This window comes from Musa acuminata, chromosome BXJ2-9, assembly GCF_036884655.1.
Source record: "Musa acuminata AAA Group cultivar baxijiao chromosome BXJ2-9, Cavendish_Baxijiao_AAA, whole genome shotgun sequence".
Classification (NCBI taxonomy): Eukaryota; Viridiplantae; Streptophyta; class Magnoliopsida; order Zingiberales; family Musaceae; genus Musa; species Musa acuminata.
The window spans coordinates 5,774,846-5,913,865 of record NC_088346.1 but is presented as its reverse complement, the minus strand read 5'-3'; the positions used below and the strand labels follow the sequence as shown (position 1 = coordinate 5,913,865).

At 38.5% G+C, this 139,020-nt stretch overlaps 17 protein-coding genes and 1 long non-coding RNA gene across 33 annotated transcripts in view; 9 read left to right on the top strand and 9 right to left on the bottom strand.

Moving 5' to 3' along the window:
- Window positions 1-3,483: 3,483 nt before the first annotated feature.
- Window positions 3,484-4,467, bottom strand: LOC135622813 (NDR1/HIN1-like protein 1). Its single transcript, XM_065125009.1, has one exon. The coding sequence runs from the start codon at window positions 4,379-4,381 to the stop codon at window positions 3,749-3,751; it is 633 nt and encodes a 210-aa protein (XP_064981081.1). The 5' UTR covers window positions 4,382-4,467; the 3' UTR covers window positions 3,484-3,748.
- A 2,900-nt stretch (window positions 4,468-7,367) lies between these two features.
- Window positions 7,368-12,761, bottom strand: LOC135582571 (NDR1/HIN1-like protein 10). 2 transcript variants are annotated; one of them, XM_065125007.1, is made up of 3 exons: window positions 11,751-12,761; window positions 8,040-8,161; window positions 7,368-7,901 (listed from the first exon to the last, which is right to left on the bottom strand). In XM_065125007.1, the coding sequence occupies exon 1, from the start codon at window positions 12,534-12,536 to the stop codon at window positions 11,751-11,753; it is 786 nt and encodes a 261-aa protein (XP_064981079.1). In that variant the 5' UTR covers window positions 12,537-12,761; the 3' UTR covers window positions 7,368-7,901; window positions 8,040-8,161. The 2 variants fall into 2 exon arrangements, with proteins under 2 accessions (XP_064981079.1, XP_064981080.1); XM_065125008.1 differs by having other exon boundaries at window positions 8,040-8,109.
- Window positions 12,762-17,445: 4,684 nt separating this feature from the next.
- LOC135622811 (two-component response regulator-like APRR9) lies at window positions 17,446-21,578 on the top strand. Of its 2 annotated transcripts, none has more exons than XM_065125006.1 (8): window positions 17,446-17,823; window positions 17,907-18,068; window positions 18,522-18,652; window positions 18,770-18,880; window positions 19,034-19,163; window positions 19,262-19,709; window positions 20,536-21,148; window positions 21,253-21,578. In XM_065125006.1, the coding sequence occupies exons 1-8, from the start codon at window positions 17,556-17,558 to the stop codon at window positions 21,361-21,363; spliced, it is 1,974 nt and encodes a 657-aa protein (XP_064981078.1). In that variant the 5' UTR covers window positions 17,446-17,555; the 3' UTR covers window positions 21,364-21,578. The 2 variants fall into 2 exon arrangements, with proteins under 2 accessions (XP_064981078.1, XP_064981077.1); XM_065125005.1 differs by having other exon boundaries at window positions 19,031-19,163.
- Window positions 21,579-25,657: 4,079 nt separating this feature from the next.
- On the top strand, window positions 25,658-27,153 carry LOC135622809 (probable F-box protein At2g36090). The gene has a single exon (XM_065125003.1). It carries the CDS (start codon window positions 25,781-25,783, stop codon window positions 26,789-26,791), a length of 1,011 nt encoding a protein of 336 aa, XP_064981075.1. The 5' UTR covers window positions 25,658-25,780; the 3' UTR covers window positions 26,792-27,153.
- A 147-nt stretch (window positions 27,154-27,300) lies between these two features.
- Window positions 27,301-30,906, top strand: LOC135622810 (geranylgeranyl transferase type-2 subunit beta 1-like). The gene is made up of 9 exons (XM_065125004.1): window positions 27,301-27,764; window positions 27,844-27,997; window positions 28,073-28,189; window positions 29,296-29,362; window positions 29,527-29,675; window positions 29,903-30,036; window positions 30,135-30,233; window positions 30,341-30,416; window positions 30,596-30,906. Exons 1-9 carry the CDS (start codon window positions 27,711-27,713, stop codon window positions 30,688-30,690), a joined length of 945 nt encoding a protein of 314 aa, XP_064981076.1. The 5' UTR covers window positions 27,301-27,710; the 3' UTR covers window positions 30,691-30,906.
- A 3,960-nt stretch (window positions 30,907-34,866) lies between these two features.
- LOC135622808 (protein ORANGE-LIKE, chloroplastic-like) lies at window positions 34,867-40,891 on the bottom strand. Its single transcript, XM_065125002.1, has 8 exons — window positions 40,649-40,891; window positions 39,940-40,054; window positions 39,742-39,855; window positions 39,581-39,667; window positions 37,237-37,313; window positions 37,030-37,157; window positions 35,802-35,938; window positions 34,867-35,129 (listed from the first exon to the last, which is right to left on the bottom strand). The coding sequence occupies exons 1-8, from the start codon at window positions 40,864-40,866 to the stop codon at window positions 35,052-35,054; spliced, it is 954 nt and encodes a 317-aa protein (XP_064981074.1). The 5' UTR covers window positions 40,867-40,891; the 3' UTR covers window positions 34,867-35,051.
- Window positions 40,892-41,321: 430 nt separating this feature from the next.
- On the top strand, window positions 41,322-49,009 carry LOC135622807 (protein TIC 100-like). 2 transcript variants are annotated; one of them, XM_065124999.1, is made up of 11 exons: window positions 41,322-42,083; window positions 42,455-42,526; window positions 42,803-42,892; window positions 42,985-43,158; window positions 43,614-43,704; window positions 43,966-44,028; window positions 44,109-44,175; window positions 45,913-46,016; window positions 46,103-46,229; window positions 47,095-47,828; window positions 48,298-49,009. In XM_065124999.1, exons 1-11 carry the CDS (start codon window positions 41,431-41,433, stop codon window positions 48,643-48,645), a joined length of 2,523 nt encoding a protein of 840 aa, XP_064981071.1. In that variant the 5' UTR covers window positions 41,322-41,430; the 3' UTR covers window positions 48,646-49,009. The 2 variants fall into 2 exon arrangements, with proteins under 2 accessions (XP_064981071.1, XP_064981072.1); XM_065125000.1 differs by having other exon boundaries at window positions 41,325-42,083; window positions 48,301-49,009.
- A 1,835-nt stretch (window positions 49,010-50,844) lies between these two features.
- On the top strand, window positions 50,845-57,091 carry LOC135622806 (bZIP transcription factor 12-like). Its single transcript, XM_065124998.1, has 4 exons — window positions 50,845-51,696; window positions 51,794-51,865; window positions 52,301-52,330; window positions 56,648-57,091. Exons 1-4 carry the CDS (start codon window positions 51,046-51,048, stop codon window positions 56,726-56,728), a joined length of 834 nt encoding a protein of 277 aa, XP_064981070.1. The 5' UTR covers window positions 50,845-51,045; the 3' UTR covers window positions 56,729-57,091.
- LOC135622805 (uncharacterized) lies at window positions 56,739-62,410 on the top strand. Its single transcript, XM_065124997.1, has 11 exons — window positions 56,739-56,875; window positions 57,221-57,424; window positions 57,517-57,976; window positions 58,076-58,174; window positions 58,304-58,463; window positions 58,698-58,877; window positions 58,978-59,112; window positions 60,182-60,264; window positions 60,590-60,683; window positions 60,782-60,881; window positions 61,955-62,410. Exons 3-10 carry the CDS (start codon window positions 57,699-57,701, stop codon window positions 60,863-60,865), a joined length of 1,113 nt encoding a protein of 370 aa, XP_064981069.1. The 5' UTR covers window positions 56,739-56,875; window positions 57,221-57,424; window positions 57,517-57,698; the 3' UTR covers window positions 60,866-60,881; window positions 61,955-62,410.
- Window positions 62,411-63,012: 602 nt separating this feature from the next.
- On the top strand, window positions 63,013-76,090 carry LOC135622803 (uncharacterized). Of its 5 annotated transcripts, none has more exons than XM_065124992.1 (15): window positions 63,024-63,948; window positions 64,063-64,148; window positions 65,686-65,840; window positions 65,919-65,983; window positions 66,114-66,305; window positions 66,388-66,442; window positions 67,495-67,761; window positions 67,863-67,996; window positions 69,017-69,197; window positions 69,314-69,373; window positions 69,452-69,688; window positions 71,514-71,772; window positions 71,860-72,065; window positions 72,510-72,557; window positions 75,364-76,090. In XM_065124992.1, the coding sequence occupies exons 1-15, from the start codon at window positions 63,773-63,775 to the stop codon at window positions 75,652-75,654; spliced, it is 2,412 nt and encodes an 803-aa protein (XP_064981064.1). In that variant the 5' UTR covers window positions 63,024-63,772; the 3' UTR covers window positions 75,655-76,090. The 5 variants fall into 5 exon arrangements, with proteins under 5 accessions (XP_064981068.1, XP_064981064.1, XP_064981065.1 ...); XM_065124993.1 differs by having other exon boundaries at window positions 63,027-63,948; window positions 72,507-72,557; XM_065124994.1 differs by having other exon boundaries at window positions 63,029-63,948; window positions 67,495-67,716; window positions 72,507-72,557.
- A 5,753-nt stretch (window positions 76,091-81,843) lies between these two features.
- LOC135622800 (pentatricopeptide repeat-containing protein At5g16420, mitochondrial-like) lies at window positions 81,844-84,614 on the bottom strand. The gene has a single exon (XM_065124988.1). The coding sequence runs from the start codon at window positions 84,327-84,329 to the stop codon at window positions 82,686-82,688; it is 1,644 nt and encodes a 547-aa protein (XP_064981060.1). The 5' UTR covers window positions 84,330-84,614; the 3' UTR covers window positions 81,844-82,685.
- Window positions 84,615-84,652: 38 nt separating this feature from the next.
- On the top strand, window positions 84,653-87,975 carry LOC135622802 (uncharacterized). 3 transcript variants are annotated; one of them, XR_010491164.1, is made up of 4 exons: window positions 84,653-84,988; window positions 85,200-85,449; window positions 87,088-87,151; window positions 87,308-87,975. It is a non-coding gene; the product is annotated as an uncharacterized LOC135622802 (long non-coding RNA). The 3 variants fall into 3 exon arrangements; XR_010491165.1 differs by lacking the exon at window positions 87,088-87,151 and having other exon boundaries at window positions 84,670-84,988; XR_010491163.1 differs by lacking the exon at window positions 87,088-87,151 and having other exon boundaries at window positions 84,681-84,988; window positions 87,549-87,975.
- A 595-nt stretch (window positions 87,976-88,570) lies between these two features.
- LOC135622801 (tubby-like F-box protein 8) lies at window positions 88,571-93,674 on the bottom strand. Of its 2 annotated transcripts, none has more exons than XM_065124990.1 (6): window positions 93,432-93,674; window positions 92,601-92,657; window positions 92,034-92,475; window positions 91,727-91,814; window positions 89,631-89,763; window positions 88,571-89,550 (listed from the first exon to the last, which is right to left on the bottom strand). In XM_065124990.1, exons 3-6 carry the CDS (start codon window positions 92,379-92,381, stop codon window positions 88,821-88,823), a joined length of 1,299 nt encoding a protein of 432 aa, XP_064981062.1. In that variant the 5' UTR covers window positions 92,382-92,475; window positions 92,601-92,657; window positions 93,432-93,674; the 3' UTR covers window positions 88,571-88,820. The 2 variants fall into 2 exon arrangements, with proteins under 2 accessions (XP_064981062.1, XP_064981063.1); XM_065124991.1 differs by having other exon boundaries at window positions 92,601-92,619.
- A 3,663-nt stretch (window positions 93,675-97,337) lies between these two features.
- ACT1 (actin-3) lies at window positions 97,338-99,632 on the bottom strand. Its single transcript, XM_009418623.3, has 5 exons — window positions 99,513-99,632; window positions 98,920-98,989; window positions 98,443-98,836; window positions 97,748-98,361; window positions 97,338-97,596 (listed from the first exon to the last, which is right to left on the bottom strand). Exons 2-5 carry the CDS (start codon window positions 98,977-98,979, stop codon window positions 97,531-97,533), a joined length of 1,134 nt encoding a protein of 377 aa, XP_009416898.1. The 5' UTR covers window positions 98,980-98,989; window positions 99,513-99,632; the 3' UTR covers window positions 97,338-97,530.
- A 2,082-nt stretch (window positions 99,633-101,714) lies between these two features.
- On the bottom strand, window positions 101,715-102,572 carry LOC135623318 (RING-H2 finger protein ATL78-like). Its single transcript, XM_065126138.1, has one exon. It carries the CDS (start codon window positions 102,414-102,416, stop codon window positions 101,823-101,825), a length of 594 nt encoding a protein of 197 aa, XP_064982210.1. The 5' UTR covers window positions 102,417-102,572; the 3' UTR covers window positions 101,715-101,822.
- A 396-nt stretch (window positions 102,573-102,968) lies between these two features.
- LOC135623317 (serine decarboxylase 1-like) lies at window positions 102,969-105,885 on the bottom strand. The gene is made up of 6 exons (XM_065126137.1): window positions 105,631-105,885; window positions 105,127-105,496; window positions 104,427-104,658; window positions 104,098-104,291; window positions 103,882-104,015; window positions 102,969-103,675 (listed from the first exon to the last, which is right to left on the bottom strand). The coding sequence occupies exons 2-6, from the start codon at window positions 105,434-105,436 to the stop codon at window positions 103,106-103,108; spliced, it is 1,440 nt and encodes a 479-aa protein (XP_064982209.1). The 5' UTR covers window positions 105,437-105,496; window positions 105,631-105,885; the 3' UTR covers window positions 102,969-103,105.
- A 2,043-nt stretch (window positions 105,886-107,928) lies between these two features.
- LOC135622798 (serine/threonine-protein kinase STY46-like) lies at window positions 107,929-127,048 on the top strand. Of its 3 annotated transcripts, XM_065124985.1 has the most exons (15): window positions 107,929-108,369; window positions 108,679-108,793; window positions 110,397-110,479; window positions 111,553-111,625; window positions 115,716-115,826; window positions 116,805-116,855; window positions 118,561-118,697; window positions 118,797-118,904; window positions 119,161-119,234; window positions 121,362-121,537; window positions 123,171-123,266; window positions 124,820-124,900; window positions 125,005-125,055; window positions 125,737-125,877; window positions 126,029-127,048. In XM_065124985.1, exons 1-15 carry the CDS (start codon window positions 108,173-108,175, stop codon window positions 126,101-126,103), a joined length of 1,569 nt encoding a protein of 522 aa, XP_064981057.1. In that variant the 5' UTR covers window positions 107,929-108,172; the 3' UTR covers window positions 126,104-127,048. The 3 variants fall into 3 exon arrangements, with proteins under 3 accessions (XP_064981057.1, XP_064981059.1, XP_064981058.1); XM_065124987.1 differs by lacking the exon at window positions 107,929-108,369 and having other exon boundaries at window positions 110,401-110,479; XM_065124986.1 differs by lacking the exon at window positions 107,929-108,369 and having other exon boundaries at window positions 110,357-110,479.
- A 2,722-nt stretch (window positions 127,049-129,770) lies between these two features.
- LOC135622797 (ubiquitin carboxyl-terminal hydrolase 27-like) overlaps window positions 129,771-139,020 on the bottom strand; it is a 10,523-nt gene continuing 1,273 nt past the window's right edge. Inside the window, exons 2-12 of one of the 4 annotated variants that reach the window (XM_065124982.1) lie at window positions 137,686-138,043; window positions 136,336-136,450; window positions 135,652-135,752; window positions 135,329-135,556; window positions 132,443-132,511; window positions 132,188-132,319; window positions 131,936-132,070; window positions 131,747-131,809; window positions 131,346-131,654; window positions 130,699-130,994; window positions 129,824-130,208 (exon numbers count right to left, since the gene is read on the bottom strand). In XM_065124982.1, the coding sequence (XP_064981054.1) occupies window positions 130,701-130,994; window positions 131,346-131,654; window positions 131,747-131,809; window positions 131,936-132,070; window positions 132,188-132,319; window positions 132,443-132,511; window positions 135,329-135,556; window positions 135,652-135,752; window positions 136,336-136,450; window positions 137,686-137,970 (1,731 nt within the window). In that variant the 5' untranslated portion in view covers window positions 137,971-138,043 and the 3' untranslated portion in view covers window positions 129,824-130,208; window positions 130,699-130,700. Of the gene's footprint in view, window positions 130,209-130,698; window positions 130,995-131,345; window positions 131,655-131,746; window positions 131,810-131,935; window positions 132,071-132,187; window positions 132,320-132,442; window positions 132,512-135,328; window positions 135,557-135,651; window positions 135,753-136,335; window positions 136,451-137,685; window positions 138,044-139,020 lie in introns of all 4 variants that reach the window. The other 3 variants (XM_065124981.1, XM_065124984.1, XM_065124983.1) reach the window with 3 other exon arrangements.

Below are 139,020 nucleotides of genomic sequence, written 5' to 3'. Positions count from 1 at the left end.
GCTCATAAGTTCGCCATATTTCTCTTACCCTTAGAAGTGCCTTTTGGAGCTCACATGTTCTGAAAGGATGGGCCGCTCCGATGATTGATCGACCAAATTATCCCTTATCTAATCGGTATTTACTTCTACTAAATCCTAAATTAGATTTCTAATCTATATAAATAGTTTACAAATGGGAAGCATTAAAAAAAAAAAACACCTCAAGAGAGTAAACGTGCTAAAGATTTCAAAATCTTATTAGATTCAAATATATTGCTGACTGGTAAAAAAATAAGATTTTGCCTATCTTACATTTTTGTTACACGATAGATAATAGAAAAAAATAGCACCTAATCCATCTACTAATCAAAAGCATCAATGACTTTGATGTCATAACACACATTCCATCCTACCAATAACAAAGACAAACAAACAGTGGAAACAAGTCAACAATACTAATAGAAACTATTTTTTGATTCTCTATTAAGCTGTCAGCATTTGCGCATCGTCGCTAAGAAGATGCCTCCGGCACATAAACGTAGGTCGTGGTATTTGGGAGTGCGACATTGAGTGCGCACAGTGGGCCCGATTGACGTAAAAGGGAGGAGAGGCCTGCATCTCGGATCACGTAAAATTTTTGGATGAGACCACGTTGTTGTCATTCCTCACCTTTCTTTCCATTTTGGGCTACGCTGCAGAAAGCACAGACTCTATCGGCTTCGCCAGGATCTATTAAGCTATTTGCATTGGCTATGGAGCAACAAAGCTTTCTTCTTTGCGGCCTTCATGGACGGTGACAAGAACGACATGGCCTCGAGCCTTGCCCCCAAATAAAGCCATGCGGTGCTCCATAACTTATGATCAGGTGTTCATGTGAGACCAACTCGTTCCCAACTTTACTTAAGCCAATGATTTCCACCTTCAATCGATGAATTTGTTAGCCCCATCGCGCTTCTCCTTTCAAGTCTATCGATTATTTCTCACGTAGCTTCTTCGAGTCCATCAGTTAACAACACGCATCTCCTCATTTCAAACACAGCGTATTGGCATCTGCAAAAGATGAATAAGCATGGAGACAAAGTGGCCTTATCCTAAGCAACTTTGGCAGTCTTTAGAGAAAACGAAGCCTGCGTTCGCTTCTTTTTGCTTAGAATTGGTTCTCAGCCGAGCCTTTTCCTTTTTCTCCTCCCTCGCTAACCTTTAACGTGACCAATGCCTGCGTGGAAGGGAATTCTCGGATCCGGCAGCGCTGCAACCTGCAATCATTGCTAGTCGATCCAATGCAGATATCCTTTGGTTTGCTCCTGTCATCATTCGAAAGTGATGACCGGAGGAACAAAGGAGACGAGTGTGATGCTTTCAGTTGCGAGGAAAAGCGCAGCGGCACCGATCCATGTGCTCTCTAACTTTTCCTTTACCTTCTTTCCGATCCAAATCCATGTTCCACAAGAGCAGGAGGTTGACCGGTCAAAAAGGAAGGTCGCAGCATAGACTCCGAGAGCATCTCAAGAAACAAAGCTCTTTTCTCGATGTGCGTATTGACGGGAGGCCGTCGCCTCGGCAACAAAAGCGGGCAAATGTAGGCGCCTTCCTAGAGGAAGCGATCCCGAGACGCACACTTGTTTGCCCTGCATGCAGGGTAGGGAAGCTACTCGACTCGCCCCAAACTCGTAGGCTCTGTTTACAGGGACACCAGCTGCTATCATCTCTGTAGAGGAGGAACAGCCGGGCGCGTGATGGCAGGTGGGAAGAATAATTTAGCTCCATCCTATACTCTTTTGTTTGCGACCGATCCAAGACGACAATCGATAGCAGAATAAAGCGTAGTGTCGGAGGGCCAAAAGATGCTTCTTTCCTTTGCCTCGTTAATTATTTCCGTATAATGTCACAGTAGATAGTGTACTTGGAATCTTGATACAGATCCGTCGGTAGATCCCACAAAGATTCCAACTAAAATCAAATTAGAATTGAGTTATGACAGTTGGATCGTAAAGTCTAAAACAAGAGTCGGAATCGACGGTTTCGATTTATTTCTGAACAGATAAAATAAATAAATAACATCACTTGTAAAAACTTAACAAGTGATTAACTGAAAGGATATTTCAAAAAAAATTAAAATAGACGATTTTGATTAGAGATCGAAAATAAAGTTGTAAATTCGATGAAATCGGAATCGAAACTATGGGTTCTAAAAGCTATTGTGAAGCTATCTATCTATCTATCAACCGTTAATGGACAATTTCATGTACATTTCTTATTTTGTTTATTCTAAAAGTTATTGTCAACAAATGTGTCCACAAGTGGCTGCTTGTTTAGGCCTCTTATATGATGTGGGTGTCGAAGGCCCCAAAAGAGAGCTCGGCCTAGTGATCCAACATGCCAAGCCCATAGGACTAATGGAAGTCAAACTCGCTTGTACTTGGAAATTGGAAATTGGGATAGAAAATTACCATTTACCATTTATCATTTATAAAATAAATAAATAAAAAGTAATAGACCATAATCTCTCTATCTCTTGACCATGAATATATATATATATATATATATATATATATATATATATATATATATATATAAAGAATATGTTGATTCTCAATTCCTTTTTTTTCTTCTTTTTGATCCTTCTTTATTATTATTATTATTTTAATCCTTGGCTTTCTTTCCCTGGAGATCCCTAAGAGCCTGATGATGCACATCCTCTCCTTTCCCTCCCTCTCTTTTTATGTGGGTATATGCATCAAACTTTTCCTTTTCCCTGTGAATGTGATGCCCACATCTCATGATTCCCATGCAACTTGGCAAGATGGCAAGGTCCAATTTTCCATCCACTTCTTCTGGCACTTAAATTAACTCTATTCCCTGCGGCATCTCTGACCGCTTGTTTGTTTGACATCTAAATGGTACTAATCGGCATAAATGAAACGCTAAAGCATTGCCTGCTAAACATGGCAGGCAAAGAAGTCCATTGTGTTAGAAATTTGGCAAGTTTACTCACACATAGATCCGACCATCGATTTAAACCAAACCACAATTAAAATCAAATTGATTCGGAACCGGTTCTAATTTTAAACCGAAATCAAAACAACTGATTCTTAGATCGAAACCTAAATCGTCCAAAACGGATTCAGTTTTAATTTCAAATTCGATAAACTAAAATCGAAATTGGAAAGAGGGATTCTCGCGCATGGCTCAGTGTACTCAATGGAAAGAAGCGTTGTTCGATTTGATGTATCTTTCCTTGCAATCCACGTTTTCCACGCACCAATTAAGCTTGTACAGAGCCAAGGAGACGTCAACGAGTCACGTGCTACACCGACTCTAGAAATTACTCTTCTGACAGTTAGTTAAGCATGCCATCAACATTATTAATTGTCGGATTGGGGTAAGTCAAAGGGGCTGGCAGTGAACGCGAACGGGCTTCGTTTAAGAGCGCTTCTCTTTGATAATGAAAGAAAATGCATCGTGAATAATAATAATCACTGTTACAAGAAAATACGTTACACATTGATCACATAATAATGATAATAATATTAATTAAGATTATTAATATAAACAATTGCCTTGCAAATACATCATTTTATATTGGTCTTTCTTTTATTTCTGCCCTCCCTCCTCCTTCAGCCCTATATATATATATATATATCACACAGCCTGGCCGCCTACTGGATCACATGAAACAGAGTACGTCATCGCTAACCAAAAAGAGAAGCTAAAGATGGAAAGTGGAGGAGCTCGGCAACAGGATGACATCTGCCTGGGCCGCTCCTTGTTAAACCTCGACGCTGCAGGATGACATCTGCTGGAACTTGACGGTGGCGCCGGATCCCGATCTTCCGTTCTGGAAGGTGAGGAAGGCCGGGCAGCTGACGAAGAGGTGGTAATGGCCGGAGATCCAGGAGCCGACCTTCCACCGGATGCGGCCGTCGATCTTGACGTGGAGGAGGAGGAAGCCGGAGGACTCGTCCTGGGTGAGGGGGTCGCAGAGGTACGGCGCCACCGGGACGTCGGGGCCGTAGAGGTAGGGGGACCAGACGTCGATGTCGTTGTGGCCCTGGTACATCGGGGGAAGGGCGGAGGCGACGCTGATCTGCTGGTACTTGTAGGCGGCGTAGACGTCGAGGCGGTCGTAGTAGATGCCGACGCGGTCGTTGGGGTTGCGGGAGGAGAGGGTCACCTGGATGACGGTGGAGAGCAGGTTGCTGGGCGGCCCGGTGTAGTTGAACTGCAGCACCACCGCGTCCTGCAGGTAGAACCGGGGCTTGGTGGGGCGTAGCGCCAGCCAGACGATCAGGATGATGAGGAGGATCACAATTATGGTAGCGAGGATGCATCCGAAGATGCGCCGGTTGCGCTTCCGCCTCTCGCAACACTCCCCGTGCTGACCGCAGTCCTTGGCCGTCATCTTCTTCTTCCTCCTATCCAAGACTCACACCAGCTGATGGGGAGAGAGAGAGAGAGAGATGCAGGAGAAGAGAGAAGGCGTGGCAGCAGGGAAGCGAGTCAATATATAAGGAAGAAAAGAAGGTAGTGGTGCGGTGAACCTTCGATTGATGATAAGGGGTACGATCTTACATAGAATAAGTCATGCAATACATAGCAAAAATTACCACTCGGTCTTCCCAATGAAGGGGCCGTACCAAATTAAATGGTCTACAAAGAGGCATTGAGGTTGGATCTCTACACTAAACAGTACTATTAATGCCGATCCCAAAGAAGAAGATTCATGGAAGGTGGTCTAATTCCAAACCTCTTGACTTCGAGATTGAACCGGAAAGCGATTCCATGAGAGAGAGAGAGGGGGCACCTGATTGACAGTTAAAGGAAACAATAAAGCAAGTTAATGGAGAGATGAGACCGATGGGGAGGGATTACGTGAGGAAGGGTGTGAAAACAAATGAGATTTCACACGCCTTATCCTGTGGCCAAAGTAACAAGGAGAAATTATAAATGAGGATAACGATAAAACAAGCAAATTAAATTGGATAAACAGGCAGCTATTAATTCCAAGCTGTATAATAACAAAGAGATAATGAATTATGTGGGTCTGACAACAACGACATCACGTACCACACATTGAAGACGTAGCAGGAAGTGCAAGTTGGGTTTGGATTCTCTGCCAGTATTTACTTGCATCTTAAATCTGCACCAAACAGGGACGCCTGAGTTAAGAACTAGGACGACTCATGCTGACTCTTCTTCTCATTCTCCTATGCTAAAATGATTGTCATTCACCTTAAACCTTAATTTGGAAGATTTAATTCAGCACAAGGAGGTTTTGTCATGTGTTCCTGAAACGAAGTCAAATAATCGAGTAGGATTAGCAGGTGGGGGGGGGGGGGGGGGGGAGTGTGCAAGTGTGGAAGCGTACAACTTGGGGAGACGACAAAGTCACATGCTTCCGTTTTAGAATCCCCACGCACCAAAAAAAGAGGCCATTAAGCTTTTACAACGCAGTTTGAGGTCACAAATAAATATTTCTCGAGTCAAGTCAAAATGCCTAGGAAAGGGGAAAGAAGAGAAGAGGGGAATCGATGGAGAGATTAACGTTTGCCATCCATCGTCTTCTATGCTCATACGTATATGTGATGGATCATTCATTGTATGGAGCTGAGAGAATGGCATTAGATGGTGGGTGGAGTGAGCAAGGAGTAAAGTAATGTCACTTTCTATCCTCCACTATTGCGACGTTCCACCAACCTTTGGCTTCTTGCAGCCTAAGCACGCATCATTCAACACTACTTTTTTCCTTTCAAGCCATCTTAGAACGAAACGCTCCACGGTCTAAAGACTCGTAGGGTGATGGGGCCTCCTAAGAGACAATTGAATATAGCGTAACATCAAAAGTTACATAATAGGGAAAACAATAAAAATAAAGAATAATTAATAACCCATGTACAAAGATAGCTTTGGAAAAAACCATCGAATTGAACTCACTTTCCTACATGCTCTCTCCCTGAGTTCTTGTAAAGATTTCTTGTACGAAATAGGGTAATCATTGAAAGGAGACATGCGATGTAGATATGGAGAATAACCAAGTAGAGGCTGTAGTTTATTGTTTCAAGTGCCAAAGGGAAAGGGAGTCAGGTGACATGATTCCCAATAAATCTTGAAGACGTGTCGAAATCGCATAGATTTGTGGTCAAACAAAGACCAAGAATTCAACTAGGAAAGTGAGCCGGCGCGAATGTTCGACTCGGATGATGATCTTCGTTGATGTGATAACAGATCAACCGATCTTGTGATTAAGATGGCAACTGCATGATGGTAGTGATGCAATGCTTATATATGCCAACCATTGCGTTCTCATATATAAGTTTTTCATCCTCATAACCAAAACAACTGTATAAAAATAGTGATACGATGTTTCTTCTAAATGGAATGTTACATTCTAATCTTCAAGAGCCCTACACTTGGTGAAGAATTATAATAGTAGTAATTCGTATGTTGAAAAAAGCCAACAAGTTGAACCCTGCACCAGCAATTTTAGGAGCGATAAGTTAGTGATCTCGACGTCAATGAGCAACAGTTGTTCATCATTGATATGATCATCCTTGAGGACTATGATGTATCACAAAAAAAAACTTGCTATCCGAGTAGACGAGCTATATCTCTACCTAGCGAAGCCTCTCAAACCTTTTCAAGTTAAGGTGGAATCATAATGGATCTGATTCAGAGATAGTGCTAACTTTGGCTCAATAATTAAAGGTTCATGATAATGCACAAGATTTTCAGAAGTAATAATGACTAGTGTGACCACCACTAAGGATTGTAATATCCATCTCATAAAGAACTTACTGGTAAAAGGCCTAGAAGGTCACATTATTGCTGATCTTTTGTTCAAAATGGTGGTTGAAATGTTGGACATGATGATGCCAGCATTGGCTCCATAATTGGAGTAATGGTTCATGGTCATGCTCTAAAGCTATCAAAAACAATAGCGGTTGGTATAGTAGTAACCGCTGGGTATGCTACTTCCTGTCTCGGTGTCATTGATTATATAGTACAAATAACATTCTTTCAGGCTTGCTTCCCTTGTTGGAACCGAGGCTCTATATATCTTTCTTTTTTTCTTCTTTATGTAAGAGAATGAATCGAGGTTGGGTCACCTTAACTTCGCAAGCAGCTCTATCCATCTCCCATCATCTACAGGATCCAATGTAGACAATGTGGGGGCCAACCACCAACCTACAGAACTCTGAAGCTTACTTGTTTCACCTATAAGAGGTGGCCACCCCCAATTAGGGATGACCAACCTAATTTCCACCGCAATGGAATCCAAATCCCAAACTATAATAATAATAATAATAATTTGGGACTACTCTAATAGAGAAAACTAATGCTGGATAATCCTGCAGATTGATCAAATAGACTTGTTAGTTTATTAAATATTGGCTTCAATTGATCGAACAAACTTCGATTGCACTCTTATACAAATTATAACAGGCATCCATGAAACATGCCAAGCCACCCAGATCAGGGATTAGGAACAATCGGACTCCATACGAAAACCAATGTTACCTCTCATCATGACATGGCATCAAGATATTGAACGTGGGTGACTGAACGTAACGCAGACGTAATCTCTAGGGAAAACACAATTGACCATATGTCTATATGATTTGAATACCGTAGGCCATATCTGAAAGAAAAAGAGGAAGCAGGAACAGAGCCCCGGGAAAATAGCATTGACGCTATGACAAACACGATCCCATCCGCATCGGGTCCCGTCCCTAACACGTTAGTGAATCCTTTGGTAGTTTGCTAAAGAAATCTGTGGGCAGGCAAGGCAAATCGGTCATCATGAGACACCACCACATGTTAGGTGAGCCGCATGCTTCCAACTCCAAGAGACTTCACACCACTCACGTCAACTAATCTCGTGGATACCTTGACCTTGCTTTCGAATAGGAAGACTGACACAACTATCAGGGAAGAAAAAAAAGGAATAAAGGAAAAAAATAGAGAGAGAAAAAAAAAAAACAAATGCAAAACGAAATAGTTTTTCCCATGTCTTATTGTGCAGCTAAAAGATAAATTTCAAGAGTAGATTATTGCGGTACCTGCGGTATCCTCGTATGTTACTGCACCAACCATCTCACACCCAGCTTCTGTTGCACCGTCCTTCAGCTTCTGTTGCACAGCAAAGGCGACAAAAAAATTGATGTGAACATTCTCTAAATTTCTGCACGAAGACGAAAGACGAGACAATGCACATTTCAGAAGTTTGCCTACGAGCATCAAAAGAGTGACAAGATAGGAATCACAAACTAAAGGGTACAGATATTAGACAAATTAGCTGATGTTTCCGAGCTAGAGGTCGGTCACCGAGAAGCCTCCCCTTTATCTTATCAATCATGATGCACTAGAATACAATAGCACATGAGATGATGATGATCCCCATGGCCAAACCTCTAGGCTCTGGCCAAAGGTCTCATCCCTGGTGCTTGGTGTCAAGTTGGTGGTACATGACACCAAACATCACAACACACGACATGTCCCAATGATAGCACATGCAGAGTCAGCAGCAGAGACCAAAGCACACAGCCTAGCAACAGGATGATACAATAGTTGTCCAACAACGGCACACTCTAGTCCTCATCCACGGAAACAAATAATAGTTAGGAAGCATCTCAGCATCTCGACCTTGGAATCCTTAGTCTCAAGCATCGTCTCATCTGCAGGTAAACCCTACGTAGATAGAGAAGCTAATATCGAAAGAATAGAAAGATATCAAAAGCTATAACCTCTAATAAGTCAGCCAAGGATTCAGTCGTTCATAAATCGTTAGGGCCAGTAAACAAAGTAATATTGCAGGGAGAACCTAATAATGAAGAAAAAAAAAAAGATAAAAGAATTCACTATAAAACCTCGGAACAATTCCATAGTAGGAATAGCCTTGACAGCAAAACCCAAAATGCCACGGCTTCAAGATGTTAGTGTGGCTTATTAGGCAATAAAACCCCATCCCCTGCGGACACACCACACATCAAACTGGGAGGTACCAGCCTATAGAAATATTAATGGATTAGGAAACTACTCAGCCCATCATACAATTTGCCTGGCTGTTCTTCCAAAATCTCAATGTTCAAAAACCATAATTAATCTAACAACCAATTCCCCGAAAAATGTTCAACAGAGAAGCTGCAAAAAGATCTCTAGACCCTAGAAATCTTCAGATGTAAAACGTCAAGAAAAGTTCATGCACCCTACTCAAGTAAAATGAAAAATATATGTATTTGTATGTTTCTGGCACTAAAAGACTTTTTTGACAACAGCACATGGTTTCCAAATGCATTCATGAGAAAACCAGATGCAGTTGCTATCATTTGAAAGCAAGGTGCTTCACCTGATGCTCGCACTTATTAGAACGAATCTACAGAAAAATACTTATCCTTGCTTCTCCCTATCAGTATATCCATTTCAAATACATAAAAAAAACTTAGTTTAACCAATTTCCTGCATCTGGTGCAACCAAGTGGAAACTAATTTCAGCTGTCCGGTCTCAAAACCCACTCAAGAAGTCAAATTACTTGTCAAATATATCCACCCATCGTCTTCAGACATATCCAATTAACACAAACAGGTCCTTTTCAAAAAGTTTCTTTAAAGCTAACAAGAAGCATGATAACAAGATCAAGGGTTGAAAAAGGGAATAAAGTCCTCAGCACTTATTGGGCCAGTCAATATCATCAAGACTCACGCACTCTCACAAGATCCTGCCACAAGTAGGTTGGCATCACAGCAACTGTCACAAACATGGTCAAAGCTAAAGATTTGGTCATCATTAATTTTTTATTATACAAGATCCTGAGGAAGTCAACAGACCTAGAGAACCCAAACGAAGACTGTAACATGCAGCAGCTGGTAAACAAAAGTGAACTGAAAGAAACATCCAAGGCATATTCATAATAATATAGAATATAATCAAACCTCAGTACCAATAGATTAATATAAGGCCAAAAGTCATTGATATCAGCTTTGAACTGATTGCATTCAGTATCAACAGAAAAAAAAAAATTGTAAGTAAAAATTGAAGTGCGACAACTAACAAGAAAAAAAAAGGGGGGTTAAAAGGGAAAGGATTTGTTAAAGAAACTAAACAAAATGCTTGCAACTTAGAAATACAAAGATCCACAATATCCTCTAAAGAATGATTCTAAACCAACTTTTGACAATTAAAATTGAAACTATGAGCCATATTATTTTCATACTCGTAACTTGTACTCATAACCAAAAGCTCCTGTTCATGCAAGTGTGCTACTTTTCGACAGTTCCTGGATCAAAGGGTGACTTTTCCAAGGCCACATTGGGGTCATTTTAATAGGGCCGAGATTTTCCCCACCCTGGGCAAACTGAAGTAGTGCACATTCATTTTGGTCGACATAGGCATGTCAAACATCATAGGATCTTAGTTTGACCTTTTTTAGGTTTATTATTTAATTTCTTTCATCTTTTAGGTCTTATTGGAGCATCAAGTAAGAAATTAAGATAATGGTGAGGATTAATCAGGGTCTGGAAAATCTCTACATTTTTTTCTTTAAGTTGATCTTTGTTCCATCCAAATAAGTGGGCACCTATTGTTTCTGTTCTTCCAATCAATGTCCATTTTTCTCTCACATGAATTCCTTTATTTTATTTTATTTTTTGTCTTTCTCTCTTGAAAAAATACATATATCTTCCCTTGTTGGCTAATCGCAAGTCCTAATTGGACTCAAATTGCTAAATACTATAAGTCTGTAACAAAGAATTCTTACATCCTAGAAAGGTCAGTACTTCTCTAGGAAATTTTCTTCTGATATAAACACACATACGAAAGACAAAACAAAGAGAACTGATCTGGAATTTCTTTGTGAGAATTAAAGCCTCCATGTGCCATTTGTGTTAAAATCTTCCCGTCTTCAATAATTTCACACCTACTACTATTTCCCCATCTTCGATCCTTGAAAAAACCAAAGAAAAGTGATCTGAAATTTTATAAGAAACTTAGGATCGATCTGCAACGATTCTTGATAGCTTCCCCTCTTTAATGTCCTCGCTCCAACTTCTCAATGAGTTCTTGGTTTCTTAACCCCTTGAAGCAGTTTGTTCAGTTTTGAAAGACATGGTTGCCTTGTGTTAAGGTCAGCAATATACCTTCTTAAAGGTATCACTAAGGTAGAACTCATTCATTTCGGTTGGCATATGCTTCCCTCACTTAGGCCTTCGTAAACTAGCTGCCTTTCCTATATGATACCCATTAAATTACATTTTTTCATTTAAGAGAAAAGAAACTGTAGCCTGGCAGTCCATAAATGAGCCACACTAAACAACTCCACCTTCAAGGTGAAAAAGTGAATATGATTAACACAATTCAGGAAAGAATCATATAATCGAACTTGTGTCACCTATTAAAAAAAACATGATTAACACAATTCAGGAAAGAATCATATAATCGAACTTGTGTCACCTATTAAAAAAAACTACTTATTGACGATTGACATTAGGAACTGCTGCACATTATGGATTCTATGATCCAAAATTTAGGGCGTGCTAAGAAATATACAATAATTAGAAGATAGAACGGAGAATACACACATGTAAGCAACAGAACTTATACTACATAACATCAACTAATAATTTACAGTAGAATTTCTCGTAGTTATACCTTAAATTTATAATAGATAAATCTCAGGCAATCTGTTACAAGACCACAGCAGGTTGCTCTTGCAATACCGGACGTTATCCCAGAAAAGTAAAGATGATCAGAAGAAGCTAACCATTCACAAACTTACTCAGAGATTAACCACGCATTTCTTTGGTGTCGAGCCGACCAGGTAACCCGTGGTCGCTGCAGTTGTCCCATTTCTCAAACCAATCGGGACATCATCGCAGTAGACCCTCATCGTGTGCCATCTCGTCTTCCATGCCCCGGGCTTAAACCTCACCCACGCCGAAACCCTAGCCTGGAAGCGCACAGCCCCATCGCCTCGGCCACGGTCCGAGTTGATCCCCTTCACCACGTTGGAATCGACGTACATCCCGACTGCCACAAGCCGAGCGCGGAGAGCGGTGGTCGCCCCTTTCGCCTGATAGAAAGGCGCGAGCGAGGTCTCGGACAGGGGGTCGGAACCATAGAGGACGGCAGCGGCGACGTGGTCGTAGTAGATCCCCATCTTGCTGTTGGGATTACGGACGGTAAGATCGAGATCGAAGTCGGCGGACAGCAGCTGCTGCGAGGTGGAAAGGTTGAAACCAGAGACGGTAGCAGAGGAGACGGTGAACTCCGGTAAGCGGGGGCGGAGGACGAGCCAGACGATGAGCGTGATGAGGCCGAAGAGGAGGAAGAGGGCAACAGCGATGGAGAGGAGGCGGCGGAGGAAAGCGGTGTTGTAGCGGGGAGGAGGGGCGGCGGCGGGGTAAGCCGCGGGGTAGTACAGCGGCTGGGGCGGGGGTGGGGGCGGATGGCCATTAGGGTAGTAGGAGGCTGGCGGCGGAGCCGGGTAGGGGTAGGATGAGCCGGCGGTGGCAGCAGGGTAGCCGGTGACGACGGTTTTGGGTCCACTAGCGGTGGAAATCATGGTCGCGAGGGCCGGAAGGCGAAGAAGGAGAGTGGAGCAAAGGGAAAGCGGAGAGATGGGGAAGGACGGCGTTGGGCAGTTGCGCTATCTGATCTGACGGGTTGGTTGAGGCGGCGAGAAGAAGAATCGCTGAAGCCGGTAGGCCAAGGCACGTCGCGTAAGGGGAGAGTAAAGAACGCGGCGGCGTTTCGCGTTAGTCGAAGGAGGACTTGCCAATTTTGCTCTTCTTATTTTATTTAGGGTTCCACTCACAGGTGTCGATTATGGCTCGCGTAGGCTCGTCCGGAGCGGAGATATTTATTAATAATAATATAAATATAATTATTCAAATATTTTTTTATTTATTTGATAAAAATAATATTTTTATGACGTCAAAATTTTATAACTATTATTTTTATTGTGATTATCCCATCCTATTTATAAAAAAAACTAAGCAATGCATTCATTATGAGGTTGATTGTGATGAAATTTGGTGTTTATATTTGATTTATGAGAATCTTGATTGAAAAATGCAAACTTGACATAGTGTAAAATATGTGTAACATAAGATAACAATTGTAACAATCCAAATAGTAGCTATTTCTTGGTGAAAGACAATGATAGTGGTATAATTGCTATGATTCTTATTACGTGAACCACCATAGGAAAAAAGACTCATCATATCTTTATGACAATGGAAATGGATGGTAGACTACCTTCTTTTTTCTCTTTGATGTTAAGTACAATGTAGAATTCTCCATGGAGAGGGGGGGGAGGGGATTACGGTATTTGTATTAAAAAAATTTACACAAATCCTTATCATTCTAAAAGTATAATAAATAATCTCATTTGTCCTAATATTATTAGTTGCATTGATGAAAAAGAAAACACATGACATAAAATAAATATAAAAGTGATGAAAAAAAAGATACTTTTAATATTTCTTTTCTTTCCATGACGTGATATGTTGAAATTATCTTTTTGCCTGTAAAGTTATTATAAATTAAATAGACATTGAAATTATTTTTTTTGTTAATCATATTCATATCCATGTGATGTCATATGATATGTTTTTCGTAGTTCAGATAAATGAGGTTATTTATTTTATTTTTAAATCTATAAAGATCATAATATAAATTTTTAAGTATAAAAAATTAAAGTGTTAATAGAGTCCGAGTACATACAATAATCTATAATTATCCTAAAATAATATTATCTTAAAAAGTTAAAAATGAAATTATGAATCTCAAAATTTTATGACTAGTAGTTCAGCTTCAACGTTTCGAGATTCATTTTTCTTGTAGAATATTCTATATCTGACATTTAATTATATTATATGGTGAATCTATAAACCCAATTGATCATTAATTTCATTTGACATCTCATAGGGTTATTGTTTTGAGGAAAAAGAGAGAGAGAGAGAGAGAAGGTAATGGAAAAAATCGATAATAAAAAAATAATGAAGATAAATTTTATATGGTTAAACCCTCCTTGCATAGTCAAGTTATTTATCATGATTAATTACAAATTAGCTCAAACCCAAGTATAAAGTTCCTTATACATCATAATCTTTCTCATTATTTCTTTCACTCTCTTTAGATCCATAAAAAAGAAACTCTAAGAGCATCAAACAAAATATTATATTGCATCATTCTCTTTCCAAAAATTTAGATGCAATTGAATCTTTTTTTTAATTATTTTTTGAAAACAATTTTTTTTTTCATACATTAATTTCTGGTCCTCCACGTGTTTAATTATAAGAATTCAAAAATATTTATGTAACCCACCAATCAATATAGAAAACTTAAAAAGATAAATTTTTTTAAATTCTCAAGAGACCCTATAATATTATCTAAAATTATAAGATTACCTATATCTTTTATCAGATGAAATTTTATTTATTTATATAATTATATGTATTATTTATTATATATTTAATCCATACAATTTTTTAAAGATTATATATATTATTTTTATTTTTATTTACTTATTAATTTAAATAAAAAATATATATAATTTTAAATAAATCTTAAAATATTAGAAAAAATTATTACATAATGAGCTTTTGAAATATATTTTTTATAAAATAATAATTATATCAATATATATTTAAAATATAATTTTTATCTATTATTTACTTGAAACTCAATATTTTACGAATGTAACACTCAATATTTCTCTAACATTAGAAATGAAAAAAAGACTAAAATTGACTTACAAAAGCATGACATTTGATATTAAAGCTAATTTAGTATTTGAGCATAAAGGTTTAGATAGAAAATGACTATTCGCAACGTGGAGTTATCATTGGACTAGGCCGCCTCGATAGCCAAACAAAATTAATAGACCATTAACCCATTAGACTGACAATTAGACATTCGCTGAGTTCCATTCCCACATGGAAGAGTATAAATACGTTAGCAAGTATAATTTATATCTTCTATCGTTTTCTTTTGTTTAATCTCAAACAAGGTCAACTCACAAAAACGAAGGTCAACATCTTCTTCTTCTGACGAGCAAGCAAACTAAAACAAGCAAAGACTCTTCCTTAATGTTTCATGGCATTGGCGGTGTCGAATAAGAAGCGTGTGTGGCTTGCATCGTCTCATGGCAACAATTCATCTCTGTTATCTGCATGCATATGGAACACTCTTTTGATCTACTGTTAAGAGTGTCGATCCATGTTCCATTATTTTGTCTCGTCCTGACAAAAGCAATTTGTACCGCATTCATTGAATTCATTTCATTTGCTTCATCCGCTTTTCTAGTACATTTTTCCTTGTATATCTCGCACATGTTTAGTGTGGATAGCTTGCGAGAGAAATATAATCGTGTTTATATTTTTATCGTTTATGAAATGAAATCACATTTGATAATGTGAAAGTAAAATTCAGCGTCATGAAGGTTTTTTTTCTAAAAAAATATACTCAATAGGATTAGGCCAATTTAATTTGGATTAGAAGCTCTAAAATATTATTTTCATCTTCTTATTATCGAAGGTTCTCTTTCCTCTATTGTATGTCATTGGATGTGTGGGTTCGTCAATCATCTTCCTTGTTATTTTAATTCATATCGAAATTGATTCACTGAATCTAGAGATGGAATACAAGAATAAATTATGAAATTAAGATATTAAATTAAAGGTGATTTCTCTAGAAAATCTTGTTTTTCAGTCTTCTCTCAAAAGATAGATATTTCCTATTTTGATTTTTTCCAAATGATATCCTTTATTTTTTAATCTTGTAAATACCTTTATCGTTCCCTACTATCACCTCCATCGTCATTGTTGTTGACGGAGAGAAAATGATGTAGAAGGGTAAATAAACAATAAGGAAGGAGGGGGAAGAAAAGAGGAGGATGCAACGACAAAGGAGATGACAGTGATGATCTACTGCCTACGAGTTTGGTGTCACTATATTTTCGGATCGCAATTTATGTTGAAGACAGATAACATCGCTTTGATACCACAATGTCACGGTTTTAGTTGGAATTGCCTAAGGCGTGAGACACCCTTGCGGCCAAGACGCGAACTTAGCTTGCGTTGCCTAAGTCGTGTTTCGCCCTTGCGATATTGCTCCGCAAAGATCAGCCCACTTGCAACCTCTCGCAAGTCCCGAAGGACCTATAAAAGAGAAAGTTGATTAGTTCGAAAGAACGAGCAACGGATAAGTCTAGACGCCTCCGCTCACCAAAACGTCAGCCATCTCAGCCCCTTTGAACCCCTCGGGTGGCACAGGGCTGGATGGGGCTTCGGTATAGTGTCGGGCGTTGAATAACCTTTCACAAGTTCGCACGTTACCTTGACGGGAACTTATTGTCGTGTCTGGCACCCGGTGAGCAGCTGTTTGTGGACTTGCAACTGTTCGTTCAACCCTCTAAAGTCCTTATTTTCCCCCTCTCCCTCTTTTCTCTCGTGCACGCAAGGTGATTGCTGAATTACTTGTAAAGCTTCCCCTTTTCGCAAGACGTTGGGACTTATCCGTTGCTCGTTCTTTCGAACTAATTAACTTTCTCTTTTACAGGTCCTTCGAGACCTGCGAGAGGTTGCAAGTGGACTGATCTTTGCGGAGCAATATCGCAAGGGCGAAGCGTGACTTAGGCAATGCAAGCTAAGTTTGCGTCTTTGTCGCAAGGATGTCTCGTGATTTAGGTAACCCAAGCTAAGTTCGGGTCTTAGCCACAAGGGTTCCTTATACCTTAGGCAATTCCAGCTAATACTGTGACATTGATGAGAAAAATCAAATGACGAAGATGGAGAAAACATTTTTACGGAATTACAAAAATAAGAACATTATTTACGAAAAACCAAAATAGGAGACGTCGAAAGTTTTTGTGATCGTACTGTATTGAATTCAGAGAATATTATATCACGATTAGAAAAGTCGGATCGTATTGATTGATTTTTATAAAACTAAATAACGAGAATCATAATACACACTCGAGATTCTCAAACAAGCGAGAGAGAGAGAGAGAGAGAGAGAGATACACACTCGGATTTCATTCCAACTTCGGCCATCGCTTCCATAGGCTGCACTTCCGCCATCATAAAAAGTCAAGCTGAGAGAGAGCGGCGGGGACGGGGAAAAGATCTCTCTCCCGTGGGAAGTGGGGAGGACGAGTGGCCGGTGAGCGCACCTCGCGAAGGAGCGGCTACCGGTGCGGCCGCGTCGGATGCTTTTAATTCCCGATCTCTATCCCCATTCGCTTCCCAGCGCTGATGTGTTCTCCATTTCCTCTTCCACCGATCCACTGTACCATGAAAAACACATGTCACTCTCCTTCACCCAATCATAGCTGGTGCTTTTAGCCGTATATTGTGGACCCCAGGATGGTATCGTATTATGAGTGGTGAGTTCTTGCTGTCGCGCGTTGTGCGTGGCCTGCTGGATCCGCACCCGCCACGACTATAGGATATTTCTTCCTCCCCGCTCGAGTTGCCGTGGCCACCGGTTTCATCCCCACTCGACCAAAAATCTCATTTTGCCTCCTCCCTCACTCCTCTCTCTCTCCCTCTCCCTCTCCCTCTCTCTCTGTTGCACGATGGAGGTGGGGGTGAGGAGTGATCGGGACGAGGGGGCGCCAACGGCTACGGCGGATGCGAGGGACAGCGGGGGAGGATCGCGCGACGCTGACGATGCGGTGCGGACAGGGGAGAGCGTCGCGGTCGGTGCCGGCCCGAGATCCGAACTGCAGGTGGTTCGGTGGGAGAGGTTCCTCCCCCGGAGATCACTCCGCATCCTCGTCGTTGAGCACGACGACTCCACCCGGCACATCGTCATGGTGCTGCTCCGGAAATGCAGCTACAACGGTATGTCTCTCCACTTCCCCTCTGCCCTCCAATCTGATCGGGGAGCTTCCAACGTTTGATTCTTTAAATTGGTATGGTCGAAGTCGTGGCGGTCGCGGACGGGCTCAAGGCGTGGGAAGTCTTGAAGGAGAAGCGCTACAACTTCGACCTCGTGCTCACGGAGGTGGACATACCTTCGCTTTCCGGGATTGGGTTGCTCTCCAAAATTATGGCTGCCGAGCAGTGCAAAAACATTCCTGTGATCAGTAAGTCGCTGAAACCAACCCAACGATTACTCCAGCGCCCTTATAACTGACCTTCTTTCCGATTGTTTGGTTCCACCTTAGATGGGTCGCTCAAAATGCCAACTTTAGGCTATGTGTTAGGGTTCACCCCGACACTATGATCTTCTTCTTTACTATGTCGGCAATTTTATTTGGAGTATCCTGCTCTATAATGATTTCATATATGTAGGATTTCCCATGCTGTAAAATTGCCTGAATTGTCAATTTTGGCATTGGAGTCAGTATCATTCTCACCATTGATTGGTTTGATCGATCTTTGTTTGCTACTTTTTTTTTGTTTTTATGATCTTTTAACATAAATAAACCATTTATTTGAAATTGCATGGTTACTTTGAAACCTAGAGACGAGCAATCTCTCTGTTAGATATTTGTATATCTATCTTGATAAGTCTATGATGGTGCTTTCCGTTACAGTGATGTCCTCCCGAGATTCTATCAGTGTTGTGCACAAATGCATGCTAAATGGTGCTGTAGATTTTCTTGTGAAACCAGTAAGGAAGAATGAGTTGCGGAACTTATGGCAGCATGTTTGGAGGAGGCGTTGGGTATGCTCAAAGTGCTAGTTAATATGGCGACAAATTAGCCACGCGCTCGGTCAGTTGATTGGTAGATTATTTGTGAAGCATCTGACAATGATTTTCTTGACTAAACTCTTGATGCAGTCAAGTAGGAGCACAGCTGCCTCGGACAACATTGCTGCTATCAATCATGTGAGTGTGAATTCTGGGAATGGATCCAAGACTGGGGAAAACAGTGATAGGGGTGATGCTCAGGTAAGGGAACCTTGTTAATTTTTTTCTCTACAACAAGTGCACTTCATTTATCATGGTTGTTTGATTATTTTTCCTGTTAAGAACATTGTGCAATCATGATCAATTATTTAGCTTTTCTGTGGTATCTCAAGTGGTTGCATGATATTTTAGCAGATTTCCGGTAGTAAGCCAGAGATGGAAAACAAAATTGTCCAGAAGAACATGCCAAAAGCAGAGGATCCTGGTAATGGCACCGAAGTTATCACAAATCAATCAAAGAATTATGATGATCATGAAACCAGAGGTTGTCAACTGTTCTTTCAATGAATTCTTTTTTATGGGATGAGAAATTTTGGAGCCTTATCATCAAGCTCTTATACTGAATAAATTTTACCTTTGCAGATGAAGCTTCTGAACCGAAGGCCCAGGTCAATCAGTCAATTCAAGAGGCTTTTTCGTTGGGGCATAAAGAGGATAAATTTTTTTTGTATAATACATCCACGTCTAGGGAGGAAGAACTGGCATTTCTGAGACTCAAAAACCGTGAGGACATTGAACCAAAGCCATACTGTCAACCTGATGCTACAACAGATATTTTGCAGAATGTCATAAACTTCATTGAACCAAGAGGTAGCCGAAGATGTATGTCTGCAGCCTTGGGAAAGGTTTCATTTAGGGATGATGTCCTGTGTGAAACCCCAACATCTTCTCATGGAAAGAGTACATATGAATTTGGTTCCTCCCAGCTACATGAGCTTTCTTTGAGAAGACCACAAATTAATGGCTGTGTAAGTCTGGAGTTCAAGGAAAAGCATGTCCTGAACCATTCTAATGCCTCTGCTTTTTCAAGGTAATCTTTTTATGAAACATTCATTTTGCTGTAGCTTCTATTTTCTAAAAGGCTTGCTATGTTATTGATGTTATTGCTTACTCATCCTTTGTTGTTTTATGAGTCTTTTGCATAAACTTTGTGAACCGAGTTTTAGTATTTCTGGCTTTCGGCAAAAACTTAATTGTTTCCATCAATTTTGAGACATTTTTATTGCTCATGACCTGACACCAATCTTTCGAACTAGTTTGCGTGTAGAGGCTTCCTATTCAAAAAGAATTTGATTCCACTATGCAATAATTTGTAAAAGACTCATTGTGATATTCTCACTAATTTTTGAAAGATTTTATGCTAATCTCAAATGGGAAGGCCAAGAAAAATCTGTTAATTTTGGAATGTACTCCTTCATACCAATTTTTAAATGATCAAATTACCTTTCCATATTACTATCTTCCAAAATAACAAAGGATAACTTCACTAAACTGCTTGCATAAGTGAGTCCTATAATAGCCATACTAATTATAATTTACACTTCATTACCTGTATTACCTAGGACTGTGTGAATATACTCATTTTCCTTTTTTTCTGTCTGGTGCTGGTGCTTTCATTTTTATGGGAAGAGACACAAACTAAGATTGATTAGAATTAGAAACCTGTGAATGCAGGCAGAGCCTGATGTTAATTTGTAATAGATTTCAATAGCTCTGTAGCTGATAGTTTGAAGCATTTTACAGATTGTAATTAACCATTATCTTTCGATACTTGTACTAGAAAATTTTTCAGTCAAAATTGCTTCTAAATTGATATAATGTCATTTCATTTTCAACAAGAGTGATGAATCTTGCAGGTATGGTGACAAAAAGATGCATCATTCTTCTCAAAAGCCAGTTTCTTCTTTATTCATTCACACCAGAGAATCCATCGATAAACCTCAGCCGCATGTCAGTACAAATAGCTCCTTTAATGAGAAGGATGGTACCATTTTTCCTTCTCATCCTGTACGAGAGAATGCTTCGGTTGGTCATTCCTCTGATGGGGCTAATTCCTTTTTTCGGCATCCCCAGTCTGGCATTTTGTCAGTGCCAGTTTCTGTTGGAGAGATTCCTTACCAAAGCATGTGTGCAGGATATCATACCATCCTGCAACCAATGTTCTACCCTGAATCCTCTCAACCACAAAATTTGTCTGCCTCAGAGGATCCAGGAGCAACCTCTTGCACTCCTTTGAAAAAATCCAATCAGAGTGCCAGCTCTAACCAGGATATTTACAAGGTTTGTGGAAAAAATGATTGTGACAAGACTACAGAAGCTGCTGCAAATGCAGTCAATTCTTTAGAAAATTGGAATGATATATTCATCCAGAACTCTGGCAGAGAAGGGTTGGATTGTGATCGTGCTCGTCGAGAGGCTGCATTAATAAAATTCCGCTTGAAAAGAAAAGACAGATGCTTTGAGAAAAAGGTAATGGGATGAATGACTTTAATTCGTGCACATGAATATACTTCTTCATCGAAAAATTCACGATGGATAGCACTAATGTTCCTTGATGTACTTTGCTTTGGCAGGTTAGATACCACAGTAGGAAGACGCTAGCAGAACAGCGGCTGAGGATAAAAGGGCAATTTGTGCGTAAAAAAGCAACTAATTCGGCAACTGTAACAGAATCAGAAGACTAACTCGAGTGACTTACCATAAATTTTCCTTCAAACTTGATGTCCTGTCAAGTAATTATGAGGTAAATTTGACATCGGGTGTTCTCTTTTATCGATGTCCTCAATTACCCTGCACGGTTCTCGTCCATGTTGTTAGCTCGTAATCCGAAGGAGATAGGTGAGACAATATTTTCACAGGTTCTCATACTAAAGATGGGAGTAGCACAGTTATATCCCCACATCTACACTGCTTGGAAATTGTCATCTGTTTGTAGACCCTCCTTGCGACAAGGTCTGGAATTGCTGATCACTCTGGAAATTAATACTTGCTATGGTCAGATGGTCCGACATTCTTGAATTACCATCTTGCAGCAAATACAGAACTGATGATTTAACTCGTTCAAAGCTGACCACCACAGAATAAAACAGCAGGTAATGTTTATGTTCATATTAGGTTCTGAAGTGTTGCAGTGTGATACTTATCCTCTTTCATGCATCGTCTTGCCACGACCAAATCCAGTGAGCTCGTATGGCATTGCTGATCCTAAGCGTTGGATATTATATCTTGTTGAATTCCCATCCGGAAGATTCCTGTTTATATCTTGTCCTTTTTAGGTGTATTTGTACTTTTGTGATCAGAGATGAGAAACACTCTTTTTGACATTTGTCTGCCACAAATCTTGGGTTGACTACAATACGAATGACACCCGAATCCATAAAACATAGATTAGCCTAACATCATATATTTCTCTCTCTAGAAACTGTTGTTATTTCAAGAACATGTGGGATGTCATCGGTCTTCAAAGATCTTTATTGCTCCAATGTGATAATACATTATCTTTTCTGATTTCAATGCCTCTAAAAATTATAGGGGGGAGAGAGTTATGATATCTAATAATATACTTCATTTTCGTTTAGCATTTTGGCACCTACAATCCTACAAAAGATGAACCTCTATTTAATTTGAATCAATCTTGATGAAGACATGTGCCAACCAATCCAAGCTTGGAGAGATGAATCTTCCAAGTCTCGGAAGAGCTACTAATCTAAAGAAACAAAGAGCCCAGCGAAAGTGACCGGCAAACTACTCCGTGGTTACGCACCCACTTTTTCCATGTGGTGGTGATCGGTCGATGGCGTCGGCTGCTCCAAGCCGTCGTCTGTACTTTGGTGCTCTTCGGCGAACGAAGAGACCGCAAGGCAATGAAACAAAGAGAGGAGCGTAGGGAAGTTGGATGTGAGCGGCTGCGTGCGTGCGTCCGCCCGTCCGCCCGCCCGCCCGTTTCCTTTTCTCGCGGTGAAGGGGAAAGCCGAACCATTTTGAGGCCCACTCGACACCATCTGTTGTTGTTTCCTTTATGTGAGCGCTTTAACGTGCACTTCTCGATCATGACAACCACGGGCTAATGTAGATTGGATACACTTGTGGATCTAAGAGGGTTGGAGCTGTTTCTTTGTCGACGATGTGTCTTTAAATGCTTGATTTGATTGTATGTTTGACATCGGACACAGAAATATTTTGTTTTCCATTAGAAATTAGACAATTTAGGGTACAGTATATGATATCTGTTTTTGGTCAGATTTATACAAAACAATGTCCTTAGTCAAATTAAAAGTTGACTTTGTCATCAATGCGTATTGGACATATGTCACATCGACTTTTAAAGATGACAGGACATGCTATACCAACATGGTATTAAAAGGAATATTTTTTTTTATTAAGCTAATAATAATAAAAATAATGCTTTTGGTTCATTCCTAACTCAGATAAATAAATACTAAACTCCTTATATGCTTCTAGGAGTATTCTTAAAAAAAATATTTTTATTTTTTTATTAATATATCTTTTTTATTTATTATTTTTAAAAAAATATCTTTTATTTTATAAAAAATGATATTATCCTTCACCTCCATCCCATTAGTCACCATCACCTTTGCCCTTTATCATCACTCATGTTCTATTATATATATATATATATATATATATATATATATATATATATATATATATATATATATATATATATATATATATATATATATATTTATTTATCTTGAATACACTAACGATACAATGACTATGATTGTGTTACTATTCACCTTCTACAATGTGTAAGATTTCACTCGGAAGAGGCCCTGGCCTCCTTGATGCTCCAGTCGATCCTTATCAATACTTTCAAGGTGGCTTTAGCAAGCGATGGGCGAGTGTGTGACCATGTGGGGGTAATACACTTATGTTTAAAAAGTTGAAAGCATTATAGAGGATGAATGTGAGGTCTATAGTAAGAGAGTTACAAAGTCATACGATTCGTACGATATACTACGAAAGTCATCGAGACAATGTCATGTTGCTCACCGGTATCTTTGAGGTTGGAGGAAGATAGTAGGGGAGAAGACAGTAATGCAGAGGTGACTTGACAAGACAAAAGCGAGGGGTAATTTAATCTTTTTGAAAATAATGAATATTATATAAGAATAAATGGAAAAAGTTGGTAAAAAAAAAGATATAATTTTTTTTAAAAAAAATTACCCTATGCTTTTCATACCCATGATAAATAGATTAATAGACATTGACAATTAAAAGAATTTATGAGAGGGTAATCTTTTGCCTGAACAAACTAAAATTAGACAAAGAACATGAGATAGAAGATATAAATATTTTCTATTAGAAAAAAACTTAGATAAGAGATACAAATAAATTTCATCATCTATGATTAATGACCAATATCAACTACATAATGAAAAATTGTTCGATCTTTCTTTGATATGACTACAACTTTAACTGGCTATTTCGTTTATAGACTCATTAGAATACATTTATACTATATTAAATGACTATTTCATTTCGACACTACTATTAATTTGATAGATTATCTCCATCAAATTAGAAGCTAACGAAGATGATTATCTATGAATCAAACAAAATAAAAATAAAACATCAAACCCGATTTGGACTCTCCAAGATTAGAGCAAATAGAATTAGTGTTCTTATTTTCTTGTCATGCTATCCCAATCATCATCGATCAATACGGTGCATGCATGATCAATATGTACCTCGTGCTCCTCCTGTCTAAAGAGCACACGGGAGAACCTTCATGATACTTATTAACCATTACAAGTCTAATGTCTTAGTGATATGTATGATATTTTCTTATTAATCGATTTAGATAATATTCTTGAAAAGAGCACTCACTATAGGTATGGTTTTCAAAATTTAAATCTCTCAATTCTCCCATCAAATTTCATACCAGTTTGAGTGTCAATTATCTATCTTTAAGAAATAATAAACATTCGATTCTCATGCTCAAAAACTTTTGGAAAACAAATTATGTTGAATCTAATCAATTCTGAAATGTAACAATGAGGTGGCTTCCATGAGTACCTTATAATTCACACTACAAAGTTAATCATGAAGATAATGAACAGTAAACTGGTAATATCAAATTGAGTCGTGTCAATAACTTAATTCAATATAAAAATCCTAGGAGGTACGAAAAAGCAAAACAAAAAAAAAAAAACAAATAAAATACTATGGTGGTAACATTAAATTGAGTCTTACCATACATTGCCAATAATAATTCATTCTATATATAAAAATATATAAGCACGTTAGGTACGAACAAGACAAAATATAATTAGAGGAAGATTGGAACCTTCCATCCAAGTCTACTACTTCACTTCCATTTCGCATCATGTACCATATTTTAAACAAAAGAAAATAATGTAAACACAATAATTCGTCAATAGGATGCTTTCAACCCTCAATTGGCTCCTAACTTGCTACGCCATTTAGTGACCTATAAATAGTGAGACTTCTGAGAATTTGGCCTTGTGAATGGTGTTTTAAGAGGTCAGAATTGTTTCCAAAGGATGTGCCGTGAAGACAATATATTTGATTCATGATGTTACTTATATAACAATATAGACCTTTTGAAGGCGAGATATTAAATCCTTAATGATTAGTGAGATGAAATTTTGGACTTGTAATTTTTTTGGTAAGCGAATCCGATGTTAAAATTCGATTGTAATTTTTCTTAGATTCACTGTTTCATTCCTATATAATATTGACTTTTAGGAGTTCATTAGCAGTCGATCCAAATGATTAGAGACACTATAAGATTCGATCATATCCGTCCACTTAGCTTTTTCGTAGCCGTGTGGGGTTTTGTGCCACGTAAAGCCGGCCAACGAGTTTGTCTTCTTACATGTGTGAAACGTGTCATTCATTCTGATCCAAAGAGAAAAAGAAAAATCTAACGACAAAAATCTATATATATATATATATATGTAATATGTATATATATATATATCGCCAACTATTGAATATAATTGCCATTATCCCAATCTCCCGTCGAAGCCCCCACTCTTCCTCGATCAACGCAACGCCTGTGCTGAGTTGATAGCTTTCGAGTTCGAGCCTCGACGACTCGGTAAATTTCTTATGGCCACCCAGTCGCAGGCTGCCCGTGGCACAACCGCCACCGCCACCACCATAGAGGACCTCCACTCGGACATGCTGATCCGCGCCCTCCGTCACCTCGACGGGCCGGCGCTAGCAGCCGCCAGCTGCGCCACCACCCACCTCCGTGCCATCGCCTCGCAGCCCGATCTCTGGCGCGACCTCTGCGTTACCACTTGGCCATCCCTCCGCCACCCCCGCCTCCTCCGCCTCCTCTCCTCCTCCCCCAACGCTCATCGCTCCTTCTTCTCCGACGCCTTCCCTTCCCCCTCTCCGCTCACCGTCCTCACCGACGACGATGCCAGCCTCCCCTCCGAGCTTATCTCCGCCGTTGACCTCTACCACCAGGGCGCCCTCGTCTTATCCCGCGTCGTCGAGACCGACACCTCCACCCTCTGGTTCAGGGGCGCCCCCTTCCGCATCGATGCCCTCGACCGGAAGGACCCACCTCCGCCGCCCTCGCCTACGCTACCCGCTGCCGCTGCCGCGGCCGCAGCCGAACCGGACATCTCACCCGAGGATCTGACACTGAGCTGGGTCGTCATCGACCCGCACCGGCGGCGCGCCATGATCGCGACGAGCCGGCATCCTGCGGCGGTCGATCGGCACTGGATCACCGGCGAGACGGTGGTCCGGTTCGCGTCGGTCCTCGGCGAGGAGTGCGCCCTCGGGGTGGTGGTCACCTGCGGGGAGGAGACGGGGCACGTGCTCGAGATGAGTCTGATGGCGGAGGGTATCGACGGGGTCTGCTTGAACGGCAGGGACGGCTTGGCGGTAATCCAAGCGGCGATAGAGGGTGACAGGAAGAGAGAAGAGGCGGAAGAGGTCGAGAAGAGGAAGTGGGAAGAATTCGTCGGGCGACGGCAGAGGCGGAAGGAGGCGGCCGCGCGGCGGGAGCGAGTGGTGGACCTGGCCTGCCTTGCGGTGGGCGGCGCGGCGTTCTTGGCACTCTTCGCAATTGCGGTTTCGAGGTGGTTGGATCGCGCGGTCTAGCTGAACCGGGAAGAGGTTGATCCCCTCGCTTCTCCTTTTCACATCTCAACCGTGAGCGGGACCTTCCCTCATATCTCAGCCGTTCACTTAATGTGAAGACCATATATGTGGCACGTCACCATAGTTCTCAGGTGGGTCCTCCAGAAAATGGACGATCGATATATGAGCAGATGACCATCAGACGGTCCAGATATCTGAACTGATACTGCGAAGCGGTCAACGCAATACTAGTTAGAGAAATGATAGATACTTGGATGTAAAGATAGGTGGGTCACATATTATGAATGGTTATCTTAGGGTTGTTATGTAATCCCATCCGGTCTTCGCGAAGAATAACTCACCTAATAACAGGCATTTCCACATCCTCTTTATTAATAGCAGCAATTCGCTCGCCACAAGTAAAGGATTCTGAATACTGTCCAACTCCTCTCGGTATTCAACCATTCCACGCACACATCATCATCATGTCGTCTGGTATCCAAATATGGAAGAAGGGTGGCAAAATGCGGATCGTCGAAGAGGTGGCAGAAGCAGCTTACGGTAGCTCGAATTGGGTCGGCCATGGAGGAGCCGATGCTGGCCATTATAAGGGCCCAACCGCCGCAACCATCGAGACCTTTGGGCTCGACTGGAGATCACTCAAGGCCCACGAGCAACCTCCTCGCAACCACGCGAGGGCTCCCTCTTGCAGATCGTCCCGGCGTCTTGACTCATCTTGTTGGCGGAATCAGGTAAATCACACGTTGGAGGCGAGGGCTTTTCTTGAACCCCGTCCGATCCGACTGGAATAGGACTTCTCCGACGAAGACGCCGTCGCGGCCCGAGGCTTCGACGAACCCGTCCTAGGCTCGTGTGCTACTCCGAAATTTAATCCCGAGGTTCGCGTAGATTTGGAAAATTGGATCGATTTGAAGAGAAGATGGGAGGATTAGAAGAAGAGAAGCATGCGCGGTACATCGTCTCGGTTGAAAAGGTTCTCTTTGTTTTCGTACTTGGATTCTTTTTTCTCTGTGAGAATGAAATTGATTGGGGAATTTGACGATTTGTATCAGAAGAAGGATGATTTCGAGGCTTTAGTGATAGAGCATTTGAGAATGAATGGTGCATATTGGGGTCTGACCACTCTTGACCTGCTCAACAAAATTGGAGCTATCGATGTAGATGCGGTCGTGTCTTGGGTAATGGAATGCCAGGACAAAGATTGTGGTAAGTTCGTTACCCATAACAAAAGGTCTTTCTTTTGTGGTAGATGCGTGATGCATCTTAAAAGTGTGATTTCAGGAGGCTTTGCTGGAAACTTAGGGCATGATCCACACCTTTTGTACACAATCAGTGCTGTGCAAATTTTAGCACTTCTCGACAGGCTTGATGTTCTTGATATCGAAAAAGTGTCGGATTGTATCCTTCTCGTTTGGAGTTTATAGATTATATCTCAACAATTTTCTACTTTTGCTAATTTAATTGATGGTTGATGTTGGAAGCGTTCTTTTTTAGCATCTTTTATGGTTGTACAATAGTTGAGCTATGTTTTTCCATTATTCATGTTGTTTATTTTATAATTTGATTAATGGATGACATCCATGGCATTCTGATCCAAACATTCTCATGGTTTTGTACATTTAGACTCTTCCGTTTCTTGTATGAATGTATGAAGAAAGTTGACCTCAAAGTACAAAGTACTTCATACCTTGATTTTTATAAATCACATAAGATATTTTTAAGCTACTAAGTAGGTTAGCAACTGAGAAGGAAGCAATACTTCTGATTTCTGAAATATGATGCAACTGGTCTTGAAGACTGTTGATCACAGAGTGGAAAAAGGAGGAGGCTTCTTGTTTATTCATTTTATGAGGTCTTTTTAGCCGCTAAACTTGAAGGAAGGAGAATTATGATGTTGATTGTGGTGGATGATTTGCTCTATAAATCATATATTCATAGTTAAAAGCGACTCAAATCTTGAATATGTTAGTTTATTAATTTGTGAAAATGTTTGGTTTTTGCTACCAGGATTAACAGTCATGGAATCAAATTAAATAGGAAGTTCTTAGTTTCAGGAGAATATACCTGTTGATGCTTCATGGATTGAAGATAATTAGCTGCGTGGAAGAGGAGGTTGTAACAGATACAAGGCTTGAACCCGATCACAATTTTGTCATTGTTCAGATTGGAACAATCGAATTCTCAGTAGATAAGAAGTTTTTTAATGCTAGTTGAATCAATTTGGATGTTATTTGGTTGGTTTATTTCCGTAAGTTTTTTATTAGATTGTTTTAATCGATTGATTAATTGGTGGTTTATGAGAATTTAGGAGTCCTACATATGTTAGTACTGTACAAGTGGCTGTAGCATGAATTTTTGCTACAAGTTTGTACAGTTTTGTGACCGATAACTTTTTTGCTAGAATCATTTTTGCAATTGTATTTGTCAAGAAGGAGATGTGACTTTATAACAGTTTTGTAATTGAATTCAACTGCATCTATCGTTGCACTTAATTTTTAATTCAGATGTGGCTGGCTTGCAGAATGAAGATGGATCTTTTTCTGGTGATATGTGGGGTGAAATTGACACTAGGTATAGTTCTCTTCTTACCTGTTGTTTTAAATTGTCATGATATAAAATGGTTCTGGTGATATATGGCAAGGAATCGCCACTAGGTGTAGTTCTCTGCTCACCTGCTATTTTAAAATGTCTTGATATAAAATATTCAGAGGACTTGGTATGAACTTTTGTTGTAGGTTTTCTTATTGTGCAATCTGTTGTCTCTCACTATTGGGCCGTCTAAGTAAAATCAATGTGGAAAAGGCTGTAAATTTCATTGTCAGCTGCAAAAACCTAGACGGTGGATTTGGGTCTATACCCGGTGGGGAGTCACATGCTGGCCAGAGTATTGTTCTTCTTTGCTATTACTATATCGTGCTTGTACTTCATTTTAAGCCGCATTTGTCCACTAGTTTTACTTGGTCTGTCAAATTATCAATTTCTTATCCCATACATATATTGTAAAACCAATGCAATCAGCTCTGCTGTAGTTGATACTGATGCTGTTTCTTCTTCATCCTTCATCAAATTTTGTACTACTTAAAGATACTTGTCTGACCGTTTGGCATGCAGTCTTCTGTTGTGTCGGTGCACTTGCAATCACGGGTTCCCTGCACCATGTCGACAGGGACCTGCTTGGTTGGTGGTTGTGTGAGCGGCAATGTAAAGACGGAGGATTGAACGGCCGACCTGAGAAGCTTGCCGATGTGTGATTCTATAGTGCTCGTCATTCCTAATTAGCCCTTAAGATCATACCTTCATCCTTTCTTTTCATTGAATGGACATCTCATTCAAGTCAGTGCAGGTTTGCTACTCTTGGTGGGTACTATCCAGTCTTATTATGATCGACAGGGTTCATTGGATTGACAAGGAGAAACTCACTAGGTTCATCTTGAACTGCCAGGTCTGCATATCCTATCTAGTAATTTTTTGCTGTTAACAAGTTTTATCGTAAGTGAAGGATATTATTTCGTATATTATTTGGGTGGTGCTATTATTTTCAAAATGCAGGACAAAGATAATGGAGGCATATCAGATAGACCAGACAACGCAGTTGATGTTTTTCATACCTACTTCGGCGTTGCAGGTGCTAATCAACATTTTCCATGTTCCTTTTTTTTATTTTCCCTTCTTCTTTGCTTAAACCTCTTCTGCCCAATATATTTGGAAATCTTCACAGTTGTCTTGGCTCTTGTTCTCTGTTTTATCATTTCAAAGTTATTTTTCTGGACATATTTCTGAGGCTGTGTTTATATTGATAAACAGGGCTCTCTCTCATGGAATATCCAGGATTAAAGACGATAGATCCTGCCTACGCCCTTCCCGTTGATGTGGTAAATCGAATCTTCTTTAGAAAGTGAATCTACTGTGATACGAACAAGCAAGTGGATGCTGCATTTGATTGCTGCCTCCCGTATGCATGCTGGACGTGATCCCCTCCCTCTCTTCCTAGTATTCATCTTGAAAGCTTTCGAGGAGTCGAATTCCCATCTAAATCTTTTATTGTGGACGTGACTACTGTAACTAATACTACCTCATCACTAGTTATATCATCGCATGTTTCCCTCTTCGCATCATTAGTTGCTTTTACACAGTCATTTGGACCAGCAAATAAATATGAATGAATGCCTCGATGCGTTGATGTTGATGTGGTGGCACACACTTTAACTTCTGTTCTCGCCCAAATTAAATTCACATCATGGAGGATGCAACAAAATCATACTCGTAGATAGTTATTCCTACGTGGCGGTTCAAGCTGACTCGGAATTGTTTTCCTCGTCTACTCCGAAAGGAAGTCTGGTCGCGGAGAGAGGCGGTGCCTTTCACCGCCTTCCTTCTTCTCGACCGACGTTGGCGGTAGGCCTCCCGATCTTTTTTTTGGACGCCTATAAATAAGGGGACGAGCGCCAATGCCCACAAACCTATCGGCAGAGAAGATGGTAGCGAGGGGCGACGGAAGACGAAGGGCTCTCGTTCTCTTTCTGGTTCACTTCCTTCTCCTTTGCGTCTTTCTTCTTCATGCGACGGAGGCCCACCGCTCCGTAATTCCATCAGGCATGCACTCCGTGTTCCTTTTTGTCTGAACAACCAACCACCTTTCTTCGTTTGTGGTGATTCCTTCCATAAAAATTGAAGAGCTCGACTTGCTTTCTTTCTTCCCCCTGTCGACAATTTAAATGATTATTGGCTCAAGTTTGAAGCATGAACGATCTCATCCGCCCGCCTTCCTTCTCTTTCAAGTAGACTGTTCCACATGGGGATGTGATTCGTCGTTGCTTCTCGACGTAGCACTCTAGTTTATACTGCTTCATCTTAATCGCAGCATGACCAGTCTCACCTTTCTTAGGTTGTATAATCTTATGATTTATTTGTTTTTCATGTTCAACGCATTTTCAAGTCTCGGGCAATAAAAATAGAATTAGGTTGAAATAATCAAATCTTTCCAAACTTGTTAAATGGTGTGCTCGATCCGAAATAAAGACACAAATTGTTGACACATTATCCAAAAGAAAATTTAGGCTTTTAATTGTAACCATGCTTTCATGTGAACCTCGGTTTCGTGAAGAGTTGCTTACTCTCTGCCTTGCGGCCATTCATATGTATTACATGTTCACCGTGTTTTTCTCGACTTGCATCGAATCCTATTTGCCGTGTATTTACTAATTGTGTTCCTTGTTCTTTTCAGCAAATTTGCAGCATAACACAGGAGATCACGTTTCCAGCTCGAGAAGGATCACAAGAGGCTTCGGTGGGGGTGGACACGGTGGTGGCAGCCACGGACGTGGTAGCGGCCGTGCTCGTGTGGTGCCAGGCGGAAGGGGAGCTGCTGCTTCTTCTACTCGCAACAACGATGCAGCGAGTCGTAGCTACAGCTACTCCTTCCCGGTGGTCTTTGTTATGGTAGCTGCGGCTGCCATTTTTGCTTCTTTTTAGACTTCACTACTAGGATCAAACTTACCGTCGAAAGGTGACGATGAAACAGATACCGGTAGAGTAGAACGTTAATTGTTTTGTTGGATTGTGCAAACCTTGTTTATGAGGTCGACACCTAATAATGGCAAGTCTTGTTTATAATAAGATGCATGACATTAAGAGAGAGGTTTACATGGACCCAAGAAACCTTCCCCCGGAAAGCAGAGAGAACAACCATAGCATTACAATGGCGGCACATCGCTCTTATTTGTAACCCTGATCGCTACTAAACGACACTGCGTCATCTTCAACGGAGAGATGGCAAACGAGACTATTTGTATGGTGGTGGTGGTGGTGGTGAAGACGGAGAATGATAGTGACGCGGCGGTGGAGAGTGCTCAGGGATGGTCTTGTATGGTGGCGGGGCCTTGTATGACGGCGTCGGCTGAGAAGGCGGGTGCGTCGGATGGTGGGGTGGCGTCGATGGAGGGTAAGGACGGTGGGTCGGTGGTGGAGACTTGTAAACCGGCGGCGGAGTTCGGGGCTTGTGAGCAGGAGGTACGGGATAATCATGTGACGGTGGTGACGGGTGCTGGCCATGCGGCGGCGGGGAAGGCATGTGGTAGTACGGAGGGTGTTCTGCGTGAGTTGGTGGTGCAGGTTGGTGGTGGTGTTGGTGGTGGTGGTGGTGTTGCGGAGGGGGTGCACCGTAGATTGGTGTTGGGTGATGGTGGGACGGAGGTTGGCCACCATGACTCGGTGGCTTAGGGTGGGTCGTCGGAGGGCCGTGGTAGGGTGGTGGTTCAACTGAAGGCGGCTTGGCCACGGGGGTGGGCGGTGTGATGGTGTAGTAAGGCGAAGTGGCATCACACAGAGGTGAGAGCGTCACCACGAGAGCGATGCAGAGGGGGAAGAAGGCCCTCAAAGCCATCTCAGCACTCGCTCTACGGGCACCAATAATGGCTACCGAAGCGGGGGAGAGGGAGGAGGTGCGAGATCAATACATTTCTCCTCCCTCGCCAGCCTTTATATACAGGACAGCTTCGCGTGACGGAAGGAAGGAGAACCGAGTTGGTGAGGATACCACCACCTAAACCTGCCCACCATAATCGCCAGAGTTGTTCTTTCTTTTCTTCGATTGCCGCAGCAAGTCAAAAAGTTGGATGTCAGAGATCACGGGAATACGTGGAATGGATTGACTAATGTCCGGAACGTGACCATCAGAAGTGGGCCCTTCCCATTCGAATGGATTTGAAATGGGATCAATCTTTCCGCGTTCGTCGGTGTCTTGTTTCACATGCAGCCAAAACCAACGCTACCATATTGCCCTTTTGTGAAATTTTACTTCCCCTCCACTCCAAAGATTGGGTGACTTTTCGGAGAAAACGTCTTCTTTAAGGGTTTTTCCCGAAAAGTACCAACATTTTTAAAAATTGCCAGATAATATTTTTTTAAATTTAATACCTAAAATATCTTTGATTGGACAGTAATTCATGTATTCCTCTCTCTCTCTCTCTCTCTCTCTCTCTCTCTCTCTTTTTGGGATCAATCCAATCCACGGAGTGAATTGATCTATTTGTAATGGTCTCTACCATAAAAATATTATAATTAAACTAATTCACCTGCGTACTGATCCATAGGACAAGAAAGGAAACAAAAAAGTGACGACGTATTCCGAATACTAGGCAAAAAAAATTTATCGGAAAAAAATAAACTTTTATCGGAAATTTGCGATTTTGAGTGTTGATGGACAAATCATGTTAGTATTGTGACGCAAATGTGCACATGCTCGATGTGGCAAAGTGCGAGTGAACCTTCTCAGTATTTTCACACGTTTAATCCTATAGAAGGGCATCTACGTCGGATGTGGTACAACTGCGTATGATCGTCATATTCGTATACGAGAAATAGTTCTTAATCCAAAATGTAAATGTCAGTCACCTCAACGATCCCCTGACATACGTGTAACTCTAGCCAACCTAAACAACTCATCCCGCCAATGCAGTAACTGTACGGCGACTGAGGAGACAATTATTGTGTGTTTGCAGTGTCAATAGGGCCCCAAGAGATAGGACAAGTATGGCCTCTCGTGCTCGATTCTTCGCTGTTTCTCCATCGAAGGTGTGGTTTGTCGTCTTGTGGCAGTGATAGGACCCATGTAATCCGGAGTATTATAGGAATCGGCCGCTTGCCCGAACCCAATCGAACCGAACCGTGTTTCCAGCGGCGAGGTTCCATATAAGACCAGTAGCGCTTCAAAGTTATGATTGCTTGGTTTGGTCAGGGTTAACCAGGTGGGTACGGTGTGCACCGGCTTGCTCCGTGAACACAGCCTGACGCGGTACCCTTCGCTTCGGTAGCCCATGTGGCTCGGGCTTTCGCCCAGGTCACACGGGCAAGCCGGAGGATCACAGCACGGCCGCACCCGACCCACCGCGCTCAACACACCATCCCGCCACCTTATTGCCCCGGCTCGGCAAGTCATAATTCCTTGGACTCATGTGCTCTGATCAACGCTTGTCGTCCATGTGACCTCGAGCGATCACTTGGGGCATGATGAGATCTCTCATCCCTCAGGGTTTTGCATGATGCATGGCATTGTGTTTCGTCGTGCCTACGCCAAATTTGTGTGTCAAATGTTTTCTTTTCAGCCATTGCCAACCCTACTATTCGTGGTTACGATTTGATAATACAAAGCAAGTCATGTCAAGTTCGAGAAACTCTAACACGAAGGACTACAATGATATAGCAACAACAGGCATACTAAAGCCGAACCTGCATCCGAGACAGCAGCTTCTTGTTCGAGGATTCAATCGAACGGATCTATACGCGGATCATGTTCACTTGCCATAGCCATACCTGTGCATAGGCATGTTGGGCACATGACCTGAAGAAGATACAGTTCCATAAGACGGAGGAAGATAACCAGGTGAATTGGTGCTCAACCGATACGCTTATAAAACAACATGTTTAAAGCAAGCAAGCAAATGTGTATAAACTGGACATCAATAAACCGATTGCCTATAGGAATTTTACATGTTTTTTAGCAAATGAAGACGATAGCAAGCAAGCTAGCTACACTAAACACTCGTGTTGTCTCTCAAAAACTTTTATGCATAGGATGCTAACTTCATCATCTCAAGTGATTTCAGTCCATACAAGTGATAAGAGTGTATGTAGCCTTGGCATTTAAGATTCTCTCTGGATCCACTTGGTGTTGCTTCCGTTAAGGATGTGTAAATAAAAAAGTCATGAGCCATGAACTAAGAAGCTAGTCCACAGATCCAGTCCAGTGTTCTTCATAAGGGAGACATGGCAACTAAATTTGCTTGATTAATTCTAATTCCTATATGCTCTATCAGATTAATTCTAATGTCGATATCCTCTATCGTATACAAGTAGCATAAATGTCCACAAGAAGTTAGAAGAAGATAAAATTGGAGTGAGCCAAACATATAATCATAACAAGTTGCAAGAAATATAAGACAGCAACTGTTTCACATGATGGTAACAGAAAACCTACATGTATATTACAAGTGCTAAGTTTCACAGACCATACCTTTCCAGTTCCGGAGCAATTTGTACACCTCTGAGTTGAAGGCGGTTGAAAAGGACTATTGCAACCATCAGGAATGGAATTCGGTTCAATGCTCAAGTAAACACCACTAGCAGAACATCTAGCACAGACCAAATATCCTGGACCGAGGAAGACAATATAATGAGAGTAATATGCAATTATTAATGAGACAAACTCACCAAGCATGAAACAAGCAGAGTAATATGCAAAAAGTAATGTTTATTTTCCTTATTAACTACTTAAATGGAACTAAGTATAAAAATCATCAAACCAGTCCATACCAGCAATTATTCATTAGTTTAAACGTAAACATGAACTGAACCATTTCATCCGACATTGGTCCATTTCTTATTAACCAGCCAGATCGTACCAAGTTTTATAAAACTGATCGGACTGACCCGTATTGGCCAGTACTTATTAGTCTAGTTGTGATCAGTTCTGAACTATGTAATTTCATCAGGTACTAGTTCATATCGAGTGTACCACTGGTGATGCTTACCATACTAGACATGTTGACAGTCAAGGTTAAGGTTAAGAAGAGGAGAATGAGGAGGAAGCAGAGGAGTACTGGGCAAGTCGACGGCAAGCAGCAGGGAAGTGGGCAGTCATGAGAGATCACATAACTCGGTTGTCGGTTGGGAGAGAAATTCATCATCTAGAGTTGCTTGAATATTGCTTTGATATCAATTATAAAAGTATCAATTGCACCGGAACTATAGCCACTGACATACCACTTAATGTATAGAGTTGCTCGATTATTTGCTTAATTGATTCACAATTACCACACAGAATGTATCGATAAGAAATGTCATGAGTAATATCATGAATGGGTTCTATGAAACTCCTGTCTTAATGTTCAGAAATAACTAACTCCGAAGCTACCATGGCTTTCCTTTTGGCATTAGGAGGGGGCCCTACTAAGAAGGTGTGGATTGTTCACACATAATTCATGCATCATGGTAATTGTAAGTTTGTAACATGTTTATAGTCTTTTTATGCTTTTCTAGATATGATTTGCAGAGTCATAGAAACATGATTCCTTATTGGCACAAATATGCAGAAGAACAAGGTTTAACATGGTACTCAGCATCAGGACAAAAACATCTAAAACCTTGGATAAATCAACTGCTTTTTGCTGGACATCCAATCATCTTAAACACTTCATAAACTAGCATAGCTAGGAGCTCAAGATGCATATATTATTACGTACCAGTGCCATGGCAGTACTTGCATCTCTTCTTTTCTTGTTGCTCAACGTTGTTGGCTTCAAGCAACATCAGGGCTGATATGACACCTACTGCACCACCTGAGAAGGATGCTACAATGGGATCGACCTGACTAAATCATGGTACAAAAAAAAAAAAGCTTTAGTCGAATTGTTAACAAAATATCCCAGTAAATAATTAAAAAAAAATACCTTAGCTGCAGAGGTAAATGCATGTTACGTATGAAATCCTCATAGGATGTGCCGCCAAGTCCTAATTTCAACTCCAGCTAGAGAAAAAAAGGAAAAAAATCACATGAAAAGAGACTCAAAAGAACAAGAGAACGCTTTAGTGGGGATGAACCTTTGCTGCATTAAAGATGTCATCTCTTGATTTTGAACAGATTGCCTATCGCTTCTAAGAATTAACCAAGCACATGGTAAACGCAGGTGGATCTCATAAACACATAAAACTGTCTAAAAGCTCCCAAGAAACATTCAGGAACATTTACAAAGTTCATATAGTGTTGTCAATCGCAAAAAGCAATTAATTCAAAATGGATTATTTCTGTTCTATAAAATTTTTATGAGTAAACAGATGAGCTAATTACGAAGCCAAACTTAGGCAAAACAAACTATACAACATACTTATGCAGGGGCCATTTTATTTCATTTTCTTCGTTGAGATAATTTTATCAATTCTTCAATGCAATAAATTTCTACACAATCTACAAAAATTAAGAGGGAGATAAGGATGTTATGACGCAAAAACCATTTTATTCAATTTATTTTTTGGAATAGGTTATTAATTTGAGAATTTCTTTTCTAGAATATAACAAGTCCCTAAACGAGAAAGTTTTTAAACTTGAGAAGTCTACACCCAACTTTCTACCCAAAGAAAGGAAGGAAACTGAGCTAAAAGAGATTAGATGACTGGATAGAAATGCCTGATCAAAGATGTTTATAATGGCAGGGAACCAATCCCAATCAAGGAACTTGAAAATAAAAATACTATTTCCTAAAGTGAGAATGGAATGTGAATTTTCTCTAAAAATAAAAGATGAGATAATGAATTTCATCGCAACTTGTTTTTTAAAAACTAGGACACCTTTGCCTTTTCTTTTATACTTAATTACAAAAAGAAAACATTTGATCAATGATATAATTGAAATAACCAAAATAACAATATTTTCTTATTATGTACTGTGATGTGTGACCATCTTCTTTCCTTCAAGATTTTGAGTCCCTTGTCCATGCATGAGACACATCTGTTTGAGACACCTTTGCCTTTTCTTTTATACTTAATTACAAAAAGAAAACATTTGATCAATGATATAATTGAAATAAACCAAATAACAATATTTTCTTATTATGTACTGTGATGTGTGACCATACTCTTTCCTTCAAGATTTTGATTCCATTGTCCATGCATGAGACACATCTGTTTGAGACACCTTTGCCTTTTCTTTTATACTTAATTACAAAAAGAAAACATTTGATCAATGATATAATTGAAATAACCAAAATAACAATATTTTCTTATTATGCACTGTGATGTGTGACCATATTCTTTCCTTCAAGATTTTGATTCCATTGTCCATGCATGAGACACATCTGTTTGAGACGAGAACCCCAAGTGCGATGCCTACAAACTAGAGTAAGTCCAGTTACCAACAAAAAATCCTAGGAAAATATTTTTTGCTATACAAGCCTCGCAATCTACAACATCCGATTTAGCAATGAGCTCTTAATTTTGAGTAAGATGTCTTCTCATAGAGGCTGATTCCGCAATCATAAGGCATCAGAAGATCGCTAGTTTCATCAACAGTAGGTCAATGAGAATCATTGGGTCATGTTGTAGGGCTACAGCTAAAAAATTGGATACTTTTTTCTGAACATTCACCGAGAAAAAAGCCATTGGGTACCAATGGTTACCTCCTGTTAGACGGACTATAGCAGCAGACAGATGCATTCTTTAGGATCGTACTGACAGCCATCTATTATACCTAGTGCCAAAGGACGAACTAAGGAAGACAACATCCTTATTCATGTGTTTCAAGATATATACCTTTTTACCGCAATTATAGCTATTGCTGAAGGACCAAACTCTCTCTCTCTCTTTCTCTCTCTTCTTACCCTGCATCTTTCTTAATTATCCTTTTTGACCAAGATGGATCACATATCTACGGTGGATTTCCAAATATTCATCAGGTTTAAAGTAATTAAAAAGTTCTCCCAATCTTCTCCCTCTTTCTCATGTTTATAGAAAGAAAGCAAAGAAAATTAGGTATACCACTTTCTTTCAATACAAGTTTAGGTTCCTGTGTTCCTGATTAACATGTCCAAAAAGATCTGATATATTACTTATACAACAAAATTTCTTATATGCAAACCATATATGTTTCTTCCACATGTGATATAAAAAAATCAAAAGTCTAAAGTTTACATATTTTAAAATATAACACAGTGCAATAAAAAAAATGAGTAGCAACTTTTTCATTGATAAAGAGATATTAAACAAAGTGCCATTAGAAAAATAAAAACATATACAACTTACTGTTGGAGCAAGAAGACCCCCAAAAACAATTATCCCAAATGCAAAGGAGAATGAGGTCAGGTAAAGTTGCCTCAATGTTTTCGGTGTCTGTTTCAGAAGTGAACAAACAGGTTAATAGCCAAAATATATTATAGTGAACGGGAATCATTGTTTTCTCACACCATATGAGGGAGAAATGGAATAGTTGATGGAATGTCAGGCATCTCATTGTCCTCGCAACTGTCACCGCTACATTCTGCACTCTTAATCCGCTGCTGGATCCGCAATCTCCTAACCTTTATTATATAAACACAAATGTTGGAGTTAGAAGACACTGCCCATCTTCCAACAATAGTGGATGCTTTAAGATCATAAATCACCTCTTCCATGAGAAGAAAGATTTTGTTGCGTCGACTCCTAATATTGTCTTGAATTTCTTGCAGCTGCATCTGGACGAAATCTTGGAGTGTCTCAGGGCCTTCTATGATGCAAAAGCTGACAGAATAAAGCACAAATGATCCCAAATACTTTGGTTTCTTTATAAAAACTTTAAACAATAAAATACTAGCAACCTCAAGTCAGTTTATCTTCATGAACTAACTTAATTTCTTGAAGTGTGATCTATAGACATGAAAATGGCACACGGCAAACGAATACCGAGCCTATGAATTGACCCCACTGATCTTGGGGGAAATTTGCCTTCCCATTCAACTCATCCTTCTTGTTTGGAATCAAGTGGCAAGCTCAACGTCCTAGAAAGAGCAACATATCTCTTGAACCCAAAGTGCTTTCAAACATAAAATTGAGAATTGTTTCAAGAATCCAACTTTTGAAGCATATGACTTGTATTCTAAAACTAATCCAACAAACGCTCAAGATCCATCTTTCCCTACATGTCTTTGCCATCGTCATGCACAAAAACTAGTAAGAAGGTGTGCAATTTAATCTAGGGGAAAATGATTTTAAGAGTCCAACCATATATACCAACTGCAGAAGCGAGTCCCAATCGATCCATGTACCTCATCGACTACAGCGTCGAATTAAAACAAACAGAAAATCAAGAATAAAAAGAGAAATCTCCATGCGAACCCTGAATTATCACCCGCATCGCTCGAGTTGTCGCCGGAAGAGGAACAGTGCACGGGGCCGAATCGAGGCGAAGCCACCAGGCGCCGCAGAGGTGGACGCGATCTCCAGCTATGGCGAGACGAGAAGACAACTATGAGTTTCGAGGTTTGGCGACTCGAACCTGGAGGCGGGTGGAAAGGCGATAGAAGAGCCACCACCGCAGTGGAAGCAGCAGCCATCGATACCTACCTTGGAACCCCACGCACCTCGCCGGCTGGGTTCGAATACCCTTCATAGCGGATCTTTCCATATCGGAGGGAGAAAGTACGTCTGATGCGAAGAACGAACGCGGATCTCGGAGCATCCAAACGCCGCATTCTCGTCGATGGTGTTACGTTGACTACTGTAATGAAAATTGAGCATATGTAAAGTGACTTTTAGACTATTAATGTTGGATTTAGATGATAAGAGTGATAAGTGATTTTAGCTTAATAATTAGACTATTACACTCGATATTTTTTTGACTCTTTTGGTCATTACAAAGCAGGTTGAGATGTTCGAGCTGAGCCGGCCCGACCGCAGCCAGCAATGAGCGCAAAGAACCGTAGTGTTGAGACGGGGTCGCCTTTCGGTTCCGAAGATGAACCCCACCGGAGACCACGCAACACAACCCTTTCTCGTACCAGCGATAACCAGAACACAATAAAGCAGGCAAAACCACAAGGCTGTACCTCACAGCATCTTATCCGTAAGGCTCTCCCTCGACGCATTCCTCATCTTATCCCCTCCCTGCTGCCCTTGCGATGGCAGACGAGAACCCCAATGAGCCGGCGGGTGAGAAGAATGAGGGGCAGCAGCTACGAGGCGTCGATGAGGAGGAGGATGAAAAAAGCGATGGACTGGAAGTTGATGATTCCTCCTCCTCATCATCTTCTTCTGATTATGACTCCGATGACTCGTCTGACGGTTACGGTGGCGGCGGTGGCTACGATTCGGATGAGGAGGAGGAGGAGGAGGAGAAGAAGGACAAAAACGATCCGGAGACCAACTTCCGCAAGTTCTCGGAGGCCCTCGACAGCCGCTACAATCGGAAGCGGGAGGAGGCTGCGGAACGCGCTTACGTGTACCATGAGGACCGCTTCGATTTTCCTCGTGACTCGGAGAAGTGGCGCGAGGAGGACCTGCGCGAGCTGTGGGCTGACGCCCCCGTTGAGATGACCAAGACCGGCTGGGACCCCGCCTGGGCCGACCGCGAGGACTTGGAGGTCGTCCGCAACGAGTTCGAGGCTGGGCACGATCCGCCTATCGCCCCTTTCTATGTGCCTTACCGCAAGTGCTACCCGGCAATTCCTGACAACCACCACGACATCTCTAACCCTAAGTCCGTCGTTGAGGAGCTCGACCGTATCGAGGAGTTCCTCAGATGGGTCAGTTATGTCTTCGAGGACGGTAGCTCGTGAGTGCATCATGCCCTATTCTCCACTATTTCATCTACAATACTTGTTGTTGAATAGCTTTTGATCTTGTTGAGATTCTTACTGAAAATTGTAGATGGGATATCTACATTTCCACAACGGAATGAAGCTTTAAGGGTTTTTCTTACTTGTCATGTTTCCCGATGCTGAGTTTTCCTAGCTCTCTTTAAGAATTTGGGAGATCACTTCCTATCCGGTGCATTTCTTGCTACATCGTATTTCCTGAGCTTTCTATCACAAAAACATCTTTAGGGCTATGTTTATTTTTATTTTTACTTTTTAAATCTTTCTTTTTAGTATTAGTAAACAAACATGCACAGGAAATCTAATGCTTCAGTCGCTTTTGATGAAGGTATGAAGGAACTGTTTGGGATGACCTCGCTCATGGAAAAGGTGTCTACGTTGCTGAAAGTGGACTTGTCAGGTTTGATTAATTGCTTTGCTTTAGCATAGTCTATGTTTTATCCTTCTGAGGATGCGTATAAGTTCTCCATTTCTATTTCACCATTTCTATAGCGAGTCCGTTTTCCTTTACAAGGGTCACACTGTTTTTTGTCGCCTCCAAGTGGACTTGTGCATGATCAATTTTCGCCTCCAACCACATATTTCTGTTTTTTGTATAATATATATCAGTTACCTTTTTTAATAATTTCAGTTAAGTTGCATATCCATTCTCATCGGTGGCTTTTGCTTCTTGTAGGTATGAAGGTGAATGGCTTCAGAATCAAATGGAAGGTCATGGGGTTGTTGAAGTAGACATCCCTGGTGTGGAGCCTATACCAGGTTCAAAGTACGTCTAGATTGATTTTCCTATTAGTGGTAGGATCCATAGTGTACATAATTGTGTTGTATGTCACATAGTCCCAGTTTGTCTTAAAACAGGCTTGAAGCTAAAATGCGAGCAGAAGGTAAAATTATATCACGAGATTTCATGTCTCCTGAAGATAAAAAATGGCTGGAGATGGATATAGAGGATACCTTACTTCTAGCTGGTAGACGAAGAGAAATTCCATTTTATGAGAGAAACGAATGGATAAAGATCTTTGGAGAAAAACCGTAAGTTATCTTTCCTCTTGGTGTATTTTTGGTTACACAACCCATCTTCCTGTCAGATACTCATTTTATGTTTCTTCTAAACAAGGAGACTGTTTCTTGGCATTGCCATTTTCTGATGATCTTCCTTTTCACTCTTTTTCATCATTGTTACCATAGTAAGTTTGTTGGTTTTGGTCATCTTAAGTGGGTATTTTTCTGTTAGTTGATTTGGGTGGGTGCTAGAGAAAGCCTCTTTATATTTGTGCTCACTAGTGTCTTGTTCTCGGATGCCTCATCTTGTCATTACAACTACAGTACTTCTTTTATTTCAGAACTAAAGTTTCTGTGCATCATAAAATTACAAGCCTTTTTGTTTTATTAACATGGACAGATCATTCAATGACATGCTGTCTCTTTCAAGCTTTCATCCGTAGGACAATTTATCTATTATTTTATTTGCTCGTGTCACTTGGCAGAGAAAAAGGTCGATACAGATATGCCGGGCAGTGGAAGCATGGGAGAATGCATGGTTGTGGTGTATATGAAGTCAATGAGCAGATGATATCTGTAGGTGTCAACTTCTTATTGAAACTTTAATCACCATTCATTAGCTTCAGTGACCTTTTTCTGAGTAATTTATAGTGCAATTAAAATATTATGATGACTGGTGATTACATTTATGCTACTATTAAGTGCAAAATAATGCCTTAGTATTAAAAGGTAAAATAGACTCTGAAGTCCACTTATTCTCGCCTAGCTAGCTTTTAGTATATTCCTTGATCAACCCTGTGCAGTTTTATATTTTACTGAAATAATTATTATATGCAGGGAAGGTTTTATTTTGGGAAGCATCTAGAGGACTCATCAGGTTGTGAGCATGATGTGTCAGCGGTATTCTCTCATCTGTGTTGTTTTGTTACTGTTTTGTTACTAGTGTTTAACAAACTAGCTTAATACATATGTTGTCTCAGTTACATGCAGGTATTGCTGAAGTAGCTGCTGCAAAAGCGCGGATGTTCGTTAACAAACCTGACGGAAGTAAATATTCGGAAATACTTTCTCCCTATTTCAGAAATTATCATTATTTATTATCATAAGTAAAAGAGCTAAGCTGCTCATTTGCAAATGTAACCTTTTTTCTGGTGATGAAATCCATTATGCTAAACCTGTGTCTTTTGTCAGAATAAAATATTTCTTGCAGTAACAGGTTGCATCTTTGCACCACCTAGAGAAAATATTAGTTCTTCTCATTATGCATATTAGTAATTATGAATTGAATAGTCTTTTCTACGTTTTGTGATTGATTGAATGACACTACGATGATGATGAACTAGTGTTAAAAACAAAATTCATAAATAAAACTAGTTAAATGCTGAAGTCGCTTTTAGACCTGCATTAGATAGAGTTGGAGAGCCAATCCCTCAGAAGAATCGATATTACTCCTCTATTCAAGATCACCTTAGAAGGACAATATAATGTGAGGTCCACCCTTGAGTGGACTATATACTTCATGGGCCACTAAGCCTGAGCCGGTGATGGCCTGGTGATTGATTTTGTCAGATGGTGACCCATGTAGGTTTGGAGGCCTGTGACTCAGCAACTGGGGGGACTCTGATGATGCAACATTAGTCCTACATTGATTAAGAGTTTTGGAGTCAAGACCTCAAGAGAGCAAGGGTTGCTCATGCTCGAGGTGCCTTTTGGAGACCACCCCAAAATGACACTCACCTAGATTGGACAATACCTCGTGGGCCATTGAGTCCGAGTTGGTGATGGCCCGGTGGTGGACTTCATCACTGAATAAACAACGCAATCACACAATGCAAGTCCATCACATACATTTATATAGTTAGGTATACAAGCCGAAAGAAAAGTCATGTGCTTTAAAAGTTTATCATCTACAGGATTGTCCATCTCATATATGTTATCTGTACGTTCACTTTCCTTGAGTGTCTTCAATAAATTCTCTGCCATTGTACATGTTCTTTCCCTTGGCACATTTTGTCAATAAATCCTTCCCGTTTGGTATCAGCAGAATCAGTGGAAGTAATAAAGATAATTTTCTTATAGGAATTCATCACCAATGATATACTCATTTTCAGATTTATTTACCATTCAAATATGCATATTGAATTTGGAGTATCATGAATTTAAGTAAATGGGTATCTACTTGTCTATCAGAGCACCACAAAATTTAATGTGTGAAACTGTACCAGCCCTTGACATACGATCAACAAATGCTGTCCTTATTGAGACTGTAATGACTTTCATATTGATGCTGCATGGTTGTACCAAATTCCACTTCTAGTTAATCGGCTTTGCTTTATATGTGGGTTGCGCATTGTGAAATCTAGTATTAGAAGTTTAAAATGGTGCAACAAAGCTTATGTGCAAATGTCCAGTTGAGCAGGACATCTTTTTCTTGTATTTAGCTGATGAAAATTCACCTGCTACTCTATGAAAATTGTCTCAAAAGTGATCACTGAGATTAAAGGGTCTATCCCGTTTTGATTTTACTAATATCTTCGTGATGTTGTTGATTGATTTTTTATTGATATATTAAGCTTTACGTTTGCTTCTGACCCTTTTGGTCATTGCATATCTAACTGATGAAACAAGATGACTATCTAGATTAGTGTATGAAGTAAAGAACCACTACCAGGTCATCTATATCGTATGTATAGTACCAGCTGAAGATCTTTAAGTCACTCTTGTTGTAATAGACTATTTCATGAACTAACACTTTTATTGCCTTGTTCTTGCCTTTCCTCACAGTGCTAAGGGAATGGAGAGGTCCTTATGGTGATCCTCAACATCCATACTTCTATGAAGAAGATGATGTGTGGATGGCTCCTGGATTTATCAACCAGTTTTATGATGTAAGTCAAATCTTGGACTCGGCTTTTTCACTTTCAAGTTCAAATATTGTTATTAATTTTCACTGGGTATTGATTTTCTTGGACAGGTACCAAATTATTGGAAGACTTATGTTCAAGAGGTAGATCAGGAAAGAGAGTTGTGGCTGAACTCTTTCTATAAAGCACCTCTAAGGCTTCCAATGCCTGCTGAGCTTGAATATTGGTGGTCTAGAGGTATAACGTCTTTTTCAATTGAGTTGATTGTGCTTGTCAATATGAATGCCACTGATTCGTATCAAGAAGTAAAATCTTGGTCCGACGTGTTGTACTGTGTGTTGGCAGGGTTCCATATTGGTAAGTCAGTGTTCAATTTTGGTCCCTTATTACTCCTAACAGACCCTGTATTTTTTCTTTTGCCCCAGTGATCAATCAAAAATGTTTTTAAAACCTATTATGAACCATATGTCAAAAATACATGTAAGGAACTGCTAAAAATTTACAAAATTATCTTAGATACATGTATTACACTATTACTTATACATCAGAAACTGAGCGTTTATAAAATTCCGATCTGTGTATGTGTACATATATAATATGCTGACATGGGTTTAGACTCGATTGAGCTTTAGTGAACATAAAAATGAATCTAGCTGTATTATGCTTAATCCGGTTCTTCTAGTGCTTCCAACAAACAATTTGGATTAGTTAACTTTTTCTTGGTCAACCTGTAAACTAGTTTTGGATGGTTGATATAGGCTCATGTTTCATCACAACAAAAATAAAGCTTGCATCATTCCATTTTTCTCTAGTTTTATTACAAAAATTAAAGAGAGAAACTGTAGCAAAGCTTATACTACAAAATTCCCTTCTTTGTATATGTATAAAATATGCAGACATGGATTTATGCTCGATTGAGCTCTATCGAACATAACTGCTGCAGTATGCTTAATCCTACTTTCTTGTGCTCACGTCAAACATTTTTGGATTATTAAAATGAGGTTTTACGTATACCCTCAGTCTTACCTTCATTTTCATTGTAAACAAATTAACTTATTATTTCAAGGTTTTTCTGTTAGTCAGATTATTTTTCTCTGAACAGATGATGAAGATCCTGAATTCGTTTTAGTCAACAAGGAACCTGAACCTGATCCTGAGGACCCATCAAAACTTGTATACACAGAAGACCCTCTCATTCTTCACACTCGAACTGGGAGACTAATTAATTATGTGGAGGATGAAAAATATGGTGTTCGCCTATTCTGGCAACCAGATTTAGAAGAAGAGGAGGAGGATGTTGATCCTGACAAAGCTCAGTTTTTGCCTCTTGGATTTGATGATTTCTTTGGTCGATCAGCTCCAGTTGTAAAGGAAGGAAAGGTGAGGGGCTTGATAACATTCCTCCAAAATGCTGTGAAGTCACTTTTTGATAGACTTGAGCGTTGGGCTGTGGAGAAAAAGAAATCTGGTGAGATGAATCTTAAGCTTATTGAAAATGAACTTGAGTTCATTGAGGCTGAAATAAGCCTTGAAGAAGCAATAGAAGACCTGGAATTGGAATTGAAAAGGAAACAAGAAGAAGAAGAAGAAAAGCAAGCCGTTGCAGAGATGGATCAAGATGATTCTTCTGCTTCTGCTGTTCAAGATGAGGCAGTTGCAGATGAAACTGAAACTGAAGATGAGGATGAAGATGATGATGAAGAAGCACCAACAAGTTTTGGTACAGTTAATCAAGGAAAAGCAGATGATGATACAAATCCAAAGGAGAGCAAACCTGGGAAATCTCCCTTTTCTTCTCTTTCTTTGTCCTTGTCCTCTCCTGGCCTGTTTTCTCTGGTGAGAAATTGTTATGATATTTTGGTTGTTTAGTTAATAGTTGTTTCTGCCTGTGTTTATGACATCACGCCACAGCTCCTAGTAGTTTTAGTTGTTTAATAGAAACCCTTGACAGGCTCCGAACTATTGAAGTTCCCCTTTGTGTTCTCTTTTGGATTGTAGACCAAGCTAGCTAGATCAGGAAGAAGAAAATAGATAATGTTTTTTTCACAGCAGGATTTACTGTATTTGTCATTTGCGGCTTAGGTCTTGCAAATTTTTCTGAAAATTAGGCGTGATTTTTTGCTTATTTTTTCGTTGTTATACATAAAGTAACTACTATTCTCTCTCTCTCTCTCTCTCTCTCTCACACACACACACACACACTCTCTTTTTTCTTCTGTGTTAGTTTCTCACGACGAGTTCTTTTTATTTACTTGTTTCAACTTTTTTTCTAGTAATTTAATGCATGCTCACATTCTGAGTGTAGCAGGTTCCAGCACAACTACAAGAGTCCTTTCTTTCATGGAGAAGTAAACGCCCTTCTGGTGCTGAGCAATCTGGTTATCAAAGGCTTGAAGTTATTAGTGTTCAGAAAAGATTTAACCCGGGGAAATTTCATTGTAGAATTAGTCAAAGAGCAAATTTGGGGGTGGTGCAGCAAAGGCAGAGTTACCTTAGAAGAAAAGACTGTTCTTCTCTTTTCTCTTTGGCCTCAATTCTTTCAGCTCAGACTGCTTGCCAGAGTCGAAGGGACCAGACCAAGGAAAGATCGGCTGGAATGAATAATCTCAGCATTTTATCTCTGCACATTCCAGTTACGGATGCTCTTGCTTGATATTACAAGGCATTTCTCCATCACAATCTGATTCTTCCTATCAGAACAAAATTTCAACATTACTGGAATTACATGAACTAGTAATTTCTTGTTAAGATTTTTATTTCAGGAAAATTGAGTTTTGTATGCCCGAATATAACAGTACAGCCGGAGGCTGAGTCCCAATTTTTCTTTGGTAACTTAAAGTTGTGTATTTTCTAGGTTTTTCAGCTGCAGCTGTGAAGCAGAGGGATGCCTTGTTGCTTGGAGTTCTGCTTCTTTAATTTGTTAAGGTAACTTGGATTTTCAAGGTTGGATGTGCTTTATTTTGCTATTTAAATGTGTCACTCTAAAGAAAAGCAAAATGTATCACTCTATTTTGGAATGCTGGATTCGTTGATCGCTTGGTTATTATCTTAAACCTTCCTGAAGTCATCATAGAATCATGCAGTTCTCTGGAATTCAAAATATCCATACAAGCTATAGTGTGTTGAAAATTTCTATGAACATGTTTTTGGAGTCTTCCAGTAGTGTGAAATAGACTGTGTTTTTAATGGTTCTAGAATCGATGGTTTCGTTGTAATTTTTAAATTTTGATAAATCGGAATCGGGATTGAAATCATTGATTTTTTAATTCTAAATTATATTTTTTAAAAATCATATATCGAAGGTTTCGATTCTCAAAAATAAAGAATTATAATATCGAAATCGTTCTGGTTCATGTGAATTATAAGATTGACGTGAACTACTACTCTACTAATTGAGTTTATGTGAATTTTTGCTATCAGTAACGAAGAGCATATGTTAAAAAAAAAAAGATATGCAATCAAAATCAGTTCAATGCAAAATCTTTTTATATAAACAAAAAAAAAGTTTTGCAACATTGAAAGAATAACCAAACCAAAACAATTTTGTAAAGAAGTCATTACAAATAAAAATTAGTATAATAAATAATTCAAATTTCATCCGTGTGACAAAAGAGTAGCATTATGAAACGCAAAAATAGATGAAAATCAATTCAAATAAATAACTCAAAATTTTATTTTTTACAACAAAAATTACTGTTATAAAAACTTAAAAAATTAAGTTAATCGTAAGCCGCAAAAAAAGAGGAATTACTGGAAAAAACCTTTAAGTTCTGGAGTTTTATCGAATAGTATCGGCATGAGAAGAACTATCCTACCATCTGTAACTTTCGTAAATAACATTCAAAGCCGAGACATTCTATGCAGTGAAAACAGCCTCAAATAGCTAAACCAATCTGCAACGATTGAATCCATCTCTTCTTTGAACGTAATTCAGTTTCAAATACGTATAATACTAACGAAGAAACACACTTTCTACTAACACGCCATTATATTTGGAAATAAATCTTTCAAGTATGAGGAAAATGCATTACATATATATATTATATTTGATAAAATATTTATAGCAAAATCACGCCCATTTTTAGAATGAATGTAATGCAATTAAAATATCGATGTATGAAGGCCATTGATTAGTTCAATATAAAAAGGGTAAGATTAAGTTTGATTTGATTTGATTTGATGAGTATATTACTATCAATTTCAACTTAAATATTTTGATAAGTAATTTTCGTAATAATTAACATATTAGACATAGATCGTGAATAAAGTCAAAAGATTTATTATGACATAAAATTACTAAAGAATGTATTATTATCAATTTTAACTTAAATATTTTGATCAATGATTCAGATCAAACAAAATTAATGAATTAGTTAACTTATTGTGCTAGAGTCGTCGTATTTCTTTTCAATATAGACTCCGATCAATACAACATTCCTTGTTATATATTCTAATATAATTTTTATATTTTTTTATTGTAGGTTACATAAAAAATAGACTAAACATAAATTTTATTAAATAAAAAATATTTATATTATGCTTTTGCCTTATACTCGAAACATTTGTTTCAATGACATGTTCTTTATTACCATTATACAAAAAAGTCAAAACTTAATTTTGTTTTTTTTTGGGGATAAATTGTCCGAAGTAAATCATCACAAAAGAAGAAAAATAAAAAAAGGCAACCCCACAACATTAACTCTCAATCTTCCTTTGAAAAGAGACTGAAAAATAAGAGATGCAAATGACCTGCAGCGGTTAGCATTTGAAGTTGGAGCACCACTCGGTGACCACAACTGCGAACCCCCCCCCACTCCGTTTCTTGCTTTGTATTTATAGCAACGGCCCCGAAGACCGCCTTTAAATCCCCTCCAGAAAAGGCCAAACCCATACCACGCCTACCTCTCTCTCTCTCTCTACTCCACCCGAAGACCAAGCCAGTGAGAGCGAGGAGGCACGCCACGGAGAAGCCGTCTTCCCCAGGAAAGCCCCATCTCCGCGAGAAAAGGAGAGAGGAAAACCCTAACCCTCAAGTGCCCCGCGACCCCCGCGGATGGCCTCGTCGAGAGTGATGCCGTCGTCCTCGTCGGCGGCCAACTCGGATCTTGCGCGCCAGCCACCCTCCATGTACCCGCTCGCCGCCGCCGACCCCCCTCCCAGCTCCGCCAGCGGCGACGACCCTGCCGGGAACCTCGGCTCCACCGCCATGGACGACCTTCTCCGGAGCTTCTATTGCGAGGCTGAGGCACCACCGCCGCTTCCAGCCAGGGAAGCCGCCGCTGGCGGCAAGATGGCGGAGCAGGTGCTTAAGGAGGTCGCTGCCGCCGGACGGAGCGTCGCCGGCGTTGATGGATCGGCGGCCGCGGGGTATGGGGAGATGACGTTGGAGGACTTCCTGGCTCGGGCGGGGGCGGTGAGGGAGGGGGACATTAGGGTTCCGTCGTCGGGGTCGATGCAAGCGGGATTTGGCGTGGATCCTGTGTTGGACGACCGGCTTGTGCAGCAGGAGCAACTGCTGATGGTGGAGAACCCGATTCTAGGGTTTGGGAATGGGGTGGAGGGTGGTGGGTCTGGTGGAGTTGGGGGAGGAGGGAGAGGGTGGAAGAGGCCTATGGTTGATTCTGTTGATAAGGCTACGCTGCAGAGGCAAAAGAGGATGATCAAGAACAGAGAGTCGGCTGCCAGGTCAAGGGAGAGGAAACAGGTCTGGGAAAAAAAAATTTCCGGGTTAATTGACTAATAAGACCGCCAATTTTGGGGTTAGCAAAATAAGTTCTGCGGTCGTCTTCAAATTTTTGCAGGCTTACACTGTAGAACTTGAATCCTTAGTAAGGCGCCTGGAGGTGGAAAATGCTAGTCTTCTGAGAGAGCAGGTATTGATTTGGTTGGTTGTCAGCACACTTAGGATGGAAGCACTTGCTTTGTGATAATGTGATGTCTTTCTAGGTCTAGATTTGATGGGTCAGATATTTTGAATGATTTTTTTTGTTATCTGAACATATTGATTATGCATGATATTTGGATGTGATTTCATATCGCTGCAATAACATCAGCTTGTCTGTAAATGGTTTTTAGCCATGGAACATTCAGGTATCTGTTGTGGTTTGAGATGAAATGTTCAGGAGGAAAACCTGTCTGGTGCTATGAATTTTTGTGCCAAGAAATTGAACTTTTAGTAAACAAAGAGCCTCCCAGGGCATGAGGATATGATGTTTGCTGCTCGTTAGACTTAATTGCATACTATATCTTGCTATTTTAGCATTTGAGTCTTCTGTAATTTTAGGATCTAATCCTTTTTTCTCTTTCAGGAGGAGCACTACAAGATGAGGCTTAAGCAGGTAAGCAGCATATTGTCAGTTCTCTTATCATCATGTTTTAGACACCGTTGACAAAGATGAATTAATTTAATTTCTTTTCACAGACCTTGGAGAAACCCGTTTTGCACATTTTATGGTGTCACTTATATATTGCATGTCTTTTGTCTGAATTTTTCTTCATATACCTTTTTAGCATCTCTATGTTTCCTCATTCATGTTGGCTAACACATGTTTGCCAAAACATGTAAACGCTGATAAACACAGGGTCGTGACTAGGATCTTGTACTCTGATAGTTCTTTAATAAACTATGTATCCATGGTTCTTTGATAAGCAAGCTTACAGATCTTTGTTAATTAAGCTTCATGAAATGGAACATTATGTTTGTAATATGAGTGTATAAAAGAACAAATAAATCAATACCATCATATTCAAGGCTATAGGAGTTTTTAGGTACAAAAATTTTAATTCCAATGCATTGTGTTGGACTTTAGCAGAAAATGATTACACTATTAAAATATGAACAACATATGCATAGAAGATTTTCCAATAGGCTTGATATTGTGATGTTACCCATACAACTGAGAAGGTCAAATAGTTTAGACATTTTACCACATGACATTTATCATTTGGTTCCTTAAAGTAATTTTGAGAGAGGCCATAGGACCACTTTCTTCTAAATATATGTCTATATGAGAGTATGCCTTAAACCATTGGAGAGATAATACATGAATTCTGTAAGGCCAGAGGTAGAGAGAAAATTAACAACCATTTGGTTGTGGGAATATTTATGAAGACTTCAGTAACGCCAGAAGTGGAGAGATGATGGAAACTTGTTTCCATTCAGGTCTTGTATTAGCAATTGTTGATTGATGTCCCTCTACGTGATGTCGTTGATGTGAAGACATGATTGCACATAGTTGAAGCAAATTGATTTAATCCCACAATAAAGTGTTAGGTTTACATCTAGGATTTGAATTTTATTCTCATTGACTTCGCAATCAATATTTTATTTTTTTCGTTTTGGATAGTTCTCATCACTATTTCTTGGTAGTACTATGACAAATGTTTGGTTGTACTATGACATCTTGGTAGTACTATGATAGTTCTCATCATTGGGAACTCAAGTTTGATAATTAATTTAAGTCTTGTCTCTTGAGTTTTACTTGCTCATAATCCTAGTTTAAGATTATGATTTTGATAAAGTTTGTAGATAAAAAGATTGTCATTACAGAAAAAAAGAGAGAGACGGTAGGAACATGCTTTAGTTTCTCAAGTCTCTGTGTACATGGATCTTTTTGATGCCATTACAGCAATATCATTAGCCAAACTAAATAAGTAAATTTCTTTTTATTATATCTATTTAAATTTCTAATAGGGTTTTCACCACTAATTTTCATTTATTCACTCGTCTAACTAAGGGATATATAAGTCTATTTTTAGACACAATTATACCATTTTAAATGAGTTTCCTTCATCTTATTTTCTATTAGGCTACACTTATTTGTCCCCATATGATGTATATATGTCTAACTGAATAGTTGATTCTAATTGCATATTTCATTGAATCCTAGAGACACTCTTGAGCTTTTAAACACCCTATTGTACAATTTAGTTTAAGCTGATTGTTGAATGTACTTCCAAGGTGATGCACTAATTGAGACGAGCCAATAAAAGACTTTGTGTCATGACCTAGGCTTGATGGGCTAATTGACCCATCAATTTCGTTTGACTCAAATTACTAGTCAAAATACTTAAGCTGAAGTGTATAATAATCCACTTATCAGATCTTTATAAGTTAATTTTAGTTTTTGTCCACTTTCGATGTTGGGACTAATCGGGGTATTACGATTTCCCCCACTTAAGGTCTTGATGTCCTTGTCAAACCCAGCATAGCCTAGATTAAACCCTAGCATGGTGCATGTGAGGCATAGCCCAGTGGTGGCTTTACACCGTGATGAGTCTTTTGATTCCATCCACGAGTACTCCTTTTCTACTCGAGTCTTCTCACCATGTCTAAATACTAGGCCAGCTCTGATACCAAATGTCACGGCCTGAGACTGATAATCTAATTGGCCTATTAGTTTCGTTTGTCCTATGTCATTATCCAAAATGCTTAAGCTAAAGTTAATAGTAGTACACTCATCAGACTTTTATAAGTCAACCTTAGTGTTGCCCACATCTGATGTAGGACTAATCGGGGGTATTATAATCTCCCATATTTAAAGCTTAACACCCTCATCAAGGCCCACATAGCCCAGATCAAATCCTAGCATAGTGCATGTGAGCCGTAGTTCAGTGGTGGTTCTATGTTGTGACAAGTCCTATGACTTCATCCGCTGGTAGCCTTTTTCTACTCGAGCCCTCTTACCACACTCAAATACTAGGTCGGCTCTGATACCAAGTGTCAAGACCCGGGTTGGATGAGCTAGGTGGCATATTAATTTCGTTTGACCTAAACCACTAACCTAAATGCTTAAGCTGAAGTTGATAGTTGTACACTCATTAGACTAAGATTGGATAGTTGTTTGAGCCAAATATCATGACCTAGGCTTGATGAGCTAATTGGCCTATGAAGCTCGGGTCGTGACATTTGGTATCAGAGTCAAGTTATTATTTAGGCATGGTGAGGAAGCTCCAGTAGGAAAGACTACTTGTAGATGGAGTCAGAGGACTCGTCACGGCGTGATCGGCTACGCCTCACATGCACCATGTTAAGGTCTGATCTAGGCTATGCTGGGCCTTGACGAGAATGGGAAGTCCTTGAGTGAGGGAGATTGTAACACCCTCGATTAGTCCCACATCAGAAGTGGGCAACACTAAGATTGGCTTATAAGGGTCTGATAAGGGGATTACTATCATTTTCAGCCTAAGCATTTTAACCAGTGGTTTGGACCAAGTGAAGTCGATAGACAAATTAACCCATCAGGCCTAGGTCGTGACATTAAGTATTGTGCTTATGGTATTCTCTAGTTAAGATTTTCACTTTTGGCAAATGCTGTTAAAGTTGAAGTGCTCCCAGATGTAATTATTGGTCACTTCCACATCTTACATGGTTTTTCTGTTCGAGTCTCAAACATATGGTGCATGATCATTCACATTGGTTTTCCATATATAAATTATGCTAATTTATATAAAGTTGAAGTGCTCCCAGATGTAATTATAGGTCACTTCCACATCTTACATGGTTTTTCTGTTCTTCGAGTCTCAAACATACTGTGCATGATCATTCACAGTTTATCATCCATGGAAACTATCTTATCAAGATGGAATAGAGGAACTTCTGCTGAATTTGCTTGCTAATTTGTGCTCATCAGTAGGGTGTAGGCTTAAAAGCAAAATAATTGTGGCATGTTAAAATTAATTTTTGTTAATGTAATGCTTTTAACTGTCTGGACCCACATACTGTGATCTTAATTGGTGGAGGCAGCTGTTTCATTGACCATGTAAGAAGACACTCAAGTCCATATAATATTATGGATTTACATCTATATTTTGTTGTACTTTTATTTTTTAAATATTATATTATATGCTGCATTTTATATGATATAGTACTTATGCTACTGTTTATTATCTATGCTTTTATATTTTATTTTATTTTTGTATTATTTAATTTTTTATATTTAATATTTATATTTTAATATCAGTAGCTGTCTGTGTTATATTATTTGATATCTACATTATGTTATATTATATTATATTATTTTATCTTCATGACATATTGTAATGTATATATATTTTTTATGGTTATGTTATTTTACATTTATATTAGTTTAAATGGAAATTATTTTATGTTGGAAAGAAGGCCATAGGTAGGAAGTCATTCATTGTCAAACAAAATAAAATATCTAGGAATCACTATTAATTCCTTAGGGAGAGTTGGGAATTAGATTCTTGGTTCTAAGAATAAGTTGATTCCATTTCACAATTGGGATGAGAACTAAAATACCTTAAATCAAACATGGGAATCAATGATTGTTATTCCCAATCCTATACACTTTCTATGTTATCAAATTAATTCTTAATCATTTCCACCTACATCAATAGTGGCCACACGAATAGTTTTTAAGATTGTTTCCAAACTTTATGCTCTGGTATTTAGACATACATTATTTCTTTATGGTTCCAAGCCTCATGGCATTCGAGAGATGTGATACTCTTGACTATGTTAGTCAAGTGAATAAGCTCCTGAAAGCATCAGGGACTCTATTCCTTCATTTGTTTGTAAACTCCACATTTGATCAGATTTATCGGAGGTATTGAATATTTTTGAACATTTTTACAAGAGTTGATAGATACTATGATTATTTAGGTTTAACCTGTATTTGCGACCTTTGCAGCTTATGGAGAATCTAATCCCGGTCACCGAGATGAAAAAACCTCCACGCATTCTTCGGAGAACGCACTCCATGCAGTGGTAGGGAGAGGAAGAAGCTCTTGAAGGAATCATTTGTCCGAAGTGAGCCTCTTGCTTCCGAGGCGGAGGAAGGTTACTGACAGGATGAAACCAAACCTCGATGAACCTGTCTGCTGCCATGAGAGGTCTATGCTTTATCACTGTCTCAGAGGTAATTACTAAATTGTATAGAGAGAATTTGCAAGAGAGAGAAGAGGTGTTGTTCTTAATGCCCTGGAGAAAAGGAAAAAAAAAAAAGAAAGAAGAGAAATCGTAATTTACTTTTCAGTGACCACTTTCTGTTATTTAACTAAGTAGGCAAGCATTTCACCGCTTACACATATTAGTGGCTTTTCATCCATTATTACGTTATTACCTCGTTTGTTCATCTTCCGTAATGGTCTTACAACTTGGTGAAGTTAAGTTGTCATAGACACTTTGAACGTACCCTTTCCGATAGATTGTTGCAATTTTTCCGATCGTATCATCGTTGATGCCAAGTTACCCGTTCTTGTAGAATAAGGCAACCCACTCGTGCCTCGATTGCTGCGGTTCGGATTACAGACTCACGAGCCAGGGCACGAGGAAAGTGATCGCATCAAACCTGGGAAGTGATTGCCCGACCTCTGCCCACGAAGCCATATACAAACAAACAACTCATCACTCCACCGGCACGCGTTCTTCCACGTCCCTTGTCTGCGTAACAAAATTGGAGCTGACTGTAAGTACGTTTGATCAGATGGCCAAGTTTGATCAGAAGTACAATTATTAGTCTGTATCAGTTGATCAATGACTATAAGTACGTTACTGTAGAATTGTTCCAACTCATCTCATTCTCACCCGACTAGCGACGGTGACAATGAACGGCCTTTGCGTGTCGTGTTTGGAGCCCATAAACGGCCCATTCCCTCAAGCCCTAGATTGTAGGACTCTCACTTGATGTATGCTTCCGGCACGTCGACGGGAGACAGGAGCCTCGCCTCCGCCGGAAGACGATGGTTCGTTCCTCTCTCGCTGCCCTCAAGGGATGGAACTCCTCCTTCCTCCTCACTCCCCGGTCGCCACCGTCCCGTCGATGCTTTCGATCGGAAGCCGCGCTGGACGCCCTCCGTTCCCATTCTAGAACCGTTACCGCCGCCGCCCGCTCCCACCTCGTTCTGTACAACTACCCCTCCTTCTCCGGTGCCTTCGCCGCCCTGTTCGCCCACCTTTTCCACTCTCACCTCGGCCTCCCCTTCCTCGTCTTGCCCTTCTCCTCCGTCGAGCCTTTCAGGTAGGTGATCCCTCTTGCCATTATCCTGCCACCTGCTCCTCTTTCTTCATTTTTTTCTTTGCGTTGTGTCTTGATCTCGAACGGCATTGTCCTTCCAAGGGCGGAAGACTTCGAAACCGGAGCTTTCGAAACGTGCTACCTTCTCGATTTCATCGGCCCAAAACTCTTCTCGGTGGAGATGTCGCGGATAATTCCTAGGTAAAGGAGAAGGGAGGAAGAAAAACGAATTTTGTTGCTCTTGCAATTAATTTTCCTTCCTTTTTGGTTTTGCCTTCAGTGCATATTGTAAATCTAGAATCTAAAATGGGCAATCTCGAACGATTTCAGAGTGATAGCTTTTGATCACCGAGAGAATACTTTGAGAAGGATTTCAAGAATAGGAGAATGCTTGGATAATCTGGAGCTCCGCATCGACACCAAGAAGAGCAGTGCTCTTGCTGTCTATGATTTCTTCTCGGAGAAGCTCTTTCAAATGAAGTCCTCGCAGGTTACGCGAAGAGTAAAATTTTCTTATCTCTGTACGTTATTATCTACTTGAACCTATTGAAAGTCACTGTGTTCAATTTGAGTTTAAAGGTTACACAGGAATTCCGTTATGTGATCAACCTTTTGGATGTGTGCATATTTATTGGCTGAACTATATTTATCATTGTTAGATGTCAGATGTATAGCTGATTAAAACAATCACAACTTATAGCTTCTCACTGGACCAATGAAACAGTTTGAGATTGCAAACTTATTGAACCAAGAGGATGAAGAACGTGTTGCAACTGTTCTAAGACATGTAGAAGATGTGGATCTTCACCAGTGGAGGATGCCTGATATCAAGGCATTCAACATTGGACTTAGGGATGAGCGTGCAAAGCTGAATTGTATCACCAATCCTTTTATGTTTGAGCAGGTCTGTTTTCTAATGCCAACATTATTATACTGTATCCACGTTTTTTTTATGACAGCAACTTCTATGTTAAAGCATAAATTATGATCTCCTTATCAATCAGCTCTTGCAAATCGATGCTAGTGTTTTGATTGCCAAGGGAAATTCTTATACTCGTTCCCGTGAGGATGCAGCAAAGAAGTTGCTGGGAAAGGCTTTTAAAATCCAACTGGGAAGAGGATTATATGGCAAGTGCCTGGTATGACTTTTTTAATTTTTCTTTTACATTTTCCGGAAAACTTCTTCTCTCATCAGATTCTTTTGGCCGCATGAATTTAGATTCTTCTATCATTTTAGGTAGGTTGCAATTTGTTGTTTTATGTGAATTACAACCTGTAGTACTTGTTTTATCTGTTATTATTTTGATCAAACGACACTCATGATAAGAAATAAAAGGACTGCATGTTGCAGTAACTTAAACAAACCTGCCTTGTTTGAGTAATCCTAACTGAAATAGAAGATTTTTTAACTCCATATGAATCAATGAATTTGACTGAATTGGTCTAGAAGTGTATATTCATCTTATTGTTCTTAATATAATTGTGATATGCAACTGTTGACTCTTTATGTCTCATTCCTGCAAGGTGCAATTTTTTTTTTCCAGTTTGATACTTTTCCGATCACAGAAACAGTCTTTTTAAATATTTAAAGGTAAGGCTGCACACATTGACCCTTCCCAGATCCCGCATTGGCGGAAGCCTCGTGTACTGGGTATGCGCTTTTTAATTTAATACTATTTCACCTTGTTCAGTATAGAAATTATAAATATTAGGATTTACCTGTTTGGTTCAAGCTTGATTTCTCCATGAAATTCCAAGTGGAAATTCAAGTTCCAACCAAAATACCATTTTGTATTTGGATACTTGTTTGATGCACCAACCTGAGATTTTTCATCTACTGTCAAATTCATTGCATCAAGTTGTGAAAATTCTACTTATGGATGATGCATTCTTAGTGATAGTTGTTTGTACTATTTAAGTGTTAATGTTACCATTATGCATGATCTGAACGCAACCATTAACCTAAATGACATAGAATTATTTATGATCTGTGGCATGTGCATTAGGTGAAGTTTTGTGAAATATTCTGGTCAAACCTTTTTTTATTTTGCCTTGAACTTTGATTACTTTAGTGCATAAATTACGTGAAGCAGTCCACAAATGTTATCAACACACTGGATATAACTAGTGTCATGCCAAATCATCATAAACTTTTAGGGAATTTTCCTTCCTACTCTATTTAATAGTTTACTTCTCTGCTAATGCTAGGCTGTCAGGGCTGATGGAAATTCAGATCTAAGCCATGAAATTGGTGTTGAGCTTAGTAGAAGAAGTGCAGCGGCTGGTTTGAGGTAAAATAACTACTCCTATCAGTGCATTTTGATTAACAATTTCACTTAGTCTTTGACGACACTGATTGGATAATAGCTTGGAAGTTATTTTATGTGAATTAATCTGAAGGACAACTGTAAAAGGACTACCCAGAGAATGCATGTTTCTTTGCCTGGCTTACCTCATTGGCCATGTCTTTGATGGGTTTTATTGACAAATTCATGATATTTGAAGTCAAAGATTCTTTGAAACTAATAAAAATTGAACTTATCTACATTTATGATAACAATTGAATAGTCTGTTAAATACATGGAAAGAACTGATTAGAATTATTTGTACCTTCAGGCCTATAGGGGCAGTTGTGTTCATGCAGCGGTGTAATTTGAAGATGTGTTTGAGGAGCACAGACTGTGGCACTGATACTTCAGAGATTGCAAAGGTATGTATAGTACACTATGGCATTTTATCTTTTTTGTATATATTTTGAAAATGAGATGCTTTCTTAGACCTGCCTTGTCATGCATTTGAAAATTGCAGGCATTTGGTGGAGGTGGCAACCGGAGTTCAAGTTCCTTCATCATAAGAATGGATGAATATAACCGTTGGATCTCAGCAAATTGATTATAGATCCATGAAGGTAAATCAGGTTTATCCTTCTTTTAACTAAATAATGTTCATTTTTGTGCTGGAAGGCATTCATTTTATCATGTCCTCTTACTTCATAAAATACTTTAAGTTACACTAGGGCCAAAATCCTTTTTACATTAAGCTAGTCGCAGAAGCTTCATCAATGCAACAAATGAGATCTTCCTGTCAAATGGATTAAGCCTTGACATATGGTATTAAATGGAGTGGTGCATGTTAATATACAATATTGCCTTTTTCTCCCAGAAAGAACCTGATAGAAGCTCCTTGATCCTGTTAGGACAAAACTAACAGAAGAGTTCAATGTATAAGAAACAAAAAGTACTTAATGCGACGTAAGATATGCAAGGACAAGTAGTGATAACAAAGAAGGTGCCTTTGCAGCAACATGTTTAACTATGACAATGAACCAATCCGTGAGGTATCAAAAAATCTCAAGCATCTTTTACTTATGCATAGTTTGTATGTTTAGAAGCTGGAATTGTCATAATGTTTGTTACTGGAGTTCTTCTTCATTTGATTTAGTGGGATAAATATAGACCAACCAGAGAGAAGTAGAACCATAGACAATCTTTCCTAGAATCTTTAAGGAAGAGCTGAAAATAACCAAAACTCTGACAAAAAAAAAAAAAGTAGAGTTCATATTCTGTCAGGCCTTCTACTACAATTATTAGTCAACTAATAGTTGAATGCCAATTCAACTGTCATAGTCTTGGGCCATTTGGAGGATAGTTCATGCTTTACTCAAGCAAGGACACCATTTGTTTGGACAAACGCAATGAGAAGAATATATATCATATATTTTTCCCCTTTTCTTGTTCTGGCAGCACAGTGTTGGCTTATCTTCATCTATTTGTTTCTTCATTGCTTTTATGCTTTATCTCAGACCCATTGTACAACTTGATCTTGATAGTGTCTATGCTTGATGAATGGGTGAGATACTATTTTTTTTTTTAATTTGAGAAATATAGAATTTAAAAATTGTCCCCAATTTGTAGTTCAAGTTCTGTCGGAATTCTGCTATTCAGCACCCACTTTCATTCAAATTTTTATATTCTGTTCCAGATCTGCAACAAATATGCACCAAATCCACATGTTTTTTGAGTCATCGTGATGAAGCATCAAAGGAACTCGGCCAAAACTTCAAGATGATCTCTGTTGCTTCGAGGAGAAAGCTTTTGCTCAGGACAGCTAGGTCATCCAGTAGGTTCAATGGCATGAGCTGTCAGCCCTCCACTCTTCATTCTCCCTTAGTAACACCATAACATTATACTTCCACTGATGCAGCATCAATTTACTGTCTCTCTGTTGAAATTTTAGGAGCAGATGACGTCCCAAGAGCACTGAGATTTAGTTGGTTGTAGGACATGTATACCTTGCGGGTTTTAGATATATATTTAGTAGGTAGTAGTACCAACCTCAGGTGGGTTTTATAGGGCTGCGTTTTCTTTTAATTACCAGTGGAGATACTAAACCAGAATGATTTTTCTCAAATTTCCTATATAAATGTCTTATTAATAAGACTGGGATTCAAGTTCCTGCTTTAATAATTGATGAGATTTGACTGTAAACAAAGATTTCCATCACTTTGTTGTCAAAGGTAATATGAACTATCATGATCTTGATATGTCACTGTAGATTTAGACATTGATGCATGAGCCTCTATTTTATTTTATTTTTTATAATTTCTAGCCAATATGCTTCGCCAAAACAAATGTGCGATTGTTCCCAACATTCATTTGTGAAAGATTTGCACCCTATGAATATTTATTTTTCAACACTACATATCATACGGCCAAGATCTTACACCAGTCACCAATTTGTAGCCAATGTTGCAACATTGATACGTAGAAAAATTTAAGACCATTAATTTAAGCAAAAGATTTAAATACTACCATATAGCATCATTAACATTAATTTCTTTACCATGGTTGTAATAATATGTTGGGATAAATATCCTTATTTTTCTATTTTTAATCGTTTAGATAACTAGAAAAAAAAAATTGATTTGCAACTATCTAGAAACAATAACAGTATAATGCATGTAAATTTTATCCTATCAGTTCTGGAATCTATCTATTCACCCAAGTTTCTATAATTTGTACTGGTCCTTGCTAACTCAATTATCATCATGAGCAGGATCATGTATCTGTGGGTAGGGAAAGATAGGGTTTGCTACCATCATCTAAGACGCCACTTTCCAAATCTACCATCGTATCAATCATATTTGATCTGTAGATCTCGTAATCCTTGCCGTCGACCTTCTACCCAGTGATTCCACGGACAACTGTTGATAGATCTACATCGGTGCTAGGTGCTGCTCGCCTGGTTGGACTCATGCAGGGTTCAGGAAGTCATCGTCAAATCGACAGCGTCCCACTCTCCCAACTAGTGTTATGCGAAGTCAGGAAAGCCTCACCGTCCAATGCACACGCGTCATGTATAAAGAACCACAGAAGTGCCACGTACTTAGAGTCTGCATCCGTAAAAGCACAAGTGACGCGGTGGCTTCTTCTTGTTGGTCAGATCTTGGCGTGCATGGTGTGCGCGCACACGTGAACTCGCCTCACCTTCCGTCCCTCTCACGGGCAAAAGTGGAAGCGGCCCGCTGTCTCCGTCTCTTTCCTCCCCTGATCACGCCGAAAACCCTAGTTTTCTTCGGTGGTGGAATTAAGAAGAAACCCTCGATCCGCGTCGAGAACTCTCCATCCACCGGTCTTCTAAAAGGACACGATCCATTTCCTTGCCTCTTGGTTGTATTCCTGGGAGTAGGAAAAGGATCGGGTGGACTCAGATGAGAATTAGGCTCGTTTCCTCTCGCAAATCGTAGTTCTCGGGTGCAGGGATGCTAGTCCTGAGGCCGATCACGGTCGCCGGTCACATATGTTTCGGCGGATGAGATACCTCATCGGCCTGAACCCGAAGACCCCACCTACGAAGAGATTGCTCGATGCGAGGCCGCGGCGAGTTAAGTTCCAGCCGCCAGACATGCTAGAGACAGTCCACGAGATCGCCATTTACATTCATCGGTTCCATAACCTCGATCTCTTTCAGCAAGGGTAATGCTTTAAATTCTACTCCTTTTCCGTTTAATTTCATTGCGTGAGGAGAATTGTGAGCTTTTCAATCTGGACTTTTGGAAATACCTAATTTTGTTCTGGTTGGTTAAGCAGATGGTACCAGATAAAGATAAGTGCGCGGTGGGAAGACAGCAGCTTGCATTCTTGCGGTACTCCGTCCAGAGTTATTCAGTATGAAGGTACTTGTTTTAGATGCTCCGAGCAATGTTGTTGGTTTTCTAGATGCTACTTGAGTAGTCTCTTGATAGTGATGGTCCGTCCGTGGTTTCGTCTTGTTGGTAGAAGTAGAACCAATATGATGTTTCATGTGGTTATGAGCGTAAATCTTGTTGTAGTATCTTCTAACAAGTTGGGTTGATCAGCTGTTTGCATACATTTTTAGATAACAAGAAATTGTGCCCAAATTTCAAGATCGAAACTTAAAAAATTGAAGTAATTAAATGTTTGATATATTGTGTGTGCCACTAATGAAGGATATAGTAAGAATGATGACCTCATCGTCATTCATTATAATTGCGATAGTAGGCTGCTTAGGTCTTTGACAAGTATTGTTGTGTTGGCTATTGAACAGTAAAATTGCAGTTATTATTATATCTGCTTATGAAGCAGATCCAACTGTACTGGATTTACATAAATCTTGCTCAGATATAAGTGGATCCGACTTAGAATCAAGTAGAACTATGCTAAATTTTCATAAATCCAGCCTCTCATTTCAACATGAAATTGGAAAATTCTCATCCATGGATCTATAAAGAGAGCCAAAATCCAAACATGAAATCATGACCTTAAGGTGAAGAAAGTTCCAATACAATGCTTTAATCAACAAAACTCAGTATAAAATTTGATTTGAGCTTCAGGTTTACGTTTCATTTGTGAAACACAGGGATGATTTCTTGAAACTTAAGCTTTATTTTCTTGTAATCAAAGTTATACTTGTAAAACACGAAGATTTGCATGTGAGAATGTAAGAGATTGAGAAGTTAGAGCAAATGAAAGAATGGAAAGAAGAGGGTATTGGATGATAAGAGTGGGAAAAAGGGATGGGAGTGTACTGGGATTTTTGGGTTGGTGGATTTCCTGTATAGCCTGGTACACTCAGAATGGTAAGCATACCAAGTGATAAGACATGTTCTTAACCAATTCAATAAAATTGTGTTTCAGTCCTTGAATAGGTAAAGATATTGCTTTGTACTGATCGACATGATTAATATTTCAGTCTTTGTCCCATAGTTTAATTTTAATAAATAAGAAACTTAGAAGTCTCTCCAGGATCTATATGTTATCTTAGAAATAGTTCTACTTATGACTCTGAAATCTAAATGCTTCCTATATAATTATCACTTAAATCAACTCAATTTTAAAGAAGAATAGGTAAAAAAATTCAAAGATTCATGTATGCCACAGTTCCCTTAGTTCAGCATTTTCAACTTATAGTAGAACCAACTTCCAAATCACTTCTAGGTTGGGATTTTAGTGGGTTAGCAACCATTTGACTACAACACAAATAGGTGGGTTTCAGGCATTGTTGCTGTTAGACATCTTTTGCACTTTAGTTCTATTTGTTGTCATATTAGTGGATCATTTAAATATCTTGCCTACTATATGCATAATCTTGTAATGTTTTACGCATATTTAACTCCAGAAAAGCTAATGGATTGTTTTCATGCATGATGTTTTTTGTATCATGTGTATTGACATTTTAGGTAAATTGTACAGCTCCCAACACAGTCTCAGATGACCTTTTGGGTGTTTGGAGAATTGATGATGCTGATCATAGTTTCTCTACCCAGCCATTCAAAATTAAATATGCTAGGCAGGATGTTCCTTTATCTGTTATGGTATCTTTCAATTTTGCCATAGGGAAGGATGAGGTTGGCATCACTCTTAACCTGTTGCTTGAAGTAATATTTATTTCCCAGATAATGACACCTTTGCACTTTTATTGCCAGAAACCATTAATATCTGCAGTTATACTAAAGTTTGAGCTCATGTATGCTCCAATTTTAGAAAATGGGTAAGCCAAAATTGTGATCATAGTTTATGAGCTTTGTGCTTGTTAGCTACTCTTTTTTATCCATGGTTAATTCATAGTGCTTATCATTGTTTCCAATGACAATTTAAATCTCTTATTTTTCTTCCTACAGCCATGAAATTCAGGCCTCTTTTGATATGATTCCAGTTGCTGTCCATGAATTCAAGATCCCTCCAAGAGCACTCTTTGGTCTGCATTCATACTGTCCTGTTCATTTTGATGCTTTCCATGCAGTGCTTGTTGATTTAAGTGTACACATTGTTTACCTGAAAGCTGGTGCTAGCACCCGAGAGAAGCTATCAAGGTTTGTGAAAGTTACTGTTTCATATTTGCTAAAGTTTACTGCTATATTCTGTGTTATAATTTTGAATTTTGATGTATTGTAGTGCTTCTGTGACGATGGAACATATTTCTGATGAATACCATGAAGAACACAACCATGTAAGTATCCTTTGACTCAAGAAATTGCAAGTCTCTTGGTGTTATCTTTTATCTGGGATTTCCTCTTGGATTACGTGCAAGTTTCTTCTGAGGTTCTTGTAACCATTGATGATGATGTAAGATATATGAAAGGAGTAATCAGTTTCACCATCAGAGAGAGATGCATGTTTTTTTTGGTGTAGTATTTTCTTGCAACATCAGTATGGTAGTTATATAAAAAATGCAAGGAACTAAGCTATTTTGATGCTTTTGGAATCCTATATAGAGAAGTATTAAAGAAACCATAGTGAGGGAAGTATTAAAGAAAAATGAGACTATTTATCTAAAGTCCATCAGCTTCTTTATGTAGAGGCTAAAGGAGCTCCATTATTTAGCATCGGGTATGCTGATCTTTTACTGCATGTTTGCTATATTGTGGACCATAGTATCTGTCATGCAATTTTTTACAAATTTAAAGTTTAAGTGGCACATCCATGTTTGCAAAAATATCTCGATACAGTGATACCTAATTATTCATCCAAGTAAATATGTTCCTAACATGTTGAAGGTTTTCTTCTCCAACTGTTGAGCTGCTACAGTGGATATCATATCAAGCAAATGTTGGTGCATTGATCTTAAACTATAGAAGGTTAAGATGGATGGTTCTGTCAAAGGATGAATTTAACATTATCTTGTATCTCTTTTTTCACTTCATTATGAAACTTGAAAGTTTATGGTTACTATGTGTTCTTTGGTTCACCTCAGTGGTAGGTTTTGAGGATATTAAAGTTGGATGGTCCATGTTCTCGTTCAAGCCCGGACTGGTATGTACCAGCCAATATGTACTGATCCGGGTGGAACGTTAAGCCTTAGTGTAAATTTTGAACATCATCATGTGGTCTTTAAAATTTTGTTTAGTTTATTATTACGTGCACATTTCTGCCCATCAAGTTGAGAAATTATCCTAAATAATTTGTGAATTGCTCTGGAATAGTCCCATGCATTTATCAACTGTGCATATATTTGTCATGCTTTTTTGCTTCATATGGCTGAATCATGGTATTTCTTTGCAGTTAGTGGGTCAGGGGTGGAGCTCAAAAGCAGTCGAAATTATTAAATCACTGTTAGTTTCACGCGAGCTACTTCTTGAAGAAATAAAAAACTTAAGCAAAGCATTGGGTCAAAGTATTGATGATTTGCAGTTTGCTGACCTAAATCTTGGAAGATTTGAGTTTATAGATTCTTCATTAAGTAATGATTTATCTACTGCAAATTCAGTCATTTCTGGATCAAAGGTGGGTGTTGGACACTTAGCTGGCATGCTACAGAATATTCTGGAGGTGCTTGTTTTGCTGCATTTCAATTGGAATTCTTATTTTACAATGGAAAAACTCTTTATTTAAGATTTCTTACCAGTTTTTGTATCTGTTTATTTATGCAGAAATCAAATGGTACTGTTGATTTTGGCAATGATGTCATTTTCTACTCGTTGTCCAAGGATGAACTGTTGGATCTATTTTTCACTCTTGGCAACCAACTATCTTTTTCGTGGAATACGTTTTTGAAGTTCCATAGGTATTGTGGACTCAACCATTTCTAATCTTTCTTTCCCATTGGTTGACACAGAGAACTTCTGGCCTCTGGAATGAATTGTTCTGAATTATGCATGTGATATGTTGAAATTGCATCTTTTACAATATCATCAATTTTGTTTTTTCTTTTTCCATGACTTTGGAAATATAGTCAAGCTTTCCGTTATAAAATGAAGTGATCTAACATTTTCTTAGGGACTTTAAATGTTGATATGCTCGTATATAAGCTTTATTCAATAGCTTTAGTGATAATTAGAGTGCAAAATTTATGTCAAACAATAGGGTAAAAAATTTTTAAACAACAACATGAACCTAGTCAAGGTTCTCAATTTTGAAGTGCCGCTCGGTATGGGTGGTACGTACCAGTCCGAGAGGATACCGGTATGCGGACTGTCCTCTATCAGGCGGTACCAATGTTTTCACCGGTACCGAGGTGTACCGACCGGTGCTACCCCGGATTTTGACCGTTACCCAGGCGTACCGATCGATATGCCCTGACATGGAAGGTGAAGGTATTTTTAAGATTTTAGGATATACTGTCGGTATGCCCTGGCATACCGACAGTATGTACCGGTATGTACCGTACCGAGCAGAGCTCGGTATGCTGTTACGGACCGGTATTCAAAACCCTGAACCTAGTCAGATTATGTATGAATTTATCTGTTCGTTAAGTTTTATAGCCTGTAGAAGAAAAAAGAATGCTAAGATTTTTCCATTCTAGTTTTCCCAACATACAAGGAAAGCATGTGACATGTTACTGATGGTTTTCTGAATGTGAAATACTAATAATTAGAGATTCAAGAAGTGGAATGTAAAGTTCTTTGGTTTTAGTTTTAAGTTTTGTCTTTAGTTTCATCAAATGCAATTTTGTTTCAGTCAATTTATGGATGCATGTCAATTCAGAATATCAAGATGTATGTTACAAGAAAAGTTTATATCAAAGATCGACAATGTTTACTATTTTTTAGAACATATGCAAACAAGCTTGTTTATTTTGTTATAGGGTAAATAGAATTTCAATACTTGAGCATCTCCACGGTGTCTGGGCTATGAATCGTGAGGCAGAGTGGTCTATATGGTTGGTTTATTCCAAGATAGAAGTTCCCCATCGTTACATGAGAAGTGGAGCTGATGATCCTTCTCACCATGGAAAAGTAGTAGGTTTGAGGAAGTCCAGCGATGAGGTACTCTGCTATTTAATGTTTTAGCAGTTTCACTTAATGATAGACTTGTAACTATATCCAAGACTAATTTTGATCTATTGAAGATATTAAAATAGTTCATTTGCTGTTATGTGCAGCCAGCTCAAAGTGCAACAACACGTGCTGAACTTCATCGGAAAAGTATTGCACAAATGAAAGTAAGATATCATAATTTTTTTAATCTTTAGTGCTTAACTTTATTTTGTTGAGATTTTAAATTTCATAGGTGTATGCAGATAAACAGCCGCTCTATTCAAGACATGCATATATTTGGTGACCCTTCACGTGTTCCTGTTGTTCTAGTGGAACAGAAAGTCATTGATCTTCCTAACAATTCAGCCTGGCAGTCTTTGAATCAGAATGCTGCTGCAATACCTACAGCTATTGGAAAAAATGGTGTACCCAGATTCACTCTGGAACCTAAGAGGAGTAATCGTGTGCTACGAGCAGTTGTGTTTGTGCATGGATTTCAGGCATGTTCTCCATCTTACTGGTAGTTATTTTCTTTATATACTTGTCATGTTAGCTTAGTAGTTTTCCTTGATATGTTTACAGATAATGTGTCTTTACTTTCATGGTCTTTTGTAACACTCCCAGAATCATCTAAACTTGTAATAGTTGACTGTATGTGCATGTTTATGTGCTTCCTATTTGTTGTTGTCGTCAAATTCATCCTCTTGACTGCCTTCTGTTGCAGGATTTACATTAGCTGTCCATCCTATGCTCTATCCTAAGAACCAGTTTGACAATCTTCTTCCTCCTGTGAAATACTTGTTGCTATTTTATTCAAGTAATCTTTGTAAAGCAGGAACAAGAAACTTGTTGCTATTTGTGACTAAACCTTTTCTGTTATTGTCACTGTGTAATTAATGTCACTTCCATCCAGTATAATAAGCAATTAAGAATCACTTTGTATCAATATAACCACTAATGTCACATATAGTCTATCTTCATAAAACGTCATTGCTATATTTCTATCTAATGGCAAATTCCTAGAATTAGTGATATGGGAAATTTTCACATTTAAATACTGTTTAACTGCTGTTTACTCTAAAGAATGCTTGCAGACTTTAACTCCTCCATGGAAGGCTTAAGAAAGAGTAACTTTAGGTTGACGTTAACAATTCCCTTGTCCATTCAGAATTGTGCTTGTCAATGTCCTCGATCAATGTTTTCATGGAAGTTACCTCTGCAGATTTTGTTATTTAGTTATTTAGTATAGAAGTTCTTTTAGTTCAATTTTTTAGAATTAGTGGAAAATTGAAACAAACTTATTGAGAAGCTTCGAGTTCCCTAGTCCTGGTTGAAATATGCTTTAGTCAATTGAAGGACTACAAGTGCAAGGAATATAATCTGCAAAGAAACGGATCTAAAAGAACAAAGTTCATGCGGCTTCTGCCAATATGGGGTTTAGGTTCAATGTATGCAGTATTATCCCTACAGATAGATAGGCTATTTCTGTGACTCAAACTTTAGTCACTCAGGTCACGAAAAACAGCCTTACCAATATACGAAGGTTCCCCTTTTTCGGAGATACAGAAATTACAACTTGAAATTTTGGTTTAGCCACATGCTTGTTGTACATGGTTCTGCTATTAAAATCTGCTAAACTATTACCTTTGAATCCTGAACTAAAAAAATGGAGCTCAGAAAATCCTTGGATATCACTTGGGAAGGGCTATAATTGTACCTAGTGTCAGGATCCTGTTTTTTACCCGAACTACAATGATCTGGCCGTCGATAGATATTGTCACTGGACAATGCAGAGTTCATTTTCAAGATTTCTGTCTTCTCTTATTGACTTTGCGAGTAACAAAAAGATGAAACCCAAATTACTGATGACAACTCTCATAAACCAATATCTAAAGACAATAAAGATTATTCCGAAAATTTTCTATAATTTTAAAAAAAATCTTAAACTTCATCGAACTAAAAGATAAAAGACTTGACTCTTGGATTGTGATGCATTAGTTGCAGGCCATATCAAACTAAAAAATATAGAGTTTAGAAGATCCTAATGCAATGCAGTGATAGTGCTGATTGCAATAAAACACAGAAAGCATGCTGATAAACTCAATCTTTTAGTTGAGTTGTTTTATAACCATGATCTCTGTTTATCCTAGATTGTATTGAATTGTGTGATTTGTTTCGTACATTGTACTGCATATGCAAAATTGCAATCTTCAAGTGTTTTACCCACAAAGTGGACTCTTAAATAAGATTAAGATTAAGATTTCTCTGCATCATTAGTCTAGCAGGTTGGTTGAATTTTTGTACACTTGATCTATGCCATAATAGGGGCACCATCTGGATTTACGGCTTGTTCGGAACCAATGGCTTCTGATAGATCCTGGAGCTGAATGTCTTATGTCAGAAGCTAATGAAGAAAAAACAACCGGAGATTTTAGAGAAATGGGTAGTAGGTTGGCTGAAGAAGTAATCACCTTCCTTAGAAAGAAGATGGATAGACTTTCAAGATATGGAGGCTGTAAAGACATAAAGCTTAGCTTTGTTGGGCATTCTATTGGAAACATCATCATAAGGAGTGCCTTAACAGGTAATTACCCATACATCCACAGTTCTGTGTAAATATCCATTCTAATACAGTTTTCCTAATAGCTGTGTGGCATTTGCAATTTTGCAGAGAGTGTAATGACACCTTTCTTGAAGCACTTGTATACATATATATCAATATCCGGGCCACATTTAGGGTACTGGTACAGCTCAAATTCATTGTTTAATTCAGGATTGTGGCTTATGAAAAAACTCAAGGGAGCTCAGTGCATTCATCAACTTACTTTTACTGATGATCCAGATCTCCAAAATACATTTTTTTATAAGCTTTGTAAGGTAATAAAGCACTACAAAATTTAATTATTGCAGGAAGTTCCACATAATATAACAAATTATAGTTGAGGCATGCTTTTTAACTACAACGATTTTGAAATTTTACTTCACATGCTTTGTTGAATTGAACTTTGAATGTAACTATGTTGTTTATTTTTCTGTTAAGTGTATTTATCTATAAAATTACTAAGAAAGACAAATACAAACACTATACAAAATATGCTAGCCCTCATAAAAACTTGGTTATTACTGTTTCTGTTCCTTTTATCACTCCTAGCTATTGTCATCAATTAATTATTCTCCACTATTCTCCACTGTTTCTGTTCTTTTTCTCTAGTTCTTGGGTTATACATCTCTTTTTCTCTAAATTAAAGAAGCCTCATTGTTTTCTTGCATGTGCTTGTAATTATCAGGTCTCTTATATGTTTTCTTATCCTTTTGCAGCAGAAGACACTAGAAAATTTCAAAAACATTATCCTGTTATCCTCCCCACAGGTAATATGTTCTATAAAATATTTAAAATACATATTTCTATTTCCATTTGAGTTGGTCGTTGATTTATATAATCACGGAATATTGTCAATTATACAAAGATAATGTGGGTTTATTCAATTGAAATTTATATGATCTGTCACATTATACGTCCAAAACTATGAATTGGTTTTATATTGACAAAGGCCTAGATAAATGGTAACAGCAAACACCTTGATTTGCAATTCGAAGCAAAAGTTCTAGTTCTCTCTCCCTCTCTGTGTATTTATCTTTCTCTTTCTTTTTGAGTGAAACCTTTTTAAAATACTTGCTGGAATTAGAAGTCTAAAGTTGGTGCATGTGAATTTCGGATTCTCCATTTGGCTACATTGTCTTGATTTGGTTTTAGTTTTCTGCATTATGTGTGATACAATAATGACCACCACATTGGGCTGTTTTAACACTTAGCGCCTTGGCTTACGGATAAAAAACAGTTAGTTATATAATTAAGTCCAGCTTCATGTTTGCAAAGTAAGTGCAATCTTCTTGTAACGCATTTCATGGTTTCAAACCTCAGTGCCAGTCCCTGTGCCACTACCAAGTTTTCTATAATGCATTTCAAGGTTTCGATTTTCCAGTATGGGTCCCATACCACTATCCTGTTGGACCAGGACAATCCAACCACTACCCTATTAGACTAGTATGGATGAAGTGGTGGTTCACTTGCTGTATATAAGAAGAGAAAAGGAGCAAAAGGCCCTCTGCTGCCTCCTCACAATATTGAGAGAGTTCAAAGGCCCTAATCACTGTTGTAGCTTTTGCCTCTGCTACCACCACCTCATCCCTTTGACATCGCCTTCACCGAGGTCATCAGAGTGAATTGAAAGAGTGGGAGGGAGAGAGCCGTAGGTCAATAAATTCAAATCGGTTGGTTGACACGGAGCAGTTGAAACTTGAAAGTATATAAAATTTAAATCGGTTTAAGGCCCATTAGCATATTGGTTGGCATTAGTCGGGCTAATTACACTAGTTAAACCTCTTTAGCATTTTGGTCTCTAGATTTAAAAAATTTACATTAGAATCCATATAGTTATGAAAGTGAAACATCTAACTCTATTTATCCTAACGTCGTCTGTTTTACCAATAGAAGCACGAAAACGATGAGAAAAAATATAATTTTAACATCCCAGTTATGTTTTTGATGGTGACGAAAGGTGGTGCCATTGGGGGCTGCGGGTGGCCCTTGTAGATAAGGGAGAGCGGCGATGAGAGGTGAGGCAAACGGAGATAAGGAAGAGAACGATGTAGATGTCGAAATTTTACATCTACGTTGGCGTCACTTGGCAACTGTGTCGACGCCGACACAGATGCAGATGTAGAGCGTCGCTCAGCATCTGCATTGGCGTCGACGCTGATGCAGATGCAGAGCGTTGCTCAGCATTTGTATTGATATCGATGCATATGCAAATGCAAAGTGATGTCCCTTTGCATTTGCGTCGGCATTGACAACGATACGGGGAACGGTGGCGCCACTTTACATTTGTGTCGGCACTGTTACAGATGCCAAGTGATGCTCTACATTTGTGTCGACGCCGATGCAGATGTAGAGCATCGACATCTACGTCGTCCTCTTCCTCTCCCTTTGCCTCACCTCTCACCACCTCTCTTTCCTCAACCACAATAGTTACCCGCGGCCTCCAGCGGCACCATCATCTGCCACCACCAATGTCGTCCGTCACCACCAAAAACGTAACTGAGACGTTGAAATTATTTTTTTGTCCATCGTTTTCATGCTTCATTGGTAAAACTGACGGTGTTAGGGTAAATGGAGATAGATGTTTTACTTTCATAACTATAGGGATTCCAATATAATTTTTTTAAGTTTGGGGACCGAGATATTAAAAAGGTTTAACTGCAATGGGTAATTTATAATTAGCCCGCATTAGTTAGTCTGCAGTTAGATCCATGCTCAAACTGGTATGAACATGTGTACTCACTGATAGACCAAGTTAATTGAAACCATGATATTTTTATTTTGTTTTACATTTGATGGCACCATTATTCCCTATTGCTATACTTATTCTCAAACTAGGGTTTTTGACAGTGACATCAGATTATCGTGTGTGATAGCTTATTCATTGATTATATTTTTTAGAAAAAATGCTCATTGCTTAAAGTTTCTCGAAATGATGAAAATGTTGTTTATTGGACGAGTGATCTAGGCATAAACAACTCATATCGGATTAGTTCATCATAGATACAACAATATTTGATCTCATTTATTTTTAAGAATGAGCAAGATGTTTTTTACTTAATAATAGATTGATGGATGAGAGTTTGACACCTACGTCAGTGTTTGGCATGTATATTAGGATCACACGAACATAGTCTATTGGTTATTTGCTTTCTGATGGCAGTCCAGATGCCTGTCCTATCAATCCATTAACTTTCCATCTTTTCCATTATGTGCCCAAATTGTATGTTTATTGAGGAAACAGTTCTTTTTTTTTTTTAGTTTCTCTCATTCATACATAATGCCAATATCGCATTTGTTTTCCTCTCTCAAACCTAAAAGGAAATGATTTTAATATTTCTTTTTCCTTTATACCATTTAACAAATAATGAGTCTTTCCAAACATATTGATCTTCAGTCTTCTGTGTGCTTGCATTCTGTGGAAAATAACAACATGAAAACAAACTGCCATTTCTTTTGGATCCACTCTCTGATCTTCCTCCAGTCCTAAGCTGTATCTGTTGACACGATGTTTCTCCATACGCAAAATAAATGATTACACCTTGCGATTGCCTGAATATGTTTTCTTTTTGCCAGGATGGTTATGTACCCTACCATTCTGCCAGAATTGAATCATGCCCGGCTTCCTCTTGGGATCAGTCAAAGAAGGCACATGTCTTCATGGAAATGCTCAACAATTGCTTGGATCAGATCCACGCTCCTTCATCTGAAAGGCGAGTACTTATGCGGTGCGATGTGAATTTTGACACATCTTCTCAAGGGAGAAACTTAAATACATTCATTGGGCGAGCAGCACACATAGAGTTTCTTGAGACTGACATGTTTGCCAAATTCATCATGTGGTCCTTCCCAGACTTCTTCCTCTAAAGACTGCGCTCGATCTTCTGTTCTCTCCTTTTCCCATCCGTCCCTTTTCCCCAACTAACATTAGGGAAGTCACTGACATGAAGAGCTGAGATGGCTTTTTGCAACTTGCTGGATCTGAAACGCATGGAGTGCACGGAGCTGGAGATGAAACACATAGCAGTCTGATGTAGATTGTATGGAGGAATCTTTTCCCCCCGAAAGCCTTGTATGTTAGTTCCTTCTTATATGAGTGTACATGTTGTAGCCCCACCTTTCTAACATATCTTATTCGGGTATAGGGTTCTGCAGGTGTTGTAAGGTAATCTGCGGCTGGTAAATGTAAGTATCATGTGCTTGCATAGGTAGCACAATTTCATAATAGTCTCTTGTTTGTCAACCAATTTGCAGTAGGACAATTTCTTAAGTTATCGAAGTAGTGACAGCATCTTCTGATCGAGGGTTACTCCTCTCTCGTCGCCGTGTTTTGTGCCTTTAAATTGTTCTCTTCATATTTGAAATGTTCACAATTTTCATTGTTCTTACAAGGTGTTCTTTATTTATCATAATTTCTAAAACATCGAGTAAAACTGTGATCGAACTCATTGAGATGCTATCTTATTGTGCGTGTCACTTGCACAAATGGTGATGATATAGACGACTACTATGATAGTAACGAACCACCACATATCATGCTTCGTACTGGAACTTGCTTTTAAGGCGACAGCTCGGCACACAACGTGAATCAAAACAAATGTGGAACAATTCCGGTCGTCTGCAAAAGTACATGAACAACAAACAACAATGTTCCTTAAATTTGATGTCCCCTTCAAATTGTAACCACAAGATATAAATAAATTTTTTTTAACATAATAAATAATTAATATCAAACATAATTTGTGTAACTTTTATAATATACCGACAATATAATTACTACGATAATATTTAACAAGAATCGATATATAATAATTTTTTTAAAATGACAATGCAACTAATCAAATTTCAGAACTATATCAAAATTAAATGATCAAATTTAGATAATACGTTAAAACACATAAATTTTAATAATAAAAAATTTTAAAATATTAAAAAATTATCAATTAAATTATACTGAATATGAATTTACTTACATTGTAAATATTTTAATGCATATGAACTTCAATCATGGATCGATCTTAAAATAAAATCTTTGAATACTCCTCTCTTGTAATCAACATGATAAAACATTAATCGACCTTCTCAAGGATCATGTAAAGTATTTTAAAAATTAAGTGAAATGAGTTAAAAAAAGATTTAAAAATCTTCCATAAAAATTGAAGGATCAAATTAACAATTTAAAATTAATTATTTATAAATGGCTTTTTATAATGAGCCCCTTCACATGCATAAGACGAGAACCCTATAAATTGCACGACAAAAACAGTAATCCACCTCCTAGTGTGAATAGTTGAATAGCTTTACAATCTATTTTAATCTTTGCATACTCAAACAAATTACTTTGGCTCTTGAAAATAAAAATTAAAAAAATTTTGCACATACACTACATTCAACAATAATCTTCTCTGTTGTGATACAAAATTTATCCTTCCATTTCCTATTACGATAGTACTCTATTACACTAGTAGTGGAACACAATTACGTTACTGAAGACATATTCATGGACATCTTGGCTTCTAAAATTCACCATGACAGTCATGTACAAATACAATAAGATCTATTGGCAATATCTACCAGAATCACTAAAAAAGCAAGAAAGAACAACCAACAAGCATCAAAACCATACAATCAAGTGGCTCTGCACAACTTCGTTTCCTTCCAAGGGCGTTTTAAACGTTGAGAATTTTGATAGGAGCTGAGAAGCATTACAAAGAACACATTGGCATCAAATACATACATAAATGTCACAAAAATATACATCCATGGTGATCCTAATACTCGCATTAGACTCTCCCTATAGAGAGAGGTGCCACAAGGTCCATGGATTCTTCAGCTAGGATACTCAAGATTCTTATATAATAAAATTTAAACACTAATATCGTTGAGGCCCTCAGATCTCATAGCTATAAAAGTTCATGGCAGCTCAAGTAATGGTATTTCTTGATGAGCATTTCACATGCATAAATGACGATGAATTGGCGATGATGATTATGATAGTAATGGCAGCAGTGATGGACAGGGAGGAGGAGATGGTGGTGGCAACGACGGTGGTGGTGGTGGTGGTGGTGGTGGTGGTGATGACAAGATGAAAGCATGTAGAATAATGCTCAAAAGAAATAGCCATGTAGCAGCTCAAAATTAATTGGTTTCCATCATTGGGCCTCGTAAAATTTCCAACACGGCACAAACAAAAAAACAGTATCATGGTAAATAATCAACAAACACCAACTAATCATTCATAAAACTGCTATTGAATTCAGGTATATCATGGATCACCAAACTAGTGAACAGCATAAATCATTCAGCTAACCTTATCATACTTGAATGTTGACACAGTGAGAAACTAATTGGCCCATAGTATCACGACATTGGTTAGCGCAGACTAATGGTTGAATATTGACACTGATAACAGAGCAAAGATTAAAGTGTTTGCATAGAGCACTTCATACACAAAAGTGATCATAGTGATTTACAGAGCTAAACAAGAAGCATATTAATAAAACATTCAAGCAAGAAAAAGTTGTTATAAAGCATGACCATGTGTCAAACATAAATGTAGAATTGAACATCAACATTGTCTGATGCATAATCTGTCGTGAGTTTAATCACCTTATGATTAATCAAGTACTATAAAAATAACACCAATTAAAATGTCATGGCTCCAAACAATAAGGTTGTTGATAAAGCAAATGAATCTAAATAGAGTATGAATGTTATAAGAGGAACAGAGCAGTCATGTTCTTACCAATCCGACGTCAATGCTATTAACAGGATAAGAACAAAGGGATACAATAGCGATCCAGAAGCTGCCTCAGACAAACAAACAAGAGAACAGGTAAAGCCATGATCGGACTGCCTAACGCATATTACAAATCATACTGTCATTTTCAGAGCAGTTTGCTTGAAAAAGAAGCAGACCTTGCTGAAATTAAAGTACAACAGGCAGCACTACAATTTTCCGAGAAATAATCTTTGCTAATGTAAAAAATCATTTAGGTGCTTAATAGCCCTCAGATCTCATAGCTTTTTGCATTCACTGGCTCAATGAATGGCTTTTCATATGGAGCACCTTCGCACGCACGCATAAAGGGAGAAAGAGGAGAAGAAGAAGAAGAAGAAGAAGGAGATGATGATGATGATGATAACGATCATCGTCAACAAAAACAATGAGGTGACGAAGCGACATGCGTCGATGCTCAACACTGAAAACCCACACAAGCCTCTAAAGATTATTAGATTTTCCATCATCGGGCATCAATAGAAATGGAAAAAAGATATTAGCAAAAAGAATCGAAAGTCACATCAACAGAATCTATTAAAACTTATTCGAAGAATCCATTGAGTGATGAATCACAAAACTTGTAGATAAACACACAAACAAATCAAGCAATAACCAAGAAAATAACATGTTTTTCTTTATTTTTTAGGACAAAAGAAGAACAAGAGCCACATCAACGAAAATGTATAAGAAGCGGGAGAAAAGAATCAAAACCACATCAAATCTAGTGGAACCTATTCACGAAATCCATTTGTAAATGGATCCTAAAATTTCTAGATAAATACGTAAACAAGTCATGCCATAACCACAAAAACAATTTTCTTTACTTTTAGAACAAGAATGGAATCAAATATAGAATGTGATGATCAAAATCTGGCTCTTCAGAAAATGAAATTAGATACGACGGAGAAACGAAGAAACAAAAACTGCGGCAGGAGAGGGAGGAAGAAACCAAAAGACATAAACCTAAACCCTAGCCGCAATGGTGAGTCTAACAACTATATAAAGATCCCTTTGAGAAACTGACCCAAGCCTTGTCGATATTCACCAAACTGCCATCCACAAATACTTCAATGCTAGGAAATAAAAATAAACATAATATCAATATAAATTTCGAATTATGATATATATATATATATATAGAAATATTTATCAAGAATTATTTATGTTGACCCAACGACGACGAAATCCATGTGAGGATCCCATACATCAGACGTGGGATCCAAAAATAAAGAAAATTCTATATATCTGTGGAAAAGCAACATATTTTACCTATTAAATTTCAGTATACGATATAAATTATTTTCAATATTCGAATACTTCACGAAAGGTGCTCTCTTTAGCTTTTATCTAACTAAACTCTACAAATTATAGTCGTAGCTTGAATTTTTTTCTATCGATAGCAACTCGAGTAGACTTTTCTCATCATAGGGACAAACTCGAGGGACTCGTAGACTTCTCGTGATGATCAAACTCGATCTGAAAATTAGTCCAATCGATCCTTGCGTCATTGATTCATTGGTTGAATAAGTGAATCAATCAAAACACATAAATCTTTTATTATAAATGAACAGCAGATGATATTTTAAACTTTTCGAGACCTAAAATGATTTAATTAGGAAATCATTTTTTACAAATTATATATATATATATATATATATATATATATTGCTAAATAACAACTATTTAATACAAATTAATTTAAAAAAAATACAGACCAGTTATACCACTTTTAGAGAAATATATAACCAAAATGAGTCATTTCCCATAATACTTTTCACACCATAATAGAATTAAATATTATTTTTTAAAAAAATTGACTATATTTTGACACATTTTATAATCAAAATATGCAAACAAAAAAAAAATCTGAAAATGAGATTATATTTTGAAAATTTTACTAAATATTTGAAAGTACCTTAATATAAGCTGGATGTATGTGTTGCTAATACAGTATTTAATATGGTTTACATCATTTAAGAAAATAGTATATCACTTAATTAAATATAAACCAACTAAACACAAAATAATAATCTACAGACATTTGTACAAAATATTCAAAACAACAAATGGAATGAATCAGTCTAGAAGATACTACTCATAGCTTCCATTTCTAATAGCATTCTTCAAATTTGATGCAGTTAGAGAATAATGACAATTTTTCTAATGATGCAACAAAATTAACAATAAAGTGAAAAAACAATGTGTATAGCTGTGAAATCAAGAGTCTATGTTGGTTTCATATATGTTTTGGCAATAAAATGCCAATAAAACAGACCTTAGCATGATTACAGAGTTAGGAGCAACATTGTTAAATCTTATTCAGACTCCTTTTCTAGACAATGCTCCACCAAAATGTGCATATATACAGTCAAACAGAGAGAACCAAAGCACACTATAATCCTGACTTCTTGTGTGGCCATCCATGATGACCCTGCTCTTCTGAAAATTCTTTAATTGGTGTGATGCTAGGATTGCTCTTATATGACTTGGGTGAAGAGAATTCAACTATGGAGTTAGACTCTGCTCATGGGAATAGTTAGCCCTCCTCGAACTCCACATTGATGGGAATTTCATACCCTGGCCAACCTCTTCCTCAAATATAAGCTCAAGGTACTAAAAGAGCTTCTGAATCTTAACAAGACAGAGGACTCAAACAACATAGTTTTATATAAGATTAGAAGAATCTTCTTCATAAGGAACTTGAAAAAATCAGAGGCACAGAATAATAGCACATAGTTGCCATGCAATATCATCCGAACAAATTGACTGTCTTAAGTTCCAAAAAAGACGATAAAGAACTATTCTGGCACTTTAAAAAATCAATTTATATTTCATCTGAACTCAATACAAAGGCAACAAATAAATCGCTGATTCAAGCACAGTAGTAACTTTATCACACAAAAAATAATATGCATGCAGAAGTATTATTGGAACAGGAACAAAATTGTGTCATAACCATTCTTTCCTAGATGAAAGAGTTAGTTTAAAGAAGTAAAAAATAATAATAATATTAAGGCTAATTTAGCCAGAAAAGGATATAAGAAAAAAGCACCTGAGTTGAGACATTGGATCAGTGGTCAAAATAATCAACCTTTTCCATCTGCATAGCTCTCCTTTATAAACATAAGATCCTCCAAAAGCTCTCTAGCATCAATAACATCTTGGCAGTTGTCCCCGTTTGAAATTGTCACTAACAAAGAAATACAGTCATTGTACCTTACCAATGCTGCAACAAAATTTACCTTTTTTTAATAGCTCCAACATCATTCAAGAGATCTCACAATGGATTCAGCAGCATTTTCACTTTTGCGATTCTCAAACTGTCAAAAAAATTTATTCTACATGACCTCAAGAGCTGCTACCACCTAACTAGCAGCCACTATCAGTATATATGTACAATACAAAGGAGAAATGCTTACTGAAACAAAAGGAAAAGAGGCATCTCGACATCCAGCCTACCCAGTACTGTCATATTGTATTAACTATTAAAAGGACAACCACAGAGTTATAATTAACAAAAGTTTATATTGTTGTCATCACTATCTTTTGCCAATAATTGAAGAAGCCACAAGTCATGTTCCCTTATGTCTGAACTAGTACTTCCAAGCAACAAGTAATCCTCCATCACCATATTTCTCCTCACAGAGCTCCTGCAGCTGGGACAAGCTACTTAGCAACTCCTAATAGCCCAAACCAAAGATTTTATTGAAGAGGTATTTATGATGTTTTTCCACTCTTTCCACTAAATGAACTTCTTACACATGATGTTAGGCTGAAAGAACCCAATATTGAGAATGGTCAAGGTCAGAGGCAAGTCATATTCCCATCCATGAATCACCTCTTGATCATGGTCCGATCGAAGGTCTGCTGGGAAGAAATCTCCACGGTGATGGGTACCATTCCAGTAGATGGCTCCTCATGGGATTTTTCATGACTATTGTTGACTCGAATTGACAGATTATGAAGAAATCTAGCATACTCCCATGATCTAATGTCTTCAGATACCCCTTTCTACATCAAATTTGTGTTACCAACTGAAACATTTCCTCATGTTTGGCCACAAAATAGAATGCCACCTAAAGCTTTTCAAAGAAAAGAAAACGGCCCGATTCAATGATTATGTCTTCAGTACTGCAGTAATATGCTCTCTGACATTCTCAGAACCAGTGACAACTTTCCTTACAAATATATCCCAAACATCCTCATCAAAAACATTTCTTCTACTTGAATCGACAATTTGAAGAATCCTATCAAGTTCTTCCTCATCACCAGAATCAGGAAGTCCATCAACCAACATTCCAAATGTGGACTTATTTGGCAGGCATCCTTTCTCCAACATTTCATCCAAGATCCTAACCCCCTCCCTTACGTTCCGTGCTTTGCAAAACCCTTTTATAAGCATGTTGTAGGTGAACACATTAGGTGAACATCTCCTCTCGACCATGTCATCCCATAACCTCCCTGCCTCCTGCAGCTCCCCGTTCTCACACATTCCAGAAATGAGAGTGTTATACGTCAGTAAGCTCGGGATAAACCGCCTCTCAAACTCGTCGAATAGCTTCCTTGCCTCCAAGACCTTCCCTTCCTTGCATAGCCAATATATGAGTGTGCTGGAGATAGAATTATCAGGAGTGACGTTCTTCTTCAAAAGCTTCCTCCACATCCAACAAGCATCTTCCACCTTTCCATCCTCGCACAATGTGTCAATCACCTTACAGCACAATGATGAGCTTGGTATGTACTTCCCTTGCAGCATGTCATTGAGTAAATTCAATGCTTCTCCTGACCTTTTATCCTTGCAGCATGCCTCGATCACAACAGAATAGGTGATGTCGTTTGAGGTGATACCTGCAGCCTCCATCTCATCCATCAATTTGGTGGCATCGACGAGGCGGCCCTGGCGGCAGTATCCGTCGATGAGGACAGTGTACGTGGTGACATCTGGGGTCCAGCCACGGGCAATGATCCGATCAAAGAGCTCCTGGGCGGCGGGCAGGTCGCCCTTGGCACAGTAGAAGGCGAGAATTGTGGTGTAGGAGACAACGTTGGGGACAATGCCCCATTCGGGCATGTCATCAAGGACGCGGAGGGCGCGGTGTACATCGCCAAGCTTGCAGAGGGCCTTGAGGAGGATGTTGCCCGTGCAGACGTTGGGGATGATCTCAAATTTAGAGCGACAGTTGCGGAAGAGGAGGGCGACGAGGTCGAGCCGGCGATTCTGGACCATAGCGTTCAGGAGGGCGTTGAAGGAGCGGACGGACGCGCGGAGACCGAAGGAGGGGATGGAAAGGAAGGAGCGGAGGGCGGCAGCGGGGCGGCTGGCGAGGGAGTAGGCGCGGATGAGGGCGATGAAGGCGTCCTCGGAAGGGCGCAGACCGGAACGCCGGAGGGCGGAGATGACTGGAGGAAGGAGAGGGAAGGCGCGGGCGGAGGCGAGGCGGAGGATGAGGGAGTGGTAGGGAGGGTACGAGGGGGAGAATCCCGGGGTGAAGCGGACGGCGTGAAGGAAGGCGCGGAGGGCGAGGTGGGGGTCTTTGAGGCGGCTGATGAGAGCGGCGAGGCGGCGACTGGTGAGCGGGGAGGGCCAAGGCCGGACGGGAGGTGTAACAGTGTAGGACGCGAGCAGGTCTGGCGTCGACCAGACGGAGTCGAGGTGGCCCAGGTCCACTGGAGTCGGCAGGTGTGCCAGATCCACCACCTTCGACAAGCACCGTCGCCCCAAATCAAGGAACCTGACCTTGTTATCATTGCGAAGCATCATGGCGGCAGCACCCCCCTCCTTTGCTTCCTTCCTTCTGTCTCAGAGAACTTTCGTCGAACAGAAAAGATGACAAAAGTAGAAAACCTACTTGCACGGGGAAGGGTGAATCAATTGGGTTGCCCTTCCCTACCTGCCTTGTGGCTTGGCATTCGGCCTTGCACGGCGGGAAGGGTGAACTACTTGCGCCCCATTCCTACGTTGGGTTGTTTGGATCTGACAGAGCCGGCCCAAGACGGGGATGGGAGACGTCAGTGGTGAGTAGGGTAGGAAAGATGGCAAAGGATATCTATCGAAGAAAGTAATAAAAACTCCTTTCCTACCCAGTTGTTTACCTGCTCATAGGTCTGCCTCCAGATTTGGATAGTTCGATGAAGGGCCACATCAAACGTCATGAGTATTTGTCGGGTTAACGGGTCGGATACGCCCACGGACTATGGTTTTTTGGGAAACCCTACACGAGCTGAACTCTTCCCCTTGTTTGGGGTTTCTTCTTCCCTTTGGGGTGTCTTGCGTGGTGGCTAACAGGTGTGTTGTCCGACACTGATTAGACACAGATATGAGAGTGATTTATGGCGAACAGTGTCTTCTCCTGAGGCGATTACACACAGATCTGAGAGTGAATTAACCAAAGATTGATCCTTTATTTCAAATTACAAGAGGTACGATCCGATTCTCTGATATCAGATTCAGGTATCTGGTTGGTTCCATTTGCTCATTTATGTTTTAGACATTGATGAAAAGAATTATTGAACATTAGCTTCGAATGCAACTGCCATGTACGCTAATTAGTAGTGTCGTCATGGGTATTGGTAATCTGTGGCTGAAGTTTCGAACTCTGGTTTACCCTTTTCCAATGGTACTGATATCTAGGTTGGTCTCTGGCCGTGGAACGAGATCCCCGCCCATGGGTGGTGGCTTCCCGCCGGAGGTGGATGAGGAGGTTACATGGCACAAGACTACTGTCGTTGCCAATGAGATCAAGGAAGAAAGAGGGTGAGCTGACTACGTGCGGACGGTCTTGTCATCGCCACCTTACTTGCAAGCAGGGATTTGCGATGCTGCAATTTATCGTAATAAAAGCTCCAGCCTCAATCGCAAAGCCTCTTCGAGGCATACTCCGGTGAGCGCTTCTCCGTAAGATCTGTACATGACATTTTGAACTACTCTCAATTAGGATTTGTAGATTGCGATTATTTACTTCGTATCAAATTTTCAAATATCTTGAATTTCACATAAGCTATAATGTCTTGTAAGTTCATGATATGATCAATGAGAATCACTATGTGGATATCAAATACAAAGAGAACAAATTTGTCATCTTGTCTCCGTATATTAGTGACATATTAGAAGTTTGGAATGATAAACAAATTGTCAAAATTATAAAAGACTGGAAAAATGTTGCATATATTTTTAGTGTAAAGATCTAAACAGATTGTTCTTAAAAATTATCAACTTTTCACATGAATGTCAGACCTGGAAAGTAGTAGAACACATATAAATGTTACAGTGCAATCTCATTGACACTCCTGTGGCAAAAAGATCAATTCCTAAGCTTTGAGATGTGTCCAAAGACTCCAGAAGAAAGAATAAAATGGCAAAGTACCTTGTCTTTGTATTGTTAAAACTTGAACATATGCTACCATGTCTACAATGCCAGCTATAGCTTATGTTATAAGATTAGTTAACTGCCATAAGTCCAGCCCTGGAACAAAGCTTTGGAAGGTGATAAAAAAAAAAAATCCTAGATATTCTTAATATCAAGAAACAATTTATAGTTAGTGACACATGTAAATGTGGATTGGACAGGGGACCTAGATAGTCATAGATCTACTTGTTTTGCTTAATAATTATGTCATGTTCTAATTTTGCAAGAAATAAAATTTCATAATATTGGCAACAATGAGAGCTAATTTTGTATATTGTTCAATTCGGGCAAAGAATAGTTTGGTGGAGGATCTCTTGGGAATAGTTAAGGATGCTGACAAACTAGTAACTACTCATTGTAATAGTCAAGCTGCAATTTTCATGAAAAGGACCCTAAATATCATGGAAGAACCAAGCGTATCAATGTCAAAAACATATTCATAGGAAATACTGTAGTGACGAAAAAGGATGTGATCTTATCATATGTTGCAACATATTTGATGGCGGTTGATCCATTTACACCAACCAAGAGATGGATGCATATCACACTTTGAAACATTTGCTTTATGTAATATCATCGGTGCTCACCAGACTTACATTCGACTCACCCATATGACCAATAATTTGACACTAAGACGTGCTGAGATGAAATATACACATATTTACCAAGCCAAATATGTTTTAAGTGTCGTCTTGACTGAAGTAAATATAAATAATAAATATGATGAAACATGATATTTCCACAATCATGTTAAGACAGATATTGGGTTGTGGCATATAATAGAACTCTATTAGAAATTGACCATTCAGTTTGGATGCGAAAATGTCCGATGAAGATTTATACAATACTACGAAATACTGAGTCATCTTACACCATAGCACATGTTTTTTTTATCAGGTGTGCAAAAGAGAACAAAAAGGTGAGGCATAAAACTTGTGTTTTTTAAGTCTCTATGAGGTTCTCATTGTGTGAACCCTTCAAGGTTATGAATTCTTCGTAAGCCTCATGATGTCCTTGCTAGTGTTTACAACTTCAGCATGCTATAAACTGTGCTGAAGATTTGTCACACTTTCAATATCTCACACATGGTTAAAGGAGCTAATCTGCCTGCAGAGGCTTATAAGGAGGGACTTGTGGGGTGTAAACTCTCTTCTTTTGATGACTTCCTTGGAGAGCTGTAAGAGCTTTGTTCATTTACCATAGTATTTTCATTATTGAGAGGCTATTTGACACGGTGTAATTTAGCTTTTGCCTTTGTTACTCGGGAGAAGCTAAAAACATAGTTGTAGATATATTCATTCTGCGGTTTTATTCATGTATGTATTATTGCCAGAGTTGGGTGAGGAAGCAGCTAATGGCCGACAAGAGGAGAACGTAAGAGCAGCAAATGGACATTATGAGTGCAATATTATATCACAGATAACGTAGTAGTGCTTTTCCCACCATGGCACTCTGTGACGAGACCAATGAAAAATATATTTGGCCTCATGACTCATGATCCATGTGTCCCACCTAATTCTCCCTATATCTGCTCATGCTGCTTTGCCCTGACTTAAGTTATCTTTGACCTCCAGGAAGATGCAACAGGGGAGGCAGTGCTCACTTCTGTGTCTCTGTCAAAGCAACGATGGTTCTTTCTGGCATGGGAGGGCGATGGCAAATCATGAGGGCTCAGCGCAAAGCTGGCTGCATAAAGATTCTTCCATGTAATGATGCACCGTGTGGTGTTCTTGATGATGATGGATCTGGATCTTATAGATTCAGGATTGCTTGTCAACAGAAAAAGAAAGGTTCAGACTTGTTAAAATGATGCTTCCATTGATTATAGTTCATGTTTTTGCTCCAACTCAGTTTTCTTCATTCTTTTCTTTACTGTGAACATACCAACTTGGTAGAAAGTGGCACATGTTCCCCAATTGTTTGATCTTTCTATCCTGCTCAAACTTTTAGTAGGCGATTAGTGGATCTATGTTTGATTTGATGATCAAGTTATGATAACCAGATGCTTTATTTGTTTGATCAACTTAATTCTCTATCTATCACTCCCGTTTCATTTTGATTGGCTTGATTTGATCTAATGGGTAAAGGAAGACAGCTGGATTCTCTCCAATGTTCTTCTGTGGAGATTTAACCTATTAAATCTCCAATGAGATTTAATAGGTTAAACCAATTGCATATGGAGCTCACTTGTTCTTCCTGGACTAATTTAGGTAGCAAATGTTGAGGTTGCCCATTCTTCTTCTCATAATCACATGTCATGTACTTTGATACTTTTTAAGTTGAATGTACAGTTCATTTCCCTGTGCTTTTTATAAATAACATGATCAGCAGTTTCAACAAAGATGAGTTGAAGAAACATATATCTCTCTCATACATGCTGCAAGAACACTTTCACCATACTGTACAATCTCTCTCATCATGGATGCCCTGACTGCGGCCTCAGTTTCTATAATAACCGGGAAATGACAGGAAAAGATAACTATTTAATAATTGACAGCCTTTGCGTCAGCATCAGGCCCTCAAACAACCAGCCATTTCAGATTAAGAAAAGATAACTATTAAGAAAAAATTAGAGGGGACCAGACAAATTTGTGGATTGAATAGGAAAAGGCTGGCCACAGAAGGCATAGCCATAAACATGTGAACTCAATAAAATTCATTTGGTTACCACATGGAAAGGCTGTTACAGAAGCTGAAACTTGGAAAGAAAAACAAAGATGAGCAGAGAATGGATAACAGTTAATTGAGTCAGAGTGATGGCATTAAAAGCAGGAACAGATAACATACATTAAGAGCAGAGCCCCCTAATCTGGTACCAGATATTGGTTCTTCTTCCAAGCCATTCTCTATTCACAAGCCAATTTGGTGTCAAAGCTACTCAAGCAGATGGCAAAGGCCTGGAAGGCTGACAATGGGTACCGGTAATCCATGGTAAACATGTCCTTTGCAACCTTTCCAAATTGTAGAATGACCTTGTCATGCTCTGGTGGCACTGACTGTGATGGAGTTGGAACCCCTGCAGATGGTTGTATCGCAGCAATGAGCTGGAAGTTTTTGACTGAGGCCACAGTCACACGCCCCCGGAAATTTAGGCACCAACACTGCAACTGTTCGTGCCACCTGGGAGCCTTGTTACGAAGAATCAGAGGCCTCTCCTTGGCCTCGTCGTCTTCAGCATCTGCCACTCTAGCTCCTCCAGTAATGTCTGAGAAATGTGAACTGCTGACATCCATGGATTGATCCATAATTGATGATTTGGCAAACGATATGCTCCGAAAAGAATCCTCCAGAGAGCGGGGAAGCAGATTCTCTGGTTGACCGGGGACTGTTCCACCAGCATCGAGCGCTGAGGCAGGAATGGAGTGCATAACACAGTGCATCCGCCTAGGGCCCCTTGTTCCCAGCACATTCAGCTCATATGTCACCTGGGCTACATTGTAGCTGCCAGTTGGCACTTTTGGTGAGACCTTTCTGGAGTAAAATCTCTGGCTAATTTTGCCAGGTTGGGAGGAAGCTGTCCCATTATATGGCGGTTGGGTATCATACATTACAAACTTCGTACCGAGGAAATTTGACCTATGATGCAAACATAGAATATTAGTTGTTGACAAACATCTGTTGGACACGAAACTTCCAAATCATATCACTTTTAGTACCTCAGTTTTCCAATATAAGTGTTACTTGATCTGGTTATCTTGCAAGCATTTGTAGATATTATGTATTCTGTACAAGTTGCGCGACGAATTCTCTTAGCTGATAAAAGGAACTTCCCATTCTCAACAAGCACAGCTACAGATTAAAAGCTCGATGAGTGAACTTGAAGAGAAAATATTATTAGTAACAAGGAAAAACAAACATTGCACTTAAGCTCAAAATACATAATGCAGAAACTACCAGTGACCAGTAGCATTTGAAAGCAATTTTTCCAAGAAGTAATAACAACCCTTACCACTTCCATCTTTATGACCATAGGCAACAGAAGCAACAAAGACATCACTCTAGAGAATCTTCACAATTATAGTAATCAATGTACATCAACAAGAGCAAGGTGCATGAAGTAAGACTGATATCAATGTACATCAACATAAGCAAAACGCTGAATGAACTAATTTCAGAATTGTTGAAGGTTCATGGAAAAATAACATGTCTAGATATCTCGAAGCCGATGCATGATATGTATGGCGAAACAAGGTGTGCCACTTATTGAAGCAAGGCAAAAATACTTGACTAACTTATGAAAGTTAAATTTGAATATGAAATGAACTTAAAACTAAGATATAATTGTCACTCAATATTTTCTAATAATAAGAAATAAAAATCATTAACTCAAAGGATAGAGTGTTATATTAATTACAAAACACAGCACAAGTAAGTAAGTGAAAAGAGATGGAAGCAACGGATGGAATTAAAAAAAAAAGTAACAAACAGAAAAGAAATAAGGAAGAAAGAGGAGGAAAGTTGGTATTCCAAAATGAAGTATCCAATTTCCTTCTGTTTGGGAGGAAAAAAGCTTTTATATTGTTTAATAATTTTTCCAATCTCTCAAACAAATAAAATTTCGTCACTTTCACAAATAAATCTAATTTGATCCCTTAAAATGTACAAATATCATGGTAAGCATTAAAAAAAAACCTAATAAAATATGTACAATGCTGTAGGGTGGTCCAACATGACAATCATGTCCTCTGCCACAGGATCCAAGGTTTCCGACATGGCTCCATAAAAGACAGAGGACCAATTACCAAGTACTGCCTGCAAAGCAATTGACAACCACCCTAGTTCTCCATCTTGGAGTCTTTGGAGGTTCAATCACCTGCCAGATATGAGCCTTTTTCTAGTGCACAGTGTTACCATCACACCCTGGCACCCTATAAACTATAATATATGTCAGGTTCATAGGTGATCAAATTTTGGGCTTGTTTCCTGATGCTTACTGACACGGTACTATTTTGGGCTTGCTGGGGCCCTCACAACTACCCAAGGTACAGGATCCACACCCTTAGCTACCTTCTGCAGTTGCTCTCTACTTCCCTAGATCCTTTTGTTTTCTTCACCCCTTGGTTGACTTGGAGATCAGAAGCTCCCCATGGGGATCTATTTTAGTGATCTCTTTAGTATGTTCACCTTGTCTTGTAGGAAAGTTACCTGCTTTTTCCCATGTTGGTTGATGTCTTGGTATGCTGGGCAAGAATGAATAAAAAAGAGCCACACAAATAGCTTCTCATTGACCAATCCCATCACACTGAGTCCATGCAATGACATAAAACATTACAAATGTGCACCTTTAAGGCACCAAACTTATTAGAAAAGCTAATGACATTTACTTTGAGGCCCAACTTAATGAACCATGAGACTCATCTGAAGCAAATATTTTGAGATCCGACCCTCACGATCTTACTATGCAAACAATCACCTTAAGTATTATCTTACAGTTAAAAATCAAATAGCAAGTTCAAGAGTGAAAACATCCTCCCTGGTTGACATAGACGTAAAATAGAATATCAAGAACAAAATGCTGAACGAATCAGAAGGAACCCAATACTAAAACTGTCAATTAATCAGGGGAACATGTAAATCTTGCTATAACTTCATTGATAATGCTCGAGCCTCAAGCTATCCAGAAATTTTGTTTCAACTTCATCTTGCATTCACATGAACCAAATTCAAGAAAATAAATGACCACTTGAGCTAAAAGTCCAAAATGATAAGATGAAAGCATTAATAACAAAAACTGAGAGGAAAGTGAGCTTGCCTGGGCTAAGACACAGGTAAAGATGATAAGTAAGAGCTGATTTGTCCCTCTTAATAAAGCATTGGATGGAACCATCCCGTGGACCAGGCTGAAAAATGCAAAACACTTTTAGTTTAAATTACAAGCAAATATGGAACATATAGTTTGTATAGTACTTCGCGTACAAGGCAACTTAGTTTTGTGGTCTCTAACAGTCTGCTTTACCACATATGATAACAACAGGAGAAGATAACACCAATATCTTTCTATGATCCAAAAGCAACAAACTATTTTTTAACAGAATAAAAATAAAGAATATGAGGATCACCTGCTTCAGGGAGACTGGAAAGGTGAGCTTTCCAGAGAACTCGGGACTCTTGACAATCTCTTTACACATTTCCCTCCATGACCTGCAAACACCTGCACAAACCACTACATTTGTACGTGAAGGCCATGTGCTTTCGCTAGCTTCCAACCTGGTGATCACATCACGGAGAAGCTCAGGAGGAAGACTAGCCCAGCAGCTATCCTGAACCACCAGACATTGGTCGAGCACTTCATGCACTGCACCCTGAGATTTTCCCCTGTGATGGCCTGAGAGCCGTGCCTCAAAACCACGCCGAGATAAACTCCCAAAACTATCTCTCACATCACGAACAATACTGCGGAACGACATTTAGGCAGCCCAAGGCCGAATGTAGATCCTCCGAAGAGGCACAAAGGCCAAACACTACTATACCAATGGCAGTCACCCAGACATAAACAATGAGCTGCACAAAACATAAAAGACCTCATTTGAGAAATGCCTCTCAGACAATTTATAGGCCCATATATTGAAGTAAGCTTCGTAAGTACTACAAAGCAACATTTCTGCTTTTGACACAACTTTCATTACCTTGTCACACCCTGGGAACCTTCAACCAAGCCGTTGCACCATAGAAAAAATTAGCGGCTGCAGAAGACTATATGATTAATCTGTAGAAAATGCAGAACAAAGACAAAAGGAGCAATATACTTGATAAAGCGACATCTTTAATCTGAATGAAACAACAAAGTGCTGTGGCGGACACTTCTTTGAATAAGCCAATCACAGAACCATCAAACCATTCTATCATAAGAGATGTCAGAAGCACAGAACCTGATCTAACTAACCAAAAATTCACTGTTGCGAATCAAGCTCTGATTTTCTACATGCCGTCGCATATTGTTTCGAGCTAAACCTTCGTAATAAATTTTCATGCTACGCTTAAACTGAAAACAGACAAAGGTATTAAAAAAGTGAGGATCTCATCAACATAACACTTTAGGATCAAGTGTTGACTACACATATCGGATCTCGTGGTTGGAGAGAGATAGTTTCCGAGGCAAAAGACGACAACCAGAAGGGCACAAACGCTGAAAAGGTCAAGTTCTTCCTCTTCACGACGAAATGCTTCAACCACACAATCACATAAAGAGAACCTTCGCATTAGGTCAGCAAAGGAGTACTGTTAATCAAGCACAAAAAAGGACGCCTTTTCCATCTCCCCTTCCAATTTCAAGACAGAAGATCCCGTGCAAATTCCAACCCTTCCAGATAAAATAGATAGATCCACACCAAACAAAAAGTAAATCTATGGAAACTCAACGGCCCAAAAAAGACAGATCCTACGGAAAACCCATGAAAACGTATCAAAACAATAGAAATCATCAGGAAATGGAGAAGCATCGCAAATTTACAACGAACCTCTTAAATCGAAGAGGAAACCAACCCAAAGTGCCTCAGGAACGAGCGCTTATAACCCCACCGCACTCCAAAATGGAAAAGGGAAAGTAGTCCTCCGTCATCGGTATCTGTTACTTCTGCATCACCAGATCTAAGTGCCACCCGATCTCACTTCCGATCCCTTCCCCCCTCTGTCGCCGGGTTCCGACTACACTTTCCTCCTTTCCTTTTTTTCTTTCGCTCGATGGGCTCAAAGGGACGTGTGAAAAAGATAATAGACATATTTATTACTCGGTTTCTCCATCTACCCATGTGCTCGTCGCAGACTCGTCATGGCTCTTCTGTCGGGCCCACATGCTCGACGAAGCGAGTTAGAGTTTTTACGAGAAGAAAAGGTACTTGTAATATACAAGTAAGTGTAATTTTTGCGAGTATCGCATCGGTCAAAATCGACCTTTGACTTTTTGCCCGTTACGCAACGGCAGTTGTGCATCGACGGGCCGTAAGTGTGTTCTACGTTCTAATTAAGTCATTGATTTTTATCTGAAATAAATTTAGACAATAGAGTTCTTTAATTTTAACTAATTATCGTGTGCACACGATTATCCGGGATACTTCCAAAGTGAAAATATCAATGTTAGTAACCTAATATAAACGAATGTGGAGGTAAGTGGTCGAAAAGTAATCTCTTCTCTCTTTTATTGTATTGAAGATGTATTTTTATACTTAGTCGTAAATAGACAATATACTACTGAGAGGAGGTCGCCTCCCCTTAGTCTCTTATCAATATGGGCAATAAAGGTCTATAAATACCTATCTTGAACCTTTGCCTATGCGGGCAGATGGATAGAGGGTGGTCTCAGTCTTCTCCTTTCACTATAAACACTACATGATTGTCACATATTGGATGATGATTAGCTGATAATGTGATATCTATCATTTTGTGTCCCCAATGCGTGTTTTGGGACTCTCGTGAAAGGGATCTGAAGTACAACATATAGTTCCTCTGAGACATCAAGCTTATGTCTTTTTTATTGGTTCTCTAACTTCGCGAATTAGGCGAACACTGACAGGGTCAAAGGGCATTCGCATCTTGAATTGATGACTCCTGTCCCCCGACAAGGGGTCGATCCTCGTCGACGAACCCTCATCGATAGAGGATCAATCTCTGTCAACGTGAATTGCCCTCCTTTGAGTGCGGAGGACTACAGGTGAGGGGCATGAGCACTGACGGTAGCGATCCATCACTTACCTACCCCCCCTATCATCAAATGATACACCTTGGTCAAACAAGGTTAAACTTCCTGACCTCCATGTCTTTTCCCCACCTGGTCAGGTTTGTCGACTACCATTACTCAAGCAAAGAAGGGGATTGGGTTGATTAACCTCAATGCTTTCCTTGGCAATGACCATAGGCGCAGAGAAGACCAGGTTTCTCGATCGTTGGAGAGAGGAGGAGAGGGGGATAGGACCTTGTGCCTTTGAATCTACCATTTTTTTTATTATGTAGGGGGATGGGATCTACTCATGCTTCAAGCGAAATTTGTCTCACTTATCAAAACTGAGGAAAAAGACTTAACTACTACTTTAACCTGTTCCGCTTGGGCTTCATGCCCGAAAGGAATCCTTTAGCTCCAATCTTAAGATGAACATCATTTTTGACTTAAGGGAATACAAACTTAAGTTCAATCGAAGGGTTTCTTCAATGACAAGAAACAATCACCCTTGTGAGTTTCTCGACCTCCATGCCTTCGGCGAAGACAAGGGTTGAGTTTTCGAATCATTACGGCTTGAGCGGAGGAGGGGATTGGGTTTCCCGACCTCTATAGCTTGGGCGGAGGAGCGGATTGAGTTTTTCAACCTCTATAACTCGTTAATGATCATAAGGGATGAGTTGATCATATGTCAGATGATATTTGACTAGTGATGTACTACCTATCAACTCTAACACTGATATTTAATTTAGTAAATTAAACAAGAAAACTAATATTATTTACTTATTTTTTTTATTTAATTTAATAAATCATTATTACTATGTTCATTTTCAAAAAAAACAGTATCGTGATAAAATGAATCAAAAACAATAATAGTTAATATTTAATTTAGTGAATTAAACAAGAAAAACTAATATTATTTACTTGTTTTTATTTAATTTAATAAATCATTATTGCTATGTTCGTTTTCAAAAAACAGTATCGAATCAAAAACAATAATAGTTGATAGAATCAATTACTTTTGGTCGTAATAGAACCTATCAAACAAAATCACATATCTTGAAATTTTTGAATGATGATGATGGTAAATGACAAGATTTGGGATCAATATTTATACGCAAAGAGGATCAAATAACAGAAATCAGCATTAATTCAACAATCTCTTGATTTTCTAGAAAACAATGGACGACTATGGACTGGATTTGCTGATGTTACTCTCGCTACGAGAAGAAACAACTTGCATGACTATTGGAGTAAAGACATTAATGACTTTGCTTGCGTTGGCAGCTCAAATAAAGACGATGACAACTCATCGAACGAGTAGGTGAATTGATATTCAGTTTAATATATATATTAATTTTGATCTCAAACTCAACAGGATTATGTTTCTAATATGATAACTGTTGGGGCGGACGAAAGGAAATTATTGTAGTACACAATTAAGTCAAACCAATTGTCGAACACATTCCTTAGCCACCTGATGGGTTAAAAAAGCACGAAAGGATAAAAAGAGGAAAATTTGATCTTTCTCAAGTCAAACCAATTGAATATTTGTTTGCAATTGTTTTCCAAGTTATTAAGAAGGATAAAAAGAAGATGGATGATGGCTTGTCATGATGTTTCGGCGAAAGGACTCGTGTCTCTCAGCTGTCTAGGCTTCACAGAAAAGGTGCAGTAAGAAAGAGGAGCTCATGTAAATGAACAGCTGGATGAAGCTGCAACACGCAATAGACCTTTAATGGCAAGCCATGCCTGGCATGCCTGCATCTCTCTCCTCGAGACCATGCAAACCAACAATCTCCGATATCAATAATCAACAACCTTTGCTAGATAAGTCTTTATGAAGTGGGGAGAGAGAAGGATGTAATCCGAAATACAAGCCTATGCTGCAGAACTATACAGTAAACTTCCAATGAGTTCCTCGACCCACAAGATTTTTAGAGAGAGAGAGAGAGAGAGAGAGAGAGAGAGTTAGCATACTATGTGTTTTTCAAATGTACAAAATCTAGGTTAGAATATCATAACTATTTTACATGAATATACACCCAATGGTTTCATACACATCTTGCAAAAGTTTGAATGGGAATGGTTTATATGTATATATATACACACAGGAGCGCAAGCATGTACGCACACCTATGAATATTAGACTCGAAACATATTATATCTACATGGATCAATGTCTAATCCTCTTGAGACTTCCTATAACACACACGATTAATCGTATAACATAACATCTTATAAACGACTAAGATATTTGCTCCAGACAACAGCAGCTTTAGCATAAAAAAGTACACATGTGAGTTACTTCAACAACAATCTTTAAAGTTAGAAGGAGTATATACCACGCAAGGAGCGATGATGGAGATTCTCATGGAACATGTGACCCCTGGTTTTTGAAGTAACCATTCCATTACCTTGTCTACCGAGAGGCCTTTAGCCACAGCCTGGAGGCCTCCTCCAGTCTCCCCACGAACAAAAGTGGCCTGGAATCTCACATGGTTGACAGCATTTTTGAATCCCATAACCCATTCCTCCACTTGTTTCAGATTTCAACAATACATCTAAAAGCTCTCTCTCTGAAGATCAAAAGTAGCTGCTGCAAATGCTAGTTCTCCAAAAGATATATTGAAAACTTCCATATAGGATATCTACTACTAAGCAATTAATATAACAAAAAATACATTTCACATTTCATTAGACACACAACACAGACCAAATTATTTATCTTATGATAAATGGGTAGTCATTGCATATATGTTCATGGTATCTAGAGTACAAATGTAACTCGATCAAACCCAACATGTCCCCCAGATTAAAACCACATCAATTTGGAAAATAAACTTACATAACTTAGATTCAAAAAACAGTCTGAAGAGTAAACATAATTTGAGGACCCATGAAGCTCAGAAGCACTTCCTGTGGACAATCGACGGACCAGATTCTTCATATTCACCCTTGGAAATCCACATCTGTCATTAGTCACAAAAAGAAAAGAAAAAAAAAAACCATTACTACCATGCATAGACTCGGGCAAATCAAGTCAGATATATTTATAAACACATAATGTAACATAGAGATATGCATGAGATAGCAATCAGACACTACTGATCGAGACATTACCTGCTGGAATGTGCTGAGGGAAGCCAGGATGGAGCCTCCAATCCAGACACTGTACTTCCGCTCTGGTGGAGCAACCACCTTGATCTTCATGCTGCTTGGTGCAAGGGCCGTGATCTCCTTGCTCATGCGGTCAGCAATTCCAGGGAACATAGTCGTTCCACCACTGAGAACTATATTGCCATACAGGTCTTTTCTGATATCCACATCACACTTCATGATCGAGTTGTAAGTCGTCTCATGGATACCAGCGGCTTCCATACCAATCAGAGATGGCTGGAAGAGAACCTCTGGGCATCGGAATCTCTCTGCACCGATCGTGATTACCTGTCCATCTGGCAGCTCATAGCTCTTTTCCACGGAGGAGCTGGTCTTAGCGCTCTCGAGCTCCTGCTCATAGTCCAGGGCAACATATGCAAGCTTCTCCTTGATATCCCTGACAATTTCTCGCTCAGCAGTGGTCGTGAAGGAATAACCTCTCTCAGTAAGAATCTTCATCAAGGCATCCGTGAGATCACGACCAGCAAGGTCCAAACGAAGGATGGCATGAGGGAGGGCATATCCTTCATATATAGGGACAGTGTGGCTCACACCATCACCAGAATCAAGCACGATACCTATTAAAAGGGGTGCCACAGATCAGCATTTACATTCGATGCATGAGACATCAATTACAATTACGTTTAAGCCAGACATACCGGTTGTACGACCACTGGCATACAGGGAAAGAACTGCCTGGATTGCAACATACATGGCCGGGACATTGAAGGTTTCGAACATGATCTGGGTCATCTTCTCTCTGTTTGCCTTAGGATTGAGAGGGGCTTCGGTGAGCAATATAGGGTGCTCCTCGGGGGCAACACGGAGCTCGTTGTAGAAGGTGTGATGCCAGATCTTCTCCATGTCATCCCAGTTGCTAACGATACCGTGCTCAATAGGATACTTCAAGGTCAAAATACCTCTCTTCGATTGAGCCTCGTCACCAACATAGGCATCTTTCTGGCCCATTCCAACCATGACACCGGTGTGACGAGGTCGGCCCACGATGCTAGGGAACACAGCCCTAGGTGCATCATCTCCGGCGAAACCGGCCTGCAGGAGGACCATCGTGTTATTCACAACATTATGAGTGCAAGAAGAAATTTGGAACATGGGATGGGATCAGGATGACTAACCTTGACCATTCCAGTACCATTGTCACAAACAAGGGGCTGGATATCCTCACCGTCGGCCATTTCAGAAGATCTGCAAAATGCAATTTGACATGAGCTCTTTACATGCTTTCAACTTCAACGTAATCTTCTATTTGTAACGAACGAGAAAATCTAACAAAGCACTGAGAGCATCAAATTATTGCAGGACAAGAAACCTAAGAAGGAAACCGTAATCGATTTATTTAAACATTAAGATCGTCTAAAGCACTAGACTTATGCCTTTAATAACCCTTCAGATCTGATACCCAAGCGCACTATTTACCATCACATGCCAAGAAATTAGGCAAATCCAAAACCGATCGCGATGCAGAGAAGGCAGGAAAAGAGACGCTTCGGCATCCACATCAACTGAGAACATCGAAGGCCGATGACTTACCGAATCTTCGCTCGATACACAATTAGACGGTACCAAACAACAACAACAATCTTCAAGATCACATAACAAAGCACACATCTACGACGTCGTAGATTCTAAAAGATGACTCAGAAAAACGTAAGCATCCACCAAAACCGATGGGATTCTAGCGAAGAAGATGAAAAAGAGATCGACTGACCTTACACCGCGGCCTGTCCACGATTCCGAGGATGAAGGGAGAGAGAACGGGGGGCGGAGAGACGACGAGAGAGGGAGAGAGAGCGGATGGGGGTTTTTAAATAGGGCGAATTCGAAATGGGTTTCCACTTAATTGTATGCCACTAAAATTTTGCGGGCATCATTGGGGTCGCGAGACTAAAAGAAGAAGTGCTCGTCGATGTGGTTCCTGTGTCTCGTAAAAGCGACAAAACAGACTATATATGAGTTCTATTGGCTTAACCAACGTGGAACCCACCGAACGATGAGTTCAGCCCCAACTGATATCCAATGAAAGGAGTCTATTCTGTTCTTTTTCCCGTGCTTCAGACACAGGATCCCGGCGGTCTTCCATGTGGGTCGGATCAAAGCGATGTGGTCCGTCGGATCGGGCCCGGCATAACGTGCGGTGCGCAAAGGTGAAGGAGCGGAGGCGGGCGTGCGCCCACGCCAGCCCATCAGCCACTCGTCATTAGCTGGCGAAGCGGAGATTTCCGTTTCTTTTTCTTGTTTATGTTCTTTTTTACTCCGTCAATTGGACTCGGCCCATCTCACAATTTAGGACCGGCCCATCTCGCAATTTAAGGCCGGCCCATCCACAAAGAAAGCGATAACGTGGCAGATCACTATTGGCGAATGACAGCACTGAACCATAAGTCTTCGCTGTCACGTGGTACGCGGGATCAAGAGAAGTCGAGCGTCCCATGTGCAACCAACAACTTAATTCTCCGTCCCCATTGGGATCTGCTACTCGACAACATCCATGGGAATGTGTGACCAACGAGTTATATTTTTCTACGCACTGTTTTAATATGTAAAGAACGTGTTGGATGACAAAGCAATGAGATTCTTCCGATTGATTCTTCACCAATTATGTGATTTCGAATGCATTGGTTGTCTTGTTGATCTAACTTTGTTGACTCGTTGAACTTGGTAATTTGAGGGGATTTCAGTCCTCGAAATAATACTTATGTGGGATTACCATAATGTTTTAACAAATAGTCGATGCACGGTATCCTTTTTATTGTATATAATATACGTTTTGTTATCGAATTGTCTCATTTTTTTATATCATATTTAAATTTATTATTTAAAAACCAATGTCATCTCGAATTGAAACTCTTATTCATATTGATTATCTTAAAAAAATAATTATAAGTGACTTATTTATTAATCGAGGGGAACTGTAAAAAAAAATCCTATTTTTTAAGAATACGATTTTAAAATCGTATTAATTTAAATTATAACTCTATGTTGTAATAAAGGTCGAGTTGATTTTTTCTTCTTCATAATATATGATAAGATCATTTAGTCCTATATTAATTAAGGAGTATGGGAACCAATAACTCATAAGTTCGTTGGGTCTCCTTTACCCTCAAAAACGTCTTTTGGAGCTCATAAGTTCGCTTTATCTCCCTTACTCTCAGAAAGTCAGGATAATGGATTAAGGTTATCTTTTGATTCGCTTTATGGATATCGAGGTTTATTATAATATTCTAATTGATAGTCGCAATAACTTAAGAAAATATACAATATTGGTTATATGTGTGATAGTGTCAATATGGATAATATTTTAATCGGGCTATCATTGATCTAAAAGTGGAGATTTTGAACTTAAGATGGAAGCATTTGCAGAGAAGCTTGCTGGCTGATATTGTTGTGAATCATCTCAAAATATTTCCGGTCAAAGTCTTTTATGAGAAATCAAGACGTGTCTTCTTCTGTTCAAAACAAATTGAAAGGAAAGGAAAGGAAAGGAAAGGGAAGGATAGATCGCTGACTTTTCTGTTTTCTGATGATTTAAGAACAAAAAAGTGTTTCCCAAGTTTCCTTTTAGCTTTCTGAAAGCAGAAAAAAAAAGGAGGGGGAGAAGCGTTCTAAAAGCAAAACGTTTTTTTTTTGTGCCATCAACTCTTCGAAAGCTTTTTCTGTGTCCTAAAATGGAAGTCTCGAGCTTTTGTTTTCTGCAACTCGAAACAGAAAACAAAAACAGATGAGGCGGTGATACGTCATGCTTCGACTCGGCTCACTTACTCTGCTACTGGTGCACGTTGGATATATACACTTAGAGAAATCTTGGTGGACTTCGCTTTGATTCCATTGCCACTGACTCGTAGTTGGAGGCCACTTCTTGACCTCGAGGGCTTCGAGATGCGGAGAAGAACATGAAAAGTGCCCAAAAAGATTAGTGGAAACCACATCGACTTCACTGGATTATCCTTCGGAAGGTGAATTATGTACAGACCACGCCGTGTAGTTGGCAGACGGAAACCGAAATGGCCAATAACACTTCTTAGGAGTGGTGGGTCGTGGCGAGACCTTCGGGTTCCAAGGGCACGAGGACTGCATGAACCGGCTGCGGACCCGGTTGGCCTTCTCCGGCACAAGCCGCGGTCTTCGCCACGAGCATGCACCGGCGGCAGGTCGGGCAGGAGGACCGCGCCGTCAGCCACCGGTCGATGCACTTGAGGTGAAACCCATGGTTGCAGCTAGGAAGGACCCGTATGTGCTCACCTGGTACGAACTCCGAGAGGCAGATGGCGCACTCGGGGACTGCACCGGTGAGCCTCACCCCGGCGGAGTAGACCAGCCTCGGCAGCCGCTGCAAGGCCTTCCTTCTGAGCCCGGTCTGTGCCGGCCGGTTCGACCACCGGAGCGCGCAGCGGATGATGGACTTGAGGCCCAGCGCACATATCAGGGCGCACAGTAGGGCGGTGAGGACCACGATGACGGCGGTGGGATCGACGACCCTTCCTTGCGAATCTGAGATGTCGGCGATCCCGGGGGTCGGCGGAGAGCGCTGCCAGGGGAGTGCAGTGTGGAGTAGGAGTCTTCTGGAGTAGATCTCGAGCACAAGGGATTGGATGCGGGTGGAAGTGGAAGACATGCCTGTTGGGTTCTTCTTTGGTGTGGTGTGCCGACGGAGAACTACCGTCGGATTGTGTCCAAAGCAGTATACATAAGGAGAGAGGATGTGAAAGATAACTGACCTTTTTCTAATTGTTTATTTTAGATTTCAGATGTGATGGAGGCTTTGGACATCACATTGCAAATGTGGCTGTAATCATATCATTTTGAGAGTAATTTGTGAACACTGATAGATACCTCCATTGGCAGAGAGTCCATCTTCCATTTCCAAGTCCTTTTAGCTCGCGGGCCCCCCACACTTCGCCTGCAAAGCACTACGACATGCAAATTAATTATGATTGGTCGTGTTTATATTGGAAGATTATTGCTGCTGCTGTGCTGCTACTACTAAAGATATTAAGGTTACAATTCATGCGGACCTCAAAGAAGTAAGAACATGGAGAATCATGCTTTCATTATAATAATCATGATAAACTTTGGAATCAGAGATACAATTACGGTGAGGGATCTTCATATAAATTTATATGGAGAAATCAAATCAACCAAACAAAGATAAGAATGCGAACCAATGAACAAAACAGAACACTTATATCACGCTAATAGCAAATCATATGTATCACAAGTGTCAAATGTTATTTTCCGGCTAAGATAAGCAACCAAAATATTTCAAGCAACAATCTCCAAGGAAGACTGTGGTAGAGGAAAACGTTATCTTTTATGCAAAGCACAGCAACAGTTCTCCTCGCCTATATCTGCAGCGATACAGGGAGGTGAGATATTTCCTTCCTGGTACCAGCATGAACGGTGCCGAAGTAGTTCATTCAAGAAACTATCAAGCTTATCGATGGTGACATTGGGCATCACTACAACATGAGCAATGTTTCCCTCACAAGCAAGCTGCCACTGCCGGACAAACTCTTCGTCTTTGGGTCTCTCAAAGACCACAGTGCTACTAAGTTCGTTAAGCATCACACTGATTCCTGCTTCTTTCAGACGGTCTTTCAAGTAGTGTGCATTTCTTAAGCATTTCTGAACTTCCTTCTGAAACCCTCTGTAACCTTTTCGGTTCAGGGTGTACCAGAGGAAGATCGGGGCATGGCCATTTCGGCTCCCCATGATGGTGGCATCCCTGGAAGCAAGATACTCGACATTACTTGAAAGGACATTGATGTGCTTCGACCTTGTTATTTGCACACCACAAGGCATAGGGCAACCCACAAACTTGTGACCCGACACACTCACACTTCCAATAGGCTTTTTAAATGTCACTTTAGGTGCCTGTCGAGTATAGACAGTGTTGGAAACTTTAGCACCGGAATGAAAATGCCAACATAAACAAAAGAAGAATGATAATTGTAAATGATCTGAGATGAAGATATTTCGATTGAAATATAAACCTTTTTGAAGCAGCATTAGCATAGTTGCAACTATATGAAAACTTGAATGGGAAACTAGTGCAAAAAATGAAACATAGAGGAACATACACGTTTGACAAATGGCATCATGAGCCCAAAGAGAGCTCCATCACAATGAATGTAGAATCGATCTTTAAAGCCATTTTCTTCAAGTGTTTTTATTACCATGTCAAGATCATCAACTGCTCCCTTTACGGTGGTTCCTACATGAGATAATAGTTAGAGATCAACAACTTCTACCTTTAGGCAAAGAGTGGAAGAGAGTCAGTACAGAAAATGTCTCACCAATGTTGACATTGACAATGGCCGGTCTCTCCATGTTCTGGAGTAAACTAGCTTTAAAGTGGGTGCAATCGATCTCACCAGAGACCAAAGTGTCAACCTTCACACACTCCATCCTATACATCCTTGCTGCTTTGAAAATTGAGTAGTGAGATTCCCTCGAGGCATACAAAACACCATCTGGAAACACTTCCCTACTGGCAAACCAATTTCAAACACTTCAAATTATTGCTATGATGAAATCTTGCAGAATTTTCATTGTTTTTACATAAGTAAATATCCCAAAGCAAGTTCACAGTCATAGTGAGTTTTAATGGGAAAAAGGCACTAACCCAACAAGAATACCATGCAAATTCCCTTCGGTACCACAATTGGTGATATAACCCCAGTATTCATTCTTTTCCAATTCCCAAAGCCGAGCAAACCAATCCAACACCCCAACTTCAAACTGCCTAGAATGGACGCCATAGTTGCTCTCGATGAAGGGGTCACCTAGATTGTTGATGGAAAAGTGTTGCAGCTGCCCTAGAGCACCATAGTCAAAGTCCAGATTGTACGGGTAACCTATAAAAGATAAGCAAACATTAATATGAGAAATCTAACTCTGTTAAACGTCAAGTATTCAGATATTCCACTAATGAAATATCTGAACAGAACACCGTATAGATAGTTTCATCACAAGATAGTGCAGAATTGGTAGAACACAAAACAAAAGCAATGGTGGAAGAAATGGGATCAGATCTTTGCCCAAAAAAAAAAAAAGAAAGAGAAGTAAAAGACATTATGTGATCCACAATCAGCTTAGTTTTGCATTTGAATCATAATAGACATGAACGATGAGAAATCCGATAATCTGCAGCTTCCAACGATCGCACCACCACCGAACAAGAATAATGGGATCTATTAAAGAAATAGATCGTCAAGTCGGGTCCGTTGATTTGTTTGTTAACGAAAAAGCGGACAACATTCTCATGCAGTCAATATGTGAAATTTCCTGAAAAAAATTAGTAAAAGAAGAAGCTCAAAGTATACCCAAATGGTGTTTGGTTCTGTCGATGAGGGATCTCCGGTACCTCGCCAAGACACTGGCCATGTAAGCCTCCCTCTCCCCGGTGACCTCGTCATCGGCCTCCGGCTCCTTAATGGCGAAGCACATTGTGTGCACGTTCCTCCCGAGCACGATCTCCCTGCTCTTCCCGCTCCCCTCCACTCCTCCAACTCCCTCCGTCTCTAGCGGCGGCTTCGGGTGGACGATCTCCTCGGGATCGAACTCCCTGGGCAACGGCTCCACCTTCTCCTTCTCCCTCAGATCCATCAAGCCATTCCCCACGCTCCCCACCATCTCTGCCTCAAGAAAATTGACCCAATCCTGCGGCGGCTTTTCCAACAACTAGATCGGAAACTAGGCCACCGGATTCAACAAGAATCAGCGAAATGAAAAATCTACTTAAAAACAACGGAAAACAGAGGGGGAAGTGGCAATGGATACACGGAGATGCAGGAAAATAAAAGAGAGGAGGAGGAGGAGATCATCACCACAGATCCTCCTCCTTTCTCGCTCGCTCTCTCGCTCTCTCTCGCAGAGGAGAGAGAGATTCTTGCAACTTATCGGAAGACTTCCAACGCGCGTGCATGATATGCTGATAACATGAATCGCCAGCGGCAGGCAACGTGGAAACGGTGCTCTAACATTGAGCGCAACAGTGGGGTCGACCGATCGACCGATCTGGGAGACATCGAGGACAAGAGCGTTACGCAGGTCACGCAGAGACATTGATCGGTGATGGGATGGACTGCAATTGTGCAGTGAGCGTTATGCGAGAGCTTGTGTAGCGTTACGCTCAAAGCGTAAAACTGTGGCTTCATCTTCGTCTTCATAATTTGGATTACGTATGGCCTAATAGCCTGATGAGCCCAACTCGATTATTTGGGTTGGGCCTCGTAATCTCATGAACACAGGCCATTAGGTCCGTCTAGATACATGCTTCCGTGTAGGCCATCATCTCGATAGGCTTCTCGCAAAGATACTAAACCACCAGTAATTCGTAGATAGCAAAATTTAAGCGAACAAAAGTTGATGCAGGGAAACCACATGGATTTTTATAAGTGCCACCAAATGATACAGTTGCATTATAATCTTGATCTTAAGTTTTATATGTGTTAGATTATATGATCCTATATAATTGAATAAGATATATAATAAAATTAATTAGATTTATATTACTAAATAAAAAATAAGTTTATGTTACAATAGGTTTTCTTAAGGGATGCCATGGAAGGAACTCTCCTAATCATTTATCCTAAATCATTTGCTTTTACCTATAAATTAATATGATTTCTAGGGGCTAAATGATGCATCTCATAAAAGACATAAACGAAAGATTATAGTTTCTTTCTCAACCTTCGTAATCCAATAATATAAGTGATCTTATAAAAAGATAAGTGTACAATTCTTGTAGATATGTGATATTTGGATTTGGGGATAGTGGTTTTGCATATCACACAGAGATTTTTTCAGATATTATCAAAAATTACATATCGTGAGTTCAATCTAATATTATTTGATTTTAATCTTGACATAAATTTTTTTTCGTATTATATATAACATATAACCTTCTCATGATATACATGTGAAGTAGGACTACGTTTATAATGTTATTATTGTATATTTATTATTTTTATCATAAATATATAATTAGGTGTTTATATATGTTTTATCTATTCAGTCCGTATTCTTAATTTTATAGTATCTCTATTGTTCTGCTGTATATATACGATGTATGATTTCTTAATGGTCCACTTTTTCGAAAAAAAAAATTACAGCATTCGTAAAATCCATGATAATCCTCAACGATGCGTCGCACAGTTGACGAAACCGGCATAGCACTGTCCTTTGCCCTCTGAAAGAAGGAATCTTGCAGCGACTACAACTTCGCAAGCTTTCTTCCACCTTACGACGACGACAACAACAACACAAACTCTTGTCATCTTATGCTCCACTTTAACGCGGTCTGCTTTATTAAGCATAACGCATCTATCGGCTCATTAGTTTCTCTGACATGCTGACGTGGACGAGCCGACGGTTCTTTAAAAGAATGGGTCGGTTTGGTTTCGGTTTCAGCAGACATGTTCTTTTAAGCATAGAAAATACATATCTGTCGCGATGGGAGATACTGTTCACAAGCCATCGAATGATTTAGATTTCGGTTCGGTCGCAAGTTGCAGTAGTTGAACCTTCTGCGTCATCGTCTATCAGACAAATTTATATTTCGCATTTTACACGTTTATATGTCACATACTTTATTTTCTTTTCTTTTGCTTATATTTCAATACCGAGTCGATGTCTCCAAGTCAAGGCAGCGGTTCAGTTGTCTACCGGTTCAGCCTGAAACCAGGTGGACCGGCCGCGTTCCTACACCCGCATAGTTCGGTCCCGTTGAGCCGACCGGTTTCTTACGTATTGAGTTCTATGAACCAGAGGGTTGCGGTTGATCAGACGGTGCAGCAACGTTGACCGGATCGGCGGGACCACGTATTCCCCACGTGGCGTGATATAGATGAGTAGGATCAACGATGTGTGCTCCTCCTGAACTATCCTATCTGCGCGTACGAATCAACCGGCCTGGCCGATTTATTATTTTTTTCTTTTCATTTATCCAGAATCATATTTTCCCCGTTTATGGATCGTATTCCCTTTCGAATTTTCCGCATGGCGCTCCAAATATGGCAAGGCGAGGAGGCTATGCAGAAAATATAAAATGGGACAGCGATGTCAACAACCTCTGGTAATTTCGAGCGAAATCGTCCTCTATTATACGCCCAAAACTTTATGCGAGTTGAAACCGTTTGGCGCTTACCCCACCCTGTTTTACTTGGGTCCAAAAGACCATTCTGCTCTTACATCTTCGCCTTATTTCTCCTCGTAACCCTTCGCCGGATACCGTAAGGTCCTTCTCGCTTGTTCCCCCCGCGGTTACTCTCGCCCTCGAAACCCTAGCTGCTGTCTCGCTTCGAGCTTGCTCGCGACGGATGGCGACCGGGCGGCGCTTTTGAATCGTATCGAGGGGAGGAGCAGGGAATGGACGGCGGAGCGGCCGAGCCGATCGAGGAGGTCGGGGAGAGCTCGTCGCCTTCGAGGGGGGCCGGAGCTCAGGCGGCGTATGACATCAAGAACGAAATCTACGAGAGGCTTGTAGCGAGCGGGTACGAGGAGGCGCGGTCGAATCCCTACTTCAAGGAGCACTTCGATGCCCATTTCAACCGGTTGCCGGCTAGGTGATGTTCATAGGATCGTCGATCTCGGGTGCCTTTTCGGTTTTCTTAGGGTTCTGGGTGCGGAGTTGGTATGTTGCTTTGTGCTCGGGTGGATTGGTCACTTCTGATGTGTCTTAACCTTCGAATTATTTGAGCTTCCTGTAATTGGGTTTCGCAATTATTCGTGGTTATTTGTCCTTGATTCTCAGTAGATATCCAAAAGAATGGTGGTATTTCGTTACACACAATCAAGGGATTTTTTGGTCCTTTATATGGATTTATACTCCTTGCTTGTTCATAAATTGTGATTGATTTTGCACTTCTATGCAGCTACAAGCTGGACTTGGATGTTGAAAGAGCAGAAGATGTTCTGATACATAAAAAAATTCTGGAAGAAGCCAAGGACCCAGACAAGCGGCCAGTTTTCCATGTTCGTTTCCTGAAGGTACCCGTTCAAACGAAGTCTTCATTAGTTGTGTTCAGAAATTCTGATTAGAATGGTTGTGGTGTTACAGTTCTTGATATATGACCTATGCCTTAGGTACTTAATGTACTATAATGGCTATTTAGCTTTTGGTTATGCTTTACCTACAATTTAGCTCATTAGAAAATTTCAGTTTCTTTGGCTAAAAAGTTGTGTTAAGATCATAATGGCAGATCCCACATTTTGCAACTTAATATTGGAGTTTGTTACCGGGTAAGAACATTGAGATTTGGGAAAATTCTTGATGTCCCCTCTTCTGCTTCAGTTTTTCATGATGTATGATTGATAAGTATAATGTCTCCCCGAGTATTTTGTGATTTTAGACATATAAGACATAAATCAGTTGAAAGAATTGTTGAATGCTCTTGTAAGGTCTGCTCTTACTTATTACCTTTAGGCATCATTTCTAGTGGAGTCTCATCAAGGAAAAGAAAATTGAATTTATTTATGGTCCATAAAATTTTAGGGATCTTTTCTTGATTTTCTGCTTGCTCGATGCTGCATTACTGCAATAATAGCTTTCTGTTTGAACGATTATCACTTGAGGAGAGTGGGGAGGGTGAAATGTTTGATGGGTTTGGTTATATCTTGAAGCTAAGCTTATGAATATAAATTCTGCAAAGATATAAATCTAGGTAGGTATAAGTTACACTCTATTTGATATATAAGTTTTACTCTATTTGATATAAATTCACAAAGCATCAAATAAATTAACCTGATTTCTCAGGCTTCCCTCATGTACGATTTCTAAAGCTTTCATATTGAACTAGTAACAGAAAAATTATTTCTGACTGATACTGATAGGATCAATTATGTGATATACAACTGCTAGTCCATTCTACCAGTGGAGATTATCTTGATTAAAAGAGAACATATAACACAAAAAAGAGAGATATATAAGATAGATGGAGAAAGAGAGAATGGGAAGCTCAAAATTTCACTATAAATACTCAACTGCAAAATTGTTTCTCTGCGCATACCATACCCTTCAGTCTTATTGATGAGCTAAACAGATGATGATTGCAGACTCCTAGTCCTTTCCATACTCGAGAACTCTCATTGATGTAATCTACAATTATAGCTTATTAATCTTGCAAAGGGAATTTTTGCATCTACCAACTATTATAGGCTGCTTTTGGGGGTAAGATAGTTGTCTATTATGTTACTTGCAAATCTTGGAAGCACCTACTACTAGTGGCTGTTAATTTTATGGATCACATTGTATTTCTTTTTCAACTTAGGTGCTTCAAAAACACCTTACTATTTTATTATACATTGGGAAATTCCTTCCCTGACTATTTTTCTTTCCCTGTATGAGTTGAAATCATGTAAATGCAGTATTTAGGTTTAACATTTCCATCTAATATTTGATTTGACCATAAGTAGTGTCAAACTACAAGTTTTAGTTGCATCTTGTTCTTGGCTTCTCTATTTAGTTCCAACTTACTATGTCCTTTGTGTTCATTGTAAGTGCTTATTTGACTTGTCTATGCATTTATAAAATTTACTTACTTATGTGATTAGAAGTGGGGATTGTGGAATTAATTTTGAAACTTGCTCAAAGCTAGAGGAACAGAATTTGGACATGATAATGGACAGTGACGACACTGAAGACGAATCTGAGTTTGGAGATGCTCTTTCCGCAAGGTGTCTACCCAGTCTTAGTTTCCAAGGAATTTTTCAATTCAATGATATTGGTTACAAACTGCATGGTCATGAGCATGAATCTCAAGTTGCAATCAATGTGAATCCTATTGAAAACCCATTTGAACTTGTTTAAGGTTACTTGCTAATGATAAGCCATCTACTTGTGTTGTTCACCTTTAGACAGGTGAACTACACAAGTAGATGATCCTTGAATTTCCTCTTTGTGAATCAGATTTTGATCAACTTGCATAAACTCAATAAGTATTATTATGACTAAGTCATGTTCTAGCTGGAACTATGCTTTAATCATTTTTGCAAGTTTTGCTAGTTTTCCATGTCCTCAGTTTTTCGAGGTTTATCTAAATTTTACTTTGATATAGATCTATAAGTTATCAGCTACAATTTTACAATTAACAGTGAGTTTTATAGTTGATCTTGCATAAAGAGATAAAATAGCTAAGTGTCATATGGCTCAATCCTATATGCAAATTAAGTAGAGGATGAAGAATTAACTGGTTTATCTGTAGGACTGATGTATATTTATTTTTGAAGAATTCATGATGATGGTTCTCTTCTTGTGTCAATGCAAGGAATCAACAAATGAGTTCTGTTTATTTTCAGATGCATGCTAGGTGAACAGGATTGGATCTTCCCTATGTGTTAAAAAATGAGAATGGGTTAATATCCTTTTACATGCCAGCAAGAGATGCCCTTATCCTATTTTTATAGCTTATTGGAACTATATCAATGGATTTCTTGTATTCTTTTGGAATTTAATTGACCTCGACAAGAAGGAAACTTGAAGAGCTTCATTAGGTTACATGGAATAATTGGTACTTCTCTATGATAGCTATATATGTGTAAAAATTGCAGTTATGAAACTTGAGTGACTAGGGTTAAAGTCATGGAAACAACCTTATTGCTTGCAAGGGTCAGGTTGTACACTGACCCTCCCAGACTGCAATGGCAGGAGCCTCATGCATCCAATTGTCCATTTTAAGTGTGTAAAGTTGAAGTCATACACTAACTTTCATAGAATAGGAACTGACTATTTTGCACATCCAAATTTGCAGGCGTGATGTTACATGTGTCGTGGTTCATGAAATTATCTTTTCCACAATCGACAAACCAAAGCTACTTAGTGAGGTACTTGAGATGCATATTTATAAATTTTGTTCATTGGAGCTTAATGGAACATTTTTTTTCGTATTACATGCTTGAAGCATGCTTTTAGATTGGTAAATATGGCCAATCACTTTGGATAAGTAGCTAAGCAAATGATTACCTGCTTGGCCAACTATTTTATGTCATTAATATTCATTCATGTCTTAAGGCTAAGAACTTGTAAACTTATACATTTCTTTATGAAATTTGTTTGACAGTTGATGAAGCATTTATTCTTCTTGTTGATTCAGGATTTTATTGTAATAAAATCATATGATACTGTCATTTTATTACTTAAGATGGCAGGACTTGGTGGAGCGGTTATGTTTCACTGCCATCACGGGTTTGAACTCCGAATATGCAGGGGTTAAGTGTATGCACATTTGGTCCTCTTTAAAATCTGCAGTGGGTTGCGTTTGTTAAAAACTACTTGAGTACATTGCTTTATTCCCAAAATTATGTATTTGATGTGTGTGCTGTCGAACAGAATATAAGCTTAATGTTAGATTGTTTATCATATATATTTAAGAAAATTCTACGAAGTATCTTGCTTGAATTTCTGTTAGTGACTTCTATAAAAGAACTTAGTACTAGCAACTGTGTTTATGATATATTGTAGCAACTTACACAAGACAGGGAGATGCACTTGCCCCTTCTGAAAATTCTATCCATACAATGAGTTTTAACTTTCTAGGCAACCTCATATACAAGTGATATTGAGATATGATAAAAATAATAAAGTGAGTTAATTTAAGTGGAGAGCTAGGTCGAGCATTGGATAAGCAACTTTTTCCTCTCTTCCTAGTTAATAATAAAACTGTAGTAATGAGGTTTTTAATACTGGTCCAATATCAGTACCAACCTTGGGACAGGTTGGTGCCATACTGATACCCACCATTTTGGAATGTCAGAATGACTGAGTGTTGATTTGTATAGACTGGCTCACCTGGTATTATAATGAATCAATCGTTTCATCTTCTTTGATATTTGTAGAACTTTTTTTTGCTCTTCCTCTCTATTCGTATGACTTGTAATCAATCCTGCTATGGAAAAGATAAATGGAAGTAACTAAATACATAGAACTGCACACAACATCAGCATATACTCAAATGCCAAACATAAGTTCAATCATAAAACATCACAAACTTTGGTGTCAACAACATACATATCCTATTGTCCTAATACCAGGAGGAGTTTGCATTGTCTTGGAAGCTGCTTGTGATTGGAGGTCAACATTGTACGAGTCAAAAACATGTGATATTGCTCCTACCTTAGGAACTTATATGTATTATCTGCAATAGTTTGATAATCAATTTGGTAGACGATCTCTATTTTCATTATATCATATGGGTTTCTATCCCATAAAAGTGAATGGAGGTCTTGTGGTATATGTCATTTAAATGATGGCTATGTGGCCAATAGGATCCTCTGGCTCGAACAAATTGAGACCATGGGTTATTGTCATGCTTTGATCCATGCAACCCATGCCAGTAAGAAGGTAATTACAATTACAAACTTCTACCAGGCTGAATCTCGGCAATGCTCTTCCTTATGTGCTCAAGGTCATGATCTACTTTTTCATGCCCTTTTCCTTCCTCTCATAAACCTTTTTGGATTGTCTTGGGCAAATGATATTTACTCAAGGTCATGATCTTTGTCCTAATGCCATGTCTACATGGCCATCGTTATTGCATCTATTAACATCGTATCATTATTCCAAATCTTATGAAGATCAAGATTAGAAGCAGTTTCATCCATTGTCTTAGAGAAAATATTTATATGCTTCCAACTTAAGCAAAGCAAAGCTTGCCTTGAGACCTATTTTCCTTTGTTGGATGGACTCGAGGTGATGGTTGATGGTAGATCTTGCCACCCTAGGCACCAAGAGCTCACCTTTGATCTAATTTCTCGTTAAGAATTATACCCTACGATTGTTGCAAATAAAACAGGCAGTCTTTTGCCTTGCTCACTATCTTCTTTACCAATGGTATATTACTAATGTCCATCATTAGGTCAGTACGGTGTTGACATCTCCATTAATTGTTCACTGGCCCTAAAGTTTACTCTACTGTTTGGCACCTCTGGATCACATAGTAATCTTCCATCTATTTAGCATCATGGATATAGTTTGATGTATCAAGAAAGCTCCTCCTATCTTTAGCTCAGTTAAAACTATTATTGAACATGATGATTTAATTGAAAATTGGTAGCTGACTGGTTACTACAATATAGAGGTTTGTTTCTCACTTGAGGAAAATTACAGTGTGGATCCTATGACAGATTGCATCATCTAGCAATTACAAGTTTCTTTTTTTAATATATATTGCAGTTCGCAATCTGACTTTCATAAAAATGGTTGGAGAATCTGATTTATGTTCAATATCAAATGCATCTGAGGTTGCATTGACTGGAATGGGCAAAGATATGAAAACCCCCCAACAAGATCAATTTGATAGACTACTATTAGGATAATTTGGATTTGATGATACATTAAGTACATATGGCAGATAACCAGGATGATCCACTTGTTAATGATACAAGAGGTCCATCTTGTCCATGGAGGGTCGAGAAGATGAGACTGTTCGCTATTAAGAATAGAGCCTGATGTTGGGATGTGATCAGATTACTGACTGTCAGTCGTCCATTGCTGTCCTCAGTTATTATGCCATGTTGGTACATTGACGCCTTGGATGCTATTGCTGAGCAAGAAATGATTTCAATGACAAAACTTCTCCATTTGATTATGGTCTTTGTGAGGTCCTCAACGATGACAATGAGACAGATGATAGCATATTTGCAAATGATGGTGGCTGACATTATGGATCTTACGTTCCCAATAAACAGACACAGAGGTGGAGTGTGGAGAAAAAGAAACTTTTACATATACACAAGATGATGGTCATAGCCTCAGATCATCTACTATATTTATGGTTGTAAAGACAATGGTAAGTTGTTGATCTTGAGGAGATGAGAGATAGCTTGTGTAGGAGCTTATAAGTATGGATTTTATGGGCCATTGTATGATGTTGATGATTGGTCCCAGTTTATCATATCAGAGGGTTCATAGAGCTTATGCCACTAGTACAGTGCGGCAGTGCCAGTGGTGACAATTTTATTGCTCAACAGTCAACGTAGCTGTACTTTCCCCAGCCCCACTTTGCACTAGCCTAAGTTGAATCTCCATTCTGGCAGCTACCTTAGCTGTACTGTATAATCAGGAAACCATGTGTATAATCAGGAAACCGTGTGTTTTGTTATTTACCTTGTCAGTATCACACAGTGTACTAGAATCAAACGTAAAGAGAGTAATATCACACGTAAGTTCTTCACAATATAATATTGATCAACAACCGAGCTGGACCTACCTCCCACTCTACTGTCATGATTGTTTGGTGATGTTAGGTATTTACATGTATGCTTTTGACTTGGCCACACGTTTATAATTGTTTCAAGATTTCAACTATATAATTGTAATACATGCATAATGTGCCTACTCCAGCGATTTTATAAGTTTCTTGACGTATGGGTTTCAGAAGATCTTAGAAACATTTCAATCTTCTATTAATCATTTTAACTAGGCTCGGAACAGGAACCAGCTGGATTGAATCATATCAAATCACCATGAGGTTTGTAGCAGTACTGTACTGGCCTGGATGCCAACCATTATCAATATGAACACTGGGATTTTATTCCTTTTTCACCTGTATCGAAACCTTCCTCTTAAGCAATCCTCATTTTGCCATGTTTGGAATTGGCTGCAGAGCAATGAACTATTCATATGGAATTCATAATTTAGTCGTTTCTCCTGACTAACTTCTTGTGTATGAGAGCGTCTGAGCACATGCTTTTGACTGTGTGCCAGCCTGCCACTCACTACCTTGTAATTATAACCATTGATATTTGGTGCTAAAGATAGGTGCATCTTTTTCCTGTGAATTACCGGTTCATAAAAAAAATATACTTTCGAAGTTTTAGTACATTAGTTGATTTTTTTGGATACTATAATAGGTGTATATAGTTTTTTTCTTCATTAACCATCCAACGCATTCTAACTGCAACTTCATCTTTTTAGCTTTCCACATTGCTGTCTGAAATTGGACTCAATATCCGGGAGGCTCATGTCTTTTCAACAACAGATGGATATTCTTTGGATGTATTTGTTGTTGATGGATGGTCTGAAGAGGTAGGCTTTTATTGAAAATCCGTCTGTCAGATTCATATTTGTTTTTTTTTATGCCCAGACATGTCTTTGTATGGAAAGAAATTTTGAGAAGGCGACAATTTTTAAAGCTGACTGAAGGATAGCATACACCTGGACTAGACAGGGTCAGCCTACTCCGTGCATCTTGTAGCTGTGTAAACTAAACTGAAAGTGCTGCATCACGATGAACACTGGAAGCCACTTAGTTTGTCCATTTAATCCAATGCCTGTCCTGTTGTGATGGTGATAATTTTGGTCATCTTTGACTTTCTGTTGATGTGCTTTGACTATTGAGAAGATTTTGCGCTTTTTCATCTTACTAAAAGCACTTAATTTTGGCACTTAAAAATTGGCTGCCAGTTATGATATGAAACTCCTTTTGGAATCTTGTTTTGGATGATTTAGTAGTTTCTGCCAATTTGGCAAAATGTTAGTAAGATCTGTTGAATGAGGCCAATGTGATGGGTTGACTCCATCAAAACTTGTGAAAAATAAGCCTCTTCTAGAGGAGTGAATGATGATTAACTGTACAGTCCTCTGAAGATGACCTTTGTCTTATTTGTCTTCAAATCTTTGATGATGGTGTGATCCAATCCTAGCAAACCTAATATTCAGTTTGAACTTATCCAATACCGTCAATGATTTTCTCTTGCTAAGATGAAAAAAAGAGCTTCTATGATACTAACTAAACTACGTCTCTCTCTCTCTCTCTCTCTCTCTCTCTCTCTCTCTCTCTCTCTCTCTCTCTCTCTCTCCTTCTCTTGTTGTCTTGCTAAAATTATGCAATCCTTGTGCTTCGTAGCCATTGGACCAATGAACATTTCTCTGTTCTCTAGTTGGCAGCCATATCATTTTGACATATCTAGATAAATAAGTGGCATCATGATTCTTATTTCCTTTATTCTATGCTATTTTTCCCCTTTTTGTTTAGAATTGATGATTTTGCAATACTGTGCTCAGCAAACAGATGATTTGCACAAGGAGATTGAGACAGCACTTAATAGAAATGAGGTATATAGCTCCTTCCTTTTTTTAATTACTGTTACTATTGTCTTGTTTTCCATCAAATAAATAAATAAATTATTTTTGCTATATCTGTCATAGTTTTATTTCTTATAAAAACTTATATCAGGTGCTGGTACTTGCTTTCTGTTCTTTCCCTGATTAAATATGTTATCTAAGCTTTGAAGAACTGTTGCAATGTTTTTTTTTTAATTCTTAATTAGCTTACATCTTTTCTTTCTGAAAATCTACAGCATATATTGGGTCATCGGAGATATGTTGTGGTTTTAGATTGATAAAGTTTTGATGTTCTAATGTGGAAGTACTTTTATGCACTATATAAAGAAAAGGCTTGAAACTAGCTCTGATTTAGTGTACATTTGTCCTTGTTTATTTATGGCATGGTTTGTCCTCTCTTTCACTTGTGACTTCACTTGTTATAATGAAATGATCTTAAAGTGCGTACAAAAAATTAGAGACTTCCAGATATTAGAGAATTTATACTTTAATGTAACTATTGATAAAGCACCATCCATTTAAAGCTATGACCTGCTTTCACATCACCAGGTTGCTTCAAACAGATGAGAAAGTCCAATCTATGAGAAATTGAACAGCATTCTCTCACACTGTCAGTTCTCTTTCTTTAGAAGCGTCCTTCTGTGTCTCTCTCTCATTGGTTCCTTACAAAACTGTCCCTCCCCATTTCTCTCTCGTTCTTTCATCTAGGTTTCTCTTTTGTTTTCATCCTGCATATTTTTCCATGAGCATGTTTTTTATTTAGCTTTTGTGACCCTGAATACAATAAACAACATGTCATACAATATGCATGAATGACACATTGGCTGGTAATGGCTGCTACTGAACTGATGTCTTGTGCTGACCTGGAGCATGGTTAATACACCAATCCTACCAGATACGCAATGAAATTGATTGGCACAGAGTGTGCAACTGATAAGACAATCCTTGATGTGTTCTGTTTTCAAGATTCTTGGCTCCTTTTTCTTTTTTATTACAGAATTTTGAACTCCTTTGGGCCTTGGAGATGATGGAAGCTCTTTGCATCAAATGAATGGTCCTCCAACCTTGTCTTTTATTGTGCTAAGGGTTTATTGGAATCTTTATGTAACTGCTTTTTTGGTTGTATAACTGATTGATAAGGTATGTCTTGCTTTTGCAAATAAGATGTAGGTCCACTGAGGTTCTTGTCTATCATAAGTGTTGTTTGTCTACTAAGAATTTTGAGGTTTTGCTATAAGTTGACAATTATTTGGAAAACATTTTGTTGGTGTGTTCTTATGTGACAGTGATATCAAACCTGAAGTGGATAAATGATGTTTAATTATGGAATATATTCTGTGTTAGTTCCTAACAATTAAACTATGCTAGTTAAAGCATTATTTGCATTTCAGTGCCAACAAAAAAGAGCAAACTTTAGTCCTTGATGATAGGGTATATAACAGGATTATGATTGGAAAAATAGGTGTATAGCATTATTTGCATTGCTATAAGTTTATTGATTTTTAAATCTCTTTCTCTGGTCTTTGCTTCAGTGATAGCTTGTTATTTCTATGAAATTTAGTCCATGTCCATGTTTGTCCTTTAGATGCGCTAATAATCGTGGGTACTTGATAGCTATGCTTGCTTCTTTGAGGCTTCATCTTAATTTGTGGTGAGAACAGTTTTCATCTTGGTTTTTCCTTTTTGAGTTTTACAGGGTTCCTGGTCAGATTCATCTCATTCTTCAGATACAGAGAGGATGCTTGCTGTGCAGTTGAAAGCTGATGAGTGGGAAATTGACAGAAGATTGTTGAAAATGGGAGAGAAAATTACATCTGGATCCTGTGGAGAACTGTAAGTCAAATAACATACTGTATTTTTCTGAAGTTTATATGATGGGCCAGAAGTGCACTTGTATTGATATGTTATTACTATTATTATTTATTGTTACAGGTACCATGGCAGCTACTTGGATCAGGATGTTGCGATTAAAGCTATTAGATCTGATCATTTAAATGAACCTCTTCTCCTAGAGTTCCATCAGGAAGTGTCCATTTTAAAGTAAATGCTATATCTCTGCCCATGGAAATTTTATCATGTCCTGTAGTCTGGTAACATGCTACTGGGTGTAGCAACTTACCATTGCATTCTCTGATAGACAGTAATTCTATCACAACAATTAAATTGCTTTTTTTGGTTCTTCGCTATCCTTTGCTAATCCCACACATCACTTGATCTATTCTTCTAGTGCTCATTCTATATGCTGTTGTGATGCTTTCTTGGCCAAGGTTCTTATGATAATTGTGAATCTTTTCAGGAAAATCCAATATGAAAATGTTGTTCGTTTTATTGGTGCATGCACAAAGCCCTCACAGTTTTGCATAGTAACAGGTAATTGTCTATTGGTGTCAATTCAGTATTCTGAATGGTTAATCAGTATATATGGCCAGCACATCTCATGGGAGCTTGAGTATCTCATTACTGTAAATGATTGTTCTGTCTTTCAAGAAAAACCTGAAAGTGGAAGATTTTTTGCTATATTAACTTGCTCTTTTTTTCCGACTTTGCTATTTCTTGAAATAGGTATTGAATCATCCAGACTAATTTATCCTGGCCTATATATGATCTGTTCTCTCTAAGGACTTCCACTTCAGGAGTGTTTTCTTAAACTGTTATTCATTGACATTTCACCTTGTTACTTCTGTTTTTTTGCTTTAAGTTTTCACTTTTAAACAATATAAGGTTTTTTTTACATGTAACGTTTCTGTAATAAGAAAGTAAGAAGAATATAAAATGTTTAATTTCACGTCTAGTTGAATCAATATCATAAAACCATTGGTTGAACAAAGAATAATTCACAAGGTCAGTTTTTGATACTGGGATTGGCTAGGGACAGTATGACTAGGTTTGGCTAGATCAAATTTTTTCATAAAATTCTCACTTCCATGGGACCTACAACATTGACATGAAAAAAGATATAAAAATAATGAACAAAAATGGGGAACTGTTTGTCTAAAAACAGACATCGCATATCTAGTATCATATCATACAAAGGAATTGCTTTTGTAAAGCACTATTATGTATATGCCATGACAAAGATTAGCGACAAATTTCATTGTAGCCCTGGTTTGTAGCCACTATGGGTGTTTAAATTGAACGGAACCGAACCATATCTGAATTGTACCGTTCCAAACTAGTTTCGTCCGAATCAGTTCATGAATAATTCGATTTTGAAGGCTATAAATGGTTCTAGTTTGTGGTGGTATTCTTCTTTGGTTTGATTAACCGGTTCAAACCGAATCGAACCAATTTTAATTTAAAAAATACCAACTCAACCCAAAGGCCCCAAAACCCTAAATCCCTTCCTAGACTTGGTGAGTTCACTGCTCTTCCTTCGTCTCTGTGGCTCTTCCTCCTTGTCCCTTTCTTAGTCTTGCTCTCTCGTATCAGGTATGAACCCTATTTTTTTATCATCATTTTTGTTAACAATCCTTTTGTTGATTTGTATGCATCACTGCATATCCTCATCATCAACAAAAAAGGATTGCATATGTAGTCATTATTCCTTTATGACATCTTTCAGTAAAAAAAATAAAAAACCACTTGTGCATATGTTCAATTGTTTAGAATGTTTAGAATGATATTTGTGGTATAAACTTTATGAGAATGTAAGTCCAATTGGATCAAAATTCTAGTTTGGTTCAATTAAACTGAACTAGTTCATTGAACCAAACCAATTCATTTGTTTATATATATATAATTATTTAAAACAAAAAATTGGATTACTGGTTAACCAAACCAGATTAATCAGTTTTGAACCAGTTCAGTTTGGTAGGTCCAAAATGGTTATGGTTCAAAGTACCTTGCTTTAACCGAACCAAACTGTTTTTTCAATTTGGTTTGGTTTGACCCTTATTAATGGTTTGGTTCAAACATCTTTGAACACCCCTAGTAGCCACTATGCGAGTGAAATATTAGGTAATGCAAAAGAAAATAAAAAAAAAACTTTAATCAAATAGAAAGCTCATGGAATTTGAGGTCAGTCACGAGTTTTGTCATCTCCCTTTTTCATTCTGGTATTTCTGTTATAGAAGCACAATCACTAGGGTTAGTCATATAGAAATGCCCTTTGCCCTATTAGTTCCTCAGGGTATATTTCTGTAACTGAAATGTAAACAGTGTAGGTTATGTTGCTAAAACATATCATTGTCTATAATAATTAATTGTATTCAAATGCAGAAGTTCATCGATTTCTTGATTGTGGATTCATTTTTGCACACTTTCTGGTCATCTTCAAAAGGCTGCATCTAGCAGATCAGTAAACTTAAGAAACTTCCTTAATTATTATGAGTTTGTTTTATCTTGGAGTATCCGTTAATGAGCCATTGTTAGAAGTTTGTTCTCATTCTCATGTTTCTTTCATTTTAGCAGAACTACTTTCAGTGTCTTATTTTTATGCTTATTCTCTTTGTATTTTGCGTTGTGCTTATACTGTTGCATATTGAATTTTTGTTTCAGAGTACATGCATGGAGGAAACCTGTATGACTATTTGCATAAGCATCATAACATCCTTGAGCTCTCTATGTTGCTGAGGTTTGCGATTGATGTTTGCAAGGGAATGGACTATTTACATCAAAATGACATTATTCATAGAGATCTAAAGACAGCCAACCTCCTTATGGATAGCAATCTTGTATGTACTCAGCTCTTTGTGCTATAATTTCCCAGAATATGGTCTTCATTCTGGTCAATTGTAATTTTTCACAATTGTCTAAATGTGTTTCCCTTATATGAATTCAGTCTTTGATCAAGTTTAACAGTGTTGGTAGATATCTAATCTTTGCAATAAATAATTTGTGGCAACAACTGTAAGTGCCATTTGTCTGCACATTGTGTTGAACAATCAGCTCTGGTATTACACCAAAAGGATGGTACTGTCAAGTGTGAACAAGGTTCTTATCAATGCAAAGTCTAGGGAGGGTTGATATACATGATATGAGATATCTAAGAAGTTTGTTTCTTTGGTAGGTTAATAAAGAACAGAAACAAGTAAACCAGCATAGGAAATATGTGAGGAATACTGGAGCTAATATGACAAACATTATTCAACAGACCTAAACCATTAAATTCGGTACTGTTATTGCTGATATATGATCTTGGATTCAGATTCGTTTAGGTTAAACCTTCGGAAAAAGCTGTTTAACAGGCAAATATATATATATATATATATATATATATATATATATATATATCATTTTATCTTTTACTTTTAATGTTGAGGGTACACACACACACACACACACAAATATATATATATATATATATATATATATATATAATTTTATCTTTTACTTTTAATGTTGAGGGTAGGCCTTGGTACAACGGTAAGATTGCTCTATGACCTAGGAGACCAGGGTTTGAGTCATGGAAACAACCTCTTTAAGTATTTAAAGTAAGACTGTATATATTGATTCTCCCTATATCTCATTTTCGTAGGAGCCTCGTGCACTAGGTATGCCCTTTTAGTAGGTTCTTGTGTGCCTGACAACTGCACTTCTTGTATAAGAAATTTAATATTACTTTATGGCCTTTGTTTTTAAGTCTTAATTTTAATGATTTCATTAAGGGTTTCAGAAGGCATATTGTCTCTATGTTGTATCCTGCAAGTGATTTAGTCCTTGGATTTGTAAAGAGCATAAATACAGAGTACACTGGTCTTCTAAAATCTAGACAGGTCTCAAGTTGTGAGATCATGTTGGTTAGATCATAGATGAACCAATAAATCGTTGGAATAACTAAAGGGACTTTATTACAAATTGTAGAAATGGATTTGCTGTTTCTTAGTTTGACTAGTGATATTAGTAGAACTTAATGATGGACAAAAGTCCATGTGTCTTACTCCATGACGTTAAAATCTAAGGCTGCTTATTATTTTTCATGCTGCATTTTCTCAGAGAGCTGTGATGCTTCTTTTATTTAACTTAGTTGTAATGCTAATGCTTAATGATATATCTGCTTTTTCTCCATTCACATGTAGGCAAATAAAAGGTTACTTTCCTTTTTTGTCTGTACTCCAGTTTTCTTTGTTCTTTAATTCTCAGCAATCAAAATAGAACCTTATTTCATGGCTAAAAAAAATTTCAGTTACATTTAAAAAATGAAAATCTAATTATTTGAAATCTATTATTCCTTTCCGCAATATGTTCATGTTGGTGTTCATGCGGCAAGCACATGTTCACAAACATGTGATGCTTTCTTTGACCAACAGGTGCTATGAAGTAGTCCTTTTATTCATTAAAATTTCTTTCTACCTATTGGTCATTTAGGTTGTGAAAGTGGCAGACTTTGGTGTTGCTCGAATTCTGAATCAAGGAGGAATTATGACAGCAGAAACTGGAACATATAGATGGATGGCACCTGAGGTGTGTCTTTAGTCTTTTTCTGCCTAAACTTAGATTGTGTAATGGAAAATATCATAATTTCAAAGATGATATGCATTCAAGAACTAGATGTTTGATTTTCTGATTCTTCAGATTTTATGTATCATGACCACAACAACAACATCAAGTCATAATGTTCCAACTAATTTTGGTTACGTAATAATGTTCTCATCTCTATCAGGGTGTAATAATGTTCCGACTAATTTTGAGTACGCAATTTTCTAATTCTTCTGATATGCTTTACAACTTGTTGCAATAAAAAGAATTCATCAAGTCATAACATTCATATTATTTTAGAACTTGTTTTATCCTCTATTGGGGCTAGATCTAATGATTCATAAGTGAAAAATTTTGTTTCTATGTTATGTAATAAGTCTGTACATCCATCTCAGTATTCTCATCTCTTACATATTCCTTGCATGGCACTATTAGAATTATACTTCGAAATTTTTTCTCTTAGTGTCACTAAAATTCCATTCATGCCCAGTCTCAGTGCTATTCAATACACAACTTTTAATTTATAAACATTCATCTGCATAATCATAATTTTCATTTATCATGGTTACCAATTTTGGGTCTGCAAGTATTCCGGAACAAGACTTTCGGTTATGGTTGGATGTGGGTGGATAACTAATGATGCAATCACTTCTCACCATTCGCTTTTTCTATCATATGCTGCTACAAGTTCTGCTTTTACATTTGAATTTGTGAAATAGAAGAACTAGGAGAAACTAGAACTTCTAAATATGATAGCGAATAAATGTCCAATTGCACTATTTACACATTGGCCTAGAAATAAGTGCAAACATTGATTTCGTTTCTCATGGTGGTTCTTCAATAAATTAAGCATTTTTTTAGCATCATTCTTCATTCTCTCTCTCTCTCACTCAGACTCTCTCTCTCACACACACACTGGGTGCCCATCTCATCGGTCCCAAAAGCTCAGGAAGAATGAAGATGGAACTTAGAAGAACAATGTAAAAAAATGAACAACAATTCCATTTACCTAAAATTTTAATGCCAATTTTATTGTTATTTATGTAATATATATCAGGTGATAGTGGTTCTGAAACATATAGTGTCTATGGAGAATCCTTTAAAGATGAATGTGGCGGGCATTGCAATTGTTGTCCTTTGATTTTCATAATTAAATGGAATTTATTTTGAAGGATGTCATATAAGGAAGAATGCGATTAATTATGTGGAGACTGAAGATTATTTAACATTAAAAAAACAAAGGTATTTGGTAATATAAAAACTTAAAAAGAGGGGAAATTGCATATTGTACTTCATATATCAGAGTATATAAGCCTGTCTTGTGTCATAGAAGTAATGGAGATAATAAACTTTCATAGTGATTGAGATCTGGAATATTATATATGTTCCCCTTTTCAGGTCAAAAATGGCTGTTATACATGTCAGCATTTTGCTTTTCTAAAATATGCATAGTTCTCTTATTTCTTCCTGTTGTACTACTTCAAATATTTGGTCCATATTCTTTTGTGATTCATATATTTCTCTATGTATCTCTCTAGGTCATAAATCATCAACCATATGATCAGAAAGCAGATGTATTCAGTTTTGCGATCGTGCTCTGGGAGCTCGCAACATCAAAGGTGCACTAAAGTTTTCCCAGTTAAACTTACTTCTTAGGCAACGTCAATCGAGGGTCATACCATCTGATTTATTGAGGTATTGTTATAATTGTGTTGATGTACAGATCCCATATGAGTCCATGTCGCCTCTGCAAGCTGCCCTAGGAGTGAGGCAGGTCTGTATTTTAATAAATAAAACCAGATTAACTCATGTGATTTATCTAGGAATAAGTGGTTTTTGTCATGCAAGTAATATTGAATTATTGAAAATTTGGCAATGTGTCCTGTATTCTTGAATTGGATACCAAAAATTATGCCCGATATGTCTTAATATTGGGGTTGTCACATACCAAATTTATCATCTATGGGTTTAGCATCATTAGTAATGACAATTAAAATTGACCCATTTGTCTTTTAGAGAAGAGTATTCATATACTCAAACACTATAAAAAATGAAACATGGACTAAGGGAGATTTGTTGCCAACCAGGTCAGGACTATTTGGCTGAAGCTCATGTGTTTTCTTGGTTGAAGCTCTCATGGACTTGTATTTTCTTCAGAATCAGAACATAATCCCTTTATGGCAAGCAAATTTTCTAGTATCCATAGGTCATCAATCTTTTGCCAAATGAGATATATTAAATGTCCAAAGCCAATTTGCAAGTCCATATCCATGCAACATCAATATAATCTCTCCCTTTTTTCTGTAATAAATTTCTGTAATTGTTTTGAAGCGCCCATATGTTTTACATGGTTTAAAAAATTATTTAGAAGTTGGTATTGGACAACGTAAATATGCTGTTGATTGCGGGTGTTCTGTCATGTAGAAGCTTATATCGTGTTTACTTCCAATATCAGGGGCTTCGTCCTGTGCTTCCCCAGAAAACACATCCTACATTGCTGGACTTGATGCAGAGATGCTGGGAGGCAAATCCTGCTAAACGGCCTACATTCTCAGAAATTACTGTTGAACTTGAGGAACTTCTCCAACAGGTTCAGGTACCTCAACATTGATAATATATGTAAAAAGGCCAATTACCACATCCATAGACGATACAAAAGGCTTCCTTTAATATGTAAACATCAGATTCTACTTCATTATATATGTGGACAAGTCAGATAACTCTTTTATCATACCCCGCTAAAGCAGGAACCTAGAGCAATCAAACACTCAGGAAAACATGCCTCAAAAGGATCTGAGCAACAAGTCTTCCTGGAAAATTGATGGTACTGACAACAATTAATGGGTCCATAGCCACAGAAATCAGTTCTGTAGAATGATTCAGTAGTAACTCTCTTTGAACATCTTGTCTTTGCTTTGTCGACGTTCTAGGTTTGTATTGGAAAGGCAGGTCAAGCCCTAATTTATGTCCTTCTAGTTAACAGATGCTGTTGGCCACTGTGGATATTCCTCTACATCTCCATCCGAACCAAGAGGTAATTAATCCATGGAGCAACAAGGGCAAAGGCTGTGTTCCTTTTGTAGAGGATTGTAAATGGGTGGTTCAGCTACCCAATTTATGTGATTTGCATTAACAGAACTGCCGTGGTAACGGTTAGGGATTCGGCCTTCGTTTTGTTTCGAGAAGGCCAAAGTAATCTTGCATGGTCAATGTGCTATTGTTCTGTTTTAACAGGCGATCTACTTTGGCCTTTCATTTTAATCACTGGTGGATAGTCCAACAATGAGGAAAGATGTACTTTCCCGGAAAATTCAGGTGCGCACTAAAATTAACGCCGGCGTGAGGCTGCTCTCCTGTCCGTCAGAAGCGGAGCAACGTGGTCACACAAATGTTTGCCGGGGTGTTTATGATCTTGACTCGGATTGTATGGGTTGATTATAGAAGGCTTGCATGGAGATCTTTTACACACTACTAAAGCCGACGGCAGTTACTAACTCTCGTGCTACTTCAGCCAACGGAGCAGAGGTATCAATGTTGGTCCTAAATGGCTCAGGTATACGACTACTGATGAAGGTCAGAATGCTGTCTACCGGTCTCTCTCTCCACCGGGCAGAAGATTCAACCTCCCTTATTTGGTAGATCTCCAACAAAGGGTTGGTGAAGGTGGCAGGGTGATTTGAGAAGGTCAATTCCTAGTTGTATTAAGAATTCGATGTTTATTTCTCCTAGGCAAAGGGAATGGAAATTTCTATACTTGAGAAGGTCAACTTTTGGTTGTTGCCGGTCCGAGAGAGTATATATATGACATTAGAGTGCGATTTCTATACAGTAAGTACTATTCCGGGTTTCACCACAATATGAAAATCAAAATAGATGTTAAATGAATAGAAAAATAATGAAAGAATATAGATAAATATAAGTAGACAGAGAGAAATGCATAGAAGGAAAATATGGAATAATTGGAGATGTTTATCGTTCATGAGAGTAAACTTGCAAGAGCGTATTGATACGGGTCATGACACGTGGACAGCTATCATCGTGTCCTCCTCATCTGTCCAACACTTACAACATCTTATTGTTAGTTGACATGTGATTACTGCAGTCGATGCTTCGCCCCCTCTCTGTCGGCGTGGCACATAGGGGGCAGAACGTATAAAACAGGAAGCATGACACCAAGGAGGGTAACTTAATCGACCACGTGGCATCAATGAAAGGCTGAACTGATACACCATTACTCGTATGCCTCCGGACTTAGTGCATGACTTCATAGTCCCATTTATGACTAAACGATGTGCATAATTATTCATATATTAATCATAATTTTTACCTGACTATCGCGTTCCACACTATATATAGGACCACAATTATGCTGTTAGACATCTTATTCTCTTGGATTAATTATCCTCTAAAACTCAACACTGGATGAAATCCTTCGAACCTAAACTAACTTAATCGAAAGGGATCTTATCGGGTTAATACCCCCGATGTAGTTCTGGTAAGATTTTGACAAAACATTTCACTCTCCTGACATCATCTTAACATAAGACACTCTAATACCCAATCATATTAGACAATCAAAATTTGATAGTTACCAGTTAAATATATCCTCTTAAATATTATTACTAAGAATATTAGCAGGCTAATTATAAAATTTCTTATGTAGTTAGACTGATTTAGAATCTCGATTTTTAAACTTAAAAATTTATATTGAAATTTCTATAGTTACGAAAAGTTAAACATATAGTTCTATTTATTTTAATGCTAATGATTTTATCGACGAAAGCACGAAAACAATAGACAAAAAAGTAATTTTAACATCCGAATTATGTTTTCGATGATGACGAATGATAAAAGTAATTATGCTTTCGAGGGCGACGTAGATGCGGATGCTCTGCATATGCATTGGTGCCACTCGACAACTATGTAGGCATCAATGCAGCAGAGCGACGAAAAAGCGATGGTCTATAGCGAGCTGGACGCAACCTTCTTTTATTGGGCTTACGATGCATCCGCCCATAGCATCAACGATGGTCTATAGCGAGCTGGACGCAACCTTCTTTTATTGGGCTTACGATGCATCCGCCCATAGCATCAACTTTCTCATGGCTCACTATGTCCACTAGGTAACTTGTGCAGCTTACCATTCCCCTAACGCTAGCTCCTGTGTCTCTAGCGCAGGTCCGTGACGAGTCCACCCCCTTTGCACTTTTTACGATTTCGATCCTATTATCCTCCATTTGCACTTTATGGCCTCTTCGTCCTCTAGCTATTGTCTCTTCACCTCCAAGTCCATAGCGATGCCTTAAGCGAAGAACCTCACAAATCCTCGACGAACGAGCACAAAACGACGATGCAAGATGATTGAGGAGAGGATAGAGGCTGTCTTGCTTAGTTGGAGCCGAAGGATGGAGTTACGGAACGACGTCGATGCAATTGCCGAACGACCCTTTCGTTGCTTTGCATTTGTATCAACATTGCTCGAAAGTATTGCTCGACATCTACATCAATGCTGACAAAAACGTCGAGCGCCAACATCTACATCAACCTCTTCTTTCTCCCTTTGTCTTACTCTCGTCGTTGTTCTCCTTGCTCATCCACAACAACCAACTATGACCTGCCAATGATGATGTCATTCACCATTATCAAAAATAAAACTAAAACGTTAAAATTATTTTTTTATCTATCATTTTCATGCTTTCATCAATAAAACAAATAACAAAATAACACTAAGATAAATGAAGTTAGATGTTTCACTTTTATAATTATAATAATTTCAATATAAATTTTTTAAGCTTAAGAACCGAAATGCTAATGAGATAGGAATAAACGTTTTAAAAACTTATAAAACAGTTTATATTTAAATAGAAAATATATAACAACCCAGAAATCAGCAAATATAGCATTTGTCATGTTTACCTGCAACCAAACAAAAATTCCTCACTGGAAAGGCAGTTGTACATAGCTTTATGTCAGGCCTGCATCGCTAGACAATGTAGATTAACAGTTTCATTTACCAAATTAATCAGCTACCATAAAATCAGTCATCAAAGCTAACAGCACCCAGCTACATAATATGGCAGCAACATCAGAAAACAACCATTCCATTATACACTCTTCACCACCAGCTGAAAGTGCTATACAGGATGATCAATCAACATAATTACTTGGACATTAAATACAGTTTTTTAAGCTGTAAACTGAAATACATACTTTAAGTAAACTTAAAAGAAATTGGATAAGGCAAATGAAACATGTGTTTCAAAGGTTTATTCAGGGTGATGCATCATTCAAGAATGACAGGCTAATATCAATTACCTCCGCACCTTCAGCTCTCCTACCCAGGGTGATACATGAGAAACTGGTCACAACCATGCCAGTTGAATCAGGATCCAAGATAGCAAGCATACTAGCATGGTAGAATTGAGGATGCAGTCGCTGAAGTCATCACAGAAATTAGCAAATCTAGAAGAATATTTGATGTGACTACAATGATCTAAAAAGCCCTGATGCAAACACTCTATTCACTTCAAAATGCTCATCAATTACCAACAACAATATACTCATTTTTTGCAAGAAGCAACAATATACATGTCAATTCAATGTGGTGGCAGTTCCATTCCCTTATATTCTGATGTTTGTCTTGTTGTCAAAAATTTTCTTTAAATCTTTGTTCGGTTTACATACCACATTGGGACAAACTATGCAAAAGCTTTAGAATCAGAGCCAACCACTGAAAAGAAACATGGACATTCTGTCTTCCTCACAAGATGAAATTGATTTTTGTTTTCATTTGTAAAGATTCTAGTGTCTGAATACTTCAAAGAAATCATCAACCAGATGACCAGAGCACGTGCTTGTTTCAATTCATGGTCATAGAATGTTTTTTTTTTCTTTTCTGTATTTGTTGTGCTGCTGCAGTCTGTCTATCTGAAAAGAAAAACAAGAATATTACCGCAAGTTAGACGAACATACTCATTATTATTATACTAGTAAATATGTGCATCCAAATCAGGAAAAAAGGCCTCAATGACTTAAAAAAAGGGTTTTATTACAATAGGCTATCATTCACAATAAACAATCAGATTCCTTTTAAGAATATATGTGAGGCATTTCATTGGAGCACGTTGTGGGTATGAGAAATATTCTTCTGCTACGAATACACATTAAAAAATTTAATAAATCTAAACTAGAAAATCATAATCAGTTAAGTACATGCATTGGTTTCTTGTTTATATTCCAAAACTAGTCTTAAAGTATTAAGTTTACTGTATGATAAGGGGTACAATAGTAATATAAAATGTTTGACAAAAAATTTTAGCATCCATCTTGTTTCTCTTTTTAGAAGTTTATAAAGCATGAAATCATCAAGCAGCAGGAACAAGTAAAAACTGCACAGGAGAGTGGTTACATGTCACACCTTTATGTAACAGTATTAAAGTCTCCATCAATTCTTTCATAGAAAAGTAGGCTGGCTTCTGCAGACAAAACAGATTCTTCCGAGACATCTGATATTTCATGATCAGAGACATAGAACCATTGGCTTTGTTCAATTACTTGTGTGCCCATTGAATTGCCAGCACCCGATTTACTTGTTACTCTCCTATATGCTGCATAATGACCACTTCCTGATCTTCCATAGTGCTCAACAACAGAAGTAAGGAGATACATGAAACTCGTTGAGGAGCATGAGCTACTCACTTCACGAGCCTGCACCTGATAAGGAGGTAGTACAAGTGGCCTAAGTTACAGCATACAGGTAGTCTGAACAAGTCTTTGGAGAGCAGCTGTGTTTCAAGTTAAATTCCTTACTTCCAACATAAAATAAATGCACCAATATAAATTGGTAAAACCTTATACATTTAGATTTATGAATTACTAGAGAAGAAAAGTCATGCAAAACAGAACAACTAACATCAAGACATTATGATTTATTCGTGTTGTAAGAGGAAATACCATCCAAACTAGCATATTGTAAGATGAATTACTAGGAGAAATAAGACAACTGCACCATTTTATCTAATCTCGCCTTGGTATTAAAAGTTAAATTGACCATTTCACTCTCACCTCCGCAACTTCGACTTTGTCCTCAATAATAGTCTCAGCAGATGAGTCATCTGATTTCAATTCATTGCTTGATCTCTGAAAACTGCTTATTGGAAAACCATTCAACAGATTTTCTCTCCCAGTTCCATAGACATGTCCTAGCAATTGTTTTTTATATTGCATATTTATTTGGATCAGTCGAGGATCTAGTGGCTGCTGCTGCCTCTGTACATTACTCCGAGTACATTGCACTGGGAATTCTTCTGCCAAAATTTTCCTAGCTTTCATAAATGGAAAGAGGTCCAGAATGAAAGGAAAGGAGATATGTCCCTACAATCAGAACATTGTTGTTTCTAAATAAAGCAGATGTATCAAAGTAACTAAATCTTGAAAGTTCAACTGAATTCAACAAATTTGCAAACCTGAAGTTTGATGAGATCACCATTGTCATTCATTGAAGCACGTTGCAGATGAATGCACAAAATCTAGAAGAAATATATTTATATCATCATAAAATTTCATAGGATATTCTTCTCGTTCAGTTGACGATATGGCACCTGAACACCTGGAGAAAAGCTAGGTAGCAAAACAATGCTTTTGCTACTTCATACCTTGGGACATCGAGTGAGACATAGTTGCTTTAAAGCACAAGAAAACCCAGTCCATTTTATTTCCTCTTGATGAAATAGACTTTTGCAATCACAACAGTCCAGATTGACACAGTGGCTAAGCTTGTCAATTTTTTCCTGTATGATAACAAAAAAAAGTGCCATGAGTTGGATCTATATTCCTTGATACAAATGAAATAAGTGCAAGATTTTTTCCTTGCCACAGGAAAGACTAATGATGCAAAATGAAAGCACCTCATCCTTATCTGCGCTGACGGACAAGTACTTTAAAGCACCAATATGCCAACAGCGACCACAGCGGAAATTCTCCAGATGTTCTAATGCAGTGAACCTCTCAAGGCAATCTATAATGCTGCAACCCTCCATCTGGTATAAAGACAAAAAAGCAAAAAAATAAATAACTTTTAAGGGTTGTCTGCAAGGAATATATAAGTTAGATAAGGACTAAAACATACAGAACAAACAAAATGAGAGCCTCAATGGACATACAATATCTGCATTTCCATCCAGCGCAGGTGAGAGGGATAATGAGCGGAAATGCTCAATATCCAATGAAAGCTGTAGAAGCCAGAAAAAATAATGGTTAATTTTAAGGAAACTTATAGCTGCAAATATGCAAAACAAAATATAGATGAAAGAAAATGTTGAAAATGTTGCAAGGATAAAAAATACTCAACAAAAATATTATTAGAAGTTCAAAAGCTACTGATGCAGGATAGATACGGTTGGGTCTTGGTTTCCATTGTATTAGGATTAATCCTGATCATTGATGGCAATTTCGCCTGGTTCGGCTTTCATCGGGCTAACTTAACCGGTTTGAGCCCAAACCGAGATGCGGACCGCTCCCATTTCAGGCCGATCTAGTCCAATCCATAAAAAAAAAAAAAAGGATTAAAGAGAAGTCAGAAGTCATGATTAGTGCTTGCAACTTCTTCGTCTTTCCTCACGATCGATCCCTCTCCATGCATGGAATGTTGTCGTCCGCCATCGCCTAGCTCTCCGCCACCTTCTGTACGTTGTCAACATGGTTTTGAATACGCTTCCTTCTCCTTCTCCACCTCTTCTTCCATCTTCTTTTTCCTCTTCTTCCTTCTACTTTCACTTCCTTCTTCCTCTTTTCCTTCTTCCTTCTTCCTTTTTCCTCTTTTCGTTCTTCTTCTTTCTTTGCTTTCTCTACCTTCTTCTTCCCCTCCTCTCCCTCCCCAATGGTTCGCAATACGACCACACCAGTACTGGTCTGGCCATGGATCAACACACACATTTGGTAACCAAAACTACGAACCTTGATCCAGATAGTACTTTTTTGTTTCTTTTGGATATTTTTGGCCTTACTTGTGTACTTATTTAGAGATATTAGTATGGTTTGCTTGGACTTATCTCAATAAGTTATGGGCTGTGAAGCTATCCTAATTTTTTGATTTGTCTATAAGAAATTAAATTGATATTTGCTCGATTAGGTTAGTCAACTACGCCTTCAGTTTAATACAAATGGAAGTTTGTGTTTTGGCTTGAAGCCTTTGTCTATGTTTTCCTCTATATTATTCTAGTTTCCCCTGCATCTGCTCTCTATCAAATTTCGTATGACAACAGCCCTTCCTGTATCTCATTCTTGACATCTCTTTAGCTATCTCTTCCTTGATCTCTTAAATTTGAAGTTGAAACCATTAAGTTCAAGAAATTAATCAATTCCATCCACCGAGTAGCTCACTGGTACCTCAAAAGAGCGATGGTTTTGTCACAATCATAGTTTTCTTAAAAAATCATACTATTTCTTCTAATCTCTATTCCACCACATCATCTTGCCTTTCCTGAAATAATAGAGATCCAATATTTATTGGATCAATCTTCCCCCTAAGTTCTAAAATCTAAGTGTTCTTGATAAAAGAAACCAATCTGTTCCCCTAAGGAATCAAAGAACTAGAGAAGGCATCAATCGACTTGGTGAAGTTGCACAATGTAAGTGTCTTTACAGCTATCAGAATGTGTAGCGAAAGAAGTATCACAATGATCTTCGATGGGACAAGAATAGAGAATATCTTGGCAAATTTCTTTGAGAAGTTTAACTTGAAGATTGGAGAGAAGAAGATACCTTACCAGTTGGCTTGGCTGCATGATCATGAACTCTTGACAGTTGATCGCCAATGCCTTGCAAAATTTTCACTTGGAGATTTCATGAAATGTTTTTTGCAATGTTGGAGCTTGGTTTTATGATCAGAAGGCTGAACATAATACTCAATAAAATACCTATAAGATTGAAAATCAAGTCTACCTACTCAGTCCTTAAAAAGCCTAATAGAAAAGATGGAATAGCTAAGAATATAGTAGTATATGGGACATCCCATGTATGTCTCGTCTCTGACAAAAAGCATTCTTGGATTGTACCAGTAATAGTTAGCAAAACAAAATACAGGCTGATGTCATCCACTACAGCATTAAATATTAAATCCTTACAATGACAAAAAGCAAGTTTAGCATGGAATGAGACAATTATATTCAAGCATTGTATTGTCCTGCATAACACTCATAAATAATAAGCATTGGAATTGATGGTTTTTTCTTTGTAAGTCATCTACAAAAGGCTGACATACAGTTCCAAGGAAAGAATTGTTTGACACTTGTTTGGAGAGTTTCACAATTGAGCTACAGATCTCTAGGGTTCTAGGGCATAAATTTCATGGGACAAGAAGATGTTGGGTCTTAGATTGTAATCCACTAGATAAGAACAGTCATCATTTCTTTTTTAATATTTTCAGCCTTATTGTTGTCTTATTTTAGAGATTTACACGATCTGATTTGAGTTTGTCTCAATAAATTATACGCTGTAAAGTGAGCTATATGTTGCCACCAAGAGTTTAGATTTGGTAGGAAATCGTGAAGTGGGTTGCTCAATTAAATTAGAATTAGAGTAGTATTTTACCACTTTCTGGAGTACATATTTGCAAGAACTTTTGCCCCAGTTGTGTTTGGAATGATTATGAAATGTTCATGTTTGAACTCGAAGCTTTTGTCTACTGTTAAGTGACAAAACCTAAAAAAAGAAGCAAAAATTATAGACTTGAAACTTGAGAGAACCCATTATGTAGATTGCAGACAAAAATAAACAGACTAAACATACATACATCTGAGTGCAGATTGGAATGCAGAATAACTGGCTATCAACAAATTCCACAAACAGGTATAAATCTAACAAAAAATTGTGCATCTAAACGGTTAAATTGAAGAAAAATAAAATTCAAAAGGTCAAAGAAATATAACTGTGTTTTGCATAGAAATATTTATGTACTCCAATAACAAGTACTTTAGGTACTTCACATAATTGAACTATGGTACATACAGAACCCGATAATCATCATCCAAGATATGAAAGGCCATTACCATGGATGAACAGCTTCTACAAGTTAATATGCTTCCAACTGTTCCATCAAATGGCCCATAAATATACCTTCTCCATTGCTCATAGTCTGTATGGCTTTTGCTCTTTGGCTTATGTATCCTAGAAGGAAGACCAGTGATTTCCGCTAGAGAACTGCTATGTGGTGCATAACACTGCAAAACTTCTTCTTCCAAAGAACATAAAAGATGAAGAAATGCTTCTGCAGCATCCTACATAAAAAGAGAAGGCAACCCAGACAAAAATCCGTACATGCTGATTAGACAATGAGTGAAGTCTTTGAATGTGAAAGCCGTTTAACCACTACCTGTTGTCTAGTTAACTTGAAACTGCTAACATAAAAGCTCAAGGCGAGCATCACTTTTCGTGGATCCAAAATAGTCCTTTCATCATGAATAATACATAGATCTAAACAATAGGTAACCAAAATTAATTTGGAAGTTGTAATGAATTGCACATTAACTTTGAGCTACAATTTAGGCAATAACACATATTAAACTTTAAATGGTCATAAAAACATCAGAAGTATGAAATATCTATCACAGATGAAGGGAGATATAACACTAATAAAACACCAAATCCAAGAACTGATCCATCTGGAACCTATCAGATAATGGATAGGGGTTTGGATACATTACAACCATCATTAAAAATTTCGGAGGAACACGAGAACACGAAGAGGAGGAAAAGCAGGCGAAGGAGTTGGAGGAAAAGGTGGTGGCAAGAGAAGGAATGGGGATCAGTGAAAGGCAGCATAAGGAACAGGGATCAAGGGGGCGGAGAGAGAGAACGAGATGACATGAAAAGACGAAGTGTCTTATTGAAAAAAAACAACTAAAAGGGGAGGGCTGGAAACTGTATTGAAATGGACAAAAAAGCCTCGTCCATGTGTCAATTCAGCCTCGGACCAATAAATACTGCCTAATATATATTGGTCCAGATAAAATTAAAAACCATGGTTACAACATAGTATACCCCCTAGTAATTTTACCTTCTAACAATGTTGTCAAAGTAACAAGAAGCGGCATATATTCTTCAATTGATTCAACATCCATAACCAATAAATTTCGAAGAAAGGAAACAAAGCAGCTACAGCTGGCAAGTGCCTACAAAAAAATTAGTTTCATAACTTTCAATTAGAAACAGCAATTATAATGAAAAGGTAATAGAACCTTAAATGCAGCTTAGAACCATAACTAGCCAAACATTTGATTGAAAATGCACTATGTGATCATAAACGACCTGGAAGAAAATCCAAGTACGTGTTGGTGTTGGCTTAAGACCGTAAGTAAATCAATTTATAGAGTTCGATCAACACTTCCAGATGATAAAAACTTAGCATATTCATTCAGAAATCTTTGAAAATAGAGCTCCTAGTACTCTTAGTGATGCTCTATTAAGAAACTGCAATTTCGTCCAAACAGATACATATCAACTAGTTTTATTGATTCCGACATGTACTGGGATGCAGACCTCTCCTTTTACAGCGATCTGGGTCGGTACAAACGTTACCGCCTGGTAACCCTGCGAACTGGGCTTACCATCCCAGACTATTTAAAAGCTAACCCCAAACTGAATCCTCATAATGTACAAACTAAAACTAGCAACATTCTGTGATTTAATTCCCTTAACAAACCTCAATCATACGAATAAGTCCATGCAGTCGAACCCAAATAGTTCATACATTATGGCTTGTCGTTGTTGCAATAGTGATTCAAGGCACTAAAAAATGGCATCAATATCATGACTTAGAAAGTATCAAATGTGTCAACAATTCAAGCCCTCCAGGAAATTTAGTAAATTATGCATTTGGGAGTGTAAACATTCAAACTACTTTTACATAAAAATAGAAATTTTAACGAAGTATTCACAATGTACCTGGTAAATAAGAGACAAATTTAAGTGTGTAATGCATAGAATTGATGTAGAATGCATTTGTAGGCATCACTTGCAATGAACTGAACGCATAAGGTTGTGCCATTAGCGCATATAGATTTTCAAATTTTCAAGATAATAATAAAATAATTCTTTTTACATGATCCTGAAAAGTATTATGCAAGCATGAACTAGTGCAACTCTCAGTTTAAAGTAAGCACCTTGCTATAGATTCATAAACTAAGAGTGGTATATGACAATATTCCATGCTGTTCTCAAGCTAAACTGTTTAGTTTTCAATTTTGTTTCCTCAAACATTTCAAATTGGCACAACCATCAGTGAAGCATTCATGAACATCAACATACAAATTGTGAATTGCTTTATGATGTAATGGGACTTACCTGTAATGTTACATTCATCAACATACATTTTAAAAAATTGCTATGGTGGTGTAAAGGAACTCACCTGTAATATTACATTAAGAAAGCAATTGTTCCCAAGATTCTTTAGACCAGCCACATATATGATCTCAGATGAATCATTTCCCCCTGTCATCCATGGTAGATATAAACTACCAATATTACTTTCTTGCAGTGCCATGTACAAGCCTGTCATCCCAATCCCAATCCCAAGAATACTAGCAACAATATGATACTGAGACAGATTCAATGCTTTGTTGGCTGATAATATCTTGTATCCATGCTTGACTTTGTGGATAAGATGGTAGATATTTACTTCTTTATGCTTCATTGTGTCCTGATTTATGTTAAGCTTGTGCACTTAAAGAGGATGCTCTTGAAATGGATTGGCCTGCATATACATACTTTCATAAAGCAAATACATAGCAGTTTTGATTTCTATAGATAAGGCCAAAAGAAATAAAAATATAGTCATACTAGAAACATATGGTAGATAATTAAACATGGACTTTTGGCTCTTTAAACTAGAAACAATTTTTAGGCAGTAAATGCATAACTAGAGTGTTAGTGCCCTCACTAGTTTCTTTACACTAATTATTCCAGTCCACAGAGGCCCCAAAAATGGAAATAGTTTTGACATTTTCTCATGGGACATTATTTATTAATATATACTCTCTTAGAGCTTCAAGTCATAATAAGTTCCATCATGGAAAATAGAAATTTCAGTCCATGTTGCATGTCTACTTCAATTTAGGCTGCAGGTTAGTATTTTATAAGATGCTCATTGACAGTAGCTGAGAATACTCAAATTATAGTACTCAGGAATTTCACTGACACATATGCTATCAATGTCCAGTGATTAAATAACAGCACTCAAAACCTAACCTTTTTCCTTTCACACCAGAAAAAAAGCAAGAAACAATAACATGAATAAGAAAAGTTCGAAGTATGGTTAGATTTTTCAACACATCTATACATAAAAATCTCAAGGATGACCAAGTTTATTGATTACTAAGTAATAACAGCTCAAAACAGATGGTTCATCATAAGTGATTAATTACTTGTTTAGGGAAAAAAATAACTTTTTTAGAAGAAAGGATCCTAAACTCTTTTTGACATAACATATAAAAATGTGCATAATATTCAAAAAAACACATTTGAAGAGTGCAACTTTATCAAGAAATGCAACTTTAGTTCAAATTGGAAAACAAATATCACCTTGCTGAAGTGAGGAAGAACTGGATATTTAGGGAATATCATGATATTGATGCTCATAAGTATTTTTATAAAATGTTATCACCAGAAAAGCATGTCGCATATATTTCAGAGAAAATAAGATTATATGACATATTTGAAACAAAATTCCATGATGTATATTTTT

Coding starts and splice junctions, on each gene's coding strand:
- LOC135622813 (XM_065125009.1), bottom strand. CDS start 4,381: ATGACGGCCAAGGACTGCGGTCAGCACGGGGAGTGTTGCGAGAGGCGG.
- LOC135582571 (XM_065125007.1), bottom strand. CDS start 12,536: ATGATTTCCACCGCTAGTGGACCCAAAACCGTCGTCACCGGCTACCCT.
- LOC135622811 (XM_065125005.1), top strand. CDS start 17,556: ATGGAGGTGGGGGTGAGGAGTGATCGGGACGAGGGGGCGCCAACGGCT. Junction 18,881..19,030: donor GTGATAGGGGTGATGCTCAG/GTAAGGGAACCT, acceptor ATGATATTTTAG/CAGATTTCCGGTAGTAAGCC. Junction 21,149..21,252: donor ACAGATGCTTTGAGAAAAAG/GTAATGGGATGA, acceptor TTGCTTTGGCAG/GTTAGATACCACAGTAGGAA.
- LOC135622809 (XM_065125003.1), top strand. CDS start 25,781: ATGGCCACCCAGTCGCAGGCTGCCCGTGGCACAACCGCCACCGCCACC.
- LOC135622810 (XM_065125004.1), top strand. CDS start 27,711: ATGGGAGGATTAGAAGAAGAGAAGCATGCGCGGTACATCGTCTCGGTT. Junction 29,363..29,526: donor TGGGGTGAAATTGACACTAG/GTATAGTTCTCT, acceptor CTTTTGTTGTAG/GTTTTCTTATTGTGCAATCT. Junction 30,234..30,340: donor GGTTCATCTTGAACTGCCAG/GTCTGCATATCC, acceptor TTCAAAATGCAG/GACAAAGATAATGGAGGCAT.
- LOC135622808 (XM_065125002.1), bottom strand. CDS start 40,866: ATGGCTGCTGCTTCCACTGCGGTGGTGGCTCTTCTATCGCCTTTCCAC. Junction 40,055..40,648: donor GATGCGGGTGATAATTCAGG/GTTCGCATGGAG, acceptor TTATTCTGTCAG/CTTTTGCATCATAGAAGGCC. Junction 39,668..39,741: donor TTCCATTTCTCCCTCATATG/GTGTGAGAAAAC, acceptor CTTCTGAAACAG/ACACCGAAAACATTGAGGCA.
- LOC135622807 (XM_065124999.1), top strand. CDS start 41,431: ATGGCAGACGAGAACCCCAATGAGCCGGCGGGTGAGAAGAATGAGGGG. Junction 42,084..42,454: donor GTCTTCGAGGACGGTAGCTC/GTGAGTGCATCA, acceptor CTTTTGATGAAG/GTATGAAGGAACTGTTTGGG. Junction 42,893..42,984: donor GAGCCTATACCAGGTTCAAA/GTACGTCTAGAT, acceptor GTCTTAAAACAG/GCTTGAAGCTAAAATGCGAG.
- LOC135622806 (XM_065124998.1), top strand. CDS start 51,046: ATGGCCTCGTCGAGAGTGATGCCGTCGTCCTCGTCGGCGGCCAACTCG. Junction 51,697..51,793: donor GGTCAAGGGAGAGGAAACAG/GTCTGGGAAAAA, acceptor AAATTTTTGCAG/GCTTACACTGTAGAACTTGA. Junction 52,331..56,647: donor ACAAGATGAGGCTTAAGCAG/GTAAGCAGCATA, acceptor CGACCTTTGCAG/CTTATGGAGAATCTAATCCC.
- LOC135622805 (XM_065124997.1), top strand. CDS start 57,699: ATGGTTCGTTCCTCTCTCGCTGCCCTCAAGGGATGGAACTCCTCCTTC. Junction 59,113..60,181: donor GATTATATGGCAAGTGCCTG/GTATGACTTTTT, acceptor TGCTAATGCTAG/GCTGTCAGGGCTGATGGAAA. Junction 60,684..60,781: donor ATACTTCAGAGATTGCAAAG/GTATGTATAGTA, acceptor TGAAAATTGCAG/GCATTTGGTGGAGGTGGCAA.
- LOC135622803 (XM_065124993.1), top strand. CDS start 63,773: ATGTTTCGGCGGATGAGATACCTCATCGGCCTGAACCCGAAGACCCCA. Junction 71,773..71,859: donor CATAAGGAGTGCCTTAACAG/GTAATTACCCAT, acceptor GCAATTTTGCAG/AGAGTGTAATGACACCTTTC. Junction 72,558..75,363: donor TCCTGTTATCCTCCCCACAG/GTAATATGTTCT, acceptor TCTTTTTGCCAG/GATGGTTATGTACCCTACCA.
- LOC135622800 (XM_065124988.1), bottom strand. CDS start 84,329: ATGATGCTTCGCAATGATAACAAGGTCAGGTTCCTTGATTTGGGGCGA.
- LOC135622801 (XM_065124990.1), bottom strand. CDS start 92,381: ATGTCGTTCCGCAGTATTGTTCGTGATGTGAGAGATAGTTTTGGGAGT. Junction 91,815..92,033: donor TTCCAGTCTCCCTGAAGCAG/GTGATCCTCATA, acceptor TGCATTTTTCAG/CCTGGTCCACGGGATGGTTC. Junction 89,764..91,726: donor TTACCTGTGTCTTAGCCCAG/GCAAGCTCACTT, acceptor TTTAATCTGTAG/CTGTGCTTGTTGAGAATGGG.
- ACT1 (XM_009418623.3), bottom strand. CDS start 98,979: ATGGCCGACGGTGAGGATATCCAGCCCCTTGTTTGTGACAATGGTACT. Junction 98,837..98,919: donor ATGGTACTGGAATGGTCAAG/GTTAGTCATCCT, acceptor GTCCTCCTGCAG/GCCGGTTTCGCCGGAGATGA. Junction 98,362..98,442: donor TGCCAGTGGTCGTACAACCG/GTATGTCTGGCT, acceptor CCCTTTTAATAG/GTATCGTGCTTGATTCTGGT.
- LOC135623318 (XM_065126138.1), bottom strand. CDS start 102,416: ATGTCTTCCACTTCCACCCGCATCCAATCCCTTGTGCTCGAGATCTAC.
- LOC135623317 (XM_065126137.1), bottom strand. CDS start 105,436: ATGGTGGGGAGCGTGGGGAATGGCTTGATGGATCTGAGGGAGAAGGAG. Junction 104,016..104,097: donor CATTGTCAATGTCAACATTG/GTGAGACATTTT, acceptor TATCTCATGTAG/GAACCACCGTAAAGGGAGCA. Junction 103,676..103,881: donor TGATGCCATTTGTCAAACGT/GTATGTTCCTCT, acceptor TATACTCGACAG/GCACCTAAAGTGACATTTAA.
- LOC135622798 (XM_065124985.1), top strand. CDS start 108,173: ATGGACGGCGGAGCGGCCGAGCCGATCGAGGAGGTCGGGGAGAGCTCG. Junction 118,698..118,796: donor TCTGGATCCTGTGGAGAACT/GTAAGTCAAATA, acceptor TTATTGTTACAG/GTACCATGGCAGCTACTTGG. Junction 121,538..123,170: donor TCCTTATGGATAGCAATCTT/GTATGTACTCAG, acceptor TTGGTCATTTAG/GTTGTGAAAGTGGCAGACTT.